The sequence below is a fragment of the Lagopus leucura genome, unplaced genomic scaffold (genome assembly GCF_019238085.1).
Source record: "Lagopus leucura isolate 7727_CA_CO unplaced genomic scaffold, USGS_WTPT01 Super-Scaffold_100048, whole genome shotgun sequence".
Lineage (NCBI taxonomy): Eukaryota > Metazoa > Chordata > Aves > Galliformes > Phasianidae > Lagopus > Lagopus leucura.
The window spans coordinates 2,980,871-3,120,464 of record NW_024962294.1 but is presented as its reverse complement, the minus strand read 5'-3'; the positions used below and the strand labels follow the sequence as shown (position 1 = coordinate 3,120,464).

Genomic DNA, 139,594 nt, shown 5'->3' with positions numbered 1-139,594 from the left:
CTGCTGCCGGGCGGCCTCGGCGTCTCGGTAATACTTCACGGCGGCCAGCGCTGCCAAGGCGGCCAGGGCCAGCGCCAGCCGCGACGGAGCCGCGCCGGGAACCGCCATGGGCCGAGCGCTCAGCGGCGCCGCTCCGCCATGGCCGCGGCGGGAGGAGCCGGGCTGAGGGAAGGGCTCCGCCCGCAGCGCGAGGCCCCGAGGGGGTGAGAGGGAAAAACGGAACTTTGTGCTTGGCAGCTGCTGTGCTTTGTCGGGTTGCTCAGGTTGGAAAAGACCTTCCGGATGATCGGATCCAACCGCAGCCTAACCGTACGTAACCCGAACAGCGCTCCGCTAAGCCGTGTCCCAAAGCACCGCATCCAGACGGATTTTGAACGCGTCCGGGATGGTGACTCCACCGCCTCCCTGGGGCGCCCGTTCCGGTGCCCACAACCCTTTCTGTAAAGATTTTCCTGATATCCAACCTAAACCTCCCCTGGTGACACTCGAGGCCGTGTCCTGTCAGCACGAGAAGAGCCCAGCCCTGCTCCCGCTGCAATCCCCTTACAGATAGCTGAGGATACAAGCTCTGCCCTCAGCCTCCTCTTTTCCAAACTGACCCATCCCAATTTCCACAGCTGCTCATCATAAAACCTGTGCTCCTGTCCCTTTTAACAGTCAGTACAAGTTTCACTTGCTTTGCTTTCACAGGGATTGAAGGCCCATGGCCATAATGGCTCGGTCACTTTGCAGCTGCAGGACAATTCTCACCTGCAGTCTGAATGGAGCTGCTGCCATCCCTGCTCCTTGCACCTCAGTCTTCTTTGGGTCCTTCCCACCACCCTCTCACCCTTGTTATGGACATCAGTGACACCACAAACTTTGACACACTGAGTTCTTTGTGCTCCTCTGGGTGGTTGTCACATTGCTTCTTAGCACTTGATTGGCCAAGAGGTATATATTTAGTCATTTTAATCTTTTCCCTATCAGTCATCTCCTGCTCTTCCCTACATGCAGTCCTGCACTGCACTGAAATCTTCATTGCTCAGGAAGATTTAGTGCTGTGTTTTGGTGCTGCAGGGTTAGCACTGCAGGTTGGTTGAGCTCCCTAAGGGCAGCAGGAAGCAGTAGCATTTAATCTTGTGAAGCTTTTGCTGTTTCGTAAACCTTCCTAATCATTTCTGTCTAAGGAGTGTTTTGGTTAGAGAGCGAGACCGAAAGCCATGAAGAAGGCAGTGTGAGCTGCTCAAGGAAGAGGCCGGTAACCCTGAACAAAAGCCTTGAGCGTGGAGTTGTGAGAAATCCCCAGGACCAGCAAAAAAAGCAGTGCGTTTTCATAGGAACAGAGTAGTGCTGCACACAGGTTTGGACTGGGAGATAAGTGGCTGGGGAGCTGGTTGACAGCAGTCTCAGTGTGAATCTATTCTGGGGTGCATTAAACACAGCACAACCAGCCACTCAAGAGGAGATTCTCACACATTTACCATTGGTCTGGCCTCACTTAGAATACTGTGTGCTGTTCTCAATTTAAAGAGGGTTTTAAGATGCTTGCATGTGTCCAGAGGAACACAACAAAGCTGGTAAAAGGGTAGGAATGAATGTCCTATGAGAAGCATCTGAGGACAATGTGTGTGAAGCTTGCAGGAGAGGTTGAGGAATCACCTCACTGCCCTCCACAACTTTGTGAGGAAGGGAAGCATTCATCTTTCCTCCCTGTTATCAGCAGCAGGATGCATAGCATGGCACAAAGCTGTGTTAGGAGAGGTTCAGATTGGACATCAGGAATAACTTACTTACTACGAGGGTAGTTAGATACCAGAACTGACTTCATAGAGAGATGGCTGTCCACGATTAAGAGGCATTTGGAGAACGCCCTTCAACGTAATTTAACTTTGGTTCAGTTCCAGGGTAGCCTGCCAGCTGGAAGGGACCTACCAACAAAGATTATTGAGTCCAACTGAAACTATTCTATTCTAAACACAGTGCACTAGAATGCACCCAGTAACACATAAACAGAGATTATCTACCACTCCAATCAGTGCTGTTACATCTGCATGGCAGAGGGAGGGAGCAGAGGGCTCCCTATAGAAAAAAAGTGTTCACAAAACTCTATCACTGTTTTTTGCCCCATCAGTCTAAGAGCACAGCTTGGGCCATGGGGAAGAAATGGGAAGAATGGAATTAACAAAGCACTGAAATAATGGATAGGAATAGAGACGATGCTGATTGAGTTGGTCTCCAGTTAAGGAGCTGTGCTTTAAACTTTCCTTGACTCACCAGGTTGGACAGAGAGGTGTAGAGAGCTTTAGTTTACCTCAAATAACCTAGCAAGTGCTTTTAGAGCATAAACTATAACAGGATGAGACAGCTCTGAAACAGGATAAATATACCTGAGTGTCTGGGGAACGAGCAAGAGGTGACATGAAATGGCAGACCCTGCAGATGGAAAAGGAGACCTGATGGAGTGGCTGGCAGAGCCAAAATGGTATCGTGTAGATAAGAAGCAGAGAGGCTCATTTTATAGCTGAACCATTTCCAGCATCATCAGCAAGCATATAAAAAATGACAGAGTTGAATTATTTGGTAGGAAGAAGAATGAAAGACAAAAGGTGAAGTAATTCAGGGCATCTGCTGGGAACCAATTCTCCTCAAAGGAGAACAAAACCAACTTCTGGCTGTGTGCTGCTGGTTCTTGAGATCACACATTACAGTGCTGAGGAGGAATTTCAAATATTCAGACATCTGCGGCCCACCCAGACACCTTTGTTTCAAAGGAAATCCTCCTGATAGAGAAATAATGAGGAAGATTTGCATCATGAAAATTCACCCAGCAGGAAAATACTGTCCTGCATTCCTCTGCTCCCAGCAGGGAGAGTCCAGACAAAAGTAAGAAAAAAGAGCTTGGTAGAGAAATGGAAAGCTTGTATTGAGATTTTTTGGAGTAGAACAGGTTTTCCATACTCCAGAACACACAGAGCACCTCCATGTTCCAGAGTGGCATGATCTGAGAGAAACCCTGTCCTTGTTTAAATTTATGGCCTCATTCCCATAGCCTGAAACTTGGCCTGTTCTAAAGTCAAAGCGATCCTTACGTAATGGAAAGCAGCACTGAAGTCGGAGCTGTGCCCACAAATGGACAAAGTACCTGGAAACAGAACAGCCCCTGAGGCAGTGAGTGCTGGTCAGCCTGCAGCCCAAAAAATCCTTTGGAAAGCAGGAAGGAACGGGGAGCATTGAAGTCTGGCTTCACATGGGGCCTCTCAAAGGGAATAAGAATTACTGAGATGCGTTTATTGCATCTCACGGTAGATGCACTGTGACACAGAACTACACAGGCAGACGTGGGAAACACATTTCAACCTAGAAAAGGAATGGGCAGTGAAGCTGCAGTGTGAAGTTTGGTTCAGACATTTCACAAGTAGAAGAGTATGAGCCAACACCTCCCGAATTCCCATGTGCTTGCATTCCTCGCTTGCATTTTCAATCCATTCCAGCAAGTCACTCACATGGGCTCTCTAGTCAACAGCATTGACAACAGCAAAATGCATTGACAATCCTTATTGAAAGCATTCCTGATTCCATTCTAATCACCTGTCTCCATACAGAATGAAGCCACAGACCCAATGCAGTGAGAAGTAACAGCTGGAACTTTGTAACTGCCAGCTCTGGTAGCTGGAGCTCAATGCATCACACATGAAACAATCAGATATGCATTTATTTTCTGGTTTGCTTTGTCTTATTCCTCTGTACAGTCAATTGGCAACAGCCAGCTGTTCTACCAGTTACTAGTTTTCATCTCCAGCACGTGATGGAGCTTTTATCAGAACTCCATTTAAAGGAAATTCCCTACAGACATAAACCAGGATCACATTCTGATGCTGAAAGTCAACACAATCATCTCAGTTCCTGAATCTGAATGCAAGAGAGGAAATAGGAAAGAACCTGGGCTGATACATTTCCTGCTAAGGTGACTCTAAAGTACAAAACACCATGCATCAACAGCATAACTGAATCACAGAATCACAATGGTTGGAAAACACCCTTAGGATCATGCAGTCTGACCATTAACCAATCCCCACCACACTCATTAGAGCACAGCCAAATCATGCACCCAACGTGGGGCATGAAAGCAGAAGGCAGGAAAGCAGCCCAAAGACACCTATCTTCCCACATGGTTTCTGTTAGACATTTAGAGTGAGATCTCTGGTTCGTGCATAACACCCCATTAATCTACTTGAAGTATGAATATCGAGGGGTTTCCCATGTGGACAAACACAATCCTACCTAGAGGGAAGCACACGGAGTGGGTGCAGGATAAGAGCTGAAAGCCCAGAACTGAGAGTCCTGCAAGCTCAGGGCGCACCAAGGAGTGAGCAGAGAGCAGAAGCATTTCAGAACAGCACTGAGGCAAACATTTCCATTACCTGCACCGCTGTAGGGCAGAAGAATCCCAGTTGTGGCTCAGGGCCGTGCCTTAGAACAGAGCTGATCCTTGGAACCAGGCTTTATTCCTGCTAAACGCAGGCACGCTTAATGCAATGCCTGTGATTAATCCACTGACTTGAGTGACTGACTGTAAGCACGGCCAGAGGTGCCTGCAGAACTGCAGTCTGCAGGAGTGGAAATTCTAAGGATGAATTCTAAGGATGTTTGCAACAAACAGCTTTTATTTTTTTGTGTGTGACTGGTGCCAACCTCCACACGAGTGTCGTGGTAAGCAAACTTAGCCATCAGTAAGCTTTACATCAACAGGCCTGAGCTGAGGAAACTCATTGCCAATACAGCCGCTGAACTGCAATAAAGCAGCAGCTTTCCTCCCTAAGTGTGTGCGACTTTACTAATACCAACCCTGCTCACTTATGTGGAAGAGAAGAGCAGTTTTAACCCTGCACCAAGGATCTGTTCCTAAAGGAAGCCAGAAATACCCTACGGGGAGTTATGTTTTACCTAACACTGTTGTGAGAGGCTCCAAGAGCACGTGTTTTAATGTATGGAATTCCCTTGATCCATTATAAATATCATCTGGGCTCAGCTGACTTCCCAAAAATCAAATCCCACAGATAAGACAATTAATTCCCAAGATGTTTATTTACCAATAACCATTCCTCTAGGCCAAGCTTGCCAGTCCACAGTGTTACCCAAGGAACAGAGATAATATCTGATAGCCTTATTTCTCCTGGGCAATTCACAACCATGGATTTCAAAACACGTCTTTTGTTCCCACAACTTGCTCCAAGCAACTTCAAATGGGGGAAAATGCTCCAACTTCCGAGGGCTGTGCAGCTTTGCAGGGGCCAGAAGAAAGACAGGCAGGAGCAAGCATCCCACATCCAGCCCCAAACTGCTAAGCAAGGGCTCCCAGGGACTCTGCACAGCCATCTTCTGCTCAGTCTCACACTGAAGACACACGTGGTGAACAGCAGGGACACGCTGAACAATCCAGCTTCAATTTTTTACTCACGTTTTCTCCTATTACTTCATTCCAGAAGCCAACTTACCTGGGGATTATTTATTTTTTTGCTAGAAAGTAAGGTATCAAGTAGAACTCCTGCTAACCGATAGCAGACTGCAAACAAGCAATTGAAGAGCGGTGCAGATGGGAAGTGCTGTCCATATTCTGGCTAGGTAACACTGGAAATCAACAGATCTGGAGAAACATTCCTGAAACCAACCAGCATTGTCAGCCATCTCAACAAGCAATGTAACAAGTCTTTGGCATATGGCTTTAAAGTAGGATCAACCCAGAAATGCTTTTTATTTTACAAGACTTATATTCCATTTCACAGATTTGACTATTACAGCAGTGGAATTATTACAAGTGATTCGTAACACTTAGTTCTAAATAAAAGTAGAAAAGCACAAAAATGATAATGGAGAGTTAAATGAGATATGATGGGTGGTAAATGTGTTTTAAGAACACAGGGAAAAAAAAGAGTATAAAAATACATCAGGATAAAGAATTTTGCTGACAGGTTTTGCTTCAGTTACAGTTTTGACACCACTTAGAAAGCACAGTCTATTGAAAACTGTTAATTAGAAAGGTGATAATTCCAACGGCATATAAAAGGCAAAAATGAAACAAAAACTGAGAGGAGGAGCGTGTGTGTGTTGTGGGGAAGTGTGTTCTATGGAAAACTTCCAGTCCTTTGGCCACTATAAAGCAAAGTCAGTGGATTTCATATAAATTCTCTGTAGAAAGGAATGTCTATGAACTGTGTTCAGTATGGCCCAGAATAAACATCTCATTATCAGGCTATTAGAGCTCCTCACAGAGGAAAATAAGGTGCATGGTTTCATCTTCCCAATAGAATACTGTCCGGAATTGGACTAGTGCCCCAAAATACCATTTCAGGAACAACACAAATTCCTTTAATGGAAAGGAAATGCAGTAACCTGCTGATGCTGTGGGAGCAGGGTGCTGGGCAATGGCCTCACTATTGCACGCTTGCTTTAGCTTTAAAGTTTGAGTGGTTGACTGGCAGGGGGTGAGCCTCTGTGTTGAACACCCAGTCATCCAGAGACAGCACGTCATCTTCACAGAACAGAAGATAGAGGTACCTGCAGCCATCAGGGCAAGGGGAAGAAGATGGACACAAAGGCAGATTAAAAGGAGCTCAGGTGGGACGCTAAGCATGCGCAAGAGAGCCAGAATGCGATGGGGCTGCTGCTCCCAGAGTGCGTGGTGACAGCTTTCCTGACAGCCCACTTCACTCCCTTGCTGAAAGCTGCCATCCCGGAGGAAGCACAGCACAATGGTGCGAGCACCTGTGCTCAGCCACCCCACAAACGCTACCTCAAGCCACCACCAGAGGCAGATGTGCAGCAAAGGCACAGCAAAGCCACGCCACAGTCAAACCTCCCCTTTGTGCAGGGCACCAACCTGACTGAGGGGACAGCTGCCACTTAAACCATCACAGCTTCCCACTCCTTTTAGAATAGCTCGAATGGCAGGAAGAGTTCTGTAAACCTAGCACATGAGAGTCCTGCAGACTGCCTCTAAAGCAATAGCTGGACATGAGGAAGCTACTAAAGCTCTGCCACACCTGTATCCTTGGCTCAAATTTCCCCACATAAAGTTAAAAACTTTTCTGAATAGAGATTTATGCTGGCAAAGTTGTCGATCTTGCAAGAACTGTGGTATTCTGACATGACCTTTGTGATACCAGACTTACTTCAGAGTCTCTGCAAGGAAAAAACTCTGTTGCATGTTGTCATGGGTTGGGACCGTGGTGTAAACATCTCGGATGCCAGAAAAACCAGCCTCTACTCTGCAGTGTTTTTCCAGAGCCTGAGAAAGGAAAAGAAATCTCAGTAACACGTGACAGCATGGACCAACACGTTAATCATGGGCTGCATTGAAAGTCCACTTTACAAATCAAATTCAGAGTTTGTAGCAGCTTCTGCCTGTCACTGAAGTTAACTGGTGGTTACTCCAGCCTGCAGGAATAAAGCTAGCTCTAATGCAATAGCAAGAGAAACATAAACTGCCTCAGCTGGGTGACTGATTGACCTTGGCATTACACACAACAAAAACAGATCTCAAGTGGCAACTCCAGCTGCCTGCAGAGTCTCTTTTCCAGGGCACCAGATGAATGATGGTTCTGCCACTGAAATGCAGTCCCTGCTACAACGCAGGGCACAAGTTAGGAAGAGGTGAAGGACTTTCTGGTTGGGAAGTTGTAGAGGGAAGAAAACAATAAGACAAAGGGCAAAGCCAGGTTGGCTGATTTTCCCTGGTGAACTCGAAACCAATGGTTCAGAGCACTCCAGGTACAAGGCTGACTCCTTTTTGCAGAAAGCTGTCACATCAACATCAGGTTTTGCTGGCTGCAGCACTCCTCTCCATGAACTTCTGCTGCTTTGACTGATTACATTCGCTACAACCAGCAAAGAAGCTGCACTGAATTGAGCTATTTTGCTTACTTCTGCCCCACTGCAAATGTTTCTCAGTCCCTCACGTTTTAAGTAACTTCTACTCTTTTTCCTGACTTGAAGGAGAGATTCTTGTCAGAATCCAGCAGCCTAAAGGGAGTTTCCCAGCCATACCTTCACGACCTCCCAGCCCCACTGCCTGTACTTGACATCGTGTGTCAGCCTCCACATGTACACGTAGCTTTCCACCACTTCTGGGCGCAGGATGTAGTAGCGCTCGCTGAGTCTGGTTGCCATGGCTTCGGTCCCAGCATCAAAACGAAAGGCTTCAGGGCCAAGTTTGGTATCTAAACAAAATCACACACAGTAATAATCAGTTTGAGCAAGCAAGTAAACAGACTTCAGGTGCTTTTATGCTGTTCAGGAGGCAGACATTTGACTCGGGCTTGCATGAGGTCAGTAGAGAAGATCAATCATGCCTGTGTACATGCGTCAGAGTTACTGCTCACAGTCTGGCTACCATTTAAGCTGAGGATGAAGTGTTTCTGAGGGTGAATACAACTGAAAAAGCAAAGACCTGGACCAGATTTGAGGGGAGAGAGCAGAGTTCACCACTGCAAACAAGTCAGGATCCAGGTGAGAGCACACAGAGAGGCTGAGCATTTCCAAGAGAAAAGTCAAACCCTGTGACTGGACCTGCCACCATTGAGACACTGATGCACTGCTCCCAGACTGGAGAGCTGTTGTTTCACAGTCACCAGTAGAGCAGATTGAGACACTGCAACTGCACTGGTGCATGGAAAATATAAGGGGAAGCACCTGGGACCTGCAACCACTTCCTCTACCTTTCTTTCTTGTCTACTGACAGCCTTAGAAAAAGGACATCATGTGGATAGGGAAAGCTTAATCCATTTCACCGATATTTCATGAATAAAACATTGCAAGTACCTTGATTTTTTTCGAGTGCCCCTTATGCAAAGCTCTCAATCTCTCACAAACATCATCTACTATTCAAATCATGCCTTCAAGACCTACTTATATCATCATGCCACATCAGGCTTCTCTTGCTGCACCTATACACTTACCACATGGCTGTGTTTCAGGCAGTCATTTCATTTTTATACACACTTTGCACACTTTCTCTGGGCCCTCCTATCTACATGGGGATCTAATGGTGTCTGCTAGTTGTGCTATTTGCTGAGAGCACAGACACTCTGCACACAATGAGCCTGCAGAGATGACAGCACTGTAATCAGTGTGGGCAGGCCTGCCATTGTCCTTTTTATGCTGATGGATACTGTTAAAAGGTGAAAACTGGCTCCAGGCACTCACAGCCAGAGGATTTTTAGTTCGGGTGATTTGCTTTATTTCTCTAAGTGCTGGGGGGGAAAAAAAAAGACCACTAAAAAAAACAACCACCTGCTTTATTTGCAAATATAATTTCAGGTTAACCTAAAGCTTGTTAGGTAAGCGTGCCAGACCACAACTGCCAATACAGTCGTGCTGATTTGGTGAAACAATCTTTGCAAACAGCGCAGACAGGATGTGTTTGACAAGGTCTTGGAAAGGTGACTGCTGCTTTTCTGCCTGCAGGCTCAGAAGAGCTACAGAGATGCTTTCAAAGAAAGGAGTAGAGTCCAAAGCAAGCTTATCTTGCTGAAAGCCCTGTGGGCAGAAAATTTACCCAGTCTCTCATTCATTGCCAGTCACTGCTCTCCCAAAGCACTGACTGATAAGCACACTGTGTAGGTGAAATACATTGTACTGGACTTGTGAAAATGAAAGACTTAACCAGTCTCTCCTTAAACAGCAGGGAAGGGATAAGTAATTTCATTTTTCCAGTTCCTATCAGCAGCTGCAGGTCTCCTGCTGGTCTTCTCAGCTGCTCTGCTCCATATACTGGGACACCTTGCAGTTAATCACTGTTAATCTCCTATTTTTGTTTGCACAGAGATGTGAAAGGATAGACGTGAACTGTAGTCTTGCTGGGAGAAGGTTAGTTCTGGGACTGTTCTGGGACTGTTCTGGGACTGTTCTGGGACTGTTCTGGGAGGCAGGCCTACAATTCAGCTCTGGCTTCATCTCCCAGCTCTGCCACAAGGGCACACATCTGTCTCTCCCTCTGTTCCAGCTGTCTGCTATGCAACATACAGTTTTCTCTTCTAGATAAAAAAAAAGTGAAAATGAGAAGGAGGGAGGAAGATGTTGCTGATGCACCAAACTCTGCTGCAACCCTCTGCCACATGAAAACGGGGTCTCTCAAGCTGCAGACTCTTCCTTGCTAATGGTTTTCAGGCAGCCCACAGGTTTACCTGAGCGTGCGTAAGACTCATGACATGTGTTTGTAATTTCTGCAGCAAGATCCATGTAGTGTTGCTTCCTCTCTTCTCCACCATGCTCAGCTCCCAGTGCTATCATGCCCCCAGAGAAGCAAGCCAGGTGGCCCATTTTGTGGTCCAAGATGCCGCCCCTCCATTCGGCGATGTAGGTCAATCCTCCCGCAGATTTTTTGACCAAATGCTTTTCTATTGCCTAAGGAGATGAAAAGCAAGACCGTAGGAGACTCAGTGGATCGGGTGAGGAGTGAATATCAGATGAACCCAAAGACACACAACACTCAGCAGAAGCAATCTGATGGACGACGTCCCCCACCAAAGACACAGCGCTCCAACCTGCTCCTTACCTCCAGTGCATCATCATACATCTTTTTTGCTTCAGAGTCCTTCTTGTCTGACATCAGCCACGATTTGATGAGATACTCATAAAAGCTGTCTCCAAGCCCTCCAATAGAGACATGGTCTGCGGTGGGAAAGCCAAGAAAGAGCTCGGGTTCAGGACATGCAGTGTGTAGCTGTGCTAACAAGAGCAAATAACCACATCCTAGTTGCTGTCTTTTTCTTTCCTCCTTTCCAGTTTTCTCAGAAGAGTTTGGACATCACTTCTTAAGAAAGGAAGAAAGGTGGGAAGTGCAATCGAAAGAAAACCATTCCTTGCCTTTATAAAACATTTTACCAGTTCACCGAAGCCATTCGGATGCCATATTTTCCAAGTTATTGGTACTACAACTTGGAGATGCTTCTCATTTATGAAGCAATCATCATAAATCCCTGTCCCATAAACAAAATGCAATGGCAGGTACTGACAGACCTCTACCTACACAAAGCTGCCAGGTGCCGACTGCCTGCCTCAGGAAAAGGAGAGCACATGTTACATCAGCTATAGATGCCAGAAACGGGCTGCTGCAGGGACCTCCAGGTTCTGCCATTGGTATTCCTGTCTCATAGCTGGATGGGAAAGGCTGCTGGAGCGTTAAAACGATAGTGTCAGGTGTAAGGATGTGCACAGGGTATTTTTCTTCTGGAAAACTCCAATTTTCAAGGCTACCTTGTTAGATGCTTTGACCTCGGCCGAGAGGACGCTAACAAACTGCACACTGACACAGGAAGGACAGCTGCAGGTTTCTGCCTGGCAGGGAACTGCTGGATTTATATCTTTAAACCACACCACAGAGGAAAAAGCAACAGCAATTCTCTGAAGTAGCCAAGAACTCCCCTTCTTAGAAGAACAAGAGAAATTGCCCCCCATGGACTGAACAGTCCCTGTTAATTAACTGTGTCTACCTCTGTGCCTGCACGCTTCCTCATTTTAAATGTAAGCAGGTGCAGCAGAGTTTTGGAATTAGCTGCTCAGATTTTGATTTCTCCTTTTATTGTACATATCTGATGCCCCCAGGCTTGTTCTAACTGCTAAGTCCTGCCACTAGGAGAGATCAACAGCCACGCGTTTTCCTGACCTTAAAAGCAAACACAGTATGTCCAACGATCCATGGAATAATCCATAGCACAACAGTGAGATCAGGCACATGGATCCAGGAGGAAAAAAAAGAAACAAAAGAGGACAGAGTATTTACAAACAACGGCTGCACGGTGCGTCTCCAAAGAGATCTCTGTGATCTTAAGTGTGTCGCTATAAAACCACCAAAGCAGGAGCTCTGGTACATAATTACTTTCCATATGGCAGCAGCTCTGCCAGCATTTCCCTCTGAGGCACTGTGCACAAACAAATCCTTCCTTCCAGCAGGGGACTGCGCCCTGATATCCTGAAGGTAACAACTGCAGGTACAGCACTGCCTCTTCATGTAGGATTGCTGCTCAGCCAGGTCAAAGATTCGCCTCTTAAGAAAATCACTGCAATTCCAAGAAAAACATCTTCCTGCAAAGAGCTTTAATGATGAGAGAAAATGAGAGTCTGGCACCTACAGGGAACATCTCTGTGGCAGACAGCAGCTGCCTCCCCACTTTGGCCCTAATCTATCTTGCATCAGCAACGTTGTAGATGCAGAAGAGGCTGATTAGCCTTTTCTCTCACTGGAATATGAATTCAGACCACAAATGTCACATTATGAGCAACAGCCACAGCAGTCTGTGCTGTAAGTTGCCCCCATGACGTGAAAGCCTAAGAGAATGAACACCCATGCTCATTTTGTGCAAGTTTCCATCCCCAGAAAGAAATAATCAGAGGCTACTTCTAATAAGCTCTGAGCACCAGCAGGCAATGGGCCCATCTGTATGACAGTAAGGAACAGGAGTTCAGAGTTCAGCCAAATTCGCAGACAGAAATAGAGTTAGTGGTAGAAAAGATGAATCCTGAGTATCAAGCTGAGTATTTTAGACATCTGAATTAAAAGCACAGCTCTTCAGTTTCCCAAGGATTCAATCATGATGAGTTATGGCAACAGCAGATCGAAGAGGCAGGCACTCCTCCTCTCAGCACCAACGAATAGCAGGCATTAGGGCTGCTTCTGGGGAGGTGTCACATCAGCTGTTGGGAATAGCACAAAGGAAGCAGCACTGCAGGGGCGAAGTAGAAGACTGGAAATTGGTTTTTCAGGTGCAACATCTCACAGCAGCTCTGCAGAGATGAATGTGGAGGGAAAGCTGAACTGCTTTGGAATGAGTGGGAAGATCAATCCTTGGGACAAACACAGAAGCCTATTTTCTTTCTTCACAGACAGATCTGGTTGAACAGACGGCTGCACTCACTCAAGATACTTTGCTGGGACACTGCTCAGCCAATCTCTGACCCTGACCATCGCTTCCTAAAACAGAAGCACAGACCAAAATGCACCATGAGCACAAACTGATACCTACGCTGCACCCAGTTCCCCGTCACTGGGCTGAGAAAGTTGGGATAAAGGCCCTGTGGTTTCTCCACTCTTTTCAGGACTTTACGGATGTTGAGCACCTAGGAGAGATCAGAGACAGGAACCGTGTTACTTCTCTGCTGGAAAGAAACACTGTCAGTAGTTCTCACCATCGCTGAGAGTTCTGCCACTCACCAGTGTCACCCTTGGCTGAGCACAGCCCACAGCACTGCAAACCATGCAAGCAGAACCTCATGATGTGGTTCTGCAGTGAGAGACCTTCCTGCTGCACTCCTCAGTGCTGTCCAGTTCTGTGGGATTCTAACAGTGGTCCTACAAACCCTGCAAGGCCCCAGTTCTGCAACCATCAGAAGCAGTTTCCCAGCACTGGGTCAGAAAGAATCCCAAAGGAAATGGATGGGAGGTGGAAGGTGATTTCATTTTTCAAGACAGAAATGGACGGGAGCAGCAGGGATGAGTGACTCACACATACTTACATTCACCATGTGGTCACTCCATGAGATGAGCTGATGCCTTCAGTTTCAACAACCAACAGCCCCTTTTACATGCTCGAGAAGTTTTACACTCCAAAGCCTCTCTTGGCTTCACCCCAATTAAATCCAACAAGCCTTTCCCATAAGGGACATCATTAAATGAGAAGCAGCATAAATATTCTACTAAAGCCCACAGAGCAGCTAATATGCTCTATAAACCTTTTATAAAATCAGACAATCTGTGCGTAAAAGCTGGCTACAGACTGCAGTTGATGCTTCCAACCAAGTCGTCAGGCTGCATAATATTTACTGAATTTTTGTAGCACGGTGTTTGAATAAAGACACAGATGGATTTCATTCCTGCTAAAATCACACAAGTCTCAAGCTGCAAATTAATGAGTTGATCTGTTTCTCTGAAGTCATTTCCCACAGGATGAGCTGTTTGAGCCCCTATCATCCTACGTTTTCTCTCTCAGAGGGTATAAAGATGAATGGCTCACAATCTCTGTAGCACACAGCAGACATGGGCAGCTCAGGGGAGTCCAATAGAAAAGTTCTGTCCTTACAACTCCACGGGTGTAAGAGACAAAGAGGAAAACATGTTACACTGGGGACAGTGGCTTGGTTTGGCTCACAGAATCACAGAATCATCCGGGTTGGAAGGGACCCCAAGGATCATGTAGTTCCAACCCCCCTGCCTGGCAGGGCCACCAAACATCCACATTCAGATCAGGTTGCCCAGGACCCCGTCCAACCTGGCCTTAAACACGTCCAAGGACGGGGCATCCACAACCTCCCTGGGCAGCCCGTTCCAGGGCCTAACCACTCTCCTTGTAAAGAACTTCCCCCTAACATCCAACCGAAATCTTCCCTCCTTCAACTTAAAACCATTTCCCCTAGTCCTGCTGTTGTCAGCCCTTTTGAAGAGTTTACTCCCCTCCTGGGTGAGCCCTCCTGGGCTCAAAATACCACAGTTTGAACCTGGAATACAGATGCAATTCTGGCTGTCAGTGTCACATCTTCTTGCACTCATGTTTTCAGTGCTCACTTCTCCCTTCCTGCCTTACAGGTAATGGAAAGAGGCAGATGAAGGGGCCAGCAGCAAATGTAAATGCTCAGAGGAAACATTGAGGTTAATGCCTTACAGAGCCAATTGGTGCAATGGACCCACGAGAAGAGCTCTTAGTGGCCCTTTTAGGGAGCTGGTGCATAGGATGCTCTGAGTCTTGTGACCTTTGCACCCTGCAGGATAGAAGTTTCCAAACTCACGTCCCACTCTGGAAGGTTTCTGCTCTGCAAGCTGTATTGGTGTTGGGAAGAGGGGAGAGCTGCCATGCTCCCTGCTGCAGGCAAACCAAAGTGCTGCTCTACTCCAACCCTGCCCCACAAGGATGAAGTTTCCAACGATGGGGCTGGGAGTACTTGCCTTTTCTGCAAACACTGGGTTGCCAGAGAGCTCGGTGAGGTGCAGGAATTCTAAGTGCAAGGTACCAAATTCTGCTAAGATGCTGCTTCCGGCAGATGCCCAACCCCAACTCCAACTCATGCCGCTGCAAGGAGAGAAAAGGAAGCCTTCAGTGCCAGGAAAACACAGTCAAAGCCTGAGGTCACCCCGCTGCCCCAGTGCAAACCACACCTTTCCTTCTTGTACTCCACTGCCCCAGACTGCAGCTCTGCAGCTCTCTGAAAGCTGCACAGACCCTGAAGGTGACCTCACGGCCCATGGGTCAAAATAGCCTCTGCAGGTTCTTGCTGAGGGAAGTGTGGCTGAGCTACCTCAGAAGCAGCATGGCTTTTATTTTCACTGCTCTCTGCAAGAACTGCTTGTGGTTGGTACAGATGAGGCAGCACATTTCCAGTGTTTCTGGGGGAGAGCAGCAGATAGCATCTAAAAGCCAGGCTATGAAAACAGAAGTGCTTATGTTGTTTATGAGAGGCTAAAACCAACAATCTTTCTGAGGCAAAAAAGGTTTCTCCTCCATGTCATGTAAAGAAATCCATGCCAGGTCCAGAGCAGTTTGTTTCACCTCCAGGCAAAAAAAGCTATTAGATAAGCAATATGCTCCCAGCCTCAGGCAGCTCAGTCACTCACTGCCACCCATCAGGCTTCCCTCCAGAGGGTCAGGATGCTCTATGACCAATTTTTGCTTTGAAGACATCACAGCTAAAATGGGTACCCCAATAACATCAGGTATTAATGGATGAATGCATTTATGGATGGGCTGAAAGGCTCAGAGTTCTGCCCAGAGTAACACTGGTGTGAGGGACATGTTGGAAACATCTGCTGAACCTGGCAGTGCTGTCCCTAGGATGAGTGTACTAATGAGTGTACTAATTGATCCCTAATTGCTCGGTGTTCTCTTTCATATCACCAATTTCTGCACTGAAGGCAGACTGTAACAAATATGACCTCACGAGCAAACTGCTTCCTGAGCTAGTTTAGATGAGAGTTCAGAAGCAGCTGAATGAGGCTGTGTTAATTGCAACAGCAGCTCTCTGGGATCACAGTGGCTGACAACCCTCCCCTGGGAACTTCCACCCAAAAAAATGCAGCAAGCCACTGCCTGCAGGGACCCTGCTGCCAAGAATCCAAGCTCTGGGTGACAAATCACAGTAAAACTCAGGGAGAAGTGGTCTGGAGGAAGCAGAGTATGTCTGCTATTTGCCCTGGGGTTAAAGAACAGCCTGAAAATGACCCCGTGCACGAAAACATTTTTTCAGCATTAGACTAGACAAACTGGATCTTCATACATGCCCTGTTTTACAGCATCTCAGAAGAAACCACCTTTTCAAGGATCCTCATCTGCAAGACAAAGGAAGGTGCTTCTTCAGCCCCTTTTCCTTAAACACTGCCCAGTGCAGCAACACCAAAAGCGACTGTACCATCTTCCCTCAATTCAAAGCAGCAAAATGGTGCCAGGCCAAAAGAGAGACCAGGAGAGGAGGGAGATGAGGAAGGATTTGGGAACGCAGAGAGCTTAGGGAAGCTGTGAAGAAGAGGAGCCAGGGAGCTGGAACAGGAGAGAAATCAAAGCATAACACACAGTGCAGAACAGCAGCTTTTAGAAGATGATGTACTCCAGGATCTGGCAGACAACGTGGCAATCATGCCAGGATGGAAACCAATATCCTCTATGGGATACGATACTGAAGCCTGTGTGAAAACACATGGCCATAGGGAAACCCAGCACTGGGGAGGGGACAAGAGGAAAATGCCCTGTGAGGTGTAGGAACGGAGAAAGGAGCTCGCTATAGGAAGAGGGGATGGAGATATCTCTCTATTTGGGTCCTCAAAAACTGACTTAAAGCCAACTTTTGTTTGTTTCACATTTCTGAACACCGTTCCTACCCACCTATGAAAGCTACCACCAACAAAAGCCTACACATGCCACAAGACCTGTGCTTTCGAGCTGATGAGATCTCTGCAATTAGGATCTGCTTGGAGATGTTGAACTGGTGAGGCAATCCCTTCTTGCCAAGCTCTTCTGGGCTCTGGCTTGGCCCTGGCACTCGGGTTCTCACAGCATCACTTCTTTGCTCAGTTTCCATTTCCCCACGCTATCTCAAACCGAATAACTCCCTCATGGCCTCTGGCTGTTCATCACGTTCCAGCACTAGTAAGACAACAGATTTAGCTCACGTCATCCTTACTGCTAAATCACTTGTCACTCCAAGCCCTCACAGCAGATTCGTAGCCCTGATGCCAGAGCTCATGCCAGTAACGTGGCGGATTGCAGGCTCAGTTTCATTCTTATTTTCTTTGCACTTAGAAAAGGTCATCAGCAAAACATTTGGGGAATGTCTAGCCAGACACAGATGGTTTCAATTGTCTTCACAAAGGGCACGGGAGGATTTGGCATTTCTGTGAAAGGTTAGTCTATGTCGAGTCCTTATCAGTTACAGAAGAAGCAAAATGTCTCCTCTGTAAAAAGAGACCAAGTCCTGGTGGCAGTGGATTGAATTTTCAGTAGAACGACATGCAGATGGAACAACCAAAGGGTGACAGTGGGATTTAAGCAATGGATCACCACGAGCCAAACATCTGACAGTCTTGCACTTCACAGATGGGAGCCAAACAGGAGATCTGGGCTGAGAGATGAGTAACGATTTTCATGGCTGCTGTTCTGAGTTTTGCAAGAGGGGAGGATGAAAGGTTTTGTTAACCCACATTTCCTGCTGTCTGTGCCTCAGCTGGCATGCAGCTTTTAGCCAGGGGAATTTGTCAGTAGGCATCAAGAACCAATGAGCCCTTATTGGCAGGGAACAATGTCTGCTGGTGGGAATCAGAGACTGGGAGTCTAGCCTGCAAGTTTGCCTCTCTTTTCCAAGCGTCCTTCAACAAGCCATTTAACCCAGTTCTCCTAAAGCTCCCCTCCAGCAGGAGGCCACCACCTACCTGAAATCAAATGCTGTGGCAAATCAAATGCTGTTGAAGGCTACACACCTGGCTGAGTGCTGCCAGCAGGGAGAGAAGCAGAGGATCAGTATCTCTGCCCTTTCTAGCAGCAAAAAAGTCAGTCAGTCCCATCCTGTTTCTTTCCAAATCTCTCCAAAAACTGAACCTGGATAAATTCATATGCATCTGATTGGGTACACTGCAAAACAGACTACAAATAACCTTTCAAAGAAAATGAGAATGAAGAAAATGCTACTGCAGCAGGGAGGCCTGCCAAGAATTAGAGGAAGAAACTGTGGATAGTCCAACATTAATAAAACACAGCTGGCTTTGAGTCACCTGCAGTCTCTGCCAAGGCACTTCTTGGTTCTGAGCTGGCAAAACAAATGACCTCGAAGAATCTGCACTAGAGGGGGGGCAGCTCTGAGAAGGTGCTGCTGCTCCTGCTTGGGTGCTGGTCTTTTACATTCAATAATAAAATGACATGCTGGTAAGGACACGTGTCTTGCCTGCCCAGATTTATGACGCCACGTGGGATACCAGTGGGAGTGTTAAAAGCTGGCAGAAGTTTCTCTCCGAGTTCCAGAGCTTTACTCTTGAACACCTGTTAAGAGAAAAAGAGAGGATCAGTGTCTGATGGACTGCTCACGAACACCAATCACCTTGGATTCTTTCAAGCCCACCTGTTCAAACTAACCATTATAAAAACCTAACAGCACTGTACACCACACAGCTCTACCACTTCACTCACAGATCCACTGCGTGACAGATTTGAACCAAAAGTGGATGGACTCAGCTGTCTACTGAAATATCCTCCAAAAAATCCGTTCTCGAGTCACCTGCCAAACCCTCAAGCTGTATGAGAGCACACAGAATGCCCCAAATACCCCAGCAACAAATTTCAGTGATCTGAACTGACCCAAAGGTTGTTCTTTTGGGACAAATCCCATGATTTTACTGGTGTGGAAGTGCACGCTGAATTAAAATCAAAATACATCTTTCTAGGGCGAAGCCCTGTCAGATTTACAACATGTTCGTCTACCTGCTGTTAACTCTAGACACAAAAAACATAATTTCCAAGGATCAATCTTTAGCTTGCAACTCAGTTCCATGAGGGATTCATAGTTCTATGGCTAAGCTGTTCCCTTCCCATTCATAATGCCTGAGTTTTTGAGCTTTCAAATCAAATTACAGCTTATGGTGCCTTGCAGCACGAAATCATCATACATAATTATTTTGGAACAAACTGCTGTAAGCACTAATCTTTGCTCCAGAGCTTAGTCCAGATCAAGAGAAGCTTGTAGGTGACTTAAGAGATAAAACAGAAGCCTTTTACCTCTACCCCCCTCCTGTATCAGCCCAAGCTGTCACAGTAATTCCAAGAAAGAAGGAATTTACTGCTCCAAAATTACAGCACTGAGGAAACCTGAGCTCTCCTGGGGGCTATCAGTCTACTGATATGCTTACAAGGAAGTAGGGATTTGATTCAGAAGTCAAAGCCAGAAGACAGGGACTTGCATTTTGCCAGGCTGAACCTGGTGAGTGTATGGCAGGTGCTGCCCTGGCTGCATTTCCAGAGGTCACTGCTGGAGTTCTACAGTTTAACGTGGTTTCTTTTTGCTGTTGACCTGAAGCCTGCTGAAGCTGTGACTGGGCATGGCCTTGAGTGAGGGCACGAGAGAGTCTGGGCACTTTGAGAGTCTGCCCAGGCAGAAATTACAGACAGAATTCATTCCTGGAAGTCATTTAAATGCAACCCAATTAACAGTGTGGCTGCAAGGATCAATGGTGCCACTTTGCAGTGATGAACCGTCCCATCCTACTAAAACACAGTCAGCATATGGCACAAGAGCTAAACTCTCATTTAATAGCCAGTCTTACAGCTCTTTCACTCACAAAACTCCCCCCATGGAGCAGAATTGTTGCTTCCTTAAGACTTCTGCAGCAAAGCAATGACCTCTTAATCTCCCTACAGCCAGATGTAAAATTCCAGTCTGGTTGTATTACAGAACAGATTACAGCACTAAGTCCTCACCTCTGTCAGGATTGAGAGAAAGAAGGGAAGTGGAAGTGAGAGCCTCCTGCTTTAACCAGCACTGCAGGAGGAAGGCAGCACCCACGAATGGCCGCTCCATCACAGCACAGTGTGGGCTCAGCCCCCAGCACCAGCACACTGCATGGAGCTGCACCACTGTCACAAGAGCTGGCAGAACATAGGAACCCTGCCTGGCAGCTTGACAGGCCCTCCTTCCCTGTGTCCCAAGGCACTTTATCTCACAAATAAATGCTGCAGACTGTTCAGACAAAGTTTGGAGCAATTGCCCCTGACCAGTTGCTTTCCTTTGGTTGGAGCAGGACTCGGAGTGATGTTTGATGTAATACTGCCCACTTTAGAATACAAAGGAACAGCAATAAACACAACATCACTGCAAGTGGCATTTCAGTGGGGAGCAACGTATCCAAACTGCTCACCAACAGGAAAAGCCTGTGCAAATGAGCCATTCAAAGCAATTACACGAGAATTAAATATGAGTGGCGTTTCAATATACACAAATCAACAGATTTAGCCTGCTGTTATGGTGAGATCATCTGGTGCTCAGAGAAAAGCTGCTGGAGAAACCTTTCAGTTCAGTCTTGCTAACAGTGTGATACACAGAGCTGCTGGCACAAACCTCTTCTCCAGTTAAGTAGTATGCAGCCAGCAGTCCTCCGATGTAGCGGATGTTCACCTCGAACAAGGATGCTTCTCCATTCTGAAAACACAAAACGATACACCTGACTGCCAAGGCCACACACAGAAATAGCAGCAGAAGTGAGCAGACTGCAGGCAGATCCCCAAGTCTCCCAGTGCTACTGCAGCACACCTTCCCATCTCAATGCACTTTGTTCGCTCTACAGCGATAGCAGGAGCCCAAGGGGAAGAGAAGCACCCAAACTGCCCATTCATCTCCTGCTAACAATATCTAAACCAGTTAAGGAGGATTTATTGCCCAGCCATTCAACTCTGTCTTGGATTACACTTTGCAAATCTCTACCAGAAGTGTGTTTTAAAGAACAAACTGCACAGCCACGTGGAAGAACGCTCTCTACTTTTTGGTGAAGACTGCATTGCATTCAATAGACTGAAGCACTTCCTGCACAAGGAAGGTTCTGTCATTCAAGGACTCAGCCCAGTTTGCAGGATCAGAAAGGCCCACAGTGTGCATGCAGTCTTGGGCATGCTTAGGGAGAGACAAACTGCACAACAGCCATCTGCACCAGAGACAGCAGACAGAGATGGATACAGTTCACTGAATCAATCACTCAAGAGCCACTCACCTGGAACAAGTGTTGCTCTACCCACCCAACCGACGATCAGCAAATGTCAGAAGGACTGCATTCAAAACAGAACACGGGCTCCCAGCTGGTCGGTCTGCATGATAAATGATTCCTACCCACATGCAAACGCGTAAAGCCGCAAAACGGAAAGATATTTTGCCAACACAGCACTTTCAGTGAGCAGGGCAAAGTGAAGGGACACCCAGCCCTGTGCACCAGGCTGTTCCCTCTGCAGGCTACAAACCAGAGCAAATGCTCCCTTGAGATGACACCTGAAATGGCAAGAGGCAGTGTAGGGCATCCAGTCTCCAACTGGGCCTTGGGAGTCCCTGCCTCACTCTTTGGGACTGTCAGAGCCACTTGCACAGAACAATTTTGAATTAACCTCTCTGCTCCTCTCTGCTGGGCTTTCTGACACCACCAATCAACCCTCAGCATTCATCCTTGTCTCTGCAGATCAGCCTATTCCACAGACTAAGATTAAAAGCTTTTATGAGATCCAGATGAATTATTTCCCAGTTGATTTTGTCCCTTGTTTATCGATTTAGTAACGCTGAGAGCATCCACCCAATTTATCAAATGCAGTCTTCCTTTTATGAACATGTGAGAATGCCAGTCGTGCCCACCCACACGATGAGGCAGCTGCATGCATTTTTCTCCGTGGCAGACAACGAAGCTGGCATTCAAACAGAAGAGCTGGAGCTGTGGTTTGATTTGAACACTCTCTGTATTCCACTGATGAGATTCCATCAGCTCTCCTGGGAATCACAGAATGGTTTGGGTTGGAAAGGACAGCAGTGATCGTCTATGTAGCTCGCTCCAAAAGTAGTGCCCCCTTCAAAGCTCCCCTCCTCAAACTGGGGTTGGACACGATGATCTCTGGAGGTCCCTTCCAACCCCTACAATTCTGTGATTCTGTGAAATGACTCTTAAAAAGGCTCTGCAATTAGAACTGGCCAAACACGCAGCGAGGCTTCTGTGATGCAGACGGGCACTCCCAGTAATTGACTCACCACATTCAAGTCAAAACTCTTCTCCACCCATGTTTTTGCTTCTTGGAATTCCTCCTCCAGTTCCATGATGTACAGAGTATCTAAGGCATCTACCACCGTAGCTCCTCGAAGACCTCCTGCAGTGCAAGCAGAACAGTGTGATGAAAGCGCTCCTTTTTTTGTCTCTACATGATTCTGCAGGAGCTGAGACAAGCAGGCCCTCCTAGTCCCAGCAATGGGGATCTCTGGATGGGACCCAGAGTGACCACAGCCTCGGCTGAGATCTTCTGGGAGGACCTGTGAGCTCTGCCACCCAAAAGATATTGCTCTGAGAAGTCAACTTTCAAAGGCCCGATCCTGTTCAGAAATAACCTCCAAAGAACAGCTCAAGATCCATACTCTAAACATCAGTCATGACTGCAATCCTTGGACTTGTTTCTCAGCTCGTCTCAGACAAAACGTTCAGGCAATTCCAATTCTAACCTTTGCTCAGCTGCAAACCCCAATACAGCCTCTTCCTAATTCAGTCCTAAGCACAGCCCTCTTCTGAGGAAAAAGAACCACGTTTGCACTGTGCAGGAGCACCAGGACAGGACTCTGATCATTGTATCCTGATGCAGTGTTCATTATCCAGGGCACAAAGTACTTTTCCACCACATCACAACCCAGGGTTTCCCATTAGCACAACACGCGAACCACAGCCTGAGCTGTGGGTGCCTCTGGGGATGACAGAGGACATGGAAGACAGCAGTTTGCTGTCTTTGAAGCTTTGCTATCATCCCGCAGTGCAGCAGGGCCATAGCATGGTGATGTTTTGATTTGGCTCCCATCAGCTCCTTTGTCTGCCTACCTGACTTTAAAACACCACCCCGCATTCTGCCAGCAATCCCAGCCTGCCCACACCAGGCTGGCACTTCTGCAACACCTTCAGTTCTACTTCAGCTGTAGTTTTGTTTGAGAAAAAAACCCAACTAAGGAACGGCTGCAGAGAAGAGAGGAAGGCAAAGGTGAGGCATGTCATAAATCTTCAGTATTTGGCTTTTCTCACTAAAAAGTGACAGTGTCTGATACACATCACACCCTCACCCAAAGAAGGGCTCAGACCCTCCCATCTCTTGCAGGGCTCATTTATGCTTTCAGCGCTCATATCCTGTGCAAAAGGCATCCTTGCCTTATTTTGTTGATGTTACAAGCCTGCAGTTTTGACACTTTTCAGCCAGTCAGCACATCATTGCTTTAATAAAAACCCAACCAAGACTTCACTGCTCAGCTACCGATTGCTGGATTTCGGACGCTGTCTGCATGAAAAAACAGGGACTGTGGAGAAGAGATGAAGGCAGTCTCTAGAAATCCATTTATTCCTACCAGGCTTGCAAAATGTTCATCTAACTGAAGCTATCTTCCAGCATGCAATAGATGGAATCAAATAGCCACTACATCAACTGATGGTTACGAAAAAAGTCAACTGAGCTGAGGTTTGTGTGGTGTGTTTTCCAAAAGCAGCAATGAGAGCATTGCTGCAGTCAGAGCTCTCTTTATCAACTGTAATGCTTCTTCAGTATTAATGATCATGTCTTCATATATATATATATATATATTTATACATCAAGGAGAGAAACAGCATGGACACAAGCAAAATGTTTCACAAAGAGAAGGAAGGGCAATAGTGCCGGAGGCACAGCCTGTTACTGCGACCATTCCAATAACACTAATTGGGTCTGTTTAATTTGATGATATTCCTTCCAGGTCTCTGCTTGGACTTTGTTCCATCAGATCACGACAGAGCTCATGGCACAGTGTCCAATGGCTGGGGCTGCACTCAGCTGTCCAAGGGCAGTGCTGCACACATCCAGGCACGGTTGTTAGATCACACACACAGCCATTGATAACGGCAGGGATATTTGCTTGCCGTGCTGATTACTTTGAGAGATGTTAAAAAAGAATCCCCTTTCACGTTCTATACAATGCAATGCAATGGATATAACCAAAGGGGAAGCGGGTTTGGAAGGAGGAGGAATCAAAACCCAGCATCACTTCTGACTTTTGCTGACACTCCCCTGCCCAGCAGCCGCTTCCATCCTCATTGCACTCCTGCTGAGAGGGTTCTGAAGCACAAACCCTCACATGCAAACCTCCCAAAGGTGCCCAGAAAAGGTAGCAGTGACATTTAACAAGACTCTGTGTCTGAGTTTCTGTCTGCCTCTATGAATCTCAGGTCCTGTGTGCCAATAAAATCCTCCCACCCTGCTGATCCTGATGCACAGCTGGCTCAGAGCAGAGCTACACCTTGCTTGGAAGAGGCAGGTCACGGCACAGCTGGTGGCCAACAGGACAGCATGTGCCCAGCAGACAAAGCTCTGGGATCCTCATGAGCCCCTCCATTGCCCCATGAGAGTGCATGGCCATCGTGAATGGGGAGGAGGAAGCTTTTGGTGAGGACCAAGGGAAAACTGGGAGCTCAGGCAGAACAAGGTGAGGCTTGCATGGAGATCACGGTATTTTTAACTGAAGGACTTTGCAGTATGGCAGCAAGCACCAGGGGCTCTGCCTGAAGCTCCATCTGTGGGAGATTGCAGCAGCTCATGGAAGCAACACAGACATTCATCTCTGCGGCCCCTCAGACTGAAGGAGGTCCCGTACCACTGCGTCCCAAGCTGCGAGCATTCGCTCTTTTATGCACGAGAAGAAAGGAGACAGCCATGTATGCAACAAGGCTGCTCTGTTCCCACTCCCACCCACCCAGGGCGATCACCATCCATCCCCTCACTTGTGAGCACTGCCACAGCAATCACGAACAAACGTTACATTAATTAACATAACGCCTGTGAAAGGTGCAGAATGGAGCGTGCTGCAGAGAGAAGGAGGCATTGTATGTCCCCCCTGGAGCCTCTGTGGGAACACACTGTGATGTCAGCCAAAGGAGCCAGACTGTTCAACTGACACTATCTCAGAGGGGCCTTTGAAACCACCCATAAAGCTCACAGCAGCTCCTCCCAGTTTGAGGTCCATCAGCTGAATAGAAGGCCTCAGGATCCCCTGCTCCCACTCTATCCCTGACTCCTTTCTGGTGTCTGCTAGCTCAGGTACCCATTAAAGCCACCAGCAGCAGGAGTCTGCAGGACAAAGCACGCTCCCAAAGGTTCACTGTGAGGTTCAACACACACTCAGCAGACCAGAAGGGCGATGCTTTGGAAGACACACATCAAATCTCAATAAACACGGTCCCCTGGCACATGCACAGGTTTCACCCACTTGCACATCTCACAGCCCTGCTCCTTTTTCAGGCTCCCAGCAAGCCCCTGTGGGGAGGAGAAAAGGAAACAACACCCTTCTCCATGTGTAGTTTAAAGGGAGGCCATGAGAGGCAGTCAGAGGTGGAGAACACCAGCCCACCACCTGCCAAGCATGCAAAGACCAATTACAACTTGAAAAGCACTGCAAAGCACCAAGCTGGGACTTACACCAACAGTGGGAACTTAACTGCTGTTGCATCTGTGAACCTCCTTACAGCTACCCATCATCAGCAAATCAAACCCACCAACTCCGGCACAAACAGACCAGTGAAACACACCCACAACAGAAACTTCACGTTTGATCATTAGCAGATTAATGAGGGTTTATATCTGACTTGGTGACGCTTTCAAAAACCACCAGTTCCACATGTGTAATCCAACGGAAGCGACCACATCCCACCTGTCTGTGCTTACCAACCATGGGACTGCTGCTGGTTGTGCTGGGATAGGTCCAAGTGCTGCTCTCACACCACAGGAGAGCTGCTCCATTACAAAGAGGGCAGGATTAAAGTTTTTAAGAGGCAAGACAACCCGCTGTACAGAAGGCAAAGAATCACCTCCTGTCAGCAAACCATACCCTTGGTTTTCCTCTCCTTCGGCCTCACTGCAAGCTATGCAGAACAGAACACAGTCACATCAGAGACAGCCACAAGTTTTTATACAGCTTCTTGCAGCCAAGGTGAAAACCTTCAGCTCAGAACAACCTCAGTCTCCACTTCGGCAGCCTACAGTGCAAGGTGAAGCACACAGCACTGCACAGATTTAACAGCAACTTTGTGACCAAGGAGCAGAGAGCAAAGGACAAAAGCCAGGGAAGAGGGTCAGAAGTGGATTCCGAAGAAAGAAAAATGACAAACAGACTGCAGAGCACTTGCAAAAGCATCCAGGATATTTTCAATGCGTTCCCTGAGCACCAGGAAACAAACAGCAGTTCTGACTGAGTTCAGAAAGTGGTTCACCTTCCCTGGCTGTGCTGCTGCTCCATCAGTTCCACCCACCAAAGTGCTGCCTGTAAGTGAGGCAAGCTTCAGCTTGCAGGTGTTGGACCCTGAGCCTCACACCATCTTGTCAGCTGCCATCCCAAAAAAGCCCCACTGCACACCTGTAAGTGGGAGCAGGGCCTGCGGCCTATGGCTGCTCTAACAAGGTGTCAGTGACTCACTGACAAGGGAAGAGAGGATCCTGAGGCAACAGAGTGACTCACCAGCAACAAAGCATGATTCATTCACCTCCATCCTTCCTCAAAGACTCTGTGTTAAGCAGAATGGACAACAGCAGGCCCAAGGAGAAGGGACAGTTGGTGCAGCAGCTAACATTTCAGGATCTCTCTCCAGAATTGCACAAAACATTCCTGCATGCTCTCCTCCCCAGGGGATTCCCAGCTCCAAAGAGCTCTCCTAGCTAATGGACACCGCTTTGCAGTTGCACATTCAGGGGGTCAGACAGCAGCCACTAGCCCAACCAAGTGGTGGTGTGGTCCAATGGGGCATACAGGAAAGCTGAGTAGGGGCTTCTTTTTCAGGGAACGTAAGGATGGAACAGAAGATAATGAATTAAAAGTAAAACCAGGTTGGATGGGGTCGTGGGCAGCCTGATCCAGTGGAAGGCGTCCCTGCCAGGGGCAGAGCAAAGCAGGTTAAGGTTTCTTCCAACCCAAACCATGCTACAGTCACACTACTGGTACGAACTGCCACAGAGACAGATGGAAGCCCCAGATAACCTCAGCATCACAGCCACCCAGGAGGCAGTGCCAATGCACCAAGACACTACAGCAAGCCAAGAAGCTGAAGAACATTGTCTCTAAAGTGCTGGAGACAGAGCCCAGGGGGCCCTGCCATGCCATGTGGCACATCATTCGTTATGAAACTTCTCAGCGAAGAAAAATCAGCTCCTTCATTTCCAACAAAGCCATTTACAATTATATATATCCATACAGGAATGCATTGTGCCAATGCTTGACATGAAAGGTACAAATCGCGAGGAAGCCATCGTACTTCACCCTGCATACAGCAGAGTTGTGTAAGGGCTACAGGACAGAGTGTCAAAAAGCTTTCTGCTAATTTTAATCACCGAGTTTGCAAGTGAAAGGCAAGAGAGAGAGGGGATGGAACTCAGATCAGTGCAACGCAGACCCAGATCGAAAACGAAAGGCCCCGACTCCCACTGTTCCCATGTCACATCACATTTGTCAGAACAAAAATTAGTGCTGAAATCTTGTTAGGAATAAAAATTACGATGCAGCTCTTACCAAGTATGACAAACCTGTTAACTATTCAGGCACAGAAGACTCCAGTCATTAGTGGCTATTTATTTCCACCTCTCGGAGAGTTGGCAACACAGGGCAAAACAAGAACGAAAAATACTGAGATCCCTTCTTCTCATCATGCTGGTGGTGAAGGCTTCAAAAGATTGAACCAGCTTTGATGAACATCAGTGCCTTGTTAAAACAGCAGTCTGACCAGCAGTGGTCTCTGAGCGCTCCTTTTCTTGTTCCCTTTGGTTCTTTTTGAACATTTCTACTGCTTGGAGACCAGACTCCACGTCTGACATCCATGTAGAGGTTTGTGGTGGCAGGGAGCTGTGGCCACACAGCATCACAAAGGATGGAAAAGACCTCTAAGATCCCCCAGTCCAACCATCCATTGACCACCACCATCCCCTCCCTAAACCACATCCCTCACTCAGTACAACATCTTGAGCACCTCCAGGGATGCTGACTCCCCACCACACAGCTTCTGGATTGTGGACAATGGCAGAATTTTGGGGGGAACCTTCATGCAGGCTTCTACACATCTCAAGGTGATCTCAGCAACAAGATCCACGGTGAACAGCTCCTTGAAAACGTGCTCTGCAGTGCACATTTACCAGTCCTCTCTGTGGGATGCTCTGGATGAGACAAAATGAATGGTTGGAAGCCTGGTCCTTCTGAGGTATTGATCTGTATTTAGGTCAGAGCTCCCTACCCACTCTGGACCACTCTCATTATCCACTGTTATTTTTTAACCTGTAAACCTGATAGCTGTAACACAGAGTAACTTTATTTTCTTTCAAGTGAACCAAATCTGAGCAACAAGGAAGCAGCAAAGAGAGAGAAAGGGGACATGAAATTAGTTCAAGAATTAGAAATGATCTGTTCCTTAGCAGCACAAGCTTAAAAATGAAAGGTTCTTCAGGCCTTCAGACAACCTCATCTTTCTTTGCTTTCCAAATAAGGCGCTGCATCTGGACTTCACAGAAAGGAGGAGAAGAAAATAAAGGTGTTTGGCATGAAAACAAATTGCTCATCACAGTAATGGTCCTTCAGGTAGTTACTACCTCCAGTGGAAGGAATGACATAGTAAGCATCTATTGCCAACTGATCATTAAGCATTTAATACCTGGCAGCACCCAGTTTAATATTTTTCCCCCGATTTCTCCAAGCACTTTTTGACACTTAGTGATCCTCCACCAACAGGTGACATCCCATCATCAGGCAACGCCAAATTCCCCAGTGCTCAAATCAAACTGTGTCTGCTTGTGAGTGCCACAGAGCAAGAAGTGGTTTGCCTGAGCCTCAGGAATATAATTCTCAATTCAGAAGAGCTACTGCAAATCCACTCTCTGTGTGTATTCAGTTTCCCATGGCACAGATTCTATTGCAGGCAGACTAAGTTGGCTACGCAGAGCTCAGTGGAAAATGGAAAGCAATACTTGCTCAAATGCTCCTTTGGGAAAAGAGGTTTTCTCCTTTGTTTTGGTTGTCGGTGAGCCGGCAGGGATTGCTGTGGGGAAAAAGAGGTAATTTGACAAGCAAGGAGAAATTCTGGGTAAAACAGTTCAAAGAGGTGAAAGGGAAGATGACAGCAGCAATACCAGTGGGCAAAACACTGTTGCTCTCTTCTCTTCTGGATGCTTGAAATTAATTTCAGGCTGATTAAAGGTAACCTGATTATGTGTTATTGATTGCTTTGTCATATATCTCCTTGAGGACATGCATCATTTACACGAGGGGCCCCAACAGGCCTATTAAAATAAGCACACACATTCTACCTGCAACTATTATCCATGAACTTTGAGAGATATAGGCAGCAGTTAATGAGCAGAGGCCGCTAATTGATGTTAGAATTCAAAGGTGAGACAATTATAATAAAGGAGAAGGTGCCCTTCTACCTTCCCATCACACAGCCCAGAAAGCATCTATGGCCAAAGCACTGTGACAGCACAAGAGGGAGATGGTCAGAGGTAAGTCAGGGCAGCACTTTCCCTCAGCAGATGAGACTCATCCTGGAGAGGCTCTGCAAAACAGACATTGCCTTTGTAGGCAAGGCTCTGAAATCTTACAGTTTGGGTTTTCACCCACAGCCCAGGTGAACAACCATCACTTCCCATGGTGTGCTCACAGAAACACTCTGGCCCTTAACAAAGCCCAGTTGTGAGAGCACGCTTCAGAGAGATAAGAAATTGCCTCTTGTTTCAAACTTGGGTTTAATAGGATTACTTATGCTGCTCACTGTGAAACTGAATGGAAGGATCTGCACCTGGACACCTGCTTTCAGACCAGATACAGTGAAGCTCTCATTACTGGTCATGAGTTGAGCTAGGTGAGCAAGGAAAGGATCTAAATACATACTGTTTGTGAATGCAGTGGGTCTGGAGAACGCATATGGTCCATTACCACATCCAGGCTGATGAGCAGAAACACACAAAGCCATTTCAACTTGGAACTATCTGTCCATATTCCTTTCTCCTCCCATTAGGGGAAAGTCACACCAAGAAGACTGCAGCTGAAAGGCTCCAAATGCTCGTCACTGTCTTACAGAACAGGATTATGTTTCAAGATAGCCCTGAAAACTGGGAAAATCTTCTGAAATAACCAGGATGCAATCCGATTGGAACACAAAGTATCTCACCCAGAGGGAAGAACAAAGCCTAAGGAATAAATGGTTAGACAGCACTCTGCAAAGAACGATGCCAGGACTACAGCAAATTCAGCTCAAGTCAACAGTGTAATGTTGCAAAAGGAACAAGCCTCACCTCAGGATGGGTAACTGGGGTTTGCTGCAAGTGATGCGTGGAAGGGCTCTTACACTCCATGCTGGTGGAGCCTCAGCTAGAACAGAATCCAGGTCAAGAAACACAGGGGCTCATGTGGAGAGTTTGGAGGGAAGCAAAAAGCAGGAGAGCAGGGTCAGACACCAGCAGGGGTCTTAAAACCAAAGCATGGGGGTAGAATGGCTCTACTGAGTTCCCAACATCTGGTATCTTAGGAATGGCTTGAGAAGGGAAAGACTAAATGTTCCTTTTCAGTCTGTGATTACTCACTAAGGTGGATGGGAATTGCAGGTGAGCAGGAAACCTCGTGAAGGTGCCCTCCTGGAGATGCACCAAAGCGATGCTGAAGAAAGGAAGTGCTACACAGAATGCTTTCTGATCCACGCAAACCCCCAAAGCTATCTTAGTGACACAGCACACTGCAGTACAATTCTGGATGTACACAGAAGTCAGGAAATTAAAAGGGTTGGTTCCCACAGCAACCAGGATGCAGCCTGCCAAGAGAGAAGGAATGTTCCAGCCTAGTCAGAAAGTGATAATTTTAACACCCACATGGGGCAGCTTCCACTTCCAGGTGCCTGAAGGAGGGCCTCAATGAGGGCAACGCAAGTTCTCTGCTCTCACCTGTAGGGAAAAGCTTGATCCTTAGTTTCCTTGAGCCCCTGCTTTCAGGACACAGCACAGATTGGAGTTTAGAAATCAAGGTATGACACAGAGAAATCATGATGTGAAGAGCATCACCTGGAATGCTGCGCTCATGGACCACGCTGCTCTGCAGCGCTCACTGACCGGTGCCTTCCTGTCCTCCAGCTCCATGAAGAAATGGAATTCCTATGTAATCAGACACTCAAATTAAAGCACTATGGCTAGAATTAAGCATAACTTCGGTGTCCTTCATTGCGTGGCTCTATCAGAGCAAGGATAGTCTGAGCACATTTAAATTAGTACGGAAACAATCTCTGCCTTTAGAACTCTCTCATGTAACACCTTTATTTTCCAGCACTGATCTTTTTCTCATTATTTCTATCCGGAGCTGCAAATACAGTTTCGGGGTGTAGCAGGTTGGGTTTTTTTGGATAATCAAACATCACAAGAAGGATGAATGATTTTACTAAGCCCTGAAAATCCTCCCAGTTTTTGCACACTGATGCCTCCAGCGAAGGCTAAGCAGTTTTCCTGAACTGACAAGAAAGAAATTCTCCCTGGTGAGAAGAACAATCTTGAGGGCTGCAAGAGTACTTTGAAAAATTATAAAGGTCCTCAAATGAAAAATGCCCACCCCAACACACAGACCCAACTCTGAGAACACTGAAACCCGAAAGCTGATGCCCCATGGGATGATGTGTCCCTGCTGATCAAGAGAGGTAAGAGACTTCCCTCATCCCAAAAGGAGCAGAGATGAAAAACTAACAATACCAGAAATGAGAACTTGACAAAATTACAGAAAAGGAATTTCTGCAGCAGAAACTGTTTTAAATGCAATCTCCCAAAGGCAAACAGAAAGCTGTCAAAGTTTAGCAGTAATTCGGATGAGGTTGGTAATGAAGGCGGCAAGAAACTTCAGCAACAGCACGAGAAAGTGTGTGATAAAGCAGTTCAGTTGTAAGTGGGAAATCCAGCACAGCAAAGCCAGGTCTGAACCTGTTTCATCTCTTCAGAACTTTCAGGAGTGAATTAAAAACAAAGAAAATAAATGGGTTTTCTGCCACACAATTTAGAGCTGCCCATCCCCTCTGAATAAATGAGGAAAAACCAAACACAGGAGGGTAAGATAAGGAAGCCAGAAGTCTCCAGATACTTCAAACATAAAGAGATGCCACTGAAAACATGACTTTTAATTTTTAACTCGTTCTGCTGCTGGTGGCAACATGTCTGCAGGTTCACCTCTGCAGCAGGAATTACATGTAGCATCCAACGTTGATACCAAGACGACCAAATGCCCTCAGCTCTTCTGCAAGACGTGTTCTTTCCAAGGCAGAGGAGCTGCAATGTTTGTATTCAGTGCTGTATATCATCACCACCCAGCTGGCACAGAGAGGTGCCATGGAAATACCTGGGCTGGATGCTGGATGTCAGCTCAAGCCAGCTGGAAAGGCCAACCTCCACCCTGCATTTGCTGTAGGGTTGCCACCAACACCTCCATAACCCAGAGAAGCAGCAGGGCAGGCCAGCAATGCTCACTGTCAGTTGGCCGCCTTTTAATCACACGCTCAATAACTCTGCAGATGAGACAATTATTTCTGCATAATTAATGCCTGGAACGAGGCGCAAACAACACATATATGGGCAGCATTAAAAAAGAGCCTAAAGACAAGCTCGTTGTATCCTTCAATATGTTCTCCAGTTAGTGCAAAAAGGAGAAATCTGTCCCAGCCCATCCACACAGTGAGAGGAAGCTGCCTCCACAGCTCCTCTGTGCTCCTCAGCATCTTGAAGAGAGGGCCCAAAGAACGCTCTCTAAGCACAGCTCCAGAGGATTTTGTCCCTTCTGTTTTTATTTGATGCTCTATTGGCTGTTTTTCCTATTTTTCGTTTGTTTGTTTGTTTCCTGATCCTCCCTTTTGCTGCTGTGACAGATCCCAAGACGCTGTCCTACTTTCAGGCCTCATTAAACTCAAAACTGTGCTCGGGGTCAATGGGAAGTTCATTAAATTCGTGAAGGAGCACGGGATGATGAACAGTTTTACTGAGGTAATGTGAAATTTGTTCCACTTCTCACCAAAAACAGATCAAACCTTTGCCATCCAAACTTTGCAGCTGTTTTCATATCCAAAGAGCTGAAGAGAGACTGCAGATGCAAGCACAGACACTGGAACGTGCAGCTGTGCTTTGCATCTTAGGCCAGGACTCGTCCCCCAACTTTGCTTTTATTTTCTAAGACTTAATCTCAGTCTTCAACTCTGAAGGGACTTGAATCTATTTGGTCCAAATCAAACGTTTTCAGGAACTGCTGAACACAGCAAAGCAGATCTGGTCCACGTCAGCCCCAGAATAAGGATGTTAATAGCAAAGGTGTTTGAAGAAGCCCACAGGACAGGATGTGACATTAATAGTGCTTTTGTTTTTCTCCTGTTCCAACTTTTCAAATGAGCATTTCAAGCTGTAATAAACACGTAAAAGCTTTCACTATTTTTGTCTGTTTTGTCTTCGAGCTCCTTCAGGAATTTTGACACAAAGAAAGAAGTTGCAAAGCGCTTAACGAAGAGCTGAACTTAATGCAAATTCTCAACTGTGGGTATTCTTGGGGTGGAAAAAGAGGAAGGGAAAGAAAGAATAAACCCCAAATCACTGCTGCTGACAGAAGTGAGACTGTGTAAGTGCAGCATCTGGGCACATGCAGCCTGTGCAACACAGTGCTCACTTCCCAAATCGCATTCTCCAGCCCCCCCAGTAACTGTTAACACAGCTTCCGTGCAACTTACAGACACCACAACCAGATGTAATTAACTCTTCTGCTATCTCTGCAGGAACAAAAGAGACAAATGCCTCGTCTGTGGCAACAGAAGGACTTGATAGTGATGCCACAAGCAGAACCCACAGGTTTTTCCTCCCAGAGCTGTGGTTGAACTGCAATGCAGCCCTTCTTCCTCTGCCATCTCCACCAGGGGATCTCCTCAGCCAAGCAGCACTGCTGCTCTTCATGTTATGAACACCGTGGGGGACACATGAAACTATTTCCTCCTTCAGACATCCACTCACACACATCTCAAGCTCCCCCAAGCTAATGAGGCTGCTACAGGAGGCTGCATGTCATACGACCCACATTAGAGAAAGGCTGGGACACCTGGAGAGCATCACGTCAGGATGAGCATGAGAACAGCACTGCAGTTATGCAAGTGGCTCACAAAGAAAAAAAGTACTTTGCTAAAGAGTAGAATTATGCAAGCAACCACATGGCATAAAGAGCCTGAAATATTCATTCACTCATTCAATATTTCATGGAATTCACATCTTGCTCAGCAGCGGAGCAATGACAGAAGAAATGCTCAGTTTGGTCAGGTCCTGATGTGCATAAACTTAAGCAAACATCAGCACTGACAGATTTGGACCGACTTTATGTTTTAATAAACATACAGCTTGGTTTTAACATTACTCCTGGATGCGTTTGGTGCCAGATCTGCACACGGAGATGATGCAGGTTGAGCACTCTGCTTATAGGAAGGAGATTGCAAAAAGGCACGGGCAGGGAACTCCTAGCAGCATCACTTCATAAAAATGGAAGAAGCACCTCACTGCATCGCTGAGAAAGGAGTGACACGGACGTGTGACCTTAAAAACGAGACGAGTTCACAGTGAAATGGATGCAGAACTCACCAAACATGTTACCAATGTGGCCATTCTTAGTCAGAGGTCGCAGCTCATTCTTTCCCAGCGCATATTGCTTGTAGTTATCCCAAGCGAATTTCATCATCTGCAAAAACAAAAACTGAATTATAGCACTGAACTAAAAGTTTTCAGAACTTCAGTTCTGGGAAGGAATGATATTTTCCCAGATGCTGCTCGAACTGGCAGCCGACGGCTCGTTAATTATAACATCCTTAATCCTCATGGAACACCGAATGAATGGGGCTGCATTCAGCACTGTGCTGAGTGGTCTCAAACTCAGCTCTCCTGGTGCATTTCTGAAGTACTGCAGTGTTTAACACACCAAGAGCCTGCTTTCACCCTACGCCATGCAAACCAAGCTGGAATTCTGTAAACGTGCCTCAGGCTCTGAATGATCAGTGTGCACTGGAGGAGCGCTGGCGTTTTGGAATGGTAATTAAAATGGACTAAAAATGGAAGGCTGAAGCTGATGCACGCCTAAATACAGAGGTGTTCATTTCTGAGTTTTCACATTTCTTTATGATACTGACAACAGAAGTCAACTGAAGTGTAAACCCACCCAACCCCTGCCCTCCTGACAGCAGTGACACATACAGCTTTGGCAAAGAGGGACACAACGTGTCCAGTACCGAGCAAGCAGAAAAATAAAATGGTCTTTAAGGACTGCAGAGCAGCTTTCCTTCTATTAACAGAGCACTTTTACAAGGAAGAAAGAAGAGATCCGGGGCACTTGGGCATCTCCCCATCAAAACTCAGAAGTGTTTTCTTTCCAGAGGCCTGCAGATGGGCTGGGTGTTTTCTGAGGACCCCTTCCAACTCAAGCAACTCCTTCAGGGCTATATGAGCCATCCTGCCCACGCTCAGCACATGAACCTTCCCTGGAGGACTGCAAGGTTTGTGTGCGTTCCAACACACGCACCAGCACAGCTTTTCCTCTCCTCCTGCCCCTTTGGCTTCATCTCTCGGTGGAAAAAATTAAACCTCTCTTCAGCTAGGAGAGACCAGGATTTGTCAGCTTCTAAGGGCTGCTTCAAATAAAGCTCCCTTTTATAACACACAGCTCAGCTCTGAGCAAGTTCAGCCCTAGCATCTCAGTGCCCCACGTATTCTTTGATTCAGATAGCAAAGGGAAGAAGGCAGCTTCAGAAAACCAACTGCATTCTTCTCCAGCATCACTCAACAAAGTTAAAGAGTCTTCCAAAATCCTTCAGGCAAACAGGAAACGTGAGAGAACGCAACAGTTTAAAACAAATCTTGGAGTGATGCTGCCCAGCAGCTGTAACAGCATTCACTGCTGTATTTCAGGACCAGAACACACAGGTTACTTCGGTCTGAGGTTCCCATTGTCATTTCAGCTCTTGCTTTTGTCCTTCTCTCTGGCTGTGTGTTCTACAAACCCAACACAGCCTCAGGCACAGCCCTCCTTCTTCAGCACAGGCACAGAACGTCCATCTCCATGTTTCATAGCAGAATTCCACCCAGCTGCTCACCTGAAGTCATGGAAAACATGCACTGATGGACAACATTCAGACTCCCACAATGCCAGGAAAAGGAATGAGGGACAAACCAAGTCAGCCTGGGCTCTGAGCACTGACAAGGGGTGTCAATCAGTCGCTCACATTCACTGCCCCAAGGAGAAGAAGTAATGATGGGGAAAGGAAGAAACCCTCCATAAAATGCACTTGAATATACACCAACCATCTGCCTCAGGATATTCATTTCATTTCCTATAGGTTTGGTTGGTTTTTTTGTTGGTTTTTTTTTCTTCAGTGGCAGCACTATTCCAAATGGGGAGCTTTCTTTCTTTGCCATCACAACAGAACCAATCTGTAAGGAACCCTGGACTCAGCTTCACACTGCAGCTTTCTGCAGGAAAGTTGTTTTGTCTTCTTCCATAGAAATGACAGGGCTTGCACACAAGAAAGGAAATAGGTGGGCAACCTTTTGGGGTCATTTTTCTTCTAAATCAGAGCCTAGGAAGGACTCACCCTTCCCGCATGAGGACAGGATGTGGAAACGACTACTTTGCTGCACAGAACTCCTCACACTGTAATTCTGAGTCAGCATCATTTTAAGCCAAGTAGGAAATTTCAACTTATTTCCTTCCCTCGCCAGTTCTAACCCCTTCATTTGAGAAGGTCAGAAGGCCCTTCCTCAAAGCACACAATTAGCCCAAGCTGCATTTTTCAGGTACAAAAAGTCCCACTACGAAATGGTTCCCTGGGCTGTAGTGCCTTCAACCTTCCTGCCCTGTTCTGTCCCGCACTGCTGATCAGGCACACAGAGATGGATGAGGCTGGATGTGCTGCCTACTCGTACTAAAGGGCTGTCAGTTTTCCTTTGCTCACTGCTTTTTAACCCCATGCATTGGAGAGGCAAGATGCACAACACGGCGCTTGCATTTTCCAGGATCCAGCTCTCACTTTGCTGGCAAAGTGATCCAGAAGCAGCAATTGGAAAAGTTAAAAAGCACAAAAGCATCCGTGTCATTCTGCTCCTTCTGCTTTCTGCAGTTGTCTTTCCATTGCAAATTCAGGAGTACATCTTCCAAACCACCAAAGAGATTCATCACGTTTATACAAGTGGGGACTTCACGTTTCTAAGCTCTAAGGGGGACTGAGATGTGCTTTGCAGGATTTTTTTCCTGCCAAGTCTCTAAGCATCAAGCTGAAACAGAAGGGGATGGAGCTGAGATGTGCAAGATGGAAAACTGCATGGTACGTCCTCATAAACAAGGTATATTTTATGCCTTTCTAATCATGACAGATCAGCACACATCAGCATTAACATGATGCCATTTTAGATGTGAAAAATGGCACCAGAACCACAAAAATCACAGAGACTGATCCATAAGTTTAGGTTCTGTTCTCACTATGCTGCCTGCCATCTAACAGGCAGTAGTCCCAGCTTTTAGCTGATTTACAGCAGAAGCTTCCAGAATCATCACAGAATGGCTGGGGGTGGAAGAGACCTGCAAAGATCCCCTTGTGCCAACCCCCAGCTCTAGGCAGACACCTTCCATTAGGTTGCCCATCCAACACCCCATCCAACCTGGCCCTGAACACTTCCAGGGATGGGGCATCAGCAGATCCCCTGGGCAGCCTCACACCATCCTCACAGAGAGGAGTTTCTTCCCAACATCTAACCTAAACTCCCCCTCTTTCAGCCTTTCTTTCCTCCCCTGCAGCTGCAGAAAAGCCAGCTGTCACACCAGCTCCAAAACCACGACCTGCTCTTTCCTATTTCCTCCCCATCTCCCTGCCAGCTGCCCCACAGCCCTGCTCAGACCCTGCTATACAATGTCAGATAGATTCCCCAACTGGGTTAAAAAGGTAATTTGACTGATGATAATAGATCCATAGAATCCTTAGAGTGGGAAGGGACCTTTAACAGCCATCTAGCTCCCTAGCCATGAGCAGGGACATCCACAGCCCCATTAGGTTGCTCAGAGAACATCCAGCCTAGCCTTGAAAGTCTCCAGGGACCACTTTTATCTGCTGTTTTTTCAGTATTACTTCAGAGTTTAAAATACCCACATAAAAACCACGTTGGAAGGCAGCTAGAATTTATCTGCAAATCTGCAACAAAGCTGAGCTACCTCTCAGACAGCTGCTTTTGCCATCGTTCTACCCAGCTTGTCCTTAAACACAAACCAAAACCTCACGTTTCCATACCCAGAGAACCAGCCTGAGCACCCAACTGCAGCCAGGTGCTCCAGCTCCTCCTAACAGTTCTACAGCACAACTCAAACCCTTCTTCACCGAGGGACATTTATCTGCCTGTCATTTCATGCTGGATGGTAAACAGATATTCTATTTTATTTGCTTTAGTCAGGACAAAAGCAAGGCCAGCAGGCTGCTCTGCACTGGAAGAAAGGGAGAACAGTACAGAGTAGCCCAGTGCTGTTACTGTCAGCAACAAGGACAGAAATAGAACTCAAGAGTCTCTTCCTGACGCACAGTTTCTGCTAGGAAAGCTGAATGGGAGAGAGAACAGAAAAAACAGAACCAAACTAGCTCCTAATTAAACTCTTAATGCAACTAGATTTAACCATGTCAAGAGGGAAAAAAAAATAATCATCATTTGATGGGACTATCTCAGGCATTAAGACCCAGCTGGATCCAGCTGCATCTAAATCTGGAAGCATCTCAGCAAGAGCAGCTGATTCTGCAGTTACAGTCCCTTAACGAGGTGCCGGGCTGTAAGAGGATGACAATGGGTTTGAAAACAAATTTGCAAGCCTGGACCAAAGCACAGGGCACCGTACAGAGAGGAGAAAAGCTGCAGTCTCACCTTCTTCACTTCACAGAATCAGAGCTTATAAGAAAGCTTATAGAAACAAAAGTTACTTGTGCTCTTGGCCCCTCCAATACCACCAGCTGATTTCCTCCATGCTTCTACAACAGATCAAACACCTGATATTCCACAATGCAATCAAAGCTGATGCTGTAATAACAAAGGCAAACTTTGCTTATGAGCGTGGATAGTGACAGGACAAGGGGGAATGGTTTTAAGCTGAGACAGGGGAGGTTTGGGTTGGATATGAGGAGGAAGTTTTTCACCCACAGGGTGGTGAGGCACTGGCACAGGTTGCCCAAGGAGGCTGTGGATCCCCATCCCTGCAGGCATTCAAGGCCAGGCTGGATGTGGCTCTGGGCAGCCTGGGCTGCTGGTTGGCGACCTGCACACAGCAGGGGTTGGAGCTGGATGAGCATTGTGCTCCTTTGCAACCCAGGCCGTTCTATGAAAAACAGCAGTGATGAAGATTCTTCTGGCCCTACGCTTAGGCTGCTGCTCAGACACTTGCTGTCAGGATGTTCAGAGGACTTGCATGAGATTGCACTCTGTGATGTACAGTTTTGCACCCAGAGGAACCAACTCTCTTAGTTGTGCCCATCTGCAGTGCAACAAAATGCTTTCAGAGGAAGAAGACAGCAGAAAGCATAGAAGTAACAGCAGAAAGCAGGACATCCATCACCAAGAGGGTATTTTAAATTGTGAGAACATACCTATGAGCCACACCACACTGTGCAATGCTAGGCTCAGGAATTACTGTGTGTGCTGCTGTTTCCAAGAGGAAAGGTGCCATATATCCACATGAATGCCTACAGACTTTCATGCACAAAGAGGCATAGCAAGCAAATGTTTTGCCCAGCACTACTGCAACGTCAGAAACCATTACCTTTACAGGCTAATGTGATGCTTCACCTCACAAGCTTATTTTGCTAACAGTCACGTGTCAGGAGATGCCTGTCAAACAAGCAACGATTATTTCCACTGCTGCTGCTGGGGTGGATGTACAAAGGCAGGCAGGCAGAACCCGAAAGTGAGCAATGTGCTTTGTGTGATGATGTTCCACGGGTTCCTTTCTTAATTATAGGTTGGACCACTCGGTAATGGCTTTTCTTAGTGACTACTACTTGATTCCAGCATGCTTTGAGGAATACCTGAGCAATGAGTTGGGCATTAATTGTACTTCTACAAATGTCACCTTGAAGTTCCCCTCCGGAGCTCTGTGCATGCAGTACAAGTCATGCAGGAACCCCCCAGCTCTGCGCTGTACCCGCAGGCTGCCTTAAGGCTTCCTACATCTCAAGTTCATCCCTTCACACACACACACACACACACAGTCTTCCTAAATCCCAGTTACACGCAAAGACTACAAATTCTCTTCAGAAGTGACCAACATTCCAGATGGATTACATACAATGAGCAGCTGAACCAAGCCAGAATCCATCTGCTCCTCACCAAGTACCCCCACATTCATGGGCAAGGTGGGTGGAACCACAAACACTGAGCAAGATTGCTTTTCCAGACATGCATTACGACAAGGCAAGCCATTTTCACGTTCCCTAAAGACACCATCTGAAAGAGATTCTCATTTCTGGAGAGCCAGAGCCCAAGGGGATGCTCTAAAAGATGCTGTTGCCATCACTAATCAAAAATGGGCAGATTGCAAGGAAAAAAAATGGCAGGGATGCTTTTATTTTCTTTCTAGAAGGAAAATAATAAAAGAAACAAAACAAAACAAACTCATCTGTAGAAGGTATCGGGCCTGTCTGTTGGACAGCCTGGGGGACAGATGTCAAACAGATGAATTACAAAAAGAAACAGAAGATACAAAGCTTTGTACTCCTGAGCTTTGGATGTGCGACCACAACTGGCGTGCACTGTTGGTATGGAATATAATTGCCACCAGAATGACTGAACAGGGGCCAGAATCTGTGCATAAATCTGCCCCTGAGCCATACTGAAGTCAGTCAATAAAGACTTCCTTGCCCACAGCAAAAATATCCATACAGTCACTGTGAAGCATGGTTATGAAAATTACAGTGCACCAGGAGGCTCTGAAATCAGCAGCCCAGAGCTCTAGTGCAGCTGAAGCCAACATATCCAAAGTGTTTTCATATGTAAAAAGTGAAACCCGCCCTTACAATTAAGCACATCCTCTCTCAGGAAGAAGAGATTCTCAGCCTGGGACACAACAAATCGCTTTTGAACAGGAGAGAGGTGGAAGTCAGCACAGGGAGCCAGGTGATAAACAGAAGTGATTTACGTCACAGCTTGAAGCGCAGCCTCAGCCAATGAGGATCTAAAATAACTGAACCTTTCCCATCCTTTAATCAGGAAAAGCAAATCACAGCTTTGAATGGAGCTTTGATCCACGCTCTAAGAAAGGAGCCCTTCTACATTGAGGGGAATAAAAAGAAAGGTTAGCACAGTCACAGGTTCACTCAATGGCTCAACACACATTTCATTATTTCCATTTCAGGACCAAGTATTTGATCTTTCCTCCCAACACTAACAAATTGTGAATTGCTTGACACACAAATGACTCAGAAGCCCAAGAAGCACGGAGTCATAAGCAGATGAGAGAGCTGAAGGAGGAAAGAAAAAAAACAAAGGGTAAATACAAGAAGTACCCTGCATCACTGCACACAATGTTCTGCACTGCGAGAACTGACACAGGAACAGAAGAAACGTGTCTGAAAACTGTCTTCGTCTCAGCCTCAGCCACTGGAAAAGGAGAGAAGAGGGAAGTGCAGAGCTGCTGGCACACCTGGTGCTTTATCTCACTATGGGATGGCTTAACAGGAGAGACTGGGAGGAAGAGTTGAGTTTCACCATCTCTTGCTTGATCACCTGCTGTCCATCTGTCTTTGCAGTCCTTGCTCAGAGGGACAGATTGAAGTCTTGCTGTCCTCCTCCCCTTTCAAGAGCTACTTGTGATTCGAACTTCTGAAGATAGGAACAGAGAAATTCTTAAGCATTAAGTAGTCAGTAGAGATTAGTCTAATGATTTATCAAAGGTAATAGCTAATAAAACGTACAAGAAACTCAGTCACAGCCTTCCTACAGCTTCTTGTGCAAAAGTACTTGAAGAAATTCTTAGCAAGTTTATTAGCCAGAAGCTGATAAACTCTTTCAAGAGACCCTCAGTCAACAATAAATCACACAAATGAACTTGCAAGGACTGGATCTTTAATAGAAACCGAGTTGGTGGAGTGGCTGTTAGAATGCTGCTGGCAGGATGAAGAGGAATCACTTTCACACAGCCTCCCATCACAAGAGGGACCCGGATTTGGCCCCAGCGCCATTCCAACGCTGCCTCAGTCAGCTCTCACACGAGCATCACTAACCCAGCAGGCAACGACCTCCTGCTTGTTGGAAGGCTCACAACACTCAGAACAAATGCCTGATAGATAAGATAACCAAACACAATTATGACATTTCAAGACTGAGGCACCTTAATATGGTAAGGCTTTCAAGAAAGCCAAAACAGCACCAAAAAAATCACGTTAATGCAATTAGAGAAATCAACCTGTTCTGAAGCATCGCACAGACACTACTGCGGCTCCAATTCTAAGCACAGACTGCCCAGAGCCATGCTGCTCCATAAAATGCTCTCCATAAATGGGAGCTAGGTCACTGATTTCTGTAGATGCTCTTAGAGAGGAGACGTCCTCTGGGAGGAACTGACCATACAGCCTCACTGTACAGCATCACCCCATGCAAGTATGCAAGTGCTGTTGGAGAAAGAAATGCTGTAGAATTTCTGAATCTCTTCCATCAATTATCTTTGCAGCTTCCCTCCTGCATCATTCCACACGATAACAAACAAACAGAAAAAACACAACAGCTGAAGGAGCACCTGACAGCAACATTGCCCTCTTTTACGTTCTTCGGCGGCGAGGAAGGGAACGCTGCTCAGGACTGTCAGGACCACATGCTGGAAAGGCAGCAAACCAACAGCAAATCACTTTCCACCAAAATGCAAGTCCTGAGAACGTTTCTATTTTTGTCAATTACCTCTAGTGACAAACTGTCAAGATATTTGCGTTTAGAAGACTGATCTACCTTAGTATGTGCTTGCTAATCTGCAGCGATGCAGAATAACTGCGTGCATGGGCTCTGACAGCTTTCTCTCCCCTGGGATCTGATTATCAAAAGCAAACACATCTTTAGAGCAGCGTTAAAAGAGGCCAGCAGACAGCAAGGGGAGGCAAATGCAGGTGAGGACGAGAAGAAAAGCAAGGATGAAAGGAATTGCTGCGTAAAACAAATGGGTTTCAGTATTACCAGTCCTGGAGGACATGAAGGCACGTGTCAAACCCTAGAGCTCTACTCCAGAGGAGGAGTAGAAAAACTGACTGAATTTGGCCTGTCTCCCCATTCAAAAGGGACAAAGGACACTGTCAGGTTAAAGTATGAGGTATGCTCTGACATCAGACAAAGAAACTTTCCTTTTGTACCTGAAGAGTAAAAGAACCATTGAATCTACTTCGCCACTCGCATTTTTTTTCCTCCATCTTCGTGACTGGAAGAAAGCCAGCTTGTTCCAATGCATCCACAGACACTTTCTGGTCCAGCTGCTTGCAGTGGTTGCTCTTAAGCACTAGATGGTATTAACAGGGTTGGTATAAAAATGCTTTACAGTAATGCTGTTCTCTCTCCCCACCGCTTCCTCACCTATGAGACGCACAGGAGCACGACTGCAGGAAACAGTCTGCTCTGCTTCATCCATCATCAGCAAAACTGTCAGCTCAGCTCCAACAGCAAAACCTTTATTACTTGTTGTGATGCGAAAGGCAGAAACCACACAGTGTGATTTTCCCAGATCTGAGGCCGAGTTTGCAGTAGCAGCAATCGGAGGGGAAATCATTCTGACTTTTCACTGAAGCAATTTGATCTGAAAATTGTTGAGAGTGAATAAATATGGAATCCCACTGTGGCGTTTTTGCAGTCACTTTCTGACTACAAACAGCCTGTTGTAGTTGTTGTCTTTTGAATACCTGTTATTAGCTGGTTTTTGGCACATGCTGTTGACACATATGATGTGCTATTCCCTCTGAAGCCATGCACGACTGATTACAGAACTAATACATTTTCGGGCATCAGTTTAAGAGGTGAATAATCAAAGACCTCTTTAAAATTTCCCAACCTCCAACGTGGGGAGGTGGTTATTTGCTTCTATGGAAGTTTTCTGCAAGAAGTCTGAGTGCTCACCTCACTCACAGCTGCACCTCGCAGGCAATCCGCCAGGTGACCAACAACCTTTTGCAGAAAACAGTCTACGCAATACAGGTGCTTTCATTTTCCTTCTCAGGAAAACAACTGCTTATCGATGCCAGACTTGTCTTTAACAAGACAAATTGAACCTAAGAAGCCTACAACTCTGCTAAGTTACCCTCCAGTGCAAACGAGAACACTTACATGCACATGTCAGCTCAGCTAATTGCAGTACTTTCTCCTAACAGGCTTCAACACCTCATTTAAACTTACTAATCTACTTCCTCTCCATTCTGTACCACCATTAAAAACACAGCACTCAAAGCGCAGAGTCGAAGAGGATATGTACCCCCTACTCAGAATCAATCTGCAGACAGCTCTGCTGCTCCTACTGCTGCCTAGAGCTCTCCCAGACAGCAGCCAAGTAGAAGATGCTGCAGAGGTGAATTTTACACTCCAGACAGCATTATATTTTAAGCAGAATAAAATCTAGCAGTAACACGTTAGTTGGCAGTTTACACATAGCCTCAACACGACAACCACATCCTCTTCTTTGGTAGAGCACCAAGAAGTTTAGGCGTGGGGCGGTGAGGAGGACATTCTGAAATCACACCATTACCCAGGTTGGAAAAGAGCCTTAAGATCATCAAGTCCAACCATCACCCAGTGCTACCCAGTTTGCCAAACCATATCCCTGAGCACCACAGCCACACGTCTCTAGGCTGGACTCCAGCACCTCTTTGGGCAGGCTGTTCCAACACCTGAGCACCCATTCTGCAAAGAAATCTTTCCTGATACCCAAAGCAAACCTCCCCGATGCAATCTGAGGCTGTTTCATTGGGTCTTGATAAATGAGAAAAGAGACCAAACCCCTCCCTGCTACATTACTGATGAATTCCCAGGGCTTCTTGCATCACAGCTTTGCGCCTGTCCATGATTTTGATTTATAACAACCTGTTCTGGAGACAATAACTTAACACGTAGGGCTTTTTTTGCTATAAATTACTCTGCCCTTCCAACACAGAACTGCTCTTCCAGCAATTTGAACACATTTCCTGCATATTTCCTGTGCCCAAAGCTACATCATCACATTTCATTTCCTCCTGAAGAAATACTATCAGAATACCTTAAATCAATGAGTTTTTATCTTAATCATGCGTGTGCGTGGCCGCACTCTTCAGTTCAATGGACTAGAATAACCTGCTGGAAGTTTTCAGTAGCCTTATGTCATTGTGCCTGTTCATCTCAAGCCAGAATGGGAGTGCTGCAATTGGATATCGCTAAGAAATCTACAGAGGAAAGAGAAACAAAAACAACTATGCATTATCACTTTTTTTTTTTTTTTTCTTTTTTTTCCCCCCCTTCACTGTGGTGAAAAAACAGAATCTATAGTTCTTGGTTAACTGGGTCACGGATTGCAGTGCAATGTCTGTAAGGCTGCCAGGCTTTTACGCACCAAATGTGGGCACGGGGCCAAGCTCTCCCCTCCATCACACCCACGTCACCCTGCTGACGATGGTACCAGCCTTGTCGGGGTCTGAACGAGCACAGGCTCAGGACTGCAAGCATTGCCCTGAGGACAACTCCATCAGTACCAAGCGACAGAACAGCCTACAGGACAGTCGGCCTCAAGCCTTATTGAATCACAGAATGTCTGAGGTTGGAGGGAATCTTAAAGATCATCTAATTCCAACCCCTGCCATGGGCTGGGTGCATCCCACCAGCTCAGGCTGCCCAGGATTCCATCCAACACGGCCTTGAGTGCCTCCAGGGATGGGGCATCCACAGCTCTGGGCAGCAGTGCCAGTGCCTCACTGCCCTCTGAGTAAGGAATTTCTTCCTAACACCAAACCAAAATCTCCCATCTTTCAGTTTAAAGCCATTCTCACTTGTCCTGTCACTATCAGACTGTGTAAGTCAGTGCCCCTCCAGCTTGTCCTCCCTTCAGTACTGAAGAGGCCACAGCGAGGTCTCCCTACAGCCTCCTCTTCTCCAAGCTAAACAAGCCTAACTCCCTCAGCCTTCCTTCATAGGAGGTGCTCCAGCCCTCTGATCATCTTCCTGGCATCCTCTGGACCTGCTCCAACAGCTCCATATCCCTCCTGTGCTGGGGGCCCAGAAACGGGCACAGTACTGCAGATGGGGCCTCACGAAGGCAGAGCAGAGGGTAAATCCTCCCCTGCCCATTGCCACCCCTCTGCTGATGCAGCCCAGGGTACTGCCAGCCTTCCGGGCTGCAAGCACACACTGCTGGCTCACATCCAGCTTTCCCCCACCAGAACCCCCACATCCTTCTCCGCAGGGCTGCTCTCAAGGAGCTCATCTCCCAGTAAAGCTTTTTCTCCGTGACCACGAAGGCGCATCCATCTGTACATCCCCACAGTCGGGCACAGTTCCATCATCTCCCACCAGCTTTCACGTTTTCAAACACCATATCTCGGGTGGGAACCTCTTCAACAACCACATAATCACGTTTCATTTTTCCCCTTGAATGACACTAAAGCTGAAATCTCCCCTTTTGCCTGAATTCAGTGCTTTCCAGCCTCACGCTGTTACATTACCCTACGTTACCCTAAGACCAAGAGGTGTGCGTGTGTACACAAACATCACACCTGCCAGCATGTCATGGGAGCAGCCCACAGGCAGAGATGCTCTCCCTTCTCTAACTCATCACCCTCCCTGGATGGAGAAGGGAGAAGTGAAGGCGATGGGGCCTGGTTTGGGAACTGCAAGATGAGAGAGGTGAGGAGCGTGGGCTGACAAGGGATGATCAGGACAGGACAGTGGAGGGATGCATGGAGCGACTGAGTGGGCAAGGCGGTGAGCAGGACAACGCAGCTGTGAGGTGAGGATGAAGCCTGATGGAGGAGGAGAAGCAAGGCTGCAAGGGTGCCCAAGGCAGGGGGATGAGGGGTTGGAGCCAGCACAGGGGACACGAGGCTCTGAGGTGAGGGCAGGGCTGGGGTACGATTCTGTGAGGAGAACGGTTCGTGCAGTCCTCACCTCTTTGATCTTCATCTTTCGGGCTCGGGTGTCGGGGTCCTGGTCGGGCCGCTCACCCCGCACCGGGTGCCGAAGGCTTTGACGGAACCGCTCGTAGTCGAAGTGGAACGGAGCTCTCGACTCGCGGGGAGCCCCGGTGCCGACCTCGGCCGGGCGTTCGCCATCGGGTCCCTGCGGGCGGGATGCCGGGGCCGTGTGTGCCGCTGGGGCGGCGTTGCGGGCTCGGAGCTTCTCCCGAAGGCGACGCGGGGCGGCGGGGCTGGCGTGGCGGGGCTCGGCGGCGGCGGGCGGGCTGCGGGGCAGCTCGGTGTCCCGCGTGGATGACGATGATGAGGAGGATGAGGAGGACGAAGAGGTGGCCCGGCGGGGCAGGAAGAGGCGTTTGAAACGAGAAGAGTCAGGCAGGAGGAAAAGGGCCCCGAAACACAGCGTGAGCAGGCCGGAGAGGAAGAGCAGGAAAAGGAACTTCTGCGGCAGCCGCAGCCCCAACGCCGCCGGCCAGCCCGGCATCCCCGGCAGCTTCCGCGGCAGCACCATGGGGTGGCGGATCGCGGCCGACGGGTGGGACCCTCCGTCGCCACCACCGCAGCGAAGGGCTCAGAGACGCGGCGCCGCGGACGCCTTCACGGGGCCGCACGTGGGTGGGTGCGGGGCGCGATGAGCCGCGGGGCTCCGCCGCTGCCCGGAGGTCCTGCGGGCGGGCGGGCGCTGCGAGGCGGGGCGGCGGCGCTGCCCGAGAGGTTCGCGGGGCGGCGGCTCAGGGTCCCCCCGCCCGGCATGAAGGCGGCGGGCAGCGCATCCCGGGGCGGACGCCGGACGGCGGCTTCCAGACTCGGCTCACGGAGAGGTGCCGGGCAGGCGCGATCCCGTCCCTTTAGGCGGTGGGTTCATGCTGCGGCATTTCTGCGGGGAGGAGGGGGGGAAGAGCGTAAGAGCGCGTTATTTCCACGGAGGAGCTGCAGCCCCCCCGGCCGTTCCCCCACCCTCCAGCAGCACCGGTTCGCTTTCGCCCTCTCCCTCCGGGCTTCCCATCAGCCGTCGGATCGCTCAGCTCTGGCGCTCCGGCTGGGATCTCCGGGCAGGGGCTGAAGCGTTTTGTTTTGCTCAGATCCCAGCGCATCATCGCTCTCTCCAATCTCTGCTCGCTGTTACTCACATCCCCTCGCTCCCTCCTCGGGTCTACGGGAAAAGCTTAACTTTCAGACCACGAAAGCAAGCAGGAGCGTTTCCAAAACGCGCTTTAAAGCCTGTCATCACGGTGTTTTCCCCGGGGCACCCCGCTCACTCACCCCTCCGACAGATCCGAGTGACAGCGAGCGCAGCCCCGCTGCTGTCAGCGCCGACGGGCGCCGTTACATCAGAAGGAGGCACGGGGCAGCCCGCCGCTCACAAGGGCAGCTCCGCTCTCCTGCCCCCCCATCGCTCAGGACGGATCTAACCGCATCGAGCCGCTCGGGGGGACTTTTCCGCCCCGTCCCTCCCGAGGAGCTCTGCCGTGCAGAGCCGCGCAGCACCGCACGCCGCCACCGCCGGTCACTGCGACAGCTCCCGCAGCCCCGCCCCTCCTCCCGCCCGCGCCCTCGGTCACCGCGCCAGCCCAACGGCCATTCGGGAGGCGGCCAATCAGCAGCCCGGATCCTGCCCGCCGTGACGTTAGCCCCGCCCATCGCCTCCCCCCGCCCTCGCTTGCTATTGGTTAACGGGTGGAACTCGGCCTCGCACATTGGTTCTTCTGAACGTCAGGAAAGCCGGGAGGCCCGCCCGCTTGTTTACCACAGTTGCTGGGCTCGAAGAGGTGGCGGTGTGCGGTTGTCCCAGCGAGCCTCTTGCTGGCCGTGTGTCGGCTGCGAGTGGCGGGAGGCTCTGAGGTACCTTAGGCTGGGGGAACACGTGTGGGGAAGGGGGCGCGATGCGTGGGGGGCTGCACGACCATTACAGCCTGTCCTGATCGAGGCAGCCCTTCAAGGAGCCTTGTCTATGGGCTGACAGCCACCTTTCTATAGACGCAATTGCTTTTTTTCGTTTCCATAAACCCCAAATCAACTCCTACCGTGGAACAGACCTGAGCCCCAAATCCTTAAATCCTCACTGTGCTCTATGCTCACCCTCAGCACGCTGCACAAACAGCAATTCAGCAAAGTCTGATGGTCACCTCGTTAGCTATCACTGAGGGCAGCAGGCTGAAATGTTTCTGCTCACAAATGCTTATAAAAAGTGCACATCTGTCACGGGATGAACAGTGAGTGACAAAGGGGCTCCCATCCAAACCCAAAGCCCTCTGAGGCTGCTGAGGAGCAGCGCTGGGAGGTGAAGGGGGAAGAGCAATAGGATGAAGGGGAAAGGTTTTAAACTAAAAGAGGGAAAGCTGAGGTTGGATGTTAGGAGGAAATTCTTCGCTATTCTTCTTTGCTGCTCAGAGAAACGTGGGTGTCTCACCCCTGGAGGTGTTCAAGGTCAGGTTGGATGGATCTCAGGTCCCCTCCAGCCCAACCATTCTGTGCTATGACTGTCAGAGCAGCTCCCAGGAAAGGCTAAACCACAGCCACGGAAGTACTGATGTGACTAAACTTAGAAAAGCTAAAAGAGAACAGTTTGTAGGCTGCAGAGGAGCTGTGAGGAAAGAAAATCATCTGCTGTTTGCATCTTCCTGTGTTCAGGGAAACAGGAGCACGTTCCTTCCTCATGAATAACTAAAACCACAGGAGAAAAAGAAGTGCTTTGATTTCTGGGTCTAGCAGGGGCCCACGTTTTAAACTGTTCAACCAATAATTGGTTCTGCTGACATCTTCTTATTCAAAGTGCTGACAGTGCTATGAAGCAGGCAGGCAGAGCAGCTCTAGGAGGAGGATTGCAAGGAGGCTGTTGACCCAAGGCCTGCAACCACACTGCTTTACCAACCTCCTTACACCCACACGGCTACCGCAGGTCTTCATCCAGTCAAAATAAAAATAAGAAGTAGCTCTAGTGCTTTTGGATCTCTGGTGGCTGCCCTGTGAACCTTGGACTCATCCCCCCCTCAGAGGCAAAACTGCACCTTGATGATTTGGTTTTGAATTTGCGCCATCTCTTGTGGTTTACAGGCAGGACCAGTTCAGCCTGAGCAAGGAGTGCATGCAGGCTACTTTCTCTGCATGCTGTTTTGTCTGGAGCAGCTGCTTGAGGAGTGCTGAGTGCTCTTGCTTCCCTGCCCCATAGCTGTACCAGGGAGAGGGGGTACATGTTGCTGCTTTGTTGGACAGGTTGCATGGGAGCCATGCTGAGTGCAGCAGACACTCCAAAGGCTGCTCGAAGAGCACAGGAGCTCTTTGCAAAGGATATTTTGGTTTTGCTTCATTGTATGCCTTCATAATGCAGTTCAGAAGAATGGGAGGAAACCTGAAAGCCACCTGCCAGCTCTGTTATTTTCAGGACTGGTTCAGATGAGAAGGCTTTTATAGCCTCTTGCCTTTATCAGGGACCCATTTATCAGCACTCCTCTAGGCACCATTGCTCCATGAGCTTCCATCATTCCTTCTCTGATGTCTTAACACCCAGCTTCAGCCTCACAGTGAAGAGGAAAAAAAAAAAAAAAAGAAGCATTTACCTCCAGATCTCTTCCCTGGAGGAGAGGCCACAAGACTGTGATTTGCCTCAGCCTCATCAAAACAAACAGAACAACAACATCCCTGCTATTGTGGTGGTCCCTTCATCTTCTTAGTGATGGCCCCAGGACCGTAAAGGTCAGATGGCACTGCTTGCTAAGAGGATCTGGCAGCATCAAGGAGGATAAGAAAACACACAGCTGAGAACAAATCAAAGGGATAATAAAACAGTTCTGAACAAACCCAGGGGGTGTGCTGAGCTCCTCTTCTTACACAGGAGTAATAGAAAAGTTCAAGGCTTGTATTATGATTATGCTAGATTAAGATTTTTTTTCTTTTGCGTTTAGCATGATGTTGTCTTGAAAGTACATGCTTACACATTAAAGGTTTTCTGAATGAGGTTAAATTATAATATCATTGCTCTTAAAAACAAAGCATTGTCTTTGAGGTAAACGTTTAATTACTTTTAAAAAATTGTAATAAGGCAAAAAGCTCAGCCTGCATGTACAAGAAGAGTTCCAGACACAGCAAAATAGTCATAGGACTGGGTGCTGAAGGAGCTGGGAGAGTGGAGTGTAATTATTGCAGAGATAGGGGTCCTGCTGTTTTGGTTCTGGTTTTTAGCAGGGCTAGAAGAAATAATTTTGAGAAAATCACTTCTTATGGCCGTCAGAAAAGAGAGAATGTCTCCTTCTCTGCAAGGAGGAAGAGCACAAAGCAATAGGTAACACTGAAGGCAAAAGTTTGGCAAAATAATTATGCTCAAGCCTCCTGCCTGTCTGTTAAAGTAGGCTTCATTTCTCTCCCTCTTCTTACTGTAGGAAATGGCCTCTGGCTACAGGAGAGGTTGGGACGCCTGGACTGGGCTGGAACAGCACTCATCCATAGGCAGAAAGCCTTCAACTCAGAAGAGCCATTTAACTCTGATTTTTAGTATCACAGCAATGACAGGTCAGAATGGGCAGGTTGAAGAGAGTATTGCTGTATTGCTGGTGGGTAGCTTGAGTTAACATGGTTAGTTTTGCAAAAAATAAAACAGAGGGAAGCAAACAAAACAAACAACAACACAACCTAACCTCAAACCACTTGTCCTGACCTGCATACAGCGAGGCTGGTGTCAGTTTAAGCTACATGTAAGCTGTTGCAGCTCTCACCCCTTTATCCAGCTGTGATCAGAAAAGGGAGAAGCTGTACAGACTGGCAGGTGTGTTATGCATACAACAGCCCAAAACTTTCCTGAAGTGGGGCTCATCTGCACGTGATAAGAATGAGCACAGCAATCCCTGACGGCCTGTAATCACTCAGAACAGAAGAGATCCATCTGCTATTGATTATTCCGAGGTTTAAAAAGGCAAGCAGTGAGGACACGAGGCTCCCCAGAAGCCTAGATAATTAGAAACTTTGTTACCTGCTATGTGAATGGGAATTGCAGGTGCACAATACATGTAGTAGAGTGCCAGCGGAGTCTGCTTTTACCTAAGGCACAAAGCACAACAGCACTGTTAGGTTATGTTATGTAACGATGCATTGCTGGGATTGGTTTGGTAGGAGCTATTCTAAAAGGCACCAGAAAGGCTAAATTGTAATAATGTTAGACCGTGGCAATGCCACCAGAGCAGTACAGACAGACACCCAGATGACTTCAGCCAACAGCACTGCTTCCCTCCTACAACAGCATGGAGTACCAACCTGCACACAGTACAAGAAAACCCACACATAAAACAGCTGATAAAGATGGAGTAGGGTACTTCAAATGCACGGTGCTTTGGAGCTGCCTTCCTCTACCTCCCCCTCAAATGACCGTGTTGTCACCTGTTGATCATCTCATGCTGCTGAGGAGCAGGCTGGCAGGCTGAAAGTAAGGAAGGAAATTCATTATTTCAAAGCAGGACCTGCTCAGACTCACCGTCACACATTACAGATGTTGGGCAGAAGCACCCAGAGCTCCTCATTGGTTTTTGGTTAGGCTGACGTTTTGTATCCTGAACTTTGCTCCGAGGCTGCTGTAGTTTTAAGCTTGTTTGCAGCTATCTCTGTGACTGCTATGTCAGGTAGGAAGGAAAAAGATGCAATTCTGAGCTCAGCAGGAATGCACCTCCTCATGCAATCTGGGTAATGAGACAAGAGAACGCCTGTAACTGAACAGTTCTGCTCCAGCCTCTGCTGCCTCTTCATTACTCCTGGTCCTGAGGGACTGTGCCCTCATTTTCAGAGCATAAAAAGCAGAACTAGGAAGGCACTTGGTATCCAGGGCAGAGGGAAACACCTGTGAAATACAACGAGCTGCACTAGCTAAGATTCTCCCATTGTAGCTGTAAAGCAACTTGTGTGCTTACCCTATTTAGGACCTACTTGAAGTCCTTCAACAGCTTCACTAGAATCTTCCCCCATTCTCCCATCACATCCCACAGGCGTCAGGTCAGCACAGTACATAAACGTGAGGCCACAGCAGAGCAAGCAACTCAATTCTGACAATTCCCCCGTAACTCAGTCTCAATTTATACAATGCCAGCTATCAACTGGATCACAGTGATACAATCAACACAAAGCAAGGCCCACCTGCACAGCACCCTCAAAAAGAAAGGCTTTGCCCCCTCAGTGCTGCTTGTGGCCACAGACAGTCATGGCTTGCTGGTTAACACCCACCTTACCAGCAAAGGTGCTCCCAGGTAACTGAGGACACAGCCTCTGGGATTCATTTAATTACTCCGAGCACTGAGAATATGAGCTCAGAGAAACTGTGAGTCAATAAGCTCCACCTACAGATTAGGGAAAACCTCCTGCTGGATCCTCCACCTAACCCTGCACAGCTGAGAGCTGAGACCAGAGAACTGATGGCTCAACTTGCAGTCTGCTGGCAAAGGTCAGGCTCAGAATTTCGGTATGACTTTGTATCCTCAACATGAAATGAATGTTTCTGACTCCTGCTGTAATAAATCTACACGAGAGTGAAGTGGATTATCTTCTGGCTCATGCATCAATCACAAAATTACAGCTTTTTGTTTAAGACCATTGAAGAGTCCTGTGATTTCATAGCAGACATAAAGGAAAGAATGTGATTTTAAAATATGAGCCAGATCTGCAGGTCTGACATATTTTTTGCATCATTCTGCCTCCTTTAACCACCCACCTCGCCTTTTCTTTCTTTTTGAAACTTGCATACAAAGCCAATTTGATCTGGAAGTCACTGACAGACGCTACACCAAGTTCCTGTAACAGCATTTGCTTGGCATCACCTTGATGATAACCATCTTCAGAACCTGAAAGCTGTCTCCTCCGAGCCTGCTCCTTTTCATGTTTACATGACACTTCCTTACAGGTAAATCAAAACAGAAAAAGAACCCCAACACGTTCTCTTGTTTCTTTTGGTGATCCACTCGTTGGCACATCAGCTGTTCTGCAGAGGCTAAATGATAAGTAACATTCCATGTGTCGAAAGATTGCCTAATTCAACAGTAATTTGCGTGTTCTGCTCTGCAAATATATCATCCTTGAATTTGCAGCCTCCCCTGGGCAAAGATGCAGGAAATTGTGACCCAGCAACATGCTGCACGACAATGGGAAATGAAAGACATAAAAAGCAAATTGCTGAACACGAGAAATGTCAGCACGTACAAAGCTGTGGGTTAAGTTCGTCTTGTTGTGCACGTGAACACTTACTAAGTCTTGATTCTTTGCCTGAGATTTCTAAGCATGTAAACACAGTTTACTACCACAACTTAAATGATAACAACACATGAGCTTAGAGGAAGGCCATCAGTGTGTACTGGTGGGGCTTTTCTCCCAAATAAGACGTAGGGATCTTTGGAAAGCTAGAGCTGCTTCGGGTCAGAAGTGATCGAGGAGACTCAGATGAAGGGACAGTGCCCAGAAAATGGCTGGGCGCAGTTTCACACCGATGGGCTTTCAAACCTCAGCTCTGGTGGAGTGACTTTGCAGGGACAGCAAATCAGAATTCTACAAGAAGAGAACACAGATGAGGTCGACTCCAGTTGCAATCTAACAGGCAGATTGCTAGCAGAGCAAACTAAGGTGCCCTTCCCCTCCCCTTGTACTTTCCCTGAACACTTTCAGGCAGAATTAACATCAGCTGAACTTGATGGAAATTCTCCAGCTTTACATGATTTAACCAGAAGGCTCCAACTCAGCTGAAAGAAAGCTCACACGAAGCGAGGATTGTAAGAGCAAGCCTGAATTCCCAACTCTCTGTGTAATGAAGCATGCTGGCAATTATTAGGTTTAGATCTTTCTGTAAGGAGAATATCGATGGGGAAAGTGCAGTGCATACAGTTGTTTATTTGAACAAATAATCCACAAAAAAAAGAAAATCAATTAAAACCCTGCACCTCTGGGACTGTCTTTGAAAGGCATGTGATGTGACTCAAGTAGAGAAGTGATCAGCCTACAATAATTTAGATGTTCCTGTTGCTATGGATACTTTTTTATATGTTTTTTTAAGTGAAGCATACCATTCTAATTTAAATTTCCACTAACAACAACCAAAAAAAAGCAGCATACTAAAAGTAATAAAAAACGCCAGCGACAAAATTGTTTTATTTTTTACTGTCAAGTTTTATGCTGGTGCTGTGACAGTACACAGAAGTGATAAATTTGCCACATCTGAGGTTTAATGCTTTTACACTTCTTTTCGTGCACTGCTCTGACTGGGGCTCACACTATGAGCATGCAATGCAGGCAGCAGCCGAGTGACAGGCCTGCTGCTGAAATGTCACATTAAAATTCACGCTGTTAAACAGAAAGAGGGTTTTGTTTGAGGCAAGACCTGAGAAGAAGCAAGTTTGGGGGCTGGTGAGGCTGTTAGGAATATGGAAAGACAATGGTGCAAGTCAAATGGCTCCTGCAAAGTATCCCTGCAAAAAAACCAAAAAGGGCCTGGAGTGGCATGACCAGCAATAGGATTATTAACAGCCACGCCAGAAACTGCCCCTGTGATTTGCAGGGAGAGGGCATTTCTGTGCTTGCAGGCAGCGACAAAACTTCATCTTGGGATGCTTTCCTTTCACACTGCTTGAGAGTGGAGTTTTTGCTGGGGATGAAACTCCTGACAGCAATGGCTGGAAAGAGAAACAACCCCCAGAAGCACAGAGTGGGAGATGTGCAGCTTGCAGAGTGGCTGAGAGCCCCGAGTGGACAGGATCACCCAGAGCTCATTTCAAAGGGGAAGAGCAGCCGCATCCAGCAGCAAAACATGCTGCTTTATGTGGAACCACTGACATCGTTTCTCTGCACAGATGGCCCTGCAAACAACCTCCTCCTGTCCACTTGTTTCCAGTTGCTTACTGCTGTGCACCCAGCGAGAAAGAAAACACAACCAGACAGGAATACAAAGTTTTCTACACATTAAAAAAGCTGTGGTTAAAAAGTCAAACCAGCACAAACACTCAAAAAAAAAAAAAAAAAAAAAAAAAAAAAGTAGAACTTTTATTTTTCTCCATACATTCTTTTTTTTTCCTTAAAAAATATCTACATACATATATAGCATTGTGTATATCAGCATATGCTCCTCAAACCTCTAGAAAAGAAAAGAACATCATTGTACAGAGAAAGCCTCACAGTCCATTCCTGCAATACGATTCCTTTCTTAGGGAGATGAGCCCTCCCAGAACTCAGCACAAGGTGTTTCCTACCCCACTTCTGTTCTTGCAATGGGCCCAGGCCCCTCTGCAAACTTGAAGCACAAGACACTGATGCTGCACATGGCATCAAGTCACGGGCGCAGTATTTGAGGACTGCTCTGAACACAGAACGTGTTCCCTGTTTATCCTGCAAAATCATGAACAGACGGGATGAGTTGGCTTCACAAGTCATCAACACCTTATCATGGTAACTGGCAAATAATCAAACCTAAGTTAGTGTCACTTAGCTGTTTGCTAAGAAATTCTTAGAGCTGACCAAGATTTTTGTTTGTTTGTTTGCAAGCAGCCTTAGGAGTTACAAAGAGCTGTCTGGGGAATGAATTAGTGTTTCAAAACAAAGTTCTGAGTTACAAATCTATAAAACAGCTAAATATACTTCACAGAAGGCCACAAACACTGCAAACTGTCAGTACGACTATTTAGGATCATTAAACTTAATCTTTTAATTGGCATAAGCTTTATACCTCCATTACTTTGTTTGAATGCCAGGAGCAGATGAAGACAGCTTCCCAGCCTCACGGGAGATGCAGCTGTCAGGGGAAAAGGACCGGAGCAGCACTGACAGGGGCACCTTCTGCTCATTAAACATACAGGTATTGGTCTTGCCTAATCCAATTCCCTTTGAGTCTATTGAGCAGGCAACTGCCAAACGTTCCTGAAACTGTAAAAAGGCATGCACAGCCCAATCCACTTAGCAGAGCTAAGAACACAGATCTATTGTGCTACACAACCTGCAACTTCCAACGCACTTTGGGAAAACAGATTATTACTGCCTGCTGTTTTTTGCTTTTAAACCAACCATGCAACTGAGCCTTAGTATTTCAAGTCATAACAGAAACAATGCGTGTGGGCAATCAGTTTTGAAACAGCTGCAGCACTGTTGGTTTCTTTTTGGGGGGTGGGGAGGTAAAGGGCTTCTGAAGAGAAGTTACAGGCACTGCCTACTTTGCTATTTTGGACCATTACTTTCAGCTCAAGTCTTAAAGTGCAAAACTTAAACAGTCTTTGGATAAGAAGCGTCAATTCACCTAAAAAGCTGGCAGAGAAAAAGCCAGAACATGTCTGGGTGATTGACAACTGAGAGGATCACATTCATAACAAAAGCAAGATCTCTGCTACCTCTTTCAGCACTGCTAGCAGCTGCTGCAACTCTCCTCCCCTCAGCCTGGGCAGGTGTGGTGTTGTTCAACAATCAGTGGTTTACTAACAGTTGTGCTTTCAACTGCATTTCCATTTGCAGACCTTTGTCTAGAAATGTGTATACACAGGAACTTTGGTGTTGCATAGTATTTGTCAGGGAGGAACAGGCACTACTGATGGCATATTGCCACCTGATACTGCAGATGCTCTACACACCTTTCAGTAATATATGTAAACTGTAACAGCTAGGAATAAATATCTTTAGGAGCATCTCATGGTTTAGATAAAAGCAAGGTAAAAAAAACAATCCACGTTAGATTTCTAAAACTTTGGTCTAAGCTGTGCTGTAACTTCATCTGACTTGGTGAAGACCCCTCAGAAGAATCCCTTGTATACAGCACCTGGAAGAGCACGATTTAGTCAGTCCACAGACTTTTAGTGGTTATTCCATTGTCAGCTGTTAGATGAATTTGACTTCAAAACATGAACAGGTCATCTTTCTCGCCTGTACTTGAATCTATTTTATTCCAATCTACAGATGAGAGCATTTCTGCACTCTGGATGTCTTGAGCCGTCAGTCCTGTGTCGAGAACGTAAGGGTTTGTTCTTGACTGAGCCAGTCTAGGAGGGGAGAAAAAGAAAAAGTAAGAACACAAATGCATGCAGGTCACAGCTCAGATGCTTGATGCAACCGTAATGCCAAAGCCAAACTTCAAAGACCTCCAACTGAAAGAAGTAATTCAACAAGGGGAGAGATGACAGCATTTGCAGCTCTCTCAGGTTTGTTGCAGTTTTTCTGCTTGTTTATCCTAACATCACCCAAAATCCAGGGAATTTGCAGTCTGGACATCCTATACATTCACAGTGTGACACAACAGAGCCTTCTTCCTCTTCTGAGCTCTTCCTGGAGGCTGCATCATTAACTGGGATCTTATCTCCGTTGACCAAAGGAGCAGCCTCAGTGACTCAGTTCAAATACTGCCTTACCCAAAGGCCAAGGGTAATGTGACAGCTCCACGCCCAGCAATGCAAAACAAAAGACTGCAACCAACACTTTAGTTAAGCAGAGCAAGGAACTGAGCTGAGAAAAATTGATGACATTACATCAACATCAAGCAGTCCCTTTACAGGTCTTGGGATGGGGTTGCCATGGAAATGGAAGTTGTAAATCATTCCCAAAACTTGAACATGACAGAAAGCTCCATTCCCTTAGGGCTAAGCAAATCGTTTTTTCACTTGGCCATGTGCCTGTCACCCTCTACAAGCCTGCTTGCATGAGGGCATGGATACAGGATAACTCACCTGAAAGAAAACATTGCTGGATTGCTCAGTGTGCACCTCAAGGGCAGATCTTAATTTGGACTAGAAAGTGAACTAAGCCACATGACATTCTAGCCATAATCTCTGAGTGTGCTCAGGTACATCAATTCAAAACTGGTGCATTAGAGTTGCCTTGATGTGATCAAGCTGCAATAGGCACCCAGTGCAACAAACTGTCAGGGAGTTTGTCAGGGAAGGAGCACATTGCCTACAGCATTTTGCTGTTGGTTTGAGAAAGATAAGACCAAGGTACCAGGATTTGGACAAACCTCACAGAGGGAGGAGAGTAAAGATCCCCATACCAGCAGTTGGGACCAGCACTGCCACACCTATCAGAAAGGCTTGAAACAAGCTGCTTCAAACATCCCTGAAAAAACAAGGGTGGACATGCTGGCTGCTCAGGGAATCAGATTTCCTATCATACACAGCCTCTCTCCATCCTTAAAAGGTTGTCAAAATGTATGGCTTATCAGCCAGCCGCAAAGCTTATCTTTCAATTAAGAGCTGAGGTACTGATGGGGCTGCTGCCTAGGTCAGATCATGACAGCTGATTAGATTAGAAGCATTATTAAAAAACACAGGCCCCCCTGGGCTAGTCCCCAGTGGAGTGAACTTGTAAAGGGTGTTATTAGAATTACCTTGAAAATGCCTCGTCGAGATCATCATCCATTTCCTTTTTCAAAGAGATAAAAAGAGAGAGAAGTAGTTGCTAAGGGAATGCACAAAAGTGTATTTAGAGATCTGGCTCCACACTTCAGCACAGCAGACAAAAACGTATATACGGACCTCTGAGCACCCAAAGCGACACTCCTATCAGCAATTTGCCTCCTTAAGCAGCCTTTATCTCACTCTCCACACAAGCCATGGCATAAAAGATGTAATTCTGGGTGGCCCAGGCTTGCTCTGAGCAGGTCTCAGGACAGGCTGGGGATGCTGCACTCCCCTTGCAGCTCTGGGACAGAGGAGGGGATTGGACCTTTCCTACTGTCTCCAGACCAGACTAATTCTACTTCACTGCCTGTAGATGCTGGATCTGGCCTGTAAGATGAAACAGATTCCCATCTGGGTCAGCCAGACCCCTCTAAAGAAGCCAGTGCCCCCCAGCTCCTTCCTTGGAAACTGCCACCATGCTCCAAGTTAAGAGCTGGTTCCAAAGCATCTGCATGCTGAATCCTCCACCAACCCCAGCCCGCTCTGCTTTCAATGCAAAGCAGAAGATATTGTTTTGGCTGAAAGCATCCGTCTGCTCTTTATGCAGAAAAACATTTTGGGCAAAGCTGATAGGCAGCAACTTAGCACTGAGCAAAGGGAGCCACGGCTCTCAGCTCCTGCCGTGCAACTGGCACATGCTGTAGGTTTTTGCCAGGAGGATGAACCTGGACAGAGCTCAGCAAGATGTTTTGGGCACTCCCTAGGGCTTTTCTGGATCAAGAATTTGGAAAGCAACAGTGTGCCAGCAAAGGGCTGGACCTGTGTTGTTTGAAAGCAACTCTGTGATCCCTTTTTCTCTGATCTGCTCTTTGAAAGGTTCCCAGGGAAAGCATTTGAACTGATGAGGGGAGAAAGGTTTCCTGTGCAGGAAGATAGCCCTCTGAGAGGGCTTTGCTACAGACAGGCTTCACTATGACCAAAATTGTATGATGCATTGGCAGATGATGTAATAAGTAAAATACGTGAACTCTACCAGAAGGGAGGATCAGAGACTGCTGATAAGCCTGCAGGCTTTGGAACTGATCTTCAGGTTTAACCTGAACAGCCTCAGGCTCAGACCTGGCAGACTCAAAAAACAGGCGCCATGCAAAGGCCATTATCATTCAACTCTCCCAAATATTAACTGTGTTTCCAGAGAGAAAACATGGCAGGGCTCAGGTCACAAACTGGGGATGGTGGGGGTTCCAAGATCAGCTCCCGCCCTGTTGGTGATGTAGCATTTTGGTGTGCAAGAAACTCCCCCATGGATGCACAGCCAGATACATCACCTAGATTCTTACTTTTCTATTACTGGTCCATGAAGCAGCTGGGCCAGATGGCTCTGGACATTTTAGAGAAGCCATCCATGTTCACATAGCAAGACAGAGTTACAAACAAGAACAAGGGAGAACTAAGAGTAATAACAAACATTAACACAACCTGGTTTTAGTGAACAGTAAATAAAAGCATCAACATAGTGGATCTTTCTCCTGGATAGGATAGTTAGGCAGTCTCTCATTTAAGTGACAAACCATTGAGAAGCACTATGCAAGAGTAAGCAATATTCAATTATCTGACAGTAGCATTTTTTCACAGTGGCTTTCAATTGCTTTAATTTATTTACTGATCCTAAAAAGGGCTGTAAGTACTCACACACTAAGTGATCATTTCTAGTAGGACACCAAAACCCAGCTTGCTTGGGCAAGTCTGAGATCCTTAATAAACAGCTCAGCTGCCCAAGAGCTCCCAGAGGGTCTTGTCCAAGAGAGAGCACCAAAAGAGGACTTGGAGCACACAAGGACTGAGGTAGCATCACTCCCTGCCAGCTCAGCAGATTCTGTGGTGCCCTGGGCAAACTTACCCACACCACGTTGTTATTTACAGAGGAGCTGGGCCCAAACATGCTGTTATCTAAATGTGTGGGGTTTTCACTGCTGGTAAGGAGCAATTTGGCAGGATCTTCTAAATCCAGCAAGTTCCCTGTGGCTGCAGCTGCAAACAGAGAAGAGAGGGAATGAGGCAGGAGAGAAAAAAATTAATACAAAACCAAGCCTTTTTTGCAGCAATTGCTTTCCCCTGAGGGGAGAAGTCAGGGGAGGCAGTGAATTCCTTTCAGCACAGCCCTGAATTTTAGTGTGGAGGAGCAGCATTCATACTGGTTAAGGCTGTGGTTTCCACCCACACAATTCAAGATGCTCCTATCTGGCACCCAAGACCCCTGAGCAGTGATGCAGAGGAGTCAGCCAGCTTGTCCCTCCATCAGCCATCAGGGAAGGCTCCTGGGTCTGTGCTTACATTCAAAACGGGTAAGGATCAGACTCCGGCAAAGCTGAGACAGCCCACCCCAAAGCTTCATAGCCCAGGGCTGGGCTGGGAACAGCAACCACAGGGTGGGAACCTGGGCGACATCCTCAGCTCAGCCCACAGCTTCAATTCAGCATCCTGCAAAGAGGCATCTGTGTTCCATAGGACGAAGGGGAAATCCTGCATTGGGTGAAGAGCAGTTGGTACACCACAGGCTATGTTCTCTCAGAGAAGCCTTCAATCATCCCCCATAACCCGGTGATACGGGCAGATGCAGAAATGCCCCAGCTGCAAAGCATCAGCATGTGGCCAGGCAGACAAGAGAGCCCATTTCTATACCACTTGCAGCCTTGGACCTCATTTGTTCTGATATCCACTATTTGTGACAGATTCCTCCAGTCCTGGGCCTTCATATGAAAGAATGAGATGCGCCAGTCTGGGATTAAGCCCAGTTTAATGCTATTTTCCTCTGTGTCAAATCCTCTTATCTCCACGGCCAGCACAGAAGGGAGATTAGCCTTTTGTCCCATTTCTCCCTGGCTATCCATCTAGCATTTCAGAGGACCCATGGCCAGACACTGAACTGTGAGAGCTTTTACCATTTATTTTATTTTCACGCAGCCAACAGAAGAGCAAGTCCTTCAGGTCCAACACAAAACCCAAATTAAACTTAGGATGTGAGGATCCATGCAAAGTTTGCAAAGACATTACAGCCAATTTGCCTCAGGCAGAAGTAAACAGATTTGGGGTGACAACAGCTGCGTATAAAGGGATGTAAGAGGTATTTAAAGGGAAGATATAAAGATCTGACAGGCAGACATTGAGTCCAGGGCAACAGCTCTGCTACAACCAAAGTGTTTGCTTCTTACTGATCAAAGCCCTCCTAGGAAAATGCCCAACCAGGGAAAAACCCCACAGACATTAGGCTGCTTCCCATCCCCAAGGCTGAAGAAAACCTTTGCTGTTGGTGACTTACATGCATCAGGGCAAGCAGGGGCAGCTGAGTTTGGGCTGCTCACCCCTTCTCCTTCCAAGATGGATCTTTCTCGTTTCTCCTTCTCTGCAAAAGAAGGAGACCCCATCACTGCCTGCAGAGCACTGTCCCACATGCCTTTTGCAAGGAGAGCTATGACTGGCCACCAGGTCTCCTCTGCCCAAAGCAGCCCAGGTCTGACTGTGTTTTATAATCTGCTGGAAGGTAAAAGCAAAAATATCGACAGCGGTAGGGCTGTGAGGTACCACAGAGAAGCACTCAGCTCTCCAAACCCCACTTGCAAGAAAGGAGCACAGCCAAAATTCAGTCTGATTTACAAGGCTGTCCAGAGAAACCTAGATGATGTCTTAAATCATTCCAAAGATTGGACCAACCTTAACAGCAGCCTGGAAATTTGGAGCTAGAAAAACTCAAAGTCATTCCTTGAATTTTCATGTGGAATAAAGAAGGAATAAAACTCACCTTCCTTGGAGGCTTGCCAGAACTCAAATGCTATTTTGAATGCCTGAGCTACAGTGAGGGTGACTGCCTGGGCCTGAAATGAGAGTGGTTAAGCAGCACGTTAGTAGATGGGGTTTTGCTTTGCAGATTGACCTCAACATGGATCCAACCAGTCCTCTGCTGCGTGCACTTTCCCACTGCCTGGCTGTGGAGGGGTGACAAAATATTGATGGAAACAGCGACTTGCTCTATGTAGGACACGGGGCCCATCGTAGACACATCTTTAGCTGCAACAGGAAGATGGAGGAGGCAGGGAGATGGCTGTCAGAGGCATCGAGCTGACAAGGAGGGAGAGAAGATCCCCTCCCAACCACAGGGCACACAGCTTTTCATGCATCCCACACCTGAACACACTTTCAACAAACACAACCGCTGCATGGCTGCAGGCTTGTGCTCATGGCTCCCTGCTGCAGGGCCAGGCTGTGCAACACCCACTGCAGAGCATCACCCACCAGAGCAACCAACACTGCCAAGGGACTCAGCACCCAAACAGCCCGGACCACACTGCTGTCATAGAACATGCCAGAGCCAGGGAAGGATGTCCACCCATCCCACCTCAGCACTGTGCAAGACCACATGCATGAGAACGCTCTGAGAGCAGCAGGCAAAAGGCAAAACGCTGCTGGACAGGGAGCAGTCTGAGAAGCAGGAGACCTGTGAGGTCTTTCCCTTTCCCCAAGCTAAGCTGGGGCCATACAGGCTTAAAGCAGCAATTCAGGTTTGCTTTGGAACAGCCTTGAGCTGGACACACACACAGCCAGGGCTGCAGCAGGATACCTTCACCTTCAGTCCCTTCATTCCTCCCCCAGCTGGGAACTTGAGCAGCATTAAGAAGAAAAAAAAAATAACAGCAACCAAGCATACCTTAAATAACCCAACTTGCTTGAGATATATAAATAGTGACATAATTGCCAGTTTCATTAGGAGAAGGCAGATCTCACTGGCAGCTTAAAGTGCAAGGAGACAGCTAGTAACACAGCAAGGCTGGAATGCTGTACGAGTTTATGAAGGTACAACCTAAACAAACCCAGATCCTGGAGTGTAACCTCCAGCCCCCTGTGGTTTGGGGGGAGCACTGAAGAACAAATTCCTCCCAAAAGCCACGTGCTCCAGGATGGGAGAAAGAGAGGAGTCACAGCAAACCTATCTGTGCCACTTACGCCTCGCAAGACAGGAGAGCTCATCTGAATGTCAGAGCTATTTACATCTTTCATCAAAGTGCAAATGTTTTATGGTAAAAACGTAAATATGGTAATTAAGTATGAAACTCCTCACAGCTGTTTACAATTTAAGCTGTCACATCTGAATCCAGTTTAATAGACCCAGCTACTGTTGAGAATTACTCATGAACTAAAAATACAGACTAATTATATGCTGTTGACTGTTAGCAATGCATATGTTCAGGGACCCTGCCCTGGGGAAGGGACAGTTTTGGTCTAGGAGGAGCAGGACAGCACCTTACCAGCATGACATTCATGCATTTTATAGACAAAGAAGACAAAGTATTTCTAGTTTTCGCCTGAAAAGATCTAGGAGAAATTCATTTTGGAAGGAGATGTACTCAGATGTACTCAGCTGATGTATCACCAAGGTAATTCCCTTACAACTGGAGAGTTAAATTTCAATTTGCAGAGCAAGGTTTATCTTCACCACACAAGGACAGGAGCACATGCCACAGATGGGAGATACAACTTGTAGCTTCCATTACTGTCTCCTTAGAGAAGGAACAAACTGGGCACGAGTGGTGTCACTGGATTGCCTGAGACAGATGCTCACAAGGTCCCAAGGATTGCTACTCAGGATTGCACCAAGAGGAACAGCTCCTGCAGCCTCTTGGGATGTTGCTTCCGTGCTAGGAAGGAAGCAGATCTAGGCTCTTTGCTCAGGCCCAACAGGTCCCTGCAGAGGCAGGATTGCTGGGTCTGATCTGTCCCTCCTCTGCCATTTATTGCCAGACCCAGATCTTGCTCTACTTGAGATCCCTGAGGGCTTTCCCCTTGTCACTATGTGGAGACAGTGCCCAGTGACCCACTTCTCTCCCCTGCTAGCTTGCAAAGTGCTGGATCACTGCCCAACTGAGAGCCTTCCCTCCTCAAGATGCATTGAATCAGCAGGAAAAAATCCCAGAAGCGGGTTCAAAGCAAGAACCAGACACTGGTATCTCCTTCAAACCCTCATTTCCTGGGCAACCCCATCTGGTGCTTCATCTAGCAGTTGGCACTGCAGGGAGATAGGAACTAGATGATCCTTGAGGTCCCGTCCAACCCAACCATTCTATGATTCCTGGCATGCAGTGCACTGCATATTCTAATGCATTCTTACAGGAAGGACACAACTGACTGCAAAGATGTTACCAGGAAATGGATGGGGAGTTTTGATAAACAGTGAGGAAAACAAACAAACAAACAAACAAACACCAAAGAAAATAGCATGGTAAGCTTAGTGCCACTGGCTAAATGCCTCCCATCACCAAGACAGCCCCAGGCTACCAGCCTTCCTGGAGACTTCCTCACCTGCTTCTCCACAGCACAGCCAGACTCCAGCAGCTCTGGGAAGTAGCTGCTAAGCAGGGAAAAGAATCCCAGAACCTGGGACTGCAGCAAGGCAGGAGGATTTCAGGTCAATTGCTCTCACCCCAGCCCCAGATCCTGGGGCCAGAAGGGCTTTTCCTCTCTGTGGAAGACTAGCTGGCTCCAGCCCTGAATTCTGCCTTCATCCTCCCTGTGTCTGCCCCATGGCAGTGCTGGGTCCCTCTGGAGACCAACTGCTTGTCCCTGGGCAGCCGTTAACTGCCTGCAAACAGGTGGTAGCACTGCACCAGGGCATGGCAGCACTGGGCAGGTGCCCTGCCATGGTCTTCAGATGAGGAAGAACCCTTTTTCACTACAACTATGCGCAAAGCTGTTATCGCAGCACTGAGGCAGCCCCTCTGCTTCTTCCTCCTAAAGCCACATCCCCATTTCTTCCTCTGAACTGACCATTTTCCGTTTGGTACAAAGGAAGGCATGGCACTCCAGGTTCTCATTGAGCTGGTTCTGGGCAATGTAGGCAAACACTTTATCGTGGATCTTGTCTGCCGTGCAGTAGGATATCCTGAAAGACAGAACGAAACGTCTTGTCTGGGGCACAGATCAACCAACCCCTCCACAAACCTGCTCCTGCACCAGGTCTGCAAGCAGCACGGCCAAGCAGGGAAGGCAGAGGGAGCACAGGAGCATTACTCAGCTTTGAGGCATCAGAGGAGTTAATGCCACTGGTTTAACTGCAAGAGATGCTCAGTGTGACTGCTGGCCACTCTGCAGCCAGCCACAGCACAGCACAAACTGTGCATGTTGCAGGGAGGTAGGAGAGAACAGAAAACATTTCACCTTGCCAGAAAAGGATAGGTTCAAGAAGGCAAGTAAAGACTCTGCAGTGTAGCAGTCTGGGACTGCCCCTAACAAATGCTCTGCCTTCAGAGACTCTGGAAATTTTTCCTTGGAGAACAAGCTTACAAAGAGAGAAAAGGACTTGTTCTTGAAGCTCCCATGTGCTTTCTTGAATCAGGGGAGGAAACTTGAAGCAGGAGCTGTCAGAAAGGCTGACATTCAGGCTCTGAGACCTATAGCAGCAGATGTGTGGGATGTTCCAAGAGCCCTGACTGCAGATGAGCCCTGACCAACGGAGGCTCAGCATCCCTTGTGGGAACATCCCTGGGACAGCTGCATCCCTCCCAGTCCCCCAGCAGGGCTTATTCCAGAACACTCAACAAGGCTCTGAAAGAGCAACAGGCTGAGCAGTTCAGGGAGATCTTGTTGTGACCAAGAGCTCAGCTCCCTTCTGCAGGGCAGCATGTCCCTTGTCACCAGCCACTGCCATCTCCCAGAGACCTTCTGGACCAGGTGCTATGGGACCAAGCACTTTGTCTGAAGGCAGTAAGCACTGGCTGGAGCAGCCCTGGACATTTAGAGCAAGGAGGCAGGTGCTAGCAACAAACAAAGCCTCTTCCCTGGGCATGCAGGAGATCTAGCAGGTAATACTGGAGAGAGAAAACTCAACAAATAAATAGAACACTTTCACCAAAGTTCTCCTATTACCCAGCGTTGCCTTTTCAGCTCATATTTTTACTGCCCCAAAGGCTTTGCAGGGAAGGGTCTGGAACATTCAAGTTCCCAGCAGATTCTGAGACTTAAAAAGACACATTCTGTATTTCTTTACACTGCATTAGTTTCTCACTATACATGAGAACATCTCTGCTCAACAACCTGCGTTGTGTCAAATAGAGCTGAGCTGTGCTCTGGATTAGAGGCTCTTGGAAGTTTACTCCTTTCTCTCACTTGTCCCCAAAGAAACATCTCCACTGTTTTAATAACTGGGACACAAGCTGTGAAAGATCACCTGCACAGACAGCTGGCTGTTTTCCTGCAAACCTCAGCGTTCAGCTCTCTATATGACAGACATTAATTTTCAGGGAAAACAGAACTCACACTCATTTCTGGAGTGAGCCAGTTATAACCACGAGGCCTTTTGCAGCAGCACACCCAGTGACACATGCTGAGTTCTGGCTGCTGCCACCTTGTCCTGCTGCCTGCCCAAGCACCCGACATGGAGTGCTCAGACCCAGCATCTCCCTGGTAGGTAAAACTGCCAAACAGAAGACAGTGGAGGTGTAGAGGATCTCCCTGGAAAGGGTACTGGGGAGTGTAAGGGAATGGTCCCCATGTACACAGATCCCAGCTTTCACTCCTTCCTGCCAGCAGCTCTGGGAAGCAACATCAGTCCCCACATCAACTTCAGCCAACTGAATCAAAGGGATGCTCATTAACAAGCACTGATGGGGAGGAACAGCTTTATTGCTGGCTGTGAAAGTGTCTGAGCAGAATTTAAGGCAGCTTCTGAACATTTGAGGCCCACAGCTCTGCTCACATGAGGTTTTACACCATGCAGCAATACTGGTTTTGGTGCGATCACGCTCAGGGCTGCTTCACTCAGCTCCACTCTTTAGCAGCAGTTTCATCTCTGAGGGAGGTAACTGTAGTTGATGCTTAGTAAGCAAGTAGGTTAATAGTCCTGCTAGAGAGTGCCCCAGCCTCGAGCTCCCCTTGTCACATTTAGCAAAGTGGCAAAGCATGTGAAGGACAGAAAGTGGAGTGTGGGAAGAGTGAAAGGAGAATGGATAGAGGTGATGGAAATGGACAGATCTGAACTTAGCTCTGCTCCTCCAAACCTGCATCTGACTCCAACCACGTACTCTTTGAAAATATACTTACAAAATCCAGGATTGAATATGGGATAATCCAGTCTCGCCCTCCCCTCCCACACTGGCATTAGATCTCAGCAGCTGCCTAAGCCCTGCTCTTTGTCAGAGTGATGTCAACATTAGAGGCAAAAAGCAGGGCGTGCAGCAGCCAGCCCCAGAGCTTGCATCCTCATCTGTTCAGCAATGCTCTGACCATCCTCATATCCACCTCCTGCCCTTACCTGCTTCAGCACTTCTTCAACAGTGCCACACGTGGCCACGGGATGCTTAGTACAATCAGCAGCACGGCCACCCAAAACATTTGGGATCATCACATCTCTCCTTACCCCACTGCTGGACACACATAGCACAGGAGACATCTGTTTGTCTTAAATTCAGCAACACGTTGCTTTGCTTTAGGATGTGATGGCCACAGAGATGTCAGCTCAGGCCTGAGTGGAGGTCAGAGCTCAGATGCCAGCACAGAGTGGCTCCTCGCTCTGGGCACAAGCAGAGAGGAGGGCTGAGGGCAGGGTGTCCCACAACACACCTGTATATGGAGACGTTCTCAATCAGCTCGTTAGTTCCACTGTCATTTAGCACGATCCCTCTGGGCGAGACTTTCAGCGTAACTTTCTGCAGTTTCTTTCCACTTGCTTTTGCCTTTGGAAGGAATAGAGGGAGGGGAAAATTACAGGCTTTAAGCAGAGATATCCAAAGCTATACCAGCACAACCGACCAGTCACTCTAAATAGACAAGAGATACTACTAGCAGCCAGTAGCACTGCAGCCAGGTATGATAAGGCACTTAAATGCTTCCTTCCCTTCTGCAGCAATTTATGCTTAGTGAGACAAGGATGTTTACTCCATACAGTGGGGAGGAACCAGTCCAGCCCCTCCACAAGGACATCATTAGCACAAAACCACAGCTGCTCTGGCCAAGCTATGCAAAGCTGTGAGTGCTTGGTGGAACCCGTGGGAGTTTTCCCTCTAGGGACAACTCCAGAGCCATGGGGGCAACTGTGCAAACTCAGGGAATCAGGAGGGTACCAGCCCTTGTGGGAGCTGTGCTGACAGCAGGGCAGCCCTGCAGGATGTGGGATTGCAGGCAGCCAGCTTTGAGATGCACTGCCACATCCTGTTCAAGAAGCAAAGCATCCTCTGCACCAAGAACAGGATGCTAGCTTAAAAAATAATGACTCAAGTGCCACTTTCTTTTATTTACTACTCTTCTGCTTTCAGGAGTTAGGCTACACACAGCTTATTGCTGATTCTCTCCAAAAAAAATATCCAACTCATTGCTGCCCAAAGACCAGAACCAACGTGAGGTCACCAGAGCGGTGCCAGATGGCGAGTCCTGCCTCCAGGGATGGGCTGAGCCCCGGGGGATTTATTTAAAGGCTCCATTCTCACTCTCAGAGCGGATGTCAAGGGCTCTGCCACAAAGGCTCTGCCAGCATCTCCCATTTCACGTGAGCATTCCCCTCCCTTACAGCTCAGCATAAATCAGGAAAGGATCCATCATTACCCAGCACAGTTCACCATTCTATTGTGTCTTATGGCAGTTAGCAGCACAATTGTGTCTCTGACTCATTCAGTTTTATAATGGATTAAAGAAGCATTATTTTTACTTGGACAGCCCAGTGAGCAGGGGCACTGGAGAGGCTCTATTACAGGACAGCTGCAAATCGGTGCCTCTTGCACCAGAGATTAAAGCAGGATGGGTGGCTGAACTGTCTGAGAATTGCAGCAAACTGTGCTGCTCTCTTTTCCCTCTTAGGTCTCCAAATCCTGGGAAAGAAAACTCAAAAACGCATACCAGGCACAGGCCCAGAGCTTGGTCACGTGCTGGCAGCACTCAACACTGCCTCTGTCTTCCATGAAGAGAGCCTGATGTTCCCAGGTCACAGCTTCCTTCCACATCCAGGGTCAGCCAAGCTTATCAAGCAGCACCAGAACCCAGACATACAAACAGCTTTCTGCAGCACAACCCCCCACAGACCACAGCTGGCCTGAAAGGCTTCCCAGTGCTGCCCTGCATTTCTACCTGCTGTGCCAGATGCTGCGGAGAGGCCCTGCTCACCTCGGTGGGTGCAATTTGCAGCCCTGACGCTCCCAAGTCTGCAGACAGAGCGCTTTGCCTCCAGATTTGCAGCTTTTAAAATCATCCCCAAGTGACAGAAGGTGACGTGGGCCTATTCTGCAAAGTTCTGCATCTGCAGATACTCACAGTGGCAACAATCCTTTTGACAGCAGCTGCTGAGAGCTCCTCACCCTTCGGCTGCTCCACCAACGTCATGCCCAGGTACTTGAGGCTGAACAGCACCCCTTCCAGCAGCGTCTCTCGGGTGTCGGTCCAGTTCTCCGGGAGCTCTAATGAGGCAACAAAGAGGACCTTAGGGTCCCAAACACACAAGAAAAGCTTGCTGGGTGGGCGCTGCATTTTGCTGGCCGGCTGCAACTCGGATTTCACCAGGTGCTGGTGGAGTGTGACAGACCTGCCCTGGCACCGCCTGCAGCCAGGGGTAACTCAGGCAGGGGAGGAACCAAGGAGAGCAGCGTGGGAACCACAGGGCTGCAGATAGGAGCCGCCAGGCTGGATGCACACAAACAGGCTGCACCGCAGGCAGCGTGCGAAGACGGACAGGTGCCGCCCCGCAAACAACGCACACGCGAGCTGTGATGCAGCACCCCGCGGCCGGCGGGCAGCAGCGGTGAGAGAATCCAGATCCCTGCAGCTCAGGTGCTCTGCAGCCCGACCCTGCGGGCGGCCGCACGGCACAGCTCGGGAGGGCGATCCGCCTCACCTCGCGCAGCCGCCGGCCCGGAATCCCTACAAACAGGAGCAGGGATGGGAAGAGCCAGGAAGTTCGCCTAGGCGCCTTCCTTACAGCGCCGATCCTCACAGCCCGCAGAACAGCCCAAGCCGGGCGGCGCCTTGGAACCAAAGCGCCGATCCCCCTCCCCCCCACCCCCACACGAGCCGGGAGCAGAACCGGGCCCGAACCCCGCGGGCTGCGGTGCGGGAGCGAAGATGGGGAAGGGAAGGAAAGGAAGGCGAAGGGAGGGCGCGGGGCGGCTCTCACTCTGGTGGCGGCCGCCGGCCCAGGGCGGTTTGGTGACGCTGGGGCTGCGCAGCAAAGCGCGTCCCGCAGAGCGCAGCGCGTCCATCCCGCCGCGCCACTTCGGCAACTTTCGCTGCGCTCCGCGCGTTCGGGGGCGGGGCGTGAGGGGGAGGGGGGGGGGCGGCACAGCGCGGCGGCGTGACGTTACGTTACGCAGAGTGACGCAACGCGACGCGACGTGACGCAATGACGCAACGCGACGTGACGTGACGTAATGACGCGAGGCGACGTGAGGCGCTTGGAGAGCGCAGTCGCTCCGGGCGTTCCGCCGCGGTTCAGTGCAAATGGATTCTCGCCCCTTTTTCCCCCTTTCCCATAGAGCCATGCAGGCCGGGGTTGTTCTTTTAGCACTAAGCGGTTGCAGACGTGGCTGCGCTCCGATGGCAGCCAGCGCAGGCTCTGAGGTGAGGCGATGGCGGCCCGTCTCTATGCTTTATCCTGAATTCACGTTGGCTGTAAAAGGTTCTGCACGGGATCTGCTAACAGCGGTAACCCCACAGGGAAAAGAACGCAGCCGAGGCCGAATACCGGAACCTCAGCACTGACTGCAAAAGGTGCCGAAGGAGGCAGCAAAACGGGGAACCTCAGCACAAAAAAAGGTCAGTGATGCCATTTCGTGTCCACAGAATGGCCAGGATTGGAAGGAACCTCAAGGATGATGAAGCTCCAACCCCCTGCCACACGCAGGGCCACCAACCTCCACATTTCACAGCAGCCCAGGCTGCCCAGGGCCCCATCCAACCTGGCCTTGAACACCTCCAGGGATGGACGGGGCATCACAGCCTCTCTGGGCAGCTGTTCCAGCGCCTCACTACTCTCACAGCAAAGAACTTCCCCCTCACATCCAACCTCAATCTTCCCTCCCTCAACTTCAAACCATTTCCCCTTGTCCTGCTGTTATCACCCCCTTTCAAAGAGTTCTGTGCAACAATGGGAAACCTCCAGTGAGTGGTGGTGAGGATTACAAAGGATGAGCCAAAAATGCAGCTGACAGCAGTGTGCACACCTGGCTGAAGTTCCAAGTTTATCCCAGAATAAAATATCTGTGCTGGAAATGATGAAACTTTAATACTTTTACTGCCTTTTGTGTCCTGCTTTGTTGCGTTTGTTTTTTTTTTAAATGAGCTGCACCAATTAGCAGGAAGCCTTAACAAAAAGCCTTTCAGAAGCCCTTTGTCTTTCCGACTCCCTGTTTGCAAACCCAGTGTTGAGTTTATTCTGCTCCTCCCCATTGTTTTGTTTCCCATCCTTTCAACCCCCACCCTCAAAATCATCTGCAGCCCTTTGGATGTCAGCAGTGCCAACGTTTCTTCTACCAACCTACAGCACACATTTTAACTCAAACCTTTCTGCAATTTCAAAAACTCCTTCAAAACCTCCTTGGCACAACGGCTGAGAAAAATATTCAGCTCTGTTTAAGTTTGCACACATGAGGTGATAGAAAAAAAGTAATAATAATAAAAAACCAGAACTGCAGCTTTTATTAGCCAGCTTTACAGTCTCTTGTATACAGTACATTGCACAGCTCTGCCTTCACAACGCTTCCTGGGTTAATATTGTGCCTTTTGTGATGCTGTATCATCAAGGCAAGTTACAGAACACTGCTGAGTTTATATCGAAATAAACAGAAGATGTAACCTTGGTTTATGATGAACATCCAAATTACCATGTACAATTTGCAGCAGACTCTGTAATGAGCTTGATATAAAGCTAGATGACAGCGAAGGGGGGAAAAATAGTTTAAACTATCAAGTTTCCTCTTGAAATGTCTTTTCCCAAGGCACTGTGAACAAGACTGTCAGCAGTTCTCAATGACCAGAGACACCAACGGGAGCATAAATATTTCACACAACAACCACGGTCGCATCCTCACCCATTTCCTCCTGCTTTCCCTTAAGCAACACCCCTGAATTTGGTTTGGTCCTTGGACGGGGGAATTAATTTCTCTTCCTCAACGCCTCCTATTTGTATTTAACACATCTATCAATCAAAGCTTTGTTGGATTATTTAACCCTTTCACTGTCAAAACAAAAGGTTTTTCCACACTATTTCTCAATGAATCTGATTGGCAAATTCAACTCGATTGTTGAAAAATAAAAACAACGGGAGAAGAAAGGGTTCAAAATCAAGCGAAGCCCTGTATTTTCAAGAGGAAACCATGCACAAGTACATAAGAAGGCAAAATTGGCTACTTGAAAACCAAGAATCGTTTTTAATGCATTGGCCAAGGAAAATAAATTGCAAAGTTCTGTGAGGTTTCTAAAAATTTACAAGAAAAACTGATGGGCAGTTCTAGTCGATCCAGATGGGTTTTTTGTTTGTTTTTTCTCCTGTTTTTAATGACAACAAATAACAGTCTCACACGATACAATTTCATCTTGGACTGCAAGAGACACTCCTGTGTGAAGCCTTCAGCACGGCGACGTCGCCGGGCAAAACCAGAGTTGGCATTCATTTCTTCATGGGCTGATAAACAGAGGCATTGGGATCGAGTCCAGAAGGGCTGGTCTCCACAAATTTGGAAGAGTAATGTGGGGAAACGGGGCTGAGCGTGCTGGTGGCTGCGGTGTAGGTGATGCTGGGCATTACTGCCATCACTTCGGCAATCTTCTGTTTGAGCTCCTTGATTTCCTGATCTTTCTGAATGATTTGCCCTGAAATGGCAAAGAGCGTCGCTGAGAAACAGCTGCACCTTCTCACCTTCCAGCTCTCCTGTGATGAGCAGCTGAAGCCAAACGCCACGAAGGGATTTGGCTTTTTGATCTGCTAACAGCAAAAGCAAAAGACAGAGGGTGCAGCTGCCCCTCTGTGTCAGATGCTTACAGCACCACGTCACACCATCACATCTTCTATTCCATTTTGCACTGTTTGGATCCACAGCTGCACGGTGCCAAAATGATTTTGATCCTGCACTGTCCCATTTGTCACAGCCACCCCATGGGGGGTCACTGAACACGTTATTCTCCTGATTTCCAAAGCTGTCCACACCATTTCTCTACACCCCCCCGCCTTCCACACCACCCCCACACTCACAGACTCATGATTTATGTAACAGCATAAAGAGCACAGAAAAAAAAAGATTCTCATTCTAAGAAAGCCTTCCTGCAAACGAACTCCTTCGAGGAAATTCCACAGCTACTAAACCAAGACTTTACTTCCTTTTGCTCCAGGGCTCCCAGCTAACAGACAGCCCGGCAGGTTAAACGCTGGCTCCAAGCTCCCCCTGGTGGCACTGCAACACGGACACCTCTCTGCTTACCGACAGGGGGACCTTTGGGTTTTTCCCCCCCCCCCCCCATTTCGGTCTACTTGCTTCAGATCGAGGGCCAGGGCCAACAGACAGCGCTGCTATCTTATCTTCTAGCTCTTTCAAAGAAGATCTCCAGCTTTGAGGAAACCATTTATAAAAACAGAGGAGATCCCAAGACGGCTTGGATGGGGGGGGACCCCAGGATTCCCCATCTCCAACCCTCCCCACCACTCTGTGTTACCTTGGGCGATCTCAAGCTGCCGTTTCGCATCTCCTAACGCCGAGAAAAGATCCAGCTTGATCCGTGTCTCTGCGCTCAGGCTGTTCTCTAAGTGCTGCGTTTTATCCTGCATGGCTGAAAGTGCTGACATCAACACCTCCGTATCCTTCTCGTTTTCCTTGTACTTCCTCAGTTCCTGTAGGAGCAATGAGGACAAATATTCCTGTAGGTTTCACGGATGAGCTGGACTGAGAAATCTTTCCCTTTCTTACAAGCACGCTACTGGGCCTGGTATTAATACAGTCAAATTAAAATGATGGTTAATTGAGGACGCTGTAGTATCACCTACAGTAATTACACATGACCATCACACAAGTGATTAAAGCCATACTGTACAAAGAGCAGCTACAGTGCAGGAGCAGGTCCCCAGAATGAACAGATTTGGAAGGGACCTCAAGGATCACGGAGCTCCAACCCCCCTGTGCCATGCAGGGCCACCAACCTCCACATTTAATACCAGCCCAGGCTGCCCAGGGCCCCATCCAACCTGGCCTTGAACACCTCCAGGGATGGACGGGGCATCACAGCCTCTCTGGGCAGCTGTTCCAGCACCTCACCACTCTCCCTGTGAAGAACTTCAGTCCCATTTCCCTGCTCCTCAGCTCCTTGCTGTCTGTGAGACCTTTCACCCATCCCTCCCAGCTGAGAGCTGCACAGAGCTCTTCTGCAAGCACAAAGAGCTAAGCTGTGGAATATGAAAGCAGCTAGAATGGGGACAAAGCCCTTACCAGGAAGTTTGAAGCTATACTAAATAAAGACTGACTGCATTGTAAGCTATTTCAGTTGTCTGATGGGAGGGACTTCTTCATCTTTGCGTGCTTTTCACATTTAACCAAACTGATGCAAACCCAGAAATGTAGAAAAGTGAAAAGGAGGGAGCAATTATTGCATGGAAGTCAGTCACCTTGTGGTTGGGAATGGCTATTTCGAGATGGTTGGGTTTTTTTATTGTTGTTGAATTCCTTACTTGCCAACATTTAAAACAACACAGACTGCCAACAAGGCCTCACACAGGACATAAGGTGTAGTGGAAGTTGTTTTCCTCACTCTATCCTGACCATTGGTGTGGGGAAAAGAAAATCAACCCAAATCATTTAAACACTGGAGTGGCGTGGAGCTGAGACCTGTAACCTTTCTCATCCCCATCTTCTTACAAACTCTGATGCAAGACATGCAAGAAACACATCTGTAGAGACCAATTCTTGGAGGTGTTCATTGCCTCTTGTGTAGATCCAGCGCTCTCACACCCTTTAGACTGCTTGCTGTGATGCTGCTTTAAGCCCTGGCGCTTTCTTGTTACCTGAACTTTCATTTCTAGTTCTCGTATCTGATCTTCTTTCAGCTTGATGTCAATGCTCAGCTTCTTGCACTCTGTCTCCAGCTCTCGGATGCGATTCCGTAAAGTTTCGGTACATTCTCCTCTGCAGAAAAAGCATTGAAAGAGAAGACAGTGAATAAAAGCAGGAGGCTGTGAGCCCGGGATTGCTTATTACATGACAAGTACTACCAGTATTGATGGATAAGAAAGGAAAGGTAACTTTGCTCTTTTCAGTAGGAAATTTTCCCTATGGCAACAATGAAAAACTCCACGGAGTTCCCCAGTTTTACACCTTGAGCATTGGGAAGTTGCCTGGAACGTTTATGAAGGATGGAGAACAGAAAAGCTGAAATAAAGCTTTTCAGACACTTGGATCACCGCCATCACTGTCACTTGCATCACATTTTCATGTTAAAAACCATTCCATCTTACACCTGCATGAATACTGAAATATCGCTGTGCTGAGCACTGGCAGTCAGTGGCTACAGCAGCAGATTTCTGAGGAGCAACATAAAGGCCATTTTGGCCAAGGTCACTGCATGAAACCTTGATGCAGAGCCCCCATGTGAAAGGGGAGATTCTGTTTTGAGAGGACTGACCCACACAGGGCACAACAGCTCTCTGCCAGCACAGCCACTGTACAGCTGATAACTCACAGAATCACAGAATGGCCGGGGTTGGAAGGGACCTTGAGGATGATGAAGCTCCAACCCCCTGCCACATGCAGGGCCACCAACCTCCACGTTTAATGCTAAACCAGGCTGCCCAGGGCCCCATCCAACCTGGCCTTGAACACCTCCAGGGATGGATGGGGCATCACAGCCTCTCTGGGCAGCTGTTCCAGCACCTCACCGCTCTCATAGCACAGAACTTCCCCCTGATGTGCCACCTCAATCTCCCCTCCCTCAACTTCAAACCATTTCCCCTCGTCCTACACGTATCAATCCTTTCCAAGAGTTGATTTCCCTCCTGTTTTAGGCTCCCTTTAGGTACTGCAGGCTGCACTGAGGTCACCCCACAGCCTTCTGTTCTCCATGCTGAACAAGCCCAGCTCCCTCAGCCTGTCTTCATAGGGGAGCTGCTGCAGCCCCCTGATCATCTTTGTAAACTCAGAGTGCATTCATCATCTGAGACATTTTCTGGAGCTGATATTCCTTCTGGGGCAGAACCACACACCTTGTAGCAGCAGCAAATGCAACAGCACGTGCAGCAGTCGCTTCTTCCAACTTCTTTCTCTTCTTTTCTTCCATTAATTGTTTTTCTACAAAGGCTCTTGCCTCTTGCTCTGCCTTTAGTTTCTTCTCCAGCTGGCTGATCATTTGCTTGTCTTTCTGTTTCATTTGTACAGCATTGTGCAATCTGGAAGAAATCAGGTATGGGGTTTAGCACAGGTTTTCACTTTCTACTGTCACAAGTCCCAGGTGAGTCTTGCTTTCTTGCAAGCACCTCATACTTTGTCAAGTCTTAACACAGCATTTCCCCCTCCAGCAAACTCCAGCCATCAGCATCCATCTCACACAGCTGTACAGAGCACCTACTTGTTCTGGAGCAGCTCGTTTTCCTGCCGGAGCTGCCCGATCTCAGACCGAATTCCCCGTTCTGTGTTGGTCAAAGAACTGATCTGGCTACGCAGCTCCTGCTCGATCTGCCTGCTTGCTTGCAGGTCAGCCTTTAACTTTTTAATGTCTTGTTCCAACCTAAGACAGACAATTTTAAAAGAGGGTGTTCAGTTTAAAAGACTGCACTTCCCCGTTACCCAAGGGTCCCAGTGCATCAGACGATCAGTTCAGACATGATGCCTCTCCTTGCTGTATCATCTGTTAGGTAACTCTACACACACAGCTCTACATACAGCTGTGCAAACCCTTCACAACCCCCAGGGGAATTCTGTTCCCCTCCACCACTGCAGCACTGTGCAACACCTGATGGAATCGCCTCCTTCCCTCCATGCAGAAATGAAACTGATAAGGCTGAGAAACCCCCAGGGCTGCCAGGTGACCACAAGAGCACATTTTTGCTTTTCTCACCTAATTCAGGCTGTGTCAGTGATGCTCTGCACCCCTGAATTCTCACGAAACACGGTTGGTTTTTTTCCTCCAAGCACAAAACGTACCTGCGTTCTGTTATCCATAGTCCAGGACTTGGTGAAGTTAGTTTCAATTCCTCCTGACCTGAGAGAATCTGCCATACACTTAATTGCAGCCTTAGCAAGTCATGCAAGCTTATTTGTTAATATATTTTCATCTCAAATGGGTTAAATAGAAACACCAGTTTGTAATGAGAGGCCCCCAGCTCAGCTTTGTGTTCCCCATGTTTGAAATTAATCTCTTAAGATAAAATAATGAATAAAAAATACATTGTATACGTATGCATAGGTAGAAGAAAAATCATAGTGGGCAAACAGTGACAGCACTAAGCAAATGAATGCTTCATGCTGAGGACAAGAAGTTACTTCAACACCTTGAGCTCCATCGTGACAATCCGACAGCAGGAAAATGTCCTCCCTGTACGAGTTAGGAAGCCAATAATCCATCACAGGGTAAGGACCAAATGTTTCCTGCCTGGTTTCTCTCATTAAGACAATCAGATCTGCCAAAATTAGTGGTAATTCATTAAAAAAAAGATCATTTTCCATTTAAAAAAATAAAGAAGCACACTTCTTGCATCCTCTGTCGTGAGCCTCGTGCTCATCTTCAGCCCCCAAATGTTCTGCTGTAAAAAAGCAAGTCTGAGCTCTTCTGTGCATGCAGAGCCAATGCCAATTTCTTTGTTTCTCATTACCAGAAACACAGCTATGCTTCTTTTTTTCTTCAGCACTGCTGCCTATCATTACTGCTCCCAGTAACAAAGCAGACGACTGAGCAGTCCCCTCCAAGATGGATCGTTTCCCTTACTGCCTTGGGAAGGCAAAGACAGCTCAGGCTGCTGCTTCCAGCTGTCCATCACCCACTGATGAACGCTGTGTCCCTTTGGTTACACTGCTCCATAATCACCTGGCTACAAAAACTGAAGTTCTACACGACCCAGAGTGCTTTGCTAAGAGAGCTGTTCTTTGTTTTGCCCTCGTTGCCCCTGCTGCCAACGTGAGCATGCAGCACTTCAGTTCTTCTATGGGTGCTGTGCCACTGCTAGCAGCTCCTCAGGGCGAACTTCAGGCGAGTGGACATCAAGATGTGACCTCTCCCATCTTTGCTGTCCTGTTCAAGTGCTGTGGCCTGCATTTAAACTGGTTGGTGAGCAGTAATGCAGCTCACAAGCACAGCAAGTTCGAGTGATTGCATCAAGGAGTCGTAGGGCATTATGCGTAATTGCATCTGTATTTGTGAATTGAAAGCAAAATCCAAATGTTTCAGAAGGAAAAAGAGACCCCACCACCAGATGAGAAACCAAAACCTGCCCAAGTACCACCGAGCCCCTCTGAATTCCCTGGGGATGGAAAAATCACCTGGGCATGCTTGCCAAGAATCCCCTGAGCTCTGCAATGAGCATTCTCCACATTTTCCTCGTGCCTTTCCTCCAATGACAGCCATCCAGAGCCTCGCAACACCCTGTGAGGTCGGTGAGGACCACATCCTGAGGGACACTGGAAGCTGTCTGCTGAACACCACGTGGCCACGGGAGGCAAAAGTTGGGAACAGACCCAGCAGGCTGCCTCACCCCACTGCCAGCCAGCTCTGTCCTCCCTACGAGACCACAGCTTACATCTCCCTCAGAAGACCAATTAAGAACCTAAAACCCAACAAAACCCCAACCACCCCCCAAAGCCTGGCGCCACGAGAGGCTCCTGCACTGCGTTCCAACGAAACTCACCTCACCAACGCATCTGGTTTGCTGAGCTGGTTATTGGGAATACAATTCTCCATTAAGTCCTTATGTGCACTGGGGCTCTTGCTCGGACACTTCTGCTTCTTCTCGTTCTTTGTGGCTGCTGAGGGGATGCTCCCGTTGGTCGCACTGTGACTGCGTGGGGAGGAGTTCACAACCCCACTGACGTTTTTGTAATTTTTGGATGAGGCAGTGCATGAGTCCTCCTTTAAGAGGTTTTCTGTACTTCCCACGAGATCGTTGTTCAATCTTTTACTATTGATATGGTTTTCCATATATTCAATTTCTTGTATTTTAGAGTCTACGGGTTGCAAAATGTTGTTATTTATTCCGAGATTGTGTTTCTTAGCATCCTTGTCCTTTTCTTTCCCTTTTTCTCTATATTCTAGCTCTGGCAACGTTGCAGATAATTTTTTATTGGCTGGAATGCCTCCATTGTGCTGCAAAAGTATCGAGGAATCCATCTCAGATAATCCTTTGGCTGCAATACCAAAATAAAGAAAAAAAGTAATTAGTTTGTTAAAAATCAATCAATATTATGACACGGAGAAAAACGGTGGTGTCTACAACCATCTCTTCTGCTGAAGGCAATCATTAAGAGTCTGCTTAGCAAAAATGAAACAAACCCAAACCCAAGAAGAAAAAAAATGGGTGGCCAGCAGGGAGGGGAGGTGATTGTGCCCCTCTGCTTGGATCTTGTGAGGCCCCATCTGCAGCGCTGCAGTCAGAGCTGGGTCCCCCAACATGAGAAAGACGTGGAGCTCTTGGAGGAGCCACTGAGATGATCAGAGGCTGGAGCACCTCTATGAGGAAAGGCTGGAGGAGCTGGGCTTGTTTAGCTCAGAGAAACAAAGGCTCTGGGGAGACTCCATTGTAGCCTTCCAGTACTTGAAGGGAACATATAAACAGGAGGGAGAACAGCTGTTTGTGAGGGTGGATGGTGATGGGAGAAGGGGGAATGGTTTTAAGCTGGGACAGGGGAGGTTTAGGTTGGATATTAGGAGGAAGTTTTTCACCCAGAGGGTGGTGAGGCACTGGAACAGGCTGCCCAAGGAGGCTGTGGATCCCCATCCCTGCAGGCATTCAAGGCCAGGCTGGATGTGGCTCTGGGCAGCCTGGGCTGCTGGTTGGCGACCTGCACACAGCAGGGGGTTGGAGCTGGATGAGCACTGTGCTCCTTTGCAACCCAGGCCATTCTAGGGTCAGACCAAACCAAACCAAAGGTTTCTTTCAGCCTCCTCTGGGATCACAAGGGATGAAAGCAGCAGGACCTTGAGGCGCTGGTGGAACACAGAGCAGGAGGAGCAGCTCACCTTCCTCTGCCTCCCTCTCCTGCCGCTGCAGCATCTGCTGCTCCGGGGGCAACGCTTGCTGCAGGAGCTGCATGTAGAACTCGTTCTCCTTCTGCACCTCTTTTTGTTTTCTTAAACGCATTTTGTAGCTGACGTAGCTTTTAAAGCCAAAGCCCAAACTGACGACAGGGTAACCAATGCTATGGGGGGGAAAAAAAAAAGAGCAACTTTATTATTCCAAATGTAAATGAATGAAGTGCAAAGCTGCGAGCGCATCTGAATTACAATTTTTCACACAGTGATCCACAGAACTTTTGTGCTGTGCTATGATAAGAATGGAGAGAGTTTGTTACCAAGCTACAGCTCGTTACAGACAGACTAATTGCAACATAAATGACTACAAGGATGCAATTGCATGGTGCATGGCAGTGCCAGCTGCTGGACAAGTGCAAGGTGCAACCGTGCATCTCTCCAGGAGGTAGCAGCCAACTGCAATCTGGTTTTGGTCCTGAGGGGCCGTGCAAACACCTGCATATAAAAATACATTGTCTTTGGCAAGCATCGTAACAAAGCACCACAACTCTGCATTTTGAACACAGCAGGTGTTCCTACACTGGGGAAAACTCCCATCTAAATGACTGCATGAACCATGGAAGTCTTCCCACTCTTTGCTCAGTAACAGCACTGCACGATCTGCATGATCTGCATTTCTAAGTACGCTTCCAGAATGCAAGAACCATTTGCATATGCATCTGCCAGTGCTCCTTTTGTGATGCTGAGCAAAGCCAGCTGTAGCTCCAGTTTGAAAACCCTGATGACAAGCTGAGATGTCTGCATCTAATTCAGCAATAGAAAGACTTTTCTTCACAGCTCCTGAACTGTTTCTGTAACCTGAGCAGAATTCTGTTCGTGTTTAAGGGGTTTATTTGCACAGCGTGGACGACAGAAATGAAAATGACAGATGCCAAATGAATGAGGGCTGTCCCATGGAGAAATGGACCGAATACTCTGGGAACCAAAGAGGACACACATTATCCCAGCAAAGCCTTGTGTACACTACAAACTTGTGGTAGAGAAGTGCACCTCTGGATGAGAAGCATTCTTCATCAGAGAAAATCGTCTTAATGGAATGCATGAATCATGAGTGAAAATATTTCTGTGACACTTTTGCCTTCCACTCGTTACAAAGGTACAGGATTTGTAAATGGATGACAAGAACTCCCACAGATATCACAAATACCTCCAGGACAACCACACTTGGGCAGGGTGTAACACAACGTTATGGACGGAATGCTTAAGGACAGCTGTGAGAGGGAGAATCAAACGGCCAAACCCTGAAGCAACATCCAAAGCCCCGGGTATCGACCCCTCTGGTTTAATAATAAGTGCTTAATAAGAAATGTTAATGAGCAAAGGGGACTTACCAGTGTGCTGCGAAGGGACGACAAAGGTCCACGTGGAAGTTCTTTAAATCTTTAAATCTAATTGCTGCTTCGATATAAACAAAAAGTATCCACAGTGATACTGTTGGTAGACACACACCCCTCTCTATGGAGGGGAGAGAGGGAAGGAGAGACAGGGGAAAAGAGAGAGAGAAACACCTCAGTACCATACGACAAGCAGCAGACATTCGACAGCCATTTTTAAAGGTTTCCAAAAGGCAGCGGGCAATTTTCAGACATTTATAAGTGGAACTGTAAGAGCTTGGGAGTTTTTTTGCTTGATAAAAGTATCTGGGATGTCTTTAAGGTGGTTCTGAACGCCTGCCTCCTTATCTTGTTTGATTGCTGTTACGAGGCACCGGCGGAAACCAGCAGAGGTGGAGCAAACTGCACAGCGCGGCACAGCGCCGTATTTAGACCAGGAATGCGAGGGGAAGGAGCTGCAGAAGATGAGCTCATGTTACAGCTGCCAACCTCGCAGCCAGAACTGCTTCCCCACCCCAAGTTCGGGATCTGCCAGGCCCAGCACTGAGCAGATGGGCCCCAGGAGCCGCTCGCGGCAGAGGAACGGAGGGCACAGCACGGATCCTTCCCTGCAGCAGCCAAGCAAAGCTCAGCTCAGCTCTCAACCCTCTTGCTCAATGGAAGCCACCGCTGCTGACTGTGTTACTGCTGCTGTAGAATCCCACAACTCAATCGCAGCTCCGTGCCCCAAACCTCATCAGGTTCCTGGCTACGCGCCGACGTCGACGTCTTGTGTGCTTATTTGGAAGCAGGTCTCCAGTTTGGAGCTGTGGGTGCTATTTTGAGGCCCTGATGTGATTTGCTTTGCTCTGTTTACTATGCTCTCTACTTTTGGTCTCTCTTGAACTGCTTGCTTCCATGCAAATTGGAAAGCTATGGTAAAATCCCTCTGCTACAAGAGATGTTCTGGGAGGTAATGCACTACCTAAAAAGATCAGCACTTTCTCCAAAAAAAAAAAAAGAAAAAGCAAATTCCCATCAACTTCAATAAGCATGAAAGAAAGATTAATTCCTAAGGCTGCAGGGAAGCAGAGCTAAACAGCTGAAGTTCAAGCTGGGTCCATCAGATGCTGCCTTTGCTCTGAGAACAGCTTGAGAGAACGCTTCGGCATCTTAACACAACCCTAAAAATAAACCCAGGTTTGGGGTTTTTTTTTTAACCTATTTTATATTGGGCAGCAACTGGTTCAGAGTCTTTTCCATGAACTCCCACGCTGTCATTATCCCCCATGACTAACTTGTCAGGGAGATGACTGCTTTCACCAGCAAGCTGAGAAGCAATCCATGCTATCCTGCAAGCTCCCATCATCTCACTGCAGGACTAACACAGAAACATTACCAGAGTCCCAAACACCAATGTCCTGGGGGACCAAAAGCTGCCTTTAAGCAAAGCAAGGTGTCTTCCTGAATTAAATATATGGGGGTATATGGTGATATCCCATTTAAACAGCACATTAGTTGAGCAGTGGGAAGGGCATCGTATTGTTTCAGAGCTCTTGCATTTGCTCAGGACCTGTTGAGCTGTGCAGGAGTGTTCTGAAGTCAGGAACTCCTGCTCACAGACCTTCAGTTCCAGCAGTTAATCATTAAGTGAAGATTAACCACAAGATGTACAAAGAGAGATGATATCGGGCGCACACAAGGATACCAAGGGCAACAGAAAGAACATTTCTTACCAGTGTAAAAAGTGCCTTAAAGCAAATCTGACAAATAGAAGAGGGGTTCTGCATGTGATCAAGAATTAATTAAGATACCTATTCGAATCAGTGTGTTTAATTAAAGAACAACGACCTACCTGTGTGCCAGACATACTGTACCCACACGTACGTGCTGGCAGCAAAGAACAGCCATTGTATTGGTATGAAGAGCAGACATATTATATTTGATGTGAATGCTACGCACACAAAAAATACTGAAAAAGCCTAAAAAGAAAGGAGGGAAAGAAGAGTGTTTCAGATTATTCAGCAAACATCACCAGTGAGTCCAGCATAGAAACGTGAGCGTGACTTGTAACCAGGGCAAAGAAAATGCTGCATGGTTTGGGCTGGGAGAGATCACTAAGATCATCCAGCACAAGCAAACAGAGCAGCCTGGCTGATGGCAGGACAGATCTGTCCGTTCATGAGCCAATGTACAGCCTGAGGATATCTGTGCCCCAGCCACCCCTCCTGCAAGTCCCCAAGCTGCTGCATTTACGCCTTGTTTTGTTTGAAGATGGCTGACACACAGTGCTGATGCAGTGCCATCATTAAGATTCGACTACAAATAAAAACCAGCAGCGTCACTGAACTCTCCCCAGGTGGTAAATGTTTAAACAGGCGAGGGCTTAAAGGAAGCTCTAATGGAGGGGGATCTAAACAAAACCCCTTATCTCAGGAATTCAAACGCTATCTGCCTGCAGGGAACTATTTGACAGCCATGTGTTCCGCTTCCACTTGCCACAGATTAAAGAGGCAACGTGAGAAGGAAGAGACTTGAGCACAAGTCACCTCACCACCTGGCAGCTCCTTTTGTGGAAGTGAGCATCAGTGCCACAAAATAAGCTGTGGAGCGTGGAAATTACCCTGCTGCCTCACAGGACTTCCCCACAGAGGGCCAGCAGCTCCGTGCTGTACTCACCAAGCCCTGGTATCTGAAGGAATCGTAAACGCTCCTGATGAAGAGCCAGAAGGGCCACAGATACTCAAACCTGAACTCCAGGACAAAGTCTGCTAGCAGTACCAGTGCCCACACCACCAGGAACTTCAGGTACAGGAAAGTACTGCAAAGGAAAAAGAAAAGCGATCTCAGTCAGCGTTTCCAATACAAAGACTGATTAAAAATAAGCAAACGATGGTACAAACTTATGAACTTCTTGCTTTTAATTAATTAAAAGGTCAGGAATAAAAACTGTCGGTAACTGCAATACAGGAGAGAAGATTTCATACACAATAATTAGACCACGGGTCGCCCTCCATTAAAATCAAGCCTTGTCCAACACAGCTGACTTACGTTCAGCTGCATTTATTGTTCCAGCAGCAATGAAGGCGTGCTGCTCTGCCCAGATGCTCGGCCTCAAGCTCCCCTTTGCTCTGCAATGGATTTGCACAAAGCAAAGCCTGGCAAACAGAGACGCTGCCACAGCTGCTGTGCTCCTCTCCTGCTCTGCTCTCCCCCATCCTCGGGGCTGAGATGTTTCTGCCTCCCCCTCCTCACACCGCAGATGTTCTCTCATTGTCTGCTGAGCACGGAACCCCATGGCCAAGACCTAAAGGTGCATCTGAAGCCTTTAACTGCAGCCACTGGGAAGGGTGTTTCGATGCCGAGCTGCCAAAGGGGTGCATTTAAACATATCTACGTTCAAATTCATACATAGGGAAAAAAAACACAACAACAACAAAGCAAAACACAAAAAGGGTGCATTTGCAGCACGCTGCAGCTGGCGGGGACCCTCGGGAGGAAGGCACACAGATCCCGACCACAAAGGCACGCTGACACCCCTCAAATGAGATTATGAGAATAAAACCGTGGCCCAAAGGCGGCAGCAGCCCTCCTTCCTCCCCCCGCTTTGTATCAGCCCTTCCTGGCGCTGCTTCTCCCTCTGGTGCCTCTATTGTCCCTCTGTGCCACGCGCTGATGCGCAGCCCAGAGCACAGCGTTGCTCTGTGACCCCACACCTGCAGTTCTGACACCCGCTGATGCCTAAAATCCGGGCAATCAGTTTTCTGACCCACGTGCAAAATGCTGGAGGAGGAGGATTCCTCTTTGGAGAGCAGCTTTACACCGAAAGAGGGGAACTGAGGTCAGATGTGAGCAGGAGCTCCTTTACTCAGAGGTCACACAGCAACAAATGGAATGGAGCAGTGGTGGGAAGGGTCCTCCTCTGCTGTGCCACCAGCGGGACTCGATGGAGAGCACACAAACATCATCAGCAGCACAAGAGTGGGGTGTGAAATACGTCAAGGATGAGGAGCGGGAGCCCAGCAGCAACAAGTCAACTTCAATTGCTTCGACAACAACAAGCTGCCATGAACGCATCAACCAACAGCCCAAGTCCTAAGGACGTGCAGCGCCAAAGACAAAAGATGCTAACTGCAAAACGATGGCAACAGAGAGCTGAAAAGGCATAAAGCAAAGTTCTGAATGCAAACTGTGGAGACCTTCTGAGCCCCACTCACCAAGCCTTGGGTGGCTTTGGAGACCTGCACTGTTATAAGGATCACAACACAGGTTGTGTTTTGCACAGGTAACACCTGTAGGGAGCTCAATTCATTGTGCTTTGCACATAATATCAGCTTGGGATTCTGCAGGACAGGAAACGATGGCACCCAAAATGCAAAAAGCAGCTTCAGGGATGGGGAGGGCAGGTGCTGCATGTTTGCTGGGGAAGGTTGGCTGCATGAAGGGCAGCTGCTCCCAAACTCTTCAGCACTGCAACTCGCAGCCGCATTCACCCCTCTGTGGGCGCACTGAAGGATTGGCACAAGGGTGGGAAGAGTGGTCTTCAATTAAAAAGCAAACACAAATCCTGCAAAGATTCAAGTGTGCTCATCAAGCTGTTTGCTCAGCCTAGCTGCTCTGTTTGTATCACTGCGGTGCTGCCTCCTGATAACTGTATTTACTGGGTTTGTGTAAGCTGATGGCAGCAATTAAGATAAGTTGAGTAAATAGCTACAGTAACCAGAGTAATTTTAATGATTTGGAATTCTATCGTTATAGAGACGCTGCCTGTATGTAAATCATGGACAGAAAGTGAGGAAAAAAAGCAAAACAGAAGAAAAAAAAAAAGAGAATAAACAAGGAATAAAGAAATCCAGGAGGGAAATGCCCCCAGCCCCATTTCCAGCCTGCAGACCAGCTCCTCTTCCTGCAGAACAACACCTCAAAGCCACCCCGTGCTTCTGCTCATCAAAGCCCCACCTGTAACAAAGGCTGAAAATCCCATTTCTGATACAAAACATTCCAGGAGAAGCTCCTGCAAGAGCCTGGCATCTCCAACAGATCTCCACGCAGCAGCTCTGCATGCTGCCCCAACCACACTCACTCTGTGCTGCTCCACACCTTTCCCAGCTCTCCCTTTTCTCTCCCCCTCCCCACCCTGTGCCATGGGCAGCACGCGATTCCCACTGCTGACACTCAAACTGTTCCACTAAGACAAATCACCCCGCATAACAACTTCCAAGCAATCGCCATAACGATCCGAGCGCTGCTTTCTCAACGCCGGGAGCCAAAAACAAGATGCTCCCTTCTCCCGAGCAGGGATCCACGAGGAGCAGAGCAGCACATCCCAACACCTGTCACAGCCACAGCCGCCCATCCTCCTGCACAGCAAACACCTGCAGTGCACAAGGTTTCCACTCAGAGCACAGCCAAACCTCTGCCGGGCTGGAAGCAGAAACGGGACAACTTCCACAAGTCAGTTTGTATAGACGTTAGACCTCCGGTAAGGTTGGAGAAGGGCCATGCAGAGCACGCAGCCCAACCACTGCACTGTGACCGCTCTGACCGCGTCCCTCAGTTCCAAATCCGCTCCTTTCCAACCCCCCCACGGCCGGTGACCTCCCCCCCCCCCCCCACCAGCCCTACCGGCTCACCGCCGCTCCTTCCGAGCGCTGATTTCCCCCCGTTCATCACCGCACCGCCCGCACTGCCGTCACCTTTCCCCCCCACCGCCGTTACCTGCGCTCAGCCGGACCCCTCACCGCGCCCTCCTTTCCGAGCCCCGCCTCGCCTCACCTCGCCCGCCGGCTCTCCCCGCTCCCCACGTGTGGTCCGGCTGCGGGGCGGCGGTCGCCATGTCGCTCGGCCCGCTGTCAGGGCGGGGGCGGGGCGCGGCCGGGCCGGGGAGCCGCGGAGCTCCCGGCGTTACCCCCCCCCCCCACTCCTCCTTTCCCTCCCCTCCCCCGGCCGTTCGCTACCTGCCGTAGATGCCCTCGGCGATGCGGTTCCGCTTGAGCGGCCGCCGCAGCTTACTGCAGTCCGCGCTCCGCCGCTTCATCCTCCCGCCGCCTCCCGGCCCCGCGCCGCCCCGCTCACGGCAGCACCATGCGGCCCTCGGGTTCCTCGCGCTGCGCGGCTGCCGTCGTTTTTCTTTTTGTTTTTTTTTTTTGGTGTTTTTTTTTTTTTTTTTTTTCCCCCCCTCCCCTCTTTTTTTTTTTTTTTTTTTCTTTTTCTTTTTTTTTTTTTTTTTTAATAACCCCGGGAAACAAAGAAATAAAAATAATTCCTGGTCGGTCCCTCCCCGCCGCGTCCCCCCGCGCAGCCGCCGCGCAACGACCTGCCCTCCCCGCTGCTGTCCAATCGAACGGTGGTGACGCAAGAATGACGGCTCTCTCGACCAATCGACGGCGGAAAAAGGCAGACGAACGGCCAAGGAGGCCTATGAGAATGCTGTACGGTTGGTCCCGCCCCGCGTCATCGAACGGCCTGCCCACGCGCTTGATTGACGGCCACGAGAGCCCATCGCAGAACAGGGATTGTGAATTGACGGCCCTTCAACCAATCGCTAAGCAGTTCTTGCTCTCCTCCCGCCTACTGTCCGTCTGCGATGGTTCCCGTCCCGTGCTGTGATTGACAGCAAGGCTGCCCAATGGGAGAGAGGAGGAAAACTCAAAGGACAGCTCAGCTATCCATTCGGAAGCGGAAAAAGGAGGGCTTAATTTCCTCTGTCACCGTAACTCTAAAGGGCCGCCCCTCATGCTTGATTGACAACCTCGCTGACAAATCACTATCGTAATCCTCGGGGTGCGCTGTTCTTCCGCAACAACGCAGCCTTGTCCCGACGCCTCACAGGATTTCGGGAAGAGACGGGAGAAAAAAAAAAACCGAAAAGCAAACAGCGGAGCGACTGCAGCAAAGAAACACATTCAGGGGAGTGGCAGGAGAGCGGCCCAATGGCGGCGCAGGAAGGGGCGGGGCAACGCGGCCGTCCTGTCTCCGATCGGTCCAAAGACGGACGGTGTTTGGAGATGGACCAATCAGAGCCCAGGAAAGCTGCTAGCTTTCGGCCAATGGGAAACCCGTCCCTAAGGCAGGGCCTGTGGGTGGGTGGGGGTGCTCAGCCAATGGGAAGCAGAGGTGGAGCGGAACTTCCGTTGTCTCCGCCCTTTCCGGTTAGGCCTGCCTTGTCACCGGCGGCCCCGCCCGCAGTTCGTGCTGTAGCCGCGCGGGGCTGCGTAGCAAAGCGGAGTGCGAGCGGGGCTTCGAACCGCGCCTGGCTTCTTTCCCTCTGCAGGGGCCGCGTGCGGGCCCTAAGCGTTCGGACTGTGATGGATGGGCCCGGGCTGAGGAGCGCGTTAAAGCCTGTTCGGTTAATGGGGGAATTTGAGGCAAAAAGCCCAGAATCAGCATTTACAGCGGGACAGGAGGATCCCGGGGGTGTCCTGTGCAAAAAGGCATGGGCGACGTTACAGCCTTCGGCATGCGTTCCGTCAGAGTGTTCGTGCTGCCAGGAGACTTGGTCACAAATGTCAAAAAAGAAAGAAAGAAAGAAAGAAAAAAGGGTGATTTTGCTTATTTAACTCATGCAGAATGGTGGCTGTAGTTGTGAATCCTCAGTGTGGTTCCCAGGTGGTTGTACTGCAGATGGGAGATGGAGCACAGGCAGTCACTGTGTCCACCAGCTCTGTTTGCACCTTATAGGTGTTCCAAAGCAGCTCAACTGACGTTGAGCAACATCTGAGTTTCGCAACACGGTCACCAAATCCCCCCCAAAAAGGAGCTGGAAGCAGATCTTCCACAGGACATAACAGCTTCTGCCATGTAGCCCTGCTTGTGTGCCCCAAATGTTCGCTTTGGTGGCTGCTTATTTAAAGAAAAAACATGTGCCAACCCAAAGGCTGAGAACCCACAAGTTGGGTGCCTCATAGCCACGGTGTGGCAATGGAAGGTGATGCGTTTCTGAATGCAGGTCAGGTCTGGAAGCGATCAGGTTGGTTCTCAGTTAAAAGGCTGCGGTGTGTCTGGGGTTACCCAGCGGGATGTGGGTGTTGTGTTGGAGCCTAATGCAGCTGAAAACACAACCGGAATCTCAGCTGGGCATTTCCTGAGGTAGTGGTGGAGGGGCTCGGGTCTGGATTACAGTCTGGATTACAAGCAATATAAAGGAATAATGATATTGCGTGAGCTTCAGCATCCCACTGCTGTGAGTCTGCATGTCTGCATGCTTTTCTTGCCATTCAGCTGATACGTGAGGAGCCAAGCAGCTGGAGCACCGTGGGGATGGCATCCTGCAGAATTACATCGACCATTTGGTATGATTCTGTTTGTGGGTACTTCTGAGTTTAGTCCATGTCAGCTAAGCTTGGGCTCCTGACGTGCACCAGATAAGGAACATTCGTTGCCGATGCCTCTCGGGTTTTTTATCTCTCTTTTATTCCCCCTCCCCCTCCTTAACTGTTGGTTTGAGGTGACACAAACATTGTTTATAGAAGAAGTATTAAGGTGTTTGTGCCTAAGTATCATCTGGTGCACAATGCCTTCTACTTACCTCAGCTTCCGATGCAGCGTGCCGTGGCTGATCCTTTCTCTGGAAGCTGTCTTCATCGTCCTCATTTATTTTCTGTTCTCAGACCAGTATGCATTGCTTTACTACACAGGTAAGACTGCTCACCTTGCCATGAAAGGAAGGATTTTTATTTTGCATTGCAGTAGAGTTGGGATGGATGGTTTTGTGTACTGGTGAGTGAGAAGGAGAACGTTTGTGCTGCCCTTCTGCTGCCCTGCTTGTATTCTTCATCATTATTTATGTGAAAGCAAAGGCAGTCCACAAAGTCATACATGATAGAAATTGCATTGCTCATCTGTTTTCTGCTGTCTCCACGTGTATAAGTGGAAACTTCTGAGGACAGGCAGCACTCCGAGTGCAGAGCTCTGGTGAGGTCTCAGCACATGAAACAACTGTAAAACTGAATTTGAGTACGGTATCGTCTTTCTGTTTCCTTATGGAAGAGAGAGCAAGCTCTGGGTTTCTTTAAAACTAGTTCATAATGGTGCCCAGTGTTTAATAGAAAGATTTCTTAGTTAATTGTCATTTTTTAAAACCAGTCTGCTTGAATCACTTCACTGCTCTTCTGCTCTTTTCTGTCACGCAGATTTGCAGGATGTCAGCCACATGCTCATTTTTGGATTTGGCTTTTTCCTGACGTTTCTGAAACGATACGGGTTCAGCAGTGTGGGATTCAACCTCCTGATCATCGTGCTTGGTGTCCAGTGCTCCATTCTGATGGAAAATGTATCAGTTTTCCCGACAGAAAGAACAGTGGAAGATGTGTTCAGGTAATTAGTTCTTGTTAGAATTGGAATCACTGGAGCTGCTGGTGGCTTTTATTCTGGTGTAATGCCTGGCTGCAGTGAATCAGCATGGTCGTTGCAGACTTTTTGGAGGGTTAAATGCATTTTGCTGTCAGTTGTTCTTTCTTCTTTGCCTGAATATGGTCCTGACACGGAATTGTATTTTGTTTTCTTCTTTCCTTCCTTTCATTACAGAATAACGGGAGCTGCTATGAGCGTGGTTGCTGTGGTCATCTCCATTGGAGCTGTTCTTGGGAAGATCAATCCCATGCAGTCCATCGTGATGACAGTTGTGGAGATAATAGTTTTCCGTATGAGCAGATGGATCAACATGCACGTCCTGAAGGTACAGCAGTATCATTTCCAGAAACAGGAGGGAAAGTTTCACAGAGCCTCTGGAAACATTGCTGTTTCCACTGACTGATACACGAGCACACTGTGCACAGCAGAGGCAGAGCTGCGTTTAACACACAGTGTAAATGTGCTCCGAGCTCTTTGTGGATGAACTGTGTGGTTATGAGCTACAGTGAGCTCAGATAAATTAACATGGCATTAAAAACCCACGCTTCAGTTATAAACCAAGTGACTGTTTTGACAAATTCTACACAGGGAGGTTGCATGAGTGAATTATATCAGCATCTGTGTCAAAGTTTCCTGTGGCACATGATTGGTTACAAATATACTCTACTGATGCAGGTTTCATACCATGTATGCATGATGCACGTTCACCTGTTTGGGGCATACTTTGGTCTGGCTGTCTCCTCACGTTTCCCTGAGCCATCACTAAGGGCTGAGAAGAATGGAAGTACTTCAAAATCGGACTTACTGTCAATGTTGGGTGAGGCATTTGGTTTAATGCTGGGAGAAGAGATTGCAGTGAGAGCAGGAGGAAAGCATAAGTGCAGGTTCACTGCTGCCCTCTCTCAATTAATCCCTCTCTCTTTGGGGCTTGTGTGGACGTTTTGGTCAGGGATCCATGCGCTGAGGTTATGACTTGTATTTCAGTAGTGCTTAGAGTCCCTATCTGGGGCTGAAATGCTGTTTGCTCCATCAAGGTGCTGCACAGTGATATGGAAATGCAGTCCCTGCCTAATGCTGTGAGTGTAAGATAAAAACCTGCTGAAAGGTGGGGAACAGGATACAGGCAGGCCTGTGATCTGCTGTCCGTATGACACTGCAGTGCTGTGTGCAGTACCACGTTTCTGGGGAAGATGTTGGGACAGCAGGCAGCTCTCAGGCTGTCTGCACTGCAGAGGACAGGAATCACTCTTTGGTCACAAAGAGGAAGTTGAAATGAATGCAGAAATGTGGGTTGGAAGCATCCAGAGACAGCCTATGGTAGATATACTGTGTTTGAGAGCAGGTAATAACAATTGCTTGTCTTTGTCTCCAAGGCACTCTCTTTCTGTGGGTGTTCTGGCCAAGCTTCAATTCTGTACTGGCTTCAGAAAAGAATAAATTGATCTTTAACACCTACTTAGCACTTGCAGTGAGTGCTGTGACTGCCTTTGCGTTGTCTGGTCTGATCACAAAGGATGGAAAATTCAGGATGGTAAGACATGAGGGAAAATCACGGTATGGAAAAACTTGTTCTGTTACTCTCAGTAATACGTTGCAGGGTAAAATAGCTATTCAATAAAAGCAAATCTGAGTTTTCAGCATGGCAGTTATCATTAGGCTGCCAAGCAGAAGTTAGAAATGGTGTTCTCTGATGGTAGCTTACAGTATGCAGAAGCCCACATCCCCTAATGTGCTGTTATACAACAAGCAATGACTGAATTTTCTCTTTGCTACTTTGTTTTACAGACTCATATCCACAGTGCAGCGCTGGCTGGTGGGGTTGCTATTGGTTATGCAGCAGACATTATCGAGTATCCCTGGATTGCAATGATTTTGGGTCTCCTTGCTGGTGTGATAAGCACGCTAGGATCTTTCTGTTTACAGGTAACACCCAAAGCCTGAAATTCCTTTCTGTAGAAGTTCTGTAAACTTATTTTCCAGTGTGACATACCTCAAGGTAAACCTCTTTTTTGAGAAGATTAAACCTGAAGTCTTGACCAAGGTGTGGGATTGCAAGTTAAGAGTCCAAAGTTAATTTCCCAACTCTAAGATAGACAGTGTCCAGTTATCAGCTTGTGTTCTTGTGTATCACTTAATGTTTTCCCTCTTCCCAGGGTTGCTTGAACCCTACTCTCAAGATTCATGATGCATCTGGGGTTCATTTCACGTTTGGTTTGCCTGCTGTGTTTGGAGCTCTTGCCCGAGTTCTTTTCTGTGTGCTGGAAATCCAGACTAAATCACCAAGGTACATAAATGTTTGCCCTTAGGTGTAATAAGTTTATCTGATCGTTACTGGAGGGTGTCCTGAGTGGAATTCTCATAAATACAGAAGGCTTGCAAGCCTTCACAGATAAATCATGTTAGGTTTCAGTCCTGAATTTGGTCCTTTATCTTCAGAGCAGTGTGCAGAGGAGATGAAGGCTGGGAAAATGCCTCCTTCCCAGGTGTTTTGGGAAAGCTTTGTATACTATTACAGCAAGGGAGGGAAAAAAAGATGAATTTTATCCCAAAGTCTTTAACATACAGGCAAGGGCTAACACCAGTCTGGACCCCCAACTGGAAATATGCTTGGGGAAACACCACACAAAGGGCTCACTGAAGGGTGGTTCTCCATAGGATTTCATGGATCATATCAAGCCCATGTTGTATCACAGAAGTTCTCTGGTTCTCTCAGCTTGCACAGGAATGAATCACAGTGCAACATAACCTGGTTGTAGGCTTCTGCTCAGCTCTCTTAAAACATCCAACTGCAGCTGCATGAAGGGTTGAAAACAGTGATTGTAATGTGAGGTTTTGACAGGAGGTCCATGCACAGGGACCACTTGGGGCAGACACATCCACAGGCTGAACGTTAGAGCCAGCAATTGTCAAAGGGGAAACACTTGTTTTGCTTTCAGCATTGGCCACGAGGTCGCAATGAGCATCGGTGCCTTCTGCTTCACCATCAGTGCTGCCCTGATAACGGGTCTGATTACAGGTAAGCAGGAAAACCACGTTTCAGTAACATCTTCCACATTTTCCTTTGGGGCAGGGGCTGTGTTTTCCCATTGCAGCTGTTGTGTGTCAGTGTCCTTTGCAAAAAGACACCGGTGTAACAGGTGCTTATGTGTGCTGCTGTGGATAGGGATTTATGTAGGAGAAACAGTTGGAAGCATGAGCACCCAGAACTCTTCCTGGATAGGCTCTGAAGAAGAGATGTAGTCAACATAACCTACCTGCAACATTTTTTCTTTGGTGAAATGTATTTTGCAGACGTTTAACAGCTGCCTTCAGATTACAGACATGAGATGTGTGAGGATGAAAGTACATTTATGTTTTGGTGTTGTCTTGGTGACAGGAAAATGCTACCTGGAGCTTCTCATTTTTTAGGCCAGTTGCTGCAAATCTGCAGACTTCCACTCACGTCAGCAGCTTGCAGGAGGCAGACCCAGCTCCTTTGGTTGCTGGGTTTGGGATCATCAAGGCTCACGTGCTCCTCACATGACATACTGTTGGTTTTATGGCAGCTGCAGTTGTTCTAAAGCTGCTAATTCTGGTTTGAGGTGGAAGCTGCTGTAAAATATACTCTGAAACGATATTATAAAATGCTTTAATCGATTGCAATTTTGCATTAGCTCAAGGGTAGGTAAGAGCTAATGAGTTCTTTAAAAAACAATCAACTAAAATAATCATTCAGTGGTTCCACGTACTGAGAACCCAAACTAACAGTGCTGCTAAGCCTGTCTGCTTTCATGTGAGAAGTTAAAGACTTTCCATGTATCCTTAGAATCTGGGAGGCTGTTTAATGGGTTTTTACCTATAAGCTTCTCCGTACTTAAGGTCAACTTGAGTCACAGGGCTCTGCTGAAGTGTTCTGTCCTGATGTTGTGTTTTAGTCTGTGTTCCATTTGGATGTGTGTTACCAAGAAGTTACACAGCCTTCCCCTTTCCATGACATGTGTAGAGGTATATCCAATGTATGTGTTTTTACAACCAGGTTTAATCCTAAACCTCAAACTGTTGAAGCCCATCCCTGTCTCCAAGTATTTTGAAGACCAGGTGTACTGGGAGGTAAGTTTCCTTTCAGTGTAAGGTTAACCACGTGGCAGTGCACACAGCAGCCATTTCAGGGTACATTTCAATGCCCCGTTTGTTCAGCTGTCTGAAGCCTGAGTAAAATAGAAATGTTCTTCAGATAGCATTCCTGGTGGTGGGCGCGTGGCTAAAGCTGTGATCTCTGTTGTGACACACAACATCCGTGCTCAGACATCCTGTGCTTCATAGACGGTCCCTTGGAATCATAGAATCAGAGAATCACCAGGGTTGGAAAAGACCTCAAAGCTCACCCAGTCCAACCGTTCACCTATTCCCAATAGCTCCCACTAAACCATGTCCCTCAACACAACATCCAGCCTTTCCTTGAACACCCCCAGGCTCGGTGACTCCACCACCTCCCTGGGCAGTCCATTCCAGTGCCTGACCACCCTTTCTGAAAAGTAATACTTCCTCATGTCCAGCCTGAATCTCCCCTGCCGTAGCTTGAAACCATTCCCCCTGGTCCTATCACTGATGACACGAGAGAAGAGGCCGACCCCCCAGCTCACTACAACCTCCCTTCAGGAAGTTATAGAGAGCAATAAGGTCTCCCCTGAGCCTCCTCTTCTCCAGGCTGAACATTCCCAGCTCCTTCAGCCTCTCCTCATATGGCCTGTGTTCCAGAGCCCTCACCAGCTTTGTTGCCCTCCTTTGAACACGTTCCAGGGCCTCAATATCTTTCTTGCAGTGAGGGGCCCAATACTGGACATAGTACTCGAGGTGCAGCCTCACTAGTGCTGAATATAGGGGAACAATCACTTCTCTGCTCCTGCTTGCAACGCTGTTTCTGATGCAAGCCAGGATGCCATTGGCCTTCCCGGCCACCTGAGCACACTGTGGGCTCATGTTCAGCCCAGCATCCATCCATAACCCCAGGTCCATTTCCTCTACGCAGTCCTCCAGCCACACCGCCCCAAGCCTGTAGCATCGCCTGGGGTTGTTGTAGGTGAAGTGCAGGACCCAGCATTTGGCCTTGTTGAACCTCATCCCATTAATGGATGTCAAAGAGGATTTTTACCAGGCAGTTCTGTGGATGGAAGGTTCTTTCTATGAAAACTCCTGGCCTTCACTGGGCGTTGAGTGCATGAACACAGAGCTTGTGCACATTTAGGTGCTGAGTGTGATCCTCTAAGAACCAGGGAATTTGGAATAAGGTTCTGCATCGCCTCCTCCATGTGTTGATTTGATGTTGATTGATAAAACGTTCTGATACAAGAATGTCTGTATTCACAGTTTCCTCATCTGGCTGTTGGATTTTGAATGGATGAACCTCAATGGAAAACTTGACCAAGATCCGTATTTGTCATTAGAGAAAATGAGTAGCTATGATGAAACAGCACTTAATTATTAGCACACTTACAAAAGCCTTCCCAATGGACACATGAAGAATCTGCAACAAAACGTTCATTATTTCTGAACAATCAGCACATATATTCACAGATGGAGAATTACAACATGTTTTCTTTTCTGTTTTGATCATTTTACCTTAAATATTTTTGTGGGACGTGTACAGAAAGATGCTGTCGTGGCTTATCCATTAAAATGCTTGAAGCTTTTAAAGCTGTATTTAGTTCTGAAGTTTAAAAGTCCCAATCTGTGCAGCACGCATTTATTCTGATCTAGTGAAGTGCTGAAGTTCCTGTTTGTAAGTTCAATAAGTTCTGCTGAAGGCCCTGTTTTGATGGCTGAGCCAGAACTCCACACTGTGCCAGGCTGAAATCGTGTCACCAGATAAATCTGCTCGTGGCTCAGCCAAGATTTGGAAGATCTGATGGCAAGAAATGACGAGCAGAACTTGGGTTTGTGCTGGGGGGTGGCCAGCCTGGAAGATCTGGAAACGATTCCTTAAACACTGCCAGCTAAAGGCCTTACCTTGATTTGAATGAATGGAAGGAGATATTGCTTGTAGAGTGCTCCTACCTGCAGGGCTCTGTGCACAAGGCACGGCCTGCTCAGTCAGGGGATGCAGTGCAGCCGTGTTTGTAAGTGCATGGTGCTCCTCAGCTTTTTCTTCATTTCAAAATAGTTGACGTTTTTTCCTTTAACTGCTTACATAATTAAAGAAGTGGAACCTTGGCTGTTTTTATTTACTCATCACACTTGCTTAAAAATGAAGGAATGAGGCAAACTGTAACACTGAAAACAAGAGGGGGAGTATTTGGTGCTCGCTGCAATGTCTGCTGACATCTAATTTGTTCATTAGGGAATAAACAAAGCAGTTCTGCAATTAAAGGAAGCTGAGACAGAGGTCCAGGTAACTTGTAGAGGAAGTGTCACTGTTTCTTATTTCACAAAACAGCCAGCCATCTACTTATTTATCAGCTGCATGCAGCTTTTACCAGCTGACAGTTCATTCAGCACAGCTGCCTACACCTTTATATGCCTCCTTATCACACATTTAGCACATCACTGCCCTGGCAGTACTGTAATCCAGGCTGAACTTGTGACCTTCAGTTCCTCACATTCCAGCACCCACTGAACATAAAGACACAAAGACTTCTTCCGTGCTTCTGCTGTCTTCCAGCAGGAGTGGTGGTAAGGAATAGTGTTTCATTCCTCTGTTTCTCTCACATCTCTTTGCTCCCTGATTTCTTGAGCAAGTAACCAAGCTGTGTGTAGAGGATGGGGCAAAACAGCTCCTCTTGTATCTCAGAGTTCAAATGAATACGGATCAGAAATCTCTCTTGCAGGGCCTGTCCCTGGTTTAACTCCCAGCTGAGGAGTGTTCTTCCTTCCTTTTATTGTGGTTAGGAATTAAGTTTACAGCAGGCTTTGTGGATGAGCTCCTTACAGCCAGAACCAGGACAGAACTTTCACTGTGCCTCTGCAGTGTCTGAGCAGCAGTGAGTTGTTCACTGCCCTCACCATCTTTGTGTTGAACACTCAGGGAAAAACAAGGCCCAAAGCAGCACAGCTTAACACAGGAAAAAACACAAACCAGTCAGATTTGAAAGTGAAGAACTGTTTATATTGTCCAGATATAGGAAATACTTAATAAATATATGTTAAAAATTGGTTGTAAAGCAAGTAGGACTTGGGCTGTAAATATCATAGAAAGTGTGAAATGGTTAAATGCATTAATCTTCCACTATTCTATTTTCTTATAGCAAACATCATACAAAAGTGACTTCCATTGCTACTTGTAGCAGTTTTACAGGTCAGAAACATTGCAACATTGAAATCAATATAACTGTTCTTAAGGTTTTTTCCTTTAAAAAAAAATACAACCAGGATTTGTGGTGCTGTGATTTCCCTTCTCCACGTTTTACCTTTAGACACCATTGAAGGGCACCGTATACAAAATGGCTTTACAAAATTTCCAGAATACAGAGTTAAAAAAGCAACACGGCCAATGCGCTTCCATCAGCGTGAGCTCACTGCCACAGGTCCTCTGTGCGGCCAAATTTGAAGACCAGTCCTCTGTTTGAAACAAGAAAGGCACGTGAGCACCTCAGGGGGCAGATTAAACACCAAATCATGTTTTCAGTACGTTATTTGTGGGAGCAAGTTGTGTATTTGTGAACCCACGGCCTGCTCCTGCAACAAAACCCATGCAGGCAGATCAGCGAGTGCCCTCAGCTGCACTTTATTCACCCACATCTAGCTGCAAAGAAATAGAGCTGAAATAAAACCCAGACTGCAGCAAGCTTTGGTTTTGATCATTCAAAACCAATTAGGTAAGAAATGAACGAAGGATGAGAAGCTTACCCGAAAAAGATGAATGCATTCTGGAAAAAAACAGCAATTCCTGGGTACACGACTGTTTTCTCTAAAGGCAAACAAAACAAAACACTCTGAATTTTTCACAAGTCTTTTCTCTTCAAAGAGACCCCATCTCACAACAGGGCCCAGCTGCTGCCTCAGAACAGATCTGCCCTCAGACAGGTTGTTCTCTCATAGAATTAACAGAGCACTCTGCATCTTTCGCATCCGTTTCATCCTCTGACAAGATGCTTCCCTCCCATCTGTTGCCCCCACTGCAAAGTCATTTCAATGGCTTTTGTGCCTCCCCCTCACTTATTCAGCTTTCCAAATAACTGAAGCAATAATCAAAGATGTCACTCAGATCTCAGCTCATGCAGGCTGTCATTACCGTGTGGGATTGCACACCCAGTTTGCAGTGATGATAAGCCACAGAACGGAGCACTGGCATGAAATCAGTGTGCCCAGGTGTCCCTGAAAATCCCCCGTCACCTGAGTAATGCCAAGACTAAAGAGAACATAAATTAGAACCCAACCACTGTGCCCTAATGAGCATGAAATTCACTGCCAGGGCTGAGCAACAGCTTCATGTCTGCTGATGTGTCCCTGCCAAGAGGAATCTGCTGCAGTTTGTGTGACTTTCTCAAGACTTGTCTTCATAAAATTACCACGGTATAAAGGAAGGTGTGCAGTTCTACAAGCAGTTTGCTGGCTTAATGTATAGGCCTGGGGAACAACCTGCACAAAATGAGTCACCTTAATTCTGGAAAGAGGTGTTTGCTGAGAATTATTCCTGTATAACGAAAGCAGTTCAATTATTTCAGTGCAGTCCCCTGTGTGACTCAGCCCTCTGTTTCTACTAAGGCTAACTGGAAGGTTTGTGTCCTACAAAACAGGCTGACGTGAGCTTAAATAACAGAAACGGGATCTTAAAATTCCCCATATGTTAGAAAAAAGAAAAAAAAAATGGATAGGGAAGAACTAGACAGGGCCAGGCCATGCTTCATGCTGTATTTTACCTTTAACGACGTATCCTCCAAACAGAATCCACATGGAAGCAATCAGAGAGCCAAAAGCCATCATAAAGCCAATGAAGAGCCAGATCCGAGCACCTTAAAAAAGACACACAGAGGTTCTGTGCCCATCCCTGGGTGAGACACCAGCAGCTTTCCAGGTGCTTCAGTTTCAGAGCACCTGACGTGACCCACTTATGCTGTGCACATAAAGCAGTGCACAGCTGGTGCAGCATCACAGCTCTTCCAAGGGTTACTGACTGCACACCTCTTACCTGTCTGTCCCAGGCAGCCCTCGCTGTAGCTGTCGCCCCGCACTTGTCCGTTAGACACTGCATTGATCCTGAATGTGACAAACAGGATGGAAAAGGGGAAAGATAAATAAAGCAAGGAGGAAAATGTTTATAAAACGGGAGGAGAAACTTCTCAGAAACTCATTTAGGCTGTACTGCATTTGTTAGATGTATTTTATTGCTCAGACTTTGGAACGATGTTAAACTTCAATGCACTGCTCCACTTTTCTCCACTTTTAATGCCTTGATCTGTGTGCTACTCCATTGCTAATGGCTCCTCACCACAGACAGATGCAAGGCACGTGATCCTAGGCTGCACCAAATGAAGCATGACCAGCAGCTCGAGGGAGGAGGAGTTCTCCCCTTCTGCTCTGCTCTCACGAGACCACATGCAGTGCTGCATTCAGCAGCCCCCACCATAAGAAAGGAAGGAACCCTCTTTCACTGAGTGCAGGAATAGGACACAGGGGAATGGTTTTAAGCTAAAAGAGGAGATTTGAATGAGACGTTAGGAAGAAATGTTATCACTCAGTGGGCAATGAGGCCGAGCACTGCAGCCCAGAGCTGTGGGTGCACAGAGGCAGCGCCCAAGGCCAGATTGCACAGGGCTTTAGGCAGCCTGCTCAGAAGTGTCCCAGCTTATGGTGGGGGGTTGGACCCAGGTGATTGTTAGAACCCCTCCAACCCAAACCATTCTATATTAGCAACACTCAGACCCTGGCTTGTTCTTTTCAGTTATCTCCTGATTTAAAGAGTACATTTTAAAAAAAATTCTGAATTCCACCAGATTTCTAGGTGTGCACAGCTCTGATCAAGACGTTACACTCACATTAGGAATGCAATGGTGGCTATGACCCCACAGGCATGATATGAATGGTTGAAGTCTTCCATGGTAGGGTACTTTACAGCTGCATCTATGATTATCCACCAACCTGTAAAAAACTGTTAAAAGCGAGAGTACTGTAGTTTAAAACACAGACAGAAAAGTTTTGACCAAAAAAACCATAAATTACAGCATGACTGCCTCTGCTGTCAGCTCAGTTAGGTACAAGCTAAACACAAACCCCACGATTCAGCTGCTTGAAGAGATCACAGAATTGCAGGGGCTGGAAGGGACCGCTAAAGGTCATCAAATCTGTTACACGCAGGGCCACCAACCTCCACATTCAATACCAGCCCAGGGCCCCATCCAACCTGGCCTTGAACACCTCCAGGGATGGATGGGGCATCACAGCCTCTCTGGGCAGCTGTTCCAACACCTCACCACTGTCATAGCAAAGAACTTCCCCCTGACATCCAACCTCAATCTGCCCTCCCTCAACTTCAACTTTATCTCCCCTTTCCAAGAGTTGATTCCCCTCCTGTTTGTAGGCTCCCTTTAGGTACTGCAGGCTGCAATGAGGTCACCCTGCAGCCTTCTTTTCTCCATGCTGAACAAGCCCAGCTCCCCCAGCCTGTCTTCACTGGGGAGGTGCTGCAGCCCTTTGATCATCTTTGTGGCTCCTCTGGACAACAGCCCTTTCTTGTACTGGGGGTTCCAGACATGGACACCTTCCCAGGTGCAATACTCTTAAACCCCATATAGTTTTTCTGTGCCCAGCTCTCCAGTCTGTCCAAGACTCCCTGAATGGCAGCACAGCCTTCAGGTGTGTCCGCCATTCCTCCCAGCCTCTTACCATCTGCACTATCCCCTCATTAAAGTCACTGATGAAGATGTTGATCAGACCCAGCACTGACCCCAGGGAGCACCTGAGGTCTGAGCTCTGCCAGGCAGTTCATAGAATCATAGAATTACCAAGGTTGGAGAAGACCCACAGGATCACCCAGTCCAATCATTCACCTATCACCAATAGCTCCCACTAAACCATATCCCTCAACACAACGTCCAAACGCTCCTTGAACACCTCCAGGTCGGTGACTCCACCACCTCCCTGGGCAGCTCATTCCAGTGCCTGACCACTCCTTCAGAGAAGTAGTATTTCCTAACGTCCAGCCTGAATCTCCCCTGGTGCAGCTTGAAGCCATTCTCTCTCATCCTATCACTGTTACACGAGAGAAGAGGCCGACCCCCAGCTCACTACAACCTCCCTTCAGGTACTTATAGAGAGCAATAAGGTCTCCCCTGAGCCTCCTCTTCTTCAGACTGAACAATCCCATCTCCTTAACAGATTCACAGAATGGCCAGGGTTGGAAGGGACCTCAAGGATGATGAATCAATCTCCAACCCCCCGCCCACAGGCAGGGCCACCAACCTCCACATTTAATACCAGACCACGCTGCCCATGGCCCCATCCAACCTGGCCTTGAACACCTCTAGATCCTTCAGCTGCTCCTCATAAGGCCTGAGCTCCAGACCCCTCACCAGCTTTGCTGCCCTTCTTTGAACACTGTCTTTCTTGCAGTGAGGAGCCCAAAACTGGACACAATACTCGAGGTGCAGCCTCACCAGAGTACAAGGGGACAATCACTTCCCTGCTCCTGCTGAGCACACTATTTCTAATGCAGGCCAGGATGCCATCGGCCTTCTCAGGCACACTGCCAGCTCACGTCCAGCCGAGCATCAATCAACACCCACAGCTCCACTTCCTCTACGCAGCCGCTCTGCCCCAAGCCTGCAGCACTGCCTGGGGTTGTTGTGGCCAAAGCGCAGGACCCAGCATCTGAACATGTTGAACCTCATCCCGTTGGCTTCAGCCCAGCCATCCAGCCTGTCCAGATCCCTATGTCAGTTCTCTGTAAGTTCGCAGCCCATCTCCATTCATCCACCCCACACTCCCCAAGGCCTGCAGTAGGGATGGCAGCACCAACGCCTTGCTGACACCCGGAGGTTTCTCAGCAGCCAGCCCAGCGCAGGGCAAGGCTATGGGGTGGACCGTGGTCCCTGTGCCCCATAACCGTGTGACAGGCAGCCTTCCTTTCCATGCCCAGCACTCTGCCGTGGGGCTCGGCGCTAAAAGCCGCACACACCAGCACTCCGGCGGCGATGGACGCGATGGTGTTCCGCTTCTCCCCCCAGTCCACGCACTCCGAGCACCTCAGGCTCTCCAGGAAGCCGGACATCTTCCAACGCTCTGAGGAACGCAAGAAAACATCGCATTTCCGTCACTGGAAAAATCCACCACAGCTTTGATAGCCGCACCTCAACGCCCTCAAGCGGAGAACGGCCCAGACCCACCGCCCGGCCGGCCGGCGCCACGGGAGGCGCGGAGCCGCCGCTCACCTCAGACCTGCCGCCGCTCACCTCACGGCCGCCGCCGCCCGACGATCCGCCGACGCGCTCAGTGCGCAGGCGCGGCACTCAGCTGCTGCTCCCTGCCAACAGTGCGCAGGCGCGTAGCGTGCGGGAGGTCGTCAAACAGGGACTTCTGCGCATGCGCCGCAGTATGAGGAGGGAGGGGGAGAAGCAGGCGATCGCGCGCAGTGCGCATGTGCAAATAGCCGGCGCCCTGCCCGCGCATGCGCAGTTCTGTCTGTTACGTAAGCGGGGAGTGACGTTCTGGAAGGTTCGCGTCCGCTCTCAGTCGGCGCTGCGTTCGCTGTTGGGGCGGCCGCGTTTGTGTGGAGCTCCGCGGGTTCGGATCGCGGCGCGTTCTCCGGGCTCGGCCGTTCGCTATGGGCGTGACTCACGAAGCGGGGCTGTCACCTCGTGCTCCGCCGTCAGAGCAGGATCCGTGCGGAGGCGGTGCGGCTGCGTGCAGCGGGTAAGGGGGGGCGAGGAGCTGCGTAGGGCTGATGGGGGGGGAAGAGGGGAGCGCGGGTGCGGTGTGAATGCGGTGTTCGCTGTGGGCTGTGCTGAGCTGTGCTACGGCCGGCCCTCACTCGCCGTTGTGTCGTTGCAGGAGCACCCTCGGGTCCCATGGGAGTCAGCAGCATGGATGTCCGGCGGCCCCCAGCGGTAAGCGGCCGGCTGCGGCTTCACGCAAAGCCCTGGTTGGCTTCTGAACTGAATGTGGGAAGGTGGGGGGGGGGGGGGGGCCCGGGGGGGTGGTCCCCTGCTATGTGCAGTGCCCGTGACCTTGGCTGGTGACCTCCTTGCAGCCTTCAGTACCTAAAGGGAGCCTACAAAAAGGAGGGGAATCAACTCTTGGAAAGGGGAGATAACAGCAGGACAAGGCGAAATGGTTTGAAGTTGAGGGAGGGAAGATGGAGGTTGGATGTCAGGGGGAAGTTCTGTGCTATGAGAGTGGTGAGGTGCTGGAACAGCTGCCCAGAGAGGCTGTGATGCCCCGTCCATCCCTGGAGGTGTTGAAGGCCAGGTTGGATGGGGCCCTGGGCAGCCTGGGCTGCTGTGAAATACGGAGATTGGTGGCCCTGCGTGTATCAGGGGGTTGGAGCTTCATGATCCTTGAGGTCCCTTCCAACCCTGGCCATTCTGTGATCCTGTGCAGTTTCCTTCAGTTGCTTGAGGAAGAGTGCAGAGTTTAATTAGCTCTAATAGATGTCTTGATAGCCCTTATTGGCAGTAAGCAGTGAATCCAAGGTCAGTGGTTCAGCTGGCAATCTTTGTGCATTAACACAATACTAATAATATAGGCGTACTGAGTGGGGAAGCTTGTCTTGATACGCTCCCTTAAGAAGTCACATCCTTGTCTCTTAGCTGTATTCTTCACAGGGTGTGTAGAATGTGTAAGACCTTGCAGGTGTAGTTCAGTAGTGTTATGTGGTTCTGTGGTCATTGGTCTTACCTACATAGAGCTGTGGAGGTAAAGCATGAAGTTTGTTCTGTCCTGGAAGGCAGATGTCTGTTTTGCACCTCCTGCACTTAGAAATGTTGGGAGCTTGAATATCTTGAAAACTTTGTTTGGGGTAAATAAATAGTACTAACTATCACTTTAACAGAAGTTGTGTGAAGGATATTAAAGCCCACACAAACCTTTCAGAATTCCAGAGAGAACTACTCATGGTTTACACTAAAGCCTTCTTAAACTTTCATACAGAGTCATAGAATAATCAAGGTTGGAAGAGGCCTCTAAGATCATCCAGTCCAACCATCCTCCTACCATCAGTGTCTCCTCACTGAACCACGTCCTTCAGCACAAGATGTAAACATTTCTTGACCACTTCCTGGGCAGCGTGTTCCAGAAGTCTGACCACAGAGCAGGAAATGGTGCTGCTTAAAAATGTCATGCTTAAAACATGCTGATAATTGTCAGCGTTTAACTTGAACTTCTTGTTTGTGTGCAGTGTGTTGTAATATTTGATGGTGGTGTATATGGAAATTGCTGCGTGTAAATGATTTGCTTCTTCATTTGCTTCTCTTCTCTCCCCTGCCCAGGAACAGAGACCGGATATTGCAGAACAACAATAAAAACAGAATCGAGTTCTGAAAGTACCTGCAAGGAAAAAGTGGTGAGCAGGAAGAGCAGCGATATGGCCAACTTCATGGATGATTTGACTCTCAATTCACCAAAGAAAACAGAGAATGGTTTGAGATCCAAGAGAAGCTGCGATAGGTCGTCCTCGAGGTCATCCAGTCGGTCCTCCTGCAGCTCCCAGTCCAGTTCCAGTACGTCCTCTTCAGCTTCTTCCAGGAGCTGGAGCCGGTCCAGATCCAGGTCTAGGGATCGAAGGCGCAGATCCCGGAGGCACAGAAGATGCTCCCGTTCCTATTCCAGAAGCCGCTCGAGGTCTCGTGGCTACACGAGGTACAGGGGAAGGTACCACTCCAGGAGGTACCGCCGCAGCCCTCCGAGGCACAGGTCGCGCAGCAGGTCGTGGTCCCGTGGCAGATCCTACTACAGAAGGTCCTATTCAAGAAGCAGGTCGCGTTCGAGAGGCAGAAGAAGCTACGGGTTTGGGAGGACGGTGTATCCTGAGGCTTACAGGAGCTGGAGGAGCAGGTCACGAACAAGGTCTCGGAGTAGGTCGCCTCTGCACCTGAGTGAGAAAGGTACTGTGAGACTGGGTGCGAGCTCTTGAAAACAGGGCTGTTATGAACTAGATGAGTTGTAGTCCCTGTAGTTGCTTTATAGGGCATAAATGGTGGTAGCAAATGGAAAGGAAGTCTTGGTACATCTGTAAAAAATGTATCAAGGGGGGGGGAAAAGCAGTAATCAGTTCAGAGCGTATGTATATTTCAGCTGAAGCTAAATCTCCCCAGTTGAGACAAAAATCCATCTGAGTTGATGCTTCAGTGCAGAGGCAGAATAGCTGCAAGTTTTAGGTTTGGATTGAGTGTGTCCGTACCTCATGTTAAAAATCAATGACCTTTTTCTTTCAGAAAAGAGGGAACTTCTGGAAATTGCAAAGGCAAATGCTGCGAAAGCTCTGGGAACAGAAAATATAGTCTTGCCTGCTAGCTTGAAGATCCGTCCTGCTGCTAAGGAGAGCAGCAGTATTAAAAAAGAACACGAAGACTCTGGGGATTCAGATGAGGTAAGTATGAACTGGAGTGTTGTGAGTGGGAAGGTGAACGCTTAAAGACTTGTGCTCTGCATGGATGTGCCATGGTTCTTTTTTCCTTACTGGGGAGTTGGCAATTACAAGTTCAGACTCCTGAACAAAGAACTGAGGTTTACCAGAATGCTAAAAAGTGCTGTAGAAACCACTGTAGACTTTGCTTTTCACTGCAAGTACGCTGGATTCTGAAGGGCAGTGCGTTGAGGGCCGGGCTGGATGGGGTCCCAGTGGCACCCAGCCCACGGCTGAGGTTGGAGCTGGGTGATCTTTAAGGTCCCTTCCAACCCAGGCTGTGCTGTGGCTCAGTGCTACGTGCAGGCTTTCCCCTGGTGCTGTAACATTAGCAAGGGGAGAGAATTGTAGTTCTTCCAACTTCTTGATGGTAGTAATTTATGGCTCATTACAGAAACTCTTTCTTTCTCGACCTAAAACAAGGAGGCTCCTTAGCAAACCTGTTATTTCTTTCTTCTTAATTTTCCTTTTCTAACAGTTAAAAGCTTTTCATGTGTAATAAACTATTTCCCAGAAGTTACATACCCAAACACACAATGCATTTTACATGCTTTATTTCTGTCTTATAGAAATCATGACTATGGTTCCAGACATGATGAAGAAAATCTGTTGGTAATTAAGGGTCTCGTGGGCTGTAGCTGCTGTGAATTCAAGGGAGGGAGAAACTTCAGCATCTTAAACTGAGCTCTAGTTTGACTGTGTTCTGTTGTGTTAATCTGATTCATACTGAATAGAAAACAACAGTAATTGTTACATCTGTCCAATGCTATTTCAAATGGAAGTAAATTTGCTAAAGGTTTTAGACAAACGGTACAGGCATCCCTTTCATAATATATGCAATATATTCCAGATGTTGAGAGAGTACAGAAGAAGAGGCCTGCATCACTTGCAGATAAGTTTATTGTTGTTATCCAAAGCTCTGCAGGATTAACGTGCAGAATTTCATGCGACTTATTCTGACACTGCATTTCATTGTATGGCATTCCATGCTTTGAATCATTTGAACACTCTTTAAAACTGTAACTGGGGCATGGATATCAGGTCATGTTGGGTCCTTGAATTGGCACAAGGGCCTTGATTAAAAATACTGGTTGCCAGATTGAACTCAGTGCTGATCTGTTGGCACGTTTGGTAGCTTCTGGCTACTTTTGTTGTAAATATCTGAAACAACACTACTGGAAAGTTATTAACTTTAAAGGCTGCCTTGACTTGCAGAGAGTGGTGTATCCTCCCACTGAAGTGTTGTGTGCTTTTCTTTAGCAACCCAAAGGACTGACAGAAATCATAACCAAAAGTGGGATGGAGAGAGCAACTGCACGGAGCATCTCCTTCAGCCCTAATGTAAGTGTGCTTCCAAAGGTGGGCGTCCATCATTGATCCCTGCCCTGTCAGTCTCCACAGCAGTGATTGCCAAATCAAACACCTTTGTCATGGTAACACCTGAAGGGTTTCACAGTTCCTTTCCTGAAGGAGTTGGATCAGTACTGCAGTGGTGTTTCAAGTGGATGTAGACATTTCTGCTCATAATGTTCAGTGCCTGTGAACTTCTTGTTCCTGGTGTACAGTTTTACACTGAAAGTTGCATCTTTGGTAGTGCAGAACTGGGGTGGGGTGGTTATTCAGCATTCTGGTTTGATAAGTGTGTTGTCAATACAAGTAAACCTCTTGAAGTTGCTGCCTCTTTGTACATCTTTATCTTTCTAGTGCTTAACAAATGTAATTTATTTTCCAGAATACAATGGCAAAACCAGTACAACAGAAGCCAGCGAGCCATATTGTGAAAGAACCATCAATTTCTCCAGGAAGAGAAGATGACAGGAAGGGAAGTCCCTATGGGCAGTGGGTTCCTGTCAAGAAGGAGGAGAAAAAGTTCCTCAACTTCTCACCCAAATGTACGCTGTTCCGAGCACGCTAGGAGAGCTCACTGTTGTCAGACTGCAGTGTAACAACACCTGGGTAGTGAGGTCTGAAGTTTTCTGATCAGCTTGAGGGCTTTGTTAATGTCGAGTATTTATTTTGATATCTTTAATTTTGGAATCTTAGGTTTCTCTTTCAGATGTAAAGCACAGTGATCCAGAAGCCACAGATGGAATCTTGTGTATATTTGTAAATATTTTTGTATTGCTTTAATGGACTAGAACTTAACAGGTGGGTAATCTTTTTCTAAAGAATAGCTCAGTAGCTGTTAATTTGAACAGTTAAATTACATTGTGGGACTGTTTACTTTGAGTAAATAAACTTCAGTTTTGCACTGGCATCTGCGTGTCAAGTATTGGGCTTTTATTTTTAGCTCTTCAGTGGTTATTTCCAGGCTTAAGTTTCACTTAGCTAGTACTGGAAGATGTGACAAGGTAATTTGGAAGGTCATCTTGAAAATAGACCTTCATACTGCTATAGCTGCTGGCCGAGCTGTGGCAAATGGAGGCTCTGGAGGTGACTGTGGTGGAGACCCTTCTGCAAACAGAAATCTGTTGTGTGCCTGGCTGCCTGTGGAGCCATCACCATTCCACCATAATAGCTCTATTTCTACAGAATTGAAGACAGGGACACGTTTTAAATCAGAGAGAGAGTTTATTTAGAATGTGACACTGGAGGAGCTGGCTGCTTAGCAAGTAGAGCTTATATACAGCTGCAGGCTTACACTGTGCACATCTACTGTATTATCTCACAAACTGCTTCAGGGGCTCCACAAAGCATTTCTCTGATAAAGCTTAAAGTTGGTTGATAAATGATACCAAACTCGAGCAGGCAGAGGAGGGCTGTGCCCTGTGCTGGATATCCCAGCTCACACAGCTGTTCCTCTCTCCAAGTTCTGTTTGATCTCAGCTGTGTACTTGCCATAGAAGCGCTCTGCCTTCTTATTGAACTTGGCATTTCTCTCATTGATGTAGTCAATATCTGCATCGTCGTTGTAAGGGCGCCTCCGGCTGTACTTCTCACGTTTCTCAATTCTGCAAGGCAAGCATCAGTGTTTGGAAACCTGTGGGAGGGTCTGTGCACTTACTAAGAAGTGCCACGTGTAGAAATTATCTCTTTACTCACTGCTTTTCAAGATCTGCAACCATTCTGTCAATCCCTTCCTTATCTGGCACGTGAGTTCCATGGAGGAGGCTGTCAGATGTTGGATAGAGGGCTTCACCACTGAGAACAATGAGCAGCAGTTTACAAAGTTGTACCAAGATACAATTGATTTTTTTTAATTAAACATTGCAAGGCATTTAACTTCTAACTGGAGGAGTTGAAGACACAGTGAGAACATGCTGATCCTAAACTATTAATAACATGCCTATACAAGATACAGAAATCAGCACTAAAATCTTTATTTGAATGCAGATTCTAATATCAAAGCCTGCTGAACTTTCAAAAATAAAGCACCAAAACATTAAAGTAAACAAGTACAACTAAGAAATAGCAAACAACTCGTGCATCTGAAGAACTTCACACTGCCAGCAGTGCTGCTTGAAAGCAAGTAATTGGGAGGCTGAAAAGAACACCTCACAAATTGCAGTGCAATCTTCTACCTATTGAAGTAGAGAGTGGCAGTATGAGATTCTCAAGTAGGTCATGCATTTCAGAATCATCTTAAAACAGTACATATGAAAACATACGTGTGCTGAAAGACTTGTTTAAGGCTTTAGTAGTCATTTATAAAGCCAGTACTGATGATCAGATGACTGAAGAGGCACTTACTACTGCTCCTTCAGCTTCTCATACTGCTCCAGGTCGGGTTTGATCTGCCTGGTCAGCCTCTGGTACTGCCGCAGCTGAGCAGCTGCATAATCTTTGGAAAAAACCAAATTGCTGTTAAGGTAAAAGCTTTTATTCCGTGATTCGCCTTGAAATATTAACACAAGCTCATTAAAAATGCAGACAATTGTGTCGTTAAACATACCTGAGAATCCTAGATCTGGATTTTTCCTCTTCTTTTTCCTTTCCCACCTCTCTGCATCCTCAGCACTGATCTCTAACAGTTTAACTCGCTCGTAGTCTTCTCCCCTTGCTGCACACTCCTAACAGAGCACAAACACCGAGCAACAATACAATGTCCATAGATTAAACTCAAAGCTTATACAGATCAATCCGGTCAGCCTCTAGTGCAGAACTGATTTATAAATACATCCTCAAGAGCCTAGTTGGGTTTTCTTTGAGGGAAAGGGGAGTGAGGAAACGCAGCACAGGGTAACTCCAGCAAAAGCTCTCCAGACTCTGTCACTGAAAGGGGAGCATCACTGCGGGGTTCCAAAAAGCCACAACATGCTCTTCTTACCTTCTTCTTTTCCTCCACCTTCAACTCCCACTCCAGTCGAGCTTTCTTGGCTTCCCAGTTCGGTGGTAACTTGAGCCTTTTGTCTTCCTCCACCACTTCCTGGTGATTCAGTTTGCGAGCCTCATTCTAGGAACAAAATATTTAACACCAAAGTGATGGCGCAGAACTGTGTGAGCACAAAAATGACTACAGAAAACAAAACCCAGATCCCAGGTGATTGAAGTGGCTCAGTGAGGGGCACGTGTGCGAGCTCTGAGCCCCGGTTCCTGATACAGCACACCAGGTAACGCGCTGGCCACAAAATCGGCCCCCAACACGGGAAGGACCGGATCGGCCATCGGGAACGAATACTTGAGGGGTGGCAGCGGCCGCAACCGATCCAACCGGAGCCGGATTAGAAACCGCCGTTCCCCTACTGCTTCCCCCCGTAACACCGGCAGCGCGCGTGTAACCGGCCCGGCTCGTACCCGCTTCAAGTGGAGCTCTCGGAACTTCCGCAGCCGCTCTTCTCGCTTCTGCGCCGCCGCCGCCGCCGCCGCGCTGGGCTGCGCCTCGTCCTCCGAGGCCGAGGAGCCCTGAAACAACCCCGCTCAGCCAGCGGCAGGAAGAAAGGCCGGCAGCCCGTCCCCCAGCCCCCCGCCGCGGCCTTACCCCGTCACCGACATCCCCCAAACCACCCAGCGCCGACACGGCCGCCGCCATTCCGCACTGCAAGTACTTCCGCTTCCGCCCCCAGCACCAACTTCCGCTTCCTCCCACAACGCGTCTCCCTTGGGTTGTCCTCGTGCGCCCCCCCGGCGGGCGGGAGGTACCAGCGCCCCGGCCGGGCTGGCTCCTCTTCCTCCGAGTCGGGCGAGAAGCACGGACTGAAGGCTTCGTCACCTCGTCGTGGTGCGAGCTGGAGGGCGATCTTAAAATTCCTGCTGTGCTCCAGGCACTGATAGATGCCGGGCAGGCAGCCCTAAATTACTCTGTGTTTAATGAACACGGCTAAATCAACGTATATAAACATATTCTCCTTGCTGGGGAATCAGCGGGGTGATGCAAAGCTTTGTGAGGAAGCAGCCGGTGGGTATTGAGATGCACGCAGACACAGAGCTCTGTGTGCAGCACTGCACAGCCAGAAGCTCCAAACTCCGGAAGGTTCAGAGCTGTGATACACATCGATGTCCTGAGTTCAGCCTTCCTTCCAGCAGAGGGAAACGCAGCACCGGCGGTGATGGCTGTGGATGTGGAGGCGGCTCTGGTGCACACAGCCATCTCTGTTCTCTTTTAACGTCAGTTTCTGCCCTTGGCAAACTCCGGTTCATGCTGAGCGATCAAAAATATCAAACATGGTGTTACACAGCGAGGAGGAGAGGGGGGAAACCCAACGTGGTGGAAACGGCGCGCTGAAGATGAGCTGCCATCTCGTAGATGGCTCCACTGACCGCATCTCCAGTGCTTGTGCAGGAGAATGGCAGATCTGGCCCTGCTGGTGTGCCCTAATTTGGTGCTTGGCTTCAGAGGCCACATCCATCCCCACCACATGTGAGAACTGCCCACCAGTTTCAGATCATAGAGCTTTTAGGAGGATGTATCAGCAGGGCCCTACAGCTCCCCCATGAAGGACTGTCCCTCATGGAGCACCCAGGAAATGTTCTGTGACATCTGAGCTCTGGGTCGCTCCTCACCCCTTCCAAGCAGGAGATAAGAAAGGCTGAGCAGCAGGGAAGGAAGGCGGCTGAGCTCCAAAACAGAGGGGTGACCCTCTGCAAAGCAGGGCCGTTCCTTTTTATTTAATCACAGAAAACCGAGTGGCTTCTGTGTGTCGTGCAGTGCCTTGAACCAGCCAGACCCCGAGCTCAGTGCAGACCTTTTCCCTTCTCACTACCATCATGCAGTTATAGCAGAAACTCAAGAGGTTCTCCTAGCTTGTGCGCATTCACTTCTAGGTCTGACGCCAGCCCAGGGAGCCCAACTCTTGCTGCAGGTGCTGAGTGTGTCCATGGCTTGATGACACTGCTGCAAATCACAGCCTGGGTTGAAAGAGCAGGGAATGCACCCAAAGGGACGGGCCCTGCGCAGGCTGACAGTGAGTACATGCAGATCTTCTCTCACTGTCATTTACAGTTAATTTATTTTTAGATCTCAAAAATGTTTTTATTTCTCATGCGCACAGAATTGGCACTGGTTTTTTGGGTTGTAGCTGACTCCATTGTCTTCTCAAGTTATGCCTCCCCTGCAGTGCCGAAATGAAAAATTCCAGTTACACATTGTACAGGGGATGGGAGCTCGGAGGAACTGACTCATCTTGGTTATATTTGTCTTTTTCAAAGGGGAAGGTCCTGTTTGAGTGAGAGGTGCTGGGAGAACAGCATCAATTATCTCCCACCCGCTACAGCAACCCTGAGGTTGTCATTAGGGGTCCCAGGGTGCAGAGCTGGGTGCCCTCTGTGTGTGCACCCGGTGTGTTCACAGCATGGAGCTGTTGGGGTTGCTCCAGCAGTCCGGGTAGCAGCATGTGGAGCTGTTTCTCAGAAAAACAGCAGTGGCTCCAGCATGACAGAGGCCACCACATGCTCCCCAGGACGCAGCCAAGCCTGCATGCCCTGTAGGTAGTGAGCCCTGGATCTGAGGACAGTTCCAACTCACAGGGCTTGGCTGAGTCCCGAGGAGGCTGCCGCTGCTCCTGGCGTCATGGAGAGCGTGAGGGCAGAGCCCAGAAGGGTTCGTGCCATTCGTCTTCGTGCCAGAGAGGCAGAAAGGGAAGATGCTGCTGGTTCCAACTGCAGCAGTTTTTATGCAGGGAGGAAAAACACACACTGTGGCTTAAGCGAGGTGCTGCTGTATGCCCAGCTCTCTCTGCTTAGGTGGTGCTTAAAACCCTTCCATTCTCCTGAGCTGGGGCACCATGTGTTGGTCAGCATCCCTGCCTACAATGACAGTCTTGCAGTGCTGCTTCTGCCCTGTAGTGCTGCCTCCAGCTCTGTGCTTGCAGGGCTGATCTGCTGCAGCTCCCAGGGCAAAGCTGCATGTATAGAGCTGTGCTTTGGGTTTGCTGGGAGCCGGATCTACCATGCCTTGGCTTGGACGTGCATTGCTGTGGCTTTGGTGTGCTGTACCACGGTTTGTGTGTGTGTCACCACAATATAGACCCACAGCCACAATGTGGAGCTGCTGGTCAGCCCTACAGCACACGGGCATTGCTCTTGGTGTGGGCACTGTTGTGGGTTGCAGGGACAGAGAGCTGTGGGTGCCCCATCCTTGGATGTGCTCAAGGCCGTGGAAAGAGCTGTGGGCGGCCCGAACTGATGGAGGGCACCCAGCCCAAGGATAGGACTGGAGAGGCTTTGGAGTCCCTTCCAACCCAACCATTCTGCTATTCTCTGTCCTGCAGGCGACCTGTGGGGTGCAGTTCCCCAGCTGCTGCGTGCTGCATCGGTGCTGTCACAAGCAATGTGCCACATGGGCTCCTTGCGTGTCAGGAGGGAGCCATGAGCGTGCTGGGGGATGCGATAAGGCCCCGGCATGCGGTGGCGTGAGCACAGCTCTCCTGCACCATCCCAGCAGCTGCTGGAGCTGCTTCCACTTCCTGCCCGGCCCTGCACAGCGCGGCTCCGTGCTGTTCAACAGCTGCTGCACTCCATCCTGTTTCGTGATGAAAGGTGCTTTATAAGCGGAAGGACGTTCTGATGAACAGGAGGAATGATGTACAGGCAGGGCTGGTGACAAGGCTCATCCCGGACCTGGTGCTTGTGATGGGTGGCAGTGCTGGGGGAAGGATGTCCTTAGGGGTGGGAGAATCCTTCCCTGCAGCACGGGGCCAGCAGGGTATGGGCAGCACCCTGTGCCTGCAGTGTTCCTGCCTGGCCACACTGCAAAGCCCTTTGCAAGCAGGAGCATTGGGTGAAGGAGAGGAAATCAGCCTAGAACTTGCATAGGACCAAATCAAACCTGCAAGAAAAGCATTGATTCAGTGAGATGGATCCAGCAAGACCTCAATGCAGACTTGCAGTACTGGAAGGGAGCCTGCCAGTGGGAGGGAGACCGACTTTTTACACAGTCTGACAGGAACAGGACAAGTGGATGGCTTTGAACTAAAAGAGGTGATTAGGAGGTGATTGGAGGAAATGCTTTACTCAGAGGGCATGAGCTGCTGGCACTGCTGCCCAGAGCTGTGGGTGCTCCATCCCTGGGGGCATCCATGGCCACGGATGGGGCTCTGGGCAGCCAGTTCTGGTGGAGGGCACCCAGCCCAGAGCAGGGGCTGAAACTGGATGGTCTTCAAGATCCCCTCCAACCTCAGCCATTCCATGATTCTATGATTGAAGATAAGACTAGTCAGCATATATTTACTGATCAAAAAGGATCTAATGTGCTGCTGCATTGCACATAGACACGAGCCATGAAGAAATTTGGAAAGGGGAAAAGTGAAGACTGTTCTGTAGGGAGAAGAGAAGCTGGTTTTCTTTCAGGCCTATTCCTTTCAATCATAGACTACGGTTTGTGTCCTATTGGGTTGCAATTATAATCTTTCAGATCAGACACATAATCATTGGGCTGGAGAGCAAAAAGTACCTGGGTAATGTGCTTAACAGAAATTAACCTGGTTACGTTTGTACTCTATTGAAAATGAGAAAGTGCTGATGGTCAAAATCAATTCCTCCACAGCCAAATTACTGCAGGGCCGGCTTAGGGTTTCAGTTAAATGCTCAACCCTCAAACAATGATCCTAATTGTATTGAATTAGGCTCCTGATCATATAGTTCAAATGAAGGCGACGGTTTGCATTTGATGCTACTGGGTGGGCAAAGTGGAAAGCTCACCCCAAATGGGGAGCAGTTGGGTGAGCTGTGCCCAAAGTCCCCTTTCTTCACATTGCACCAGTCTGGGATTGAAGCTCAGGGTGGGATGTTGGGATGGAAGACATGCAGTGCAGCCCTAAGGGAGAGGGGAGGGAGCAGCGAGGCATCCTACTGCTGTTGGCCCCAGCCTGGCCACCACCTCCCATGCTGGCCTGCAGCACTTTGATGCTCCCAAAGCCCCCCTGTTGTGTCTCAGGATCCCATGGAGGTGGTACAGGAGCACCCCTTGTCTTCTCCTTGCTGGTAAATTGTTTCTATGGGGGGGTGATGTTTCTTTTGGAGACTTCTTAAGTGCCTGCAGAGCGGGGCAGCTCACTGCATTGCTCAGCTCCTGCCCAGTTACATCTTTTCCCTTAAAAGCCGGAACCTTGTGGAGTTTCCTGGATGAGAGCACCTCAGTCATTAACTGTGAATTTCAAATGAAGCAGATTTACAGTATATATCAAAGAAATATGCCATTGCAGAACAGTGGAAGGGCTACAGGGCTGCTCAAGCAGCATTTCGCCCCTTTTCAGGCTGGGATTGGGAACAGCCAACCCATGTGCTGCCCTTGAACATCCCTCATTGTGCAGTGGGATCGTGCTCTGTGCAGCCAATGCAGGAGGAACTGCTGGGCCCCACTGGGATGGGGATAACTGCGGGTCCCCATGCGGCAGCACGGATCCATCAGTGGGGACAGGCGCTCCTCTGGGGGAACACAACAAGTGGCAATTAATTAGCTGTCAGTAAGCGGGAAGGATGGGACCTGTGGTCCTACTGTTGGAATAAGGAGGGGGGAGGGGGTGATGGGCAGCATGGAGAGGGCACTCCCATTGGGAAGCACCTGAGGGATATGGGACCTTGGAGTTGCTCCTCCCTGCACCCCACAGGGATCCCCAGCCTGGCTCTGAGATGCTCCAGGCGTTGTCCCATAGGCAGAGGTGGCTGCAGGGCTGTGGGTCGCGTCGCATCATCCTGATCGATGCACATTTTGGTGTGTGAGTTATTAGCCTGCTGTCATAAACTATCTCAAAACCACAAAAGTAAAAGAATAAATCTCCCTGTTTACCTCCTGCGCCTTGTTTTTCTGTACCAAAGTCCCTCCGGGCATCTGCTCAATATCGCGTCCTCCATACTTGTGCACAAATCACCAAAATGAAGCTGGATTTGGGGGATTTTAGCCAACTTCTGCTGGTTTCCATCACTTGATGGTGTGTGAGGAACCCCTCAGCCCCTCACCCCTGATCTGTTGTTTGCAAATGAGCACTGATGTTCATTTTGATGCATTTTTGCCACCGCAGAGATTGAACTCTTCCCGTCTGATTATTGCTTTCTTGTGACCCCCCTGCATGGGAAGCACACTTCAGCTGTCATTAAATATTAAAGGGCAGCCGGTGCTGGTAAGCAGCAGCACCTCACCCTGAGCTGTGGTCCATCAGCAGCACAGCTCTCCCAGTTCTCCCAGTACAGCACACTGGGGCTGCAGTCCCTCTGCTCTGTGAGTGCTCCTTTTTGAGCTCAGTGTTGGGTGCTGCTGGGATACAACAGGTGCTGACGAATGGATGACTTCTGAGACTTAGACTTCAGCCTCTAAAGTGTTAAGTGAGTGCTAAGCCTTATAAAATTACCCTTTCAGCTACTATTTCTGCACTAAAGGCTTTCGGCGACAAGATATGCCAAAGCATCTGATGAAGTAATATGTCTATTCTCATTTGTGACATTTATTATTAACAGGGAGAGAGAGGAAAAAGAAAAAAAAAAAGCCCAGCCAGAAAGAACTCTTAATTGAAGGACTATTGTGCCGTGGTAACTGCTATTAAATTAATCTGCTGCATTCCTTTCCACCCACACACTTTAAAACTTCCTGGTTATAATTAGAACCATTTAAAACCAATTTGACACTCCTTGGATGATGCAGTTCAGCTGCTTAATATGGTGAAACTTTGGTGAAAGGAGCAGAGGGGCTGCGGGCGAGCTGGCTTTGCTTGGCTCTCACGGAGGTGCAGAGCTGGGAGCTGCTGCGTGTGTGCACGAGAAGGGTTTGCATGCAGGGAAATGCAAGCTCAGGTTCGGCCCCTCCTATGCTGGGAGTCTGTTGAGCTGTGGCCCATTCAGTGCTTTGTGGTCGTCGTGCAAGAGATGCTCGGAGCATCCTCAGCACACGGGTGCATCGCTTTCTGCTCTGGGAGGGACAATGAGTGCAGAGTGACGAATGCACCAAGATATAAAAATGCCCTGATGCAAAACCTTCGGTGCAGCTGGCTGTGGTTAGAATGCATCGGGTTGCAGGACTGAGAGGCGATGCCCGGTTTGAGGCCTCAGCTTGGGGTTGGAAACCCTCCGAGGGTGCAGATCTGGGGTTGGATTCGGGCTTCGGTGCTGGGGAACAAACAGAGGAACCGTGAGCCTGGAGGGGTCACTTCTGCAAATGTGTTCCTGCTCCGCCGCCCCGTAACCACCTGCGTGGCACCGCGTCGGTATCGGCTCCGGCAGAGCCCCGACCACCTCCAGGCACAGCCGGTTCCTCTCTGAGCCCTGGAAGATCCCTTTAGTCACGGTATCTTTCCTGTCACCTTCTGTTTCCTTCTGCATTTGGCTCTCAGCTCGGTGACATGTGTTCGCCAGCGCCGCGCTAAGCAGCTCCAGGCGCAGCTCCTTGGGACCCCTTGCTCCTGCAGCACCCACCTTGCTGCTGATCCTGTAGACATTCGAAGGGAAAAAAAACATTATCTGCATTCCAAACACCTTCCCTCTCCCACTCTGCAGCGTGACCCACTCCCTCCCCCCAACAAAACACCTTATTTACGCATTTGTCCACTATTTATCTGTATATATTTGTTTGCTCTCTTGCTCTTTTTTCCCAACTTTGGAAGCAGCGACTGAGCGGCCAAGGGGAAAAAAAAAAAGACAAAAAAGGCACAAAAACAAAATGAGGATATTTCTGCTACCCTGTAACTTTGCAAAAATGCTGCGTGCTTGCGCTGCTGCTCTGCGGGAGGCGTAACGAGAAGCAGTGGCTGCAGGCTGCAGCCAGCAAGGGTAAAATTAGCAGAGCTCCGCGCCGGTCGCACTCTGCATCCCTCCTCCTGGAGTGGGACGAGCTGTCTTTGTTTCCCTCTGAGCTTGGATCTGAACCAGGATCCGCGCTGTGTGTGTGTAGGACATAGCAGAGCACCACAAATTTTGGTCTTTTTGGGGACAAGGAAGGAGGGTGGGATGGTTTTAGGTGTAGCAGTCGCAGTGTGGGGCTGTGGTGTACCAGAGCTCGGGGGGATATTTCTGAGGAATGTCACGGGTTGGGCTGTAGCTCATCTATTTTATCTATATGAACATCTATTAAAGCAAATTAGGGTTAGACGTGGACAGCACGGATTTGGGAATCTGTGCTGCCGGATCGGAGGGCCCGACAGACAACTTGGCTGGAAGTGATTTAGGCGTCAAAGGGAGTAAGTCAGTAGAATAAAAACCTGATGTGTATTAGCAGGAGGATGGTAATAACCAACACGTGCTTCCCCAGGCCAGCACGTGGTTGGCAACCTGACTTAGTGGCGAGCAACCTGACCTAATGGTAAGCAACCTGACTTAGAGGTTGGCAGCTATGCCATGGCTGGGGGGTTGGAACTGGATTGTCTGCAAGGTCCCTTCCAACCCCACCATGCTCTGGTTTTCTGTCCCTGTGTCACACATCTCAGCACATGGCTGTGATTTGGGAAGACACAGTTTAACCAACACAGGGCTCAGTGTGATACTATTCCTTGTGACACTGTTCCTTGTGTCCGGAGCATCCTTTGGCAACGTGGAATTAACAACCTGTTCAGAAAAGTCATTGCTTTTTAACCTGGACTCAGCTCCTTTCCACCTGCTGAGTGATGGACCCAGAGCACAGCGCTGTGTTATTAGGGGAAAACAAGACCTGGCAAAACACGAGTGCCTAAAAGCAGAAGCAGGAGTGGGTCTCATCACTTGAAAGCCTGAAATGCTGAGAGCAGCTCCTTGGGAAGGCAGCAAGCTGGGCGCAGATGTGGCCATGGAAGCAAAGCACAACACTTGCTTCCTTCCTGGGAATGGAAAAGAGGGATGGGCTGAAATCAAGGGGATGTAGCAAGGAGCAGCTCTGTGAAAGATCCCTGTGATCCCACAGGGTCAGAAATGGAGCACAGGATGGGGGGTGATGTGGAGCAGAGCCCAGCACCTGAGCTGCTCCACGGGGTTGGGGCAATTGGGGTTTAATAGGGGTCTGCTTTGGGAAATGTGAGACTTGCTAAAGCTTTGTTGCTCTATTGCGCTGCTGTGGTGCCCACATTTCTAATGGGGTGTCTGAGCCCTGGGAAAGTTGAAGGCTGGAAAGCAGCAGAAGGGTAAAATTGGAGCTGCTGTGGGCTGTCCCATTGCTTGGGCTCTGGAGGGGGAATGGGGTCATCCACTGTGGTCCCTGGGCTGGCAGCATCATGTTGGTCCCTGTCCTGCTGGGGATGGGTGCAGTCTTTGTGTTTTCCTCCCTGGAAATACCCACAAAGCTCCTCACTAACCCAATTAAGAAAAGAAAATTGACTTTTTATCTTCTGGACTGTCTGCAAAAGGCTTGTGGACGGCTTTAAGAGGCAGCCAAGGGACATTTCTAAGCACAGAAAACGGCATAAGTAAAACAATCTTTCCCATCAGCAAACGAGAGTGCTTTATTTTGAAGCACGGACACAGTGCATTTGACAGTTCTGACTTTTAAGATGACACTTCAGGAAACGGAATGGAACTCGCAGAGCATTTTGATGTCCCTACGAGCGCAGGTTTAATGGAGAAGCTCTCCCTGAAGCTGCGCCCATCTGCTGACAGCATGCGGGGCTGAGCTGCTCTGTCAGTTGTCCAAATGTGTGTGGGGGGAGATATCAAGGAAAGAGGCTCCCTTGGCTGCTGGAAGCAGGCTGTGTGCAGGTTCACCAAACCACCCCATTTTTGATGCAGCAGCAGTTCAGCTTTCTGCACGTTCCTGCTCCGTTTGCTCGTCTGCTCTCCTGTGATCCCCGTGGGTCTCTTTCCTTTTCCTTGCATTCCTTTAAACTCCAAACCCTGGCTGGTTTTGGTGCTGGCAGGGTGTTGGTGGGGGCTGGAGAGCAGCACTGAATCCTGTGGGCTCCACTCTGTGCCACACTTGGGCAGGAGGATCTTCCCCAGCTGCCTCCATAGGTTGGCTGCTCCCAAAGGTTGTCACCAGCGTGGTGACACTGCCGCCAGCCACCAGATTAGTTTTTTCTTTTTATGTTTCTTGACTTGGATTCTCTCCATTTAGTCTATCAAGGAAGGGAGGTGATGTTCTTTCAGTCGTGCTGTGCAGGGCCCACCCCTCCAGTGGGAGGGAAAGACTCTGAAAGAGGAGCTCAGCTCCGTGGTACCTGGAAGTTACGTGGAAGGGACCTCACAGTCCCCCTGTCCCAGCTCGACTACGGGCTGGGTGTCCCCACCAGGTCGGGGCCCCATTAATCACTGCCAGAGATGGGGCACCAGCAGTGCCAGCATCCACTTCTCAGCCTATCCAGGTCCCCCTGCGTGGCATCCCTCCCTTCTGTGGTGTCAGCTGCACCACTCAGCCTGGTGCCATCTGCAGACTTGCTGAAGGGACTCTCCATCCCATCGTCTGTGTCACTGATAAAGTCACTGAAGTCACCGAAGTGGACTGCTGGGGGACACCGCTTGTGAGCACCTCTGCTTGGCTGCTGAACCATTGACCACAACCCTCTGGCCACAACCATCCAACCAATTCCTTATCCACTCAGTAGTCCGCCCTTCAAACCCACACCTCTGCAATGTAGACATAAAGACGTAATGTCTTCACTGCTTCGATCTGAGCTCCTCGGAGAGGATCAGCCCTTGCTGTGGCACAGAGGGTGATCCATCCGTGGCGGTGGGATGTGCTCTGTGTCCACAAATCCCTTCCATCCCACGTGAGGTCAACAGGAGCCAAACCTACACAGCAAAGCTCTGTGCACCTTCGGTCGCCGTGCCATTAAATATATATGGGGAGAAAATTAGCTTAATCAAGTCGAAACGGCATCAATTAATATTTTAGTAAAAATGTCGAACTCCAGTTTAACGCACTGGTTAAATCTCAGCTGGAAAAAACCACTGTGGTTCTCCACCGCCTTTTTTTTCTTAAACCCAGGCTGGTTTCCCCAGCCCCATCCCTGCCTACGGGGGCGATTGGAGCCACCGACCTCCAGTGGGGGTTGCTGGAGAGCATTAGCTGCCTGCAGCTCGCCGAGCTGTTTGCCCTTTATCTGAGCAAATAATTAGTAGCGGTTTAAAAAAGTCCCCTTCTCCCCCTCCCTGCTCCCTTTTATAGGTACAATAATCAGATAAAATATTTCTGGAAGACTATTTACAAACTTCCCCATACCCATCAATCTTACCGTTAAGAAGGAACGGAGGAAGATCTCTAACCTCAAGAAGCTGCTAATGCAACCAAGCTATTTAATGGTGGTGTGGACTTTTTTTTTTTTCCTGCTGCCATTACTATGGAATACATAATAACATCAATAATTAAATATAAATTGGATTTAATATTTTATGCTGGCGACATGTAATTTACACTCTACCCGAGAAATCAAAAGGTCATGTCTGAAGTAAAGGGAAGAAGTAGGAGGAGATGTTCGTGGAATGAGTCCTGCTCTCTTTCTGATGGGCTCCTGGTGAAAAGGAGCCTCAAGAATTTCTCCAGGGAGGGAAACAAGAGCTTTGCTTGGGGTGGAAAAGGAGAAGTGCTGGTCCGATGGCCCTTAACATGGGCTGTGCATGGTTTTCTGGCTTTGTTCATTCCCATGTCAGATTGCTTTTGATCCAGCAGTGCTCCTCAGCCTGCACTTGTTCATAGAATGGTTTGGCTGGGAAGGAGTCCTTAAAAGCTGCCTGTTCCCACTCTGCTGCCATGCACAGGGACACCCACAGCTCCATCAGCGCTCAGATCCCCATTCCCCCACCTCCAGGGATGGGGCACCACGGCCCCTCTGGGTTCCTGAGGTCCTGGCAGTTCCATGGCAATGGAGCTGTGCTTATTTGCAATGCTACCCCCATCTTTGCTGCATCTGAGCCTCCTGGAAGAAACGCTGCTCAGGAGCCCAAAGAGATGCATAAATAATTCCAGGCTGGCAGTGCTCTGGCTGCATCGATTTTTGTGGGATTACGGTAGATTTCGACGGCTTGCCAGTGGAACAGTCTCCATTAATGCAGTGGTAATTCAGGAACTGCCTGTGTTATTTCTGGAATGTTTGAAACATTTTCTTTCTTTTTTTCTTCTTTTTTTTTCTTTTCTTTCTTTTTCCCCTTTGGGTCACCCAACACCTTGCCCAGTTTTCATGCACGTAGATGGGAGTTCGCATCGGCTCTGGGCTGCGGCAGCCTGGGCTTGTTGGCTTTACATCTGTGATTGCTTAAAAGTAGGAAAAATCAAACACCTCTTATGCAGATGTGGGGTCTTGGAGCTTTCCAGTTCTCCATCTCCTTCATTCCCTGTTCTAGGAGCTGGCCAGCAGCACAGGGCTGTTTCTGTAGGATGAAGGATGGCGAGAGAGGATCCCCATCACGGCTGGGATCAGTTATTGCTCAAGACTGTGGGCAAAGATGTTTGGGGTTTGTCTGTGCTGCCCAGAACAGATTTCTCTGCAAGTGGGGCTTCTGCTTTTTTAAAGGTTGTGCAATGCATCTGGGGAAAGCAATTCTTGATTCTTCTTCTTCTTCTGCAGGGTGAGATGGGGAAGTTGCTGGAAACCAGCACTGATGGTGGCTGCTGTCGGCGTCCCAGCGGGCACGAAGGTGGGGGAAGCAGGCAGGTGTGCTGCTGAGCTGTGGGGCTGCTTCACTCATTTTGGGGATGTGCAAGGTTTGGGGGAGCCTGAAAAATGAGATTCAAGAGTGGGTGGAGCACAAATCCCTTCAGCACACGCAAGGAGAGCTGCAAGGAGCTGAGGAAACTCATCCCAGGTGGAGTTAAAGAACCCTTTGAGAGGACGGCATGGCTGGACACGTGCAAGCAGCCAGGGGAGTTTGGGGTGAACAAAACCCATTCATGCACAGGATGGCTGTGCAATGCAAGTGTGGATAAGCAAGGCTTTCCCTGCTGGGTGCTTGGGATGTAGTGCCAGCATCCCATTTTTGGGTGTGCTTTGTCCAGGTTTAGCTGCTACCATTTCACCCAGAGGGTGGTGAGGCACTGGCACAGGTTGCCCAAGGAGGTTGTGGATCCCCATCCCTGCAGGCATTTGAGGCCAGGCTGGATGTGGCTCTGGGCAGCCTGGGCTGGGTGTTGGTGACCTGCACACAGCAGGGAGTTGGAGCTGGATGAGCATTGTGCTCCTTTTCAGCCCAGGCCATTCTATGATTCTGTGATTTTATGAACTGATGAAAGGAGTCTGGCCAGGAGAGAGTGCTGCCTGTGACCAAGGTGGAAAAATCCTCATCGATGCTTGTGTTAATTAATGTGTTTTCTTAATTTTAAGTCTCCGTGGCCAACTTAAATCCAGGCCTATGATAGCTGACTTTCCAGGCCCTCCAGGAGTTATAAATCTGCACAACAGTGGTTCAGAAGTGGGCAGAAAAGGCCCTGCCTAATTTGGAAAGCCACAGATGTGGCCAAAACGTCTCTGGCTTTTCACAGAGCTCCGACAGAGAAAAGGACTTTCGGAGCAGCCAAACCCCCATGGGGGCATTTTGGGAACCGTGCTGGGTGGAAGGGCCGGATCCTGCCTCCAGACCTGGGTCCAAGCACACTGCAGGCTGAGCTTTATAAGGTCACGCAGCTTTCAGCACCCTTTTATGAGGCTTTGGAGTCCAGTAGGAAAAAGAGCCACTTGTTTTTTTTTTTGGTCTGGGCTAAATGGTTTTGATCAAAAGCGTGCTGTCTTTTTATGCCTCTTTCCCTCATCCAACCCACGGGGTCGATCAGCACCTGCCTGCTGGAAGAGGAAGGACCTAATGAATTGCAAAAGGACGAAGCTGTACCTGTTTTCTCAGGGCTATGCTTTAGTGGGCTCTGTGTGGGTTTTTTTTTTGTTGTTCCAAGCCAACTATGGAAAATCCATATAAACATCCCATTCTCGCAGCTCATGGTGCCCCTGAAAGTGGAAACACCTGGTTTCAAAGGGCAACCCTGACTCTGAATGGCTCTTAATGGTACATTCTGACTTTTATGTACGGCATAATGCAACTTGGGGCTCGCTTGCCTTGCAAAGGAAACCCTCAAAGGAAACTGCCTCTGAGGGGACACAGCAGTGACAAACTCAGTGGTGATGGCTCAGAGGAAAGCTCAGTCGAAATTGTTCTGCTTCTGACACATCAAAATCCATGGGCTTCGTGTGCCACACCTGCTTCGAAGCCCCAAGCAACCTGAATTCTTGAAGGAAGCATGCAGCAAAGTTGCACCACCATTGACGTTCTGTTATTTTCCATCTTTATTCATCCCCAGATGCAGCAGGAATGGCTCCCTTCAGGCCACTCATCACGGGAAAATGCTTTTAAGACCTTTAACAGTCGCACGCTCTATTTTGTGAGGTGCCTGGTTTATAGTCTGGGAGAGTCACTCTGATGAATGGCTTCACTAATGTTTTGCAAAGGGCCGAACTGAGTGATGGATGGGCAGGATTCAGGTCGCTGATAGCCAGTCACTTAATCTGCAATCAGCACTGTCCTGATCAATTTGAGAGGCAGCTGCCTCACGTGCAGCCAGGAGGGGATGAGGAGATCTTCTGGGATTACTGCCCAGAGAAACACAACCAAAATCAGGGCTGGGTTATCTATTAGCGTTAGATTAACCCCAGTTAAATCTGGGTTTTATCCTTTGATACCCAGGTGTAAGGATGCCAATACCAAGGGTGCTGTCACGTTATCCCAGTGCAAACCCCAGTAGTGACTTTCTGGTCATGTTTAACTGCTCATCACTGGTGGTTTGCTAGGAAAGGGTGGATGTGGCACTGAGGGATATGGTCACAGGCATGGGGTGGGTGGATGGTCTTAGTGGTCTTTCCAACCTTAATGATTCTATGATTCTCTTCCCCATCACAAAGAGAGAGTCCCCCTGGCTGGGATTATCCCCAGCAACAGAAGTTCAGCAACTCCTTGTTTCACCAAAGCAACCTTTTGCATCATAAAGCAATTATTGCTAACGGCTCTAAGGTTTTACTTACCCAACTTGATTTGCCTTGTCACGTCCCATTAACTTCTAATTCAGCACTAATCCCTGCCCTGAAATATATAATGAAAGACATTCAAAATATATCAAAATGGCATTGGTATTGATTTATTAATGCTAGGGAATGCTGCCCTAATTGAATTTAGATCCAGGAAGTAAGTTAATGTAGCTGACAGTGATACAGGAACCCAATCTCCCCAGCGCACAGAATTATGACTTTTTTTCTCTCTTTGTTGTCAGATGGATAAATAACAAATCAATTTAAATTTCAATGATGTTGCTAAAAACAAGGCAGCACCTGGCTGGACCAATCACTTGGATGGGGCTTTAGCTGCCAGTGAAGGTCAGGGGAGTTCAGCAGGTGGTGAAGGACATCCCCAGGTTTTGCTTGGGTTTCTTGGGCTGTGCTCTCACATGGGTCCGGGTGGATGACCTTGTTGATCAGCTCTGTTGGGGCAGCAGGTAGCTGTTTTCTGCCCATTGTCCTAACCCAGAGGGTTTGGCTTCTCTACAACCCACCTGAGCATGGTCTTGTAGGTGCTGCCAACAGGGATGCAGCTATAGGGCTGCTCTGCAGCAACGTGGGTCCCATCCCTGGTGTCTGGCTCATCTCTAGACCTGGCCTGCACAGAAACTCTTATCTTTTGGGCTGTGTGTATGCAGTCAGATCCCTTCGGGGCAGCAGGAGCTCCATTCAGCACTGTGTGCTGGAGTCGGCCCATGGTTGTGCCTTGAGTGCTGGCTGTCAACCATTTCGTTTACACTCACCCTCAGAATAAACCAGGCATAAAGAGCTGCTGCTGATCCCACCTGGGGCTAAGCAATATTGCCATCCTGGGGTAGGGGTCCCAGAGGACCCTGCTGTGCTGAGACCTGCAGTATATGCAGTGCTGTTCAGGTGTGGACTGCTCCTCGTTCCCCTTCCCTGTGCCATGCAGTCTGGTTATTCAGCATTGTCTTTTCATTTTTTTGTCCATCTGGCTTCAAAAATTGACCCTCTGCTTTCCCCAGAACCCCTCATTTTTGCCAAGCAGAAATACTGCAGGCTTGTGCTTGAAATCCAGCCCTGCTGGGGTTGGTATGGTCAAGAAAGCAGAGGAGCCTGAGTTAATTAAATCAACAGCTAACAGTGGAGGTTACCCACAAAAGCGAACCTTGGTGCCCCTAAAACCACTGACCAGAGAACGGCTGGAAAAAAACAAAACCACAGTTGGAGTGAAATGGAAAAAGAAGTCTTCAGCTCTATATCACTTCAGCTGGCCACAGGTATCAGAATATTAATTGCTCTTTGACTTGATTTTGCTGTGGGATTAAGGGCACATTGTGGCTTATGAAGATATTCTAGGAGCCACAAGGATGGATGCAAAATCCATCTGCGAAGCGTTTCTTCGCCTGCTGCGATGCAGGGTGCAACTGCTGCCCTTTGCCAGCATGCAGCTCCTCGTCCCCGTGCTGGGAGACACAGTCCAAAGTCCTAACCTAAGGGTTAGGATGCAGGAAGATGTGTGGGGCAGTTAGAGGCCAGGCTGAGAAGCACAGTGGATTTCCATCTCCCTGCAGCAATGTCCCCCCGCCTGTAGCATTGGCTGCTGCGGCACTGAAAGAGTGGCTCAGTGCCTTTTCCAAGCCCATAAATCCACCAGATCAGAGCAGGGGGATCCAATCCAGCCCATAAGTCACGGGATGTCAAATAAAACCGTGGACATTAAAACTTTACTGCAGTGAATAGTTTTAATTTCCGGGCTATAACAGCTGTTCTGACACTAATGGCAGATGAAAGCTGTGAGTTCCCGGTCAGGGCACCCCCAGCCTGGCCAGGACGCAGCCAGGAGCATGGGCTGCTAACAATGCATCCCTTTATCCCCTGAAACTTGGATCCATTAACCCCAGAGATGTTAATTACAGCAGAAATTACCTATGAAAGGCTTTGCTCAGGAGCCTGAATGTTTGCAGCCAGTAATAACTTTGCTTTTTTCCTTTCTGTAACGCTGGTGCAATTAGTTTGGGGCTGGGGGGTTGTCGAGTTATTTTCTTTTTTTTTTTTCTATTTATTATAATGTTTGTCACTGATGTAATAATTAACAACTTCTGGCTGTGGGCTTTGTGCCCATCACAGGGTTTGCTGCAGCCCCGGGGCCATGGAGGCGTTGGGTGTTTGGGGTCTGCAGTTGGCATGGGAGCATGGAGGTGGTAACTGGAGGGTGGATGTCTGACCCAGAGCTCTTGGGAAGAGGTGGGAGATCTCCATCCAAGCCTCTTTTTGTTGCTTCTTTCTTCTCCCCAGGGTGGAGGAGTACTGGGGGTTGGGAGGGGAGTGGGATGCTCTCCTGGCTGTGGTCTGGCTGCTTGCTGAACCCACTGTCCCCAGGAGTAGAGGTTGTATGGGGAAAGACCTCACTTATGGAAGTGGGAGAAGAGTCAAGACCTTAAAGAAGAAGTAGGACACCAGCAAACCGCCTCGTCTGGCTCCATCTCAAAGTGGAACCCCAAGGGTGACTGTGCGGCGGGTGATGCTTGGGGCCAGTTCTGCACAACGGGGGTGAGAAACCCTTTGCAGGGGGCGGGGTGCTCTTGTTGTGTGTCAAAAGGAGCAGTTGGGATGGGGAAGCCATGGGGTCACAGAGTCTGTAGGGCTGGAGAACCATGTCCCAGGCTGGGAACAAAGGGAGAAGTGGGGAAAGGCCACCTCAGGGGGTGACCGCTGCTGGGAATGGCCACAGTGTCACAGGAAGGAGAACAGAAATGAGACATCTCACGGCTGAGAGCTGCTGGGTGGCAGGCAGTGCTGTTCCACATCCCATCATTCACGGCAAGCATCCTGTTAGCTGCTGGGAAACGTGGCTACGAAAGGACCCAAAGCCCCTGGGTGTCCCCAGATGTGACACTGGCTGCTAACAGCTCAAGGGTGCAGGACAGAGGTGCTGATGCTGCTCTGTGCCCTGTAGGGCAGTGACATCTCCCCCAGGGAAGGTCAGGGTGCGAGAGCCCAGAAACCAAGCAAGACAAATGCACAGATGAATGCCCGACGTTCACTTGGTTTTAGACATCACCATCTACGATGGGAGAGCCCCTGGGGAATCTGAAGTGGAAAATGTAGTGTTCCTCATCCCAGCCCACTGCTTGCTTAATGAGCACATTAACAACAAGCCCCGCTTTATTTATATCAATCTCAAAATCTCCAAAGACGTTCCTATATATAAGCAGGGCATCAGATCCCACCCCTGTAATGGGTCATTAGTGTATTTTAAGCGAGAGAGACAAGTTTGAGTTGGCAGAGAAGAGGATCAAAAATGCTTTTATAGCAAAATGACCAAGAGTGCCTTTTTGATTGCCTCCAAACGCCCGGCGAATAAATGAATAATAGGAAAATAAATGAATAATAGATATATCAGCGGACAGGATATCGTAATGCGAGATAATAACTCACCCTATGCCCCTGCCAGAGTATTTGTTTAACAGAACAAACTGGAAAAGTCGACACAGAAGGTGTGGGGACAGGATGAAGCTCTGCTGTGCGGCAGGTGCTCTCCTCTGAGCTTTGCTTTGGGGATGCAGTCTGGACATGGACAACCATGGGATGGGGACACCCGTGGGACAAGGACACCCATGGGACACGGGCACCTATGGGATACGGACATCATAGGACAGAGAGACCCATGGGACAGGGACACCCATGGGGTGGGGACACCCGTTGGGCAAGGACACCCATGGGATGGGGACACCCATGGGACAAGGACACCCTTGGGATACGGCCATCCGTAGGACTGGGACACCCATGGCACATGGGCACCCACAACGCACGGACGTTCACAGGACACGGACACTCGCAGGACACCCACGGCACACGAACACCTGCGGCCGCCGCGGAGCCGCTTCGGAGCTCCGTGCGCTAGAGGGAGACAAAGCCCCGCGCTGCGGAGCGGGGTGCGGGGTGGGAGCCGGGTGCGACCCACGGGACGGACGTCCCCATCCCACCGCCCCGCATCGCTGAGGACGGGTCCCTCCGGCCTCACCCGAGAGCTGCCGTGGGGCTGGGGTGGTTCTGAGGGCCGCGGGTGGGTCCGTGGGTGAGCTGAGCACCCCTGGGTGCGGCAGACGGTGTCACCCCCCCTCTCTCCCATTCCTCGCCCCAGGGTGGCACCGGGACACGCGGAGGCACCGGGCTTTCCCCCGTGGTGCGGTGCCCGGGTTGCGATCTCTGTGCCACCCCGGGTGGCCTCGGCTGCTGCTGCGCTGTGACGGCGATCGATGTCCCCAACCGCTGATGCGGCCCGTGGGGCAGCGCCTTCCGCTGATCAATAGGCATTAAGGGGGTTGGAGACGGGACCATTTGTGGCTTTGCCATCGGACAAGAGGCTCTGCAGCCAAATGGGAAGCACGGTCGGTGTTACCACGGCCAGAACGCAGCTCCCTGCTCACCAGCCCTGGCGAGGCAGTCCTGGTGCCTGAAAGACTGGAAACAGTGGGGTTGGGTTTCTGTTGGCCGGTGTGAGAGGGACTCCCTCACTGGGCAGGACAGCATCCTGCACTCAGAGCTGCTTCTCCAAGGGGATTCTCTTTCCACCCCTCTGTTTGCTTAAGCGATTAGATGTGATTTCCCTCTTTATTCTTCCCCCCCCCCGTGAGGACGTGGTGTTTGCTACCACCCTCCAACCCCCCAGCTTTGTCTCTTGGGGACACGGCCACCCCACTGCTGTGCTCCCAACACTGCTGCCCCATATGTGTGGGTCAGTGCAGGGTTTCAGCTGGCCAAATGTGACAGCACTTTCTTGATTTCAAGGGGTTACACCAACTTCTACCAGCTGAGGTCTTAACCTGTTGGCTGTATCCTGTAAGGACATCCTTTACACCTTTCCAACTGATCAGTTAACCAGAGCAGCATTTGCCAGCTATGTGTTTTATGGAATCATGAACCTCAGGAAACTGAGACCCAGGGATTGAGTCTGCCCTGGGCTCCTTGTGTCAATTCCCCTTTGGAATCTGAGGCCACAGAGAGCACAAGATTAGTTCTGAGCCTCCACCACCCCACCCTCTGTTTCACTGTGGTTTTGTTTGCACCTTTTCTCCCCTTTTGATCTATTCCTTCCCGCTAAAAACACGCTTTCTCTCCCTGAAAGATGCTCTCTTGCAGCACTGCCATCCCTCACCCTCGACCACTCAGGGACGGCAGTCAAAAAAAAAAACAAAAAATCACCCCGAAAATTACAACGAGCGGGTTGGGTTTTTGTTGTTTGTTTTTTTGTTAGCTTCTTGTCAGCCGCAGCTGAGGCTTTCTCCTTCACTTTTCCCACTTTTGCCCGTGACCACGGAGCCAGACAGCGCCTTTCCTTTCCGAGCCGTCGCAAAGATGCTCAGCCTCTCACCTGAGCTCCTCCGCTCCCCCCGCAGCTCTGTGCAAACTCTCGTTCTGCCGACTCAGCCGTTGGCACGCCGCGATCTGAGCGCTGCGGCGGCGGTATTTGGCTCCTGGAAATAATTAAGGCGGCGAGCACACGCTCTGCTCTGCGGCATCGGGACAGGAGGGATTGGGGAGGGGGGGGTTGGACCTGGAGGCTGCTGGAGGAGGGCGGTGCGTGGGGCACGGGGCTGGCACAGCATTTTGTGCTGCTGACAGCACGGTTTGGGCCAGGTGTCAGACGCTGCCGCTGCGTTTTTGCCGAGAATATCCTCTGCGGTTTGTTTGAGGGCTGAGGGATGCAAATGAGCTCTTGCTTTAGTTTGTTTATTTGTTTAGGGCCGTGGTCTGTCTCTTCTGGCTTCTAATTTGGACTCGTCCGAGCGGCCTCATTTGCTTAGCGAGCCCATCTGTGCCAGGGCTTCAAAAAATAACCCTTTTTCTGGCACATTTTCCCTTGGCACTGAGTTCACCCAGTGGAACTCCGGGCTGCGGGCTCAGCAACCGAGCAGCGCCGCGGGGAGGGCACAGGAAGCGGTGCTCCTCCTCCTCCTGCATCGCTCCCCTGGCACCCGGTGCCGGCCGTGGGTTTGAGGACACCTGGAAACGTCCCCTGAAAGACCAGGAGTGCTGTGGTCTGCAGGCAGTGCCGCCCATCTGGTGGGAGGATGGAGGAGGGCAATTGGGATGGGAGCGTTGTGAAACGCCTTGTTAGGAGCAGAGCAACCCAAAGCAGCCCGTGTTCATAGAATCACAGAGTGGCTGAGGTTGGAGGGGACCTTCAGAACCATCCAGTTCCAAGCCCTGACGTGGGCTGGGTGCCCCCCCTCCAGCTCAGGCTGCCCAGGGCTCCATCCATGGCCTTGGGCACCTCCAGGGATGGACGTCCACATTGGCCACCACACTGAGCATCCCACGTTCTTCTAGCCTTGCCCTTTGGGACCTCCATACTGTGACATCTGCAGGTGCTGTCCTGAAGCCATTCCCATCCCTGAAGTGCTGTGATAACATCAACCAAGGCTTTCGTTGTCAACTAAGGGAAGTCACGATGACGTTTAACAATGTCTCTATAGGAAGGAGCTGCTCTTCAGGACCTCATCGTGTCGCATTTCATTTCAAGGAGAACCATCCTGCATTAAGTCGGGATAGAGGGAAGAAGGCCACAATTTTCTGTTTTCCTAATAGTTCGTCCTATTGATGATAATGGCTGTGTCATTAGAAACCACAGGTTCCCCACTGTTGACATCTCCATTAATGAAGGAATCATTTCTATTTGCAGGTCAAGAGCTGTGGTTTGCAAGCAGTTACGCTAATGAAGACTGTGGCATGCCCAGCCTCATCTGGCTTTGCACCAACACCCATGGAGAATTTGACCCACGCCACTGAATGCTTCTCCCAATGAGTAATTTGGGGCATATCCCCAACTCCTTTTGGGACAGCTTGTTTAGCAGCACGGGGATAGGGAGGCAGGGAGAAATCTGGGGGGAGGACACAACTTTCTCCATTATATCAGAGGATACAATTACGCAGCTCCTTCCCTCCTTTCTTAACACAAAAGAGGAATGTTCAGTTATGTGATCACAGTTTGCTGCAGTGAATTATTTAGTCAGTCTGTCCCGGAGCATGTTGTTGAAGCTAATGTTGCTTGTACTAATGTAGGAAATCATTAAAGATCAATAAAGAAATCATTAGCAGTGTGACGCCCTTACCAAACCGCCTGAGCTACAGATACACCACTTAATCCGGCCATAAAAACAGCACCATGAGCTCATTTTAATGGGTGTCAGCAAGATTGATTGACTGAGGGCAAAGGTTATAACAGCAATTTGGGAGCAGGACCGCTAATGCACTTGTAGCTCTTTGGTACACTTTAATGCAAGTTAAACAGAAAATGCCCTAGAAACCACAGAGAGTCCTTTTGTGCAGATGGTTTAAAAGACTTTAATGCAAGATTTAGGAATAGAATAGCACAATAACGCAGACGGATTTGGATTAGTTAAAGCACAGCGAGCCGTAATGCCACGTGTTTGCTCAGTAATGAGGATGGGGCTGCAGTGTCGGCCCTCGCTCCGGCCACAGCGTTCCCAGCAGCGTTCGGGTTACACTTGGTTGGCCCCATGCTCTGGAAGGACCCTGTGGGGCACTGAGCTCCCGGTGCCTCCAAGGTGCCCGATGTTCTTGGTGCAGAAAAAGTCCTGAAGATGTAGGAAAAGCGGTATTTGCGTGGCAGTCCTGATGGAGGGCATTGGATGAAGCAGACGAATCCCAATACCGAAGAGGGGAAATTGTGGTGGTACCAGCAGCACGTTAAAGCAATTAGTGGGCAGTGCTGCTGGGCTCCACCGTTGGATTCTGTGGTCACTCACATTTAATGAAACCCCATCCCAACGAAGACACGCCGGCTGCGACCTCCTCATCCTTCACATTGGCCACAGGCACACCACAGCGGTATCAAGAGTGATTCGAGGCATTAAGGAAAATTACTTATTGCCAGAGAGCGGGCTAATGAAAAAACACAGCCCAACTGACCAAACTTAGAGAGTCTGAAATAATGGGAGTGTGGTTTTTCTTTCCTCGCTCGTTGGGTTTCAATTATTGGCGTTGGACGTAGGGATGAAGCCATCCATTAATTATTCTTTTCGTTAGAGGTTTCCTCCTTTGGGCTGAGAGGCAATTTGGGAGATGCTGCATAGGAAAACAACAAGGTGGCTGCGGTGCCTCAGTTTCCCCAATGAGGAAAACAGGAGGGAGCTTCCCAAGAGCTGGGAGGTGGAAGGATCAGCCCATGTGATCCTAGTGGTCCCAAAGGAGCCCGGTGGTCCCGATGCTCTGCCTTCCTGCTGCTCCTTGCACCTCACCTGGCTTTGGCATGGGGTCTGACTCATGGTTTGGCTTTTGCTTCCATGCTGGGCTGACTGCAAATGCTCGCGTGCTCCGACTCCAGCTCCGTTTCCATCAAGGAAGTGTTTGTTCCCTTCCCTGCCCCAAAAAACGTCACCAAAACCCATCTCTTCTCATATATCCTCTTTCTTTGGTAAGGCTGAAATACGGGAGCAGCACAAGTTGTTCATCAATTTGCACTTCATCCTCTCTGCTGAAATTTATGGTTTTATTCCCAGGCAAGAGAAGAGCTCATATGCATATTCAAATTAACTTTCCCTAATTATTTCTTCTTAAATTACTCTGGCACGTGCTGGCATTTTCGGTTTCGCTGTGCGGCTGTTGGTGTTCCAGACTCAAAAGGGTCATGGGTCTGCAAATGCTGCTTCAGGTACAACTTCCAGCCCCCGATCTGGAGCTCATTGGTTCGTGTTACACCCAAAAATCGACGGGGCAACAAAACATGGCACGAATATCAGCTCCTCCCCGTGACTCCGTGACCCATCACTGCACAACCCGCTGCATTTCGGTGTTTGTGGGATGCTTCCCCGGTCCCTTCTGCCCAACAGGTGACCACCACCACTCACTGCACTGTATTTCAAAACGCTGAACGTTTAATTATAAATGGCATAATAACCCATCGCTAATGAAGCACAGAGCCCTAGGATGAAGTGGATGCAGCTTGCATTAGCCACCAATTGCTCATGACAACTTAATAAAACCCTCATTATCTGCTACCAGCCAGGAGAAAGGTTAGATCCCTGTTTAATAAGTAATTCCTAATGAAAAGTGTGGGACTGGTAATCAAGGAAATGCAGCGGCCGTGGTCGTGAGTGTTTATGGGATGGGGGTTTTTCGGTGCATTATTCCTAAGGCAGTGGCTGCAGCTGTCTGGCTGTGCACAGAGCATGGGTCTGGGCTCTGTGTGGGGCTGCTGCTGCAAAGAGGAGCATCGTGCTGGCACAGGGAGGGTCTTATTTCTCCAGCCAGCAGAGAAAGAGGGGATGAGGGACAGCAAAGTGCTGAGAAATGGGTACTTCCCGTACAGCCTTGCTAGAAAGACCGATCCCTGTAGAGCGTGCAGCGCTGGCTGCTCTACAGCCCAGAGAGCTGCAGGTATGGGGGGGGTCACTGGGAGCCACATCTCCTTCCCCTCCCACCCCCCTCCCGGTGCAATGGGGGCTGCAAACCGCCGTGGGGCCATCGGCCACCAGCGACTTCCTCAGCGCAGCGCCGACTTCTGCTTGGGGTGCGTGAGCCGCTGCCGCAGCCCCCCCAGGGCCGGAAGCTGCTGCGTGTTGTGTCTGCTCCACCGCTGAGAAAAGGCCATTTCATGAGTTTGTGCAGCAGCTTTGTCTGCCGGGGGGGGCGGGAGGGAGGCAAAAACGCCCTCCTCCGCTTCCTCCCGACCGCAGGTGATGGCGGGTGTCAGCCTGGGAGGGCAATATCCAGCTCCAGGCTTTGAGCCCCCATCCTGCCGTGCTCCTTTACCCACCTCCCCTTCATCCCTGCCGTCCCAGAGGTTTGGGGGCAGAAGTGGTGCAAAGCCATCGCTGAGCCATCCTGCATCCGCACCGGCGTCAAGCCTCAGAGGTATCCGGCTGAGGGCTGGGGCTGCTGCAGCCCTTCCTATCATTAGGGGATGCGTTTGGGGAGCGGATGCCGTGGTGTGAGCACAGACCCCATCCAGCCCCAGCACCAGGATGGTTTCACATCAGTTATCTGGGTCGCAGATAAGGTGACTTCTGGCCCGTGGCTTTGTGTCACCACAGGGTTCCTGCTGAGTTCAAAAGTGCCTGCGGGCAATGCAGGGCCCTGGGTTTCAAATCCTTTCAGTAGTGCAGAGCCAGAGCCACAGTCCTTGTTCTGGTGTGGTTCCTGGTCCTCGTGTGCTTCCTGCTCCTTGCACTGTCCCTGTTCCTTGCACTTCTCTTTGTCACTGCCCCCAAAATCCCACTTCAGCCCCCTGCAGTGCAGCCATCTCAGCATGCCTGTCCCTGCTGAGACCAGGGCAGTGCTTTGCACACTGCAGCCAGGATTCCTCTCTAACTTGGAGAGATATCCTGGGTGGGAAGTAGGTTCAGCAATGCAAGTTTTTACTTTCTAAATTAAAACATGAGGGGGGAAAAAAAAAACTGAGCCAAAAACGAAGCATTTCCCCCAAATCAAATGCAGCCCTCACTTTATTTCTCCCCCTTTCTGATCCACTGTGTTGAGATGGGCCATCAGTATTTTCTCCTGCAGCTCAGAAGTGCCAAGGAACCGGGACAGAGCACTTCTGGAAGTCCATGGATGGACATTTGTCTGATGTGACAGCGTTGTGACAGCACAAGTGAGGGGACACCACTGCATGCTGGCCACAGAAATACCTCCTGCATGGGTAGGAGATGTTTCTTCATTGCTGGAGGCTTTTCCATCCTTCACTTGATCGTAGAGTGATAGAATGTTTTGGGTTGGAATGGACCTCAAAAATCATAGAACCCTAAATGTGTTGCATTGGAAGGGTTCTTACAGATGCTACAACCATAGAATGGATTGGCCTTGGGTTGGAAGCGCCCTTAAAGAGTATAGAACCATAAATGGATTGAACTAGAAGGGTTCTTAAAGATCATAGAACCATAAAATGGGTTGGGTTTGGGTTGAAAGGATCCTTGAAGAGTATAGAACCATAAATGGATAGAGTTGGAAGGGTCATTAAAGATCACAGAACCATAGAATGGTTTGGGTTTGGATTGGAAGGATCCTTAAAGATTATAGAACCATAGAATGGCTTGGCTTTGGGTTGGAAAGGTCCTTAAAGATTCAAGAACCGTAGGACGGTTGGATTTGGATTGGAAGGGTCTTTGCAGCCCCTTACCCCCAACCCCCTGCCATGGGCTGGCTGCCCCCCACCAGCTCATGCTGCCCAGGGCTTCATCCACAGCTTTGGGCCCCTCCATGCAGCCAACATCTCCCCACTGTGTGCCCTGACAGCTCCTCGCCTGCCGGTGCCTCATGAACATGAATGAATGAATGGTTTTTTGATTTTTTTTTTTTTTTGTAATTTATTTTTATTTTTTACTCTCAGGTTGAATCACCTGCAGAAACAATCTGAAAATGATTCAGAACAAATTACAAGAATTCAAAACTTCAATCTCACAGCGGTTTCGTTTCATGAGGAGATCTACTGATGCCTGTGGGGAGGTGCAACCCCCAGCAGCGCACGTCAGCAGCACTCGATGGAGCCTCTGTGACCTCGCCGACGTCTCCATGCTGACATTTCCCATAGGGGCAGCCCTCTCCTGGCTCCCAGTGCAGGTCAATGTTATGAACTGGGTCCCACTCCCAGGGTCTGGAGCTGGGGGAGAGTGAAGAACCCCGCATGGCGCACACACGAGGACAGAGAGAGACCCAGAAATGTGTCTTTTTCACCCAAAAAAGTGCCATTTCAAAAGCCTGAGCTACTCCAGCTAAGGGTAAACTCAGGTTGGGAGTGCCTTAGAGCCTCCCTGCCCATCCTCCTACCTCTCCAGAGGGGAGATTTCAGGTGTTTGTTGCTTTATTCAAGGCAGGGGCTGTTTCCTGCTTTGAAGAAACAGGAGAAAAAAAAAAACCACACACACACAAAAAAAACCCCAACCAACACCATTTTTGGATCTTTCTTTCTGCAAAGATCTGACCTCATTCTTCTGAGCAGGAGCTCCGTGCTCTGGGTCCGAGGCGCTAATTGCCACCGCCGGGCTTTGAGTTGCTTTTTTTTTTTTTTCTTTCTTTTTTTTTTCTTTTTTCTTTCTTTTTTTCTTTCCCCTCTCTCTTGCTCTGACTGTGACTCACCCAGCAGCGCCGACACTGAGTCCTCAGCCCAGAGAAACCGCAGTCGGAGGCAGTTTCCCACGCCCTGCTCTCGCAATGGGCTGTCAGTGGTGGAAGTGCCT

The 139,594-nt window shown here is 48.7% G+C and overlaps 8 protein-coding genes across 10 annotated transcripts in view; 2 read left to right on the top strand and 6 right to left on the bottom strand.

Moving 5' to 3' along the window:
* SELENON (selenoprotein N) overlaps positions 1-108 on the bottom strand; it is a 14,717-nt gene extending 14,609 nt beyond the window's left edge. Inside the window, exon 1 of the mRNA XM_042885010.1 lies at positions 1-108. Coding sequence (XP_042740944.1) covers positions 1-108 — 108 coding nt within the window.
* Positions 109-5,048: 4,940 nt separating this feature from the next.
* MAN1C1 (mannosidase alpha class 1C member 1) lies at positions 5,049-47,920 on the bottom strand. Its single transcript, XM_042885008.1, has 12 exons — positions 47,358-47,920; positions 34,833-34,929; positions 22,216-22,331; positions 20,557-20,637; positions 18,394-18,488; positions 14,915-15,038; positions 13,002-13,095; positions 10,535-10,650; positions 10,164-10,383; positions 8,026-8,198; positions 7,152-7,267; positions 5,049-6,537 (listed from the first exon to the last, which is right to left on the bottom strand). The coding sequence occupies exons 1-12, from the start codon at positions 47,892-47,894 to the stop codon at positions 6,414-6,416; spliced, it is 1,893 nt and encodes a 630-aa protein (XP_042740942.1). The 5' UTR covers positions 47,895-47,920; the 3' UTR covers positions 5,049-6,413.
* Positions 47,921-55,214: 7,294 nt separating this feature from the next.
* Positions 55,215-71,967, bottom strand: LDLRAP1 (low density lipoprotein receptor adaptor protein 1). The gene is made up of 9 exons (XM_042885124.1): positions 71,849-71,967; positions 70,993-71,135; positions 69,313-69,425; positions 66,523-66,637; positions 63,506-63,578; positions 63,026-63,109; positions 61,607-61,737; positions 59,694-59,728; positions 55,215-58,356 (listed from the first exon to the last, which is right to left on the bottom strand). Exons 1-9 carry the CDS (start codon positions 71,931-71,933, stop codon positions 58,212-58,214), a joined length of 924 nt encoding a protein of 307 aa, XP_042741058.1. The 5' UTR covers positions 71,934-71,967; the 3' UTR covers positions 55,215-58,211.
* A 1,369-nt stretch (positions 71,968-73,336) lies between these two features.
* On the bottom strand, positions 73,337-89,331 carry MACO1 (macoilin 1). The gene is made up of 11 exons (XM_042885009.1): positions 89,216-89,331; positions 85,938-86,079; positions 85,114-85,240; positions 83,277-83,400; positions 81,874-82,052; positions 80,546-81,041; positions 78,274-78,432; positions 77,912-78,094; positions 76,718-76,838; positions 75,379-75,553; positions 73,337-74,541 (listed from the first exon to the last, which is right to left on the bottom strand). The coding sequence occupies exons 1-11, from the start codon at positions 89,293-89,295 to the stop codon at positions 74,339-74,341; spliced, it is 1,989 nt and encodes a 662-aa protein (XP_042740943.1). The 5' UTR covers positions 89,296-89,331; the 3' UTR covers positions 73,337-74,338.
* A 2,261-nt stretch (positions 89,332-91,592) lies between these two features.
* On the top strand, positions 91,593-98,798 carry LOC122187517 (RH-like protein). The gene is made up of 10 exons (XM_042885084.1): positions 91,593-91,894; positions 92,390-92,573; positions 92,784-92,934; positions 93,285-93,426; positions 93,983-94,140; positions 94,395-94,532; positions 94,763-94,893; positions 95,546-95,625; positions 96,625-96,698; positions 97,956-98,798. Exons 1-10 carry the CDS (start codon positions 91,642-91,644, stop codon positions 97,980-97,982), a joined length of 1,338 nt encoding a protein of 445 aa, XP_042741018.1. The 5' UTR covers positions 91,593-91,641; the 3' UTR covers positions 97,983-98,798.
* Positions 98,799-99,668: 870 nt separating this feature from the next.
* TMEM50A (transmembrane protein 50A) lies at positions 99,669-105,057 on the bottom strand. 2 transcript variants are annotated; one of them, XM_042885086.1, is made up of 7 exons: positions 104,972-105,057; positions 104,698-104,801; positions 102,560-102,672; positions 101,713-101,780; positions 101,444-101,536; positions 100,431-100,491; positions 99,669-100,142 (listed from the first exon to the last, which is right to left on the bottom strand). In XM_042885086.1, exons 2-7 carry the CDS (start codon positions 104,788-104,790, stop codon positions 100,097-100,099), a joined length of 474 nt encoding a protein of 157 aa, XP_042741020.1. In that variant the 5' UTR covers positions 104,791-104,801; positions 104,972-105,057; the 3' UTR covers positions 99,669-100,096. The 2 variants fall into 2 exon arrangements, with proteins under 2 accessions (XP_042741020.1, XP_042741019.1); XM_042885085.1 differs by having other exon boundaries at positions 104,951-105,036.
* Positions 105,058-105,242: 185 nt separating this feature from the next.
* RSRP1 (arginine and serine rich protein 1) lies at positions 105,243-110,398 on the top strand. Of its 2 annotated transcripts, none has more exons than XR_006181347.1 (6): positions 105,243-105,431; positions 105,570-105,625; positions 107,006-107,620; positions 107,951-108,105; positions 108,992-109,482; positions 109,874-109,946. XR_006181347.1 is itself a non-coding variant. In XM_042885202.1 (6 exons), the coding sequence occupies exons 1-6, from the start codon at positions 105,343-105,345 to the stop codon at positions 110,054-110,056; spliced, it is 1,179 nt and encodes a 392-aa protein (XP_042741136.1). In that variant the 5' UTR covers positions 105,245-105,342; the 3' UTR covers positions 110,057-110,398. The 2 variants fall into 2 exon arrangements, 1 of the variants encoding a protein (XP_042741136.1); XM_042885202.1 differs by having other exon boundaries at positions 105,245-105,431; positions 109,402-109,482; positions 109,874-110,398.
* A 294-nt stretch (positions 110,399-110,692) lies between these two features.
* SYF2 (SYF2 pre-mRNA splicing factor) lies at positions 110,693-113,125 on the bottom strand. The gene is made up of 7 exons (XM_042885203.1): positions 113,060-113,125; positions 112,876-112,983; positions 112,409-112,534; positions 112,034-112,151; positions 111,832-111,922; positions 111,184-111,282; positions 110,693-111,092 (listed from the first exon to the last, which is right to left on the bottom strand). Exons 1-7 carry the CDS (start codon positions 113,108-113,110, stop codon positions 110,927-110,929), a joined length of 759 nt encoding a protein of 252 aa, XP_042741137.1. The 5' UTR covers positions 113,111-113,125; the 3' UTR covers positions 110,693-110,926.
* Positions 113,126-139,594: the final 26,469 nt, after the last annotated feature.

Excerpts from the sequence above, each read along its gene's own strand:
- LDLRAP1 (XM_042885124.1), bottom strand. The coding sequence starts at position 71,933 with ATGGACGCGCTGCGCTCTGCGGGACGCGCTTTGCTGCGCAGCCCCAGC. Across the intron at positions 69,426-70,992 it reads TCAAAAGGATTGTTGCCACT|GCAAAAGCAAGTGGAAAGAA; the intron begins GTGAGTATCTGC and ends TTCCTTCCAAAG. Across the intron at positions 61,738-63,025 it reads CCCTGCTTGCCCTGATGCAT|CTGCAGCCACAGGGAACTTG; the intron begins GTAAGTCACCAA and ends CTCTGTTTGCAG.
- MACO1 (XM_042885009.1), bottom strand. The coding sequence starts at position 89,295 with ATGAAGCGGCGGAGCGCGGACTGCAGTAAGCTGCGGCGGCCGCTCAAG. Across the intron at positions 78,433-80,545 it reads AAACCAGATGCGTTGGTGAG|GTTGGAACAAGACATTAAAA; the intron begins GTGAGTTTCGTT and ends TGTCTGTCTTAG. Across the intron at positions 74,542-75,378 it reads GCAGCTTGAGATCGCCCAAG|GGCAAATCATTCAGAAAGAT; the intron begins GTAACACAGAGT and ends TTGCCATTTCAG.
- TMEM50A (XM_042885086.1), bottom strand. The coding sequence starts at position 104,790 with ATGTCCGGCTTCCTGGAGAGCCTGAGGTGCTCGGAGTGCGTGGACTGG. Across the intron at positions 101,781-102,559 it reads GCCACCATTGCATTCCTAAT|GATCAATGCAGTGTCTAACG; the intron begins GTGAGTGTAACG and ends TGTCACATTCAG. Across the intron at positions 100,492-101,443 it reads TGGAGGATACGTCGTTAAAG|AGAAAACAGTCGTGTACCCA; the intron begins GTAAAATACAGC and ends GTTTGCCTTTAG.
- RSRP1 (XM_042885202.1), top strand. The coding sequence starts at position 105,343 with ATGGGCGTGACTCACGAAGCGGGGCTGTCACCTCGTGCTCCGCCGTCA. Across the intron at positions 105,432-105,569 it reads GGTGCGGCTGCGTGCAGCGG|GAGCACCCTCGGGTCCCATG; the intron begins GTAAGGGGGGGC and ends GTGTCGTTGCAG. Across the intron at positions 105,626-107,005 it reads ATGTCCGGCGGCCCCCAGCG|GAACAGAGACCGGATATTGC; the intron begins GTAAGCGGCCGG and ends TCCCCTGCCCAG.
- MAN1C1 (XM_042885008.1), bottom strand. The coding sequence starts at position 47,894 with ATGGTGCTGCCGCGGAAGCTGCCGGGGATGCCGGGCTGGCCGGCGGCG. Across the intron at positions 34,930-47,357 it reads GAAAGATGAAGATCAAAGAG|ATGATGAAATTCGCTTGGGA; the intron begins GTGAGGACTGCA and ends TTGTTTTTGCAG. Across the intron at positions 7,268-8,025 it reads GGGGCTGGGAGGTCGTGAAG|GCTCTGGAAAAACACTGCAG; the intron begins GTATGGCTGGGA and ends TTCCTTTCTCAG.
- LOC122187517 (XM_042885084.1), top strand. The coding sequence starts at position 91,642 with ATGCCTCTCGGGTTTTTTATCTCTCTTTTATTCCCCCTCCCCCTCCTT. Across the intron at positions 91,895-92,389 it reads TGCATTGCTTTACTACACAG|ATTTGCAGGATGTCAGCCAC; the intron begins GTAAGACTGCTC and ends TCTGTCACGCAG. Across the intron at positions 93,427-93,982 it reads GGACTTACTGTCAATGTTGG|GCACTCTCTTTCTGTGGGTG; the intron begins GTGAGGCATTTG and ends TTTGTCTCCAAG.
- SYF2 (XM_042885203.1), bottom strand. The coding sequence starts at position 113,110 with ATGGCGGCGGCCGTGTCGGCGCTGGGTGGTTTGGGGGATGTCGGTGAC. Across the intron at positions 111,283-111,831 it reads GAGAAGCTGAAGGAGCAGTA|TGGTGAAGCCCTCTATCCAA; the intron begins GTAAGTGCCTCT and ends CATTGTTCTCAG. Across the intron at positions 111,093-111,183 it reads GTTGCAGATCTTGAAAAGCA|AATTGAGAAACGTGAGAAGT; the intron begins GTGAGTAAAGAG and ends CTTGCCTTGCAG.